Here is a 144179-nt window from a genome sequence, read left to right as displayed (position 1 = left end):
CCAAGTTAGGGAACTGGAGCTGCAGCTCAATGACCTTCTGCTTCTCAGGGAAAGTGACGAGGTGATAGACAGGAGCTACAGGGAGGTTGATACCCCAAGGCAACAGAAGACATAAATGGGTGACTGTCAGGAGAGGGAAGGGGGAATGTCAGGTAGTGGAGAGCACCCCTGTGGCTGTCCCCTTCAACAATTACTACTCTATTTTGAGTGCAGTTGGGGAGGATGACCTAGCTAGGGGAAAAGCAGTGGCCATGCCTCTGGCACTGAGTCTGGACCCATGGCTCAGAAGGGTAGGGAACTGGAGAGGGTGGCAGCAGTCATAGGGGACTCTACAGTCAGGGCTGTCACAATGGGGTGCTGGGAACAGACCCAAATGCAAGACACAGACACTGAAGTACAAGGAACAGGACTTGACTAGAGTAGGGACATGACAGGATTCAGACCAGGAGCAGGGACAAGAACACAGGCTTGGGCTAGGGAAAGTGGGACCAGGATGAGAAACCATGGACTAGGAGCCAAGGCTTCGACTCAGAGCCCGAGACTGGGCAAGGACCCAGAACCTGGGTCTTGCCTCGGACCCCAGAACCAGGCAAGAACATGACATGGCTTCAGGACAGGATGTGGCTGGGGTTTAGAGGCCTGAGCTTGGAGACAGGCTGGGGTCTTTGCTCTTGAGCTCGGCTGCAGGCTGGGGACTTCAGGCTTGTGTTCTTGGAGCTTAGTTGGGCTGCCAGCTGGCATCCGGGATCCCGAGCTGGGCTGCTGGCTGATAACTCGGAGGCCGGAACTCGGAGACAGGAACTCGGAGACAGACTGGGAACTGTACATTAGCATAGAGCTGGGACTTATCCTTCAAAAAGTCAGGACTACATTAACATAGAGCCGGGACTTATCCTTCAAAAAGCCGGGACTCATCTTTAACACGACACTAACATGAGGCAGGACAGTACATAGAAATAGAGCCAGGACTTATACTTAGACAAGCCAGAACTCAACTTCTCCACACCAAGGTGGGACAGGACCATCCATCAAGTAACAGCAGAATGGCCAGACTTACCCAACAGAGGCAAAGACAAGACAGGTCCCCCCACAGGGTAATGGCAAAACAGCCTGACTTACCCCATGGAGGCGAGGACAAGACAAGACCCCCCTCCAGGCAACAGCAGAATGGCTTAGCTTACCCCACGGAGGCAAGGACAAGAAGAGGCAAACACCAAAGAACGACAGACAGTTCCATCTCTGCATCGGGGTTGCTCCAAGTCTCAGTTCGACCAGCATCCTCAGCTGGCTATGGAAACAGCCAGATCCCTACCTAGCTTGGAGTGGCTGATAGCCACTCAGCTGGCCCAGGAAACAGCCAAATCCATACCACAAAGACAGCTTTGACTACTGACAGCAAGGCTCCATGAGGGGATGGTTCCCCAATGTGGCCTAAAGATGGCAATTGGCTGCTCTAGCCTTCCACCAGCAGGTTGCTCCTAGGGGATCTTGACAAAAAAACAAACCAGCAGCTCATACTCAACCTCAAGGCTACTTATATTCCAAGCCCCAAGATGGGAATCAGGTGTCTATGATTAACTCAAACAAGGGACAGCTGGAAGTCCCGGAGTCCTGAGTCCACGGACCGGACCATGAACTGGAATGCGGACTTCACGGACCGGAAAATGACAAGGGGTCAGATCAGCAATTCTATGCACGTGAAAAGGAAACATGGATGGTAGATTGCCTCTCGGGCACCAGGGTCTGCAACGTTTCTGTACGCATCCACGATGTCCTGAAGTGGGAAGGTGAGCAGCCAGAAGTCGTAGTGCATATTGATACCAACGACGTAGGAAGAAAAAGGGAGGAGATCCTGAAAACAGGATACAGGGAGTTAGGAAGGAAGTTGAGAAGTAGGACCTCAAGGGTAGTAATCTCGGGATTGCTGTCTGTGTCACCTGATAGTGAGGATTGGAATAGAATGAAATGGTAAATAAATGTGTGGGTGAAGAATTGGAGCCGGGGCGGGGGTTCAGATTTCTGGATCATTGGGACCTCTTCTGGGGCAGGTGGGACCTGTACAAAAGGGACAGGTCGCACTTGAATCCAAGGGGGACCAATATACTTGCAGGAAAATTTACTAGAGCTGTTGGCAGTGGTTTAATCTAATATTGCAGGGGGATGGGAACTAGGATGATAGAGCTGAGGATGACCCAGCAAGTTTACAAGTAGATGGGTATAACATGAATCTAAGGAGGCACAAGCCAAAGACTGGGTACAATTACAGACAGAACAAAGAGTTAAATTGTACCACAGAGGCAAAATTCAAAAGAGCGAAGGATGCAGGACCGAAGGTGCTGAATTTGGATGCATGTAGCGTTCGGAATTAGGTGGATGAACTCGTAGCGCAATTAGAGATTGGTTGGTATGTGGGCATCACTGAGTCATGGCTGAAAGAAGGCCAAAGTTGGGAGCTTAACATCAAAGGATATATTTGGTATTGAAAGAACAGACAGGAAGGCAGTGATGTGACTCTGTTGGTAAGAGATGGAATTACATCTTTAGAAAGAGGTGACATAAGGTCAGAGAATGTCCAATCTGTGCGAGGAGTTAAGAAACTGCAAGGGTGAAAAATCATTATGGGAATCATATAGAGGGCTCCAAATAGTAGCCAAGGAGTTGAAATTGCAAAAGGAGCTGGAAAAGGAGTGTAATAAGGGTAATAACAAAATGGTAATGGGAGACTTCAATATGCAAGGGAATTGGGAAAATCAGGTTGGTGTTGGATCGCAAGAGAGTGAATTGATTGAATGTCTATGAAATGGATTTCAGAGCGTCTTGTGTTGAGCCTGCTTGGGAAAGACTACCTTAGATTGGGAGTTGTGTAATAACCCAGATCTTATTAGGGAGCTTAAGAGTAAAGGAATCCTGAGAAGACAGTGACCATAATATGATTGAATTGATACTGCAATTTGAGAGGGAGAAGCATAAGTCACATGTATCAGTATGACAATTGATTAAAGGGAATTACAGAGACATGAGAGAGGAGCTTGCCCAGATGGATTGGAGGAAGATACTGGTGGGGAAAATGGCAGAGCAGAAATGGCTGAAGTTTCTGGGAATAGTTCATAAGGCGCAGGATAGATCACAACGTGCCACAGAAGTTCTCAAATGGCAGGGGTAGGCAACCATGGCTGACAAGGGAAGTTAAGGGGTGCATAAAAGCCAAGGAAAGGGCTAATAATGTAGCAAAAGTGAGTGGGAAGTTGGATGACAGGGAAGAAAATACTTAAGAAAGTAATCAGGAGGGCTAAAAGAAGACATGAGGTTGCCTTAGCAGTAAAATTGAAGGATAATCCAAAGGGCTTTTACAGGTATATTAAGAGCAAAAGGATTGTAAGGGATAAAATTGGTCCTCTTGAAGATCAGAGTAGTCGGCTATGTGCAGAACCAAAGGAAATGGGGGAGATCTTAAATAGGTTTTTTGCGTCTGTATTTACTAAGGAAACTGGCATGAAGTCTATGGAATTGAGGGAATCAAGTAGTGAGATCATGGAAACTGTACAGATTGAAAAGGAGGAGGTGCTTGCTGCCTTGAGGAAAATTAAAGTGGATAAATCCCCGGGACCTGACAGAGTGTTCCCTCGGACCTTGAAGGAAACTAGTGTTGAAATTGCAGGGGCCCTGGCAGAAATATTTAGAATGTCACTGTCTACGGGTGAGGTGCCAGAGGATTGGAGAGTGGCTCATGTCGTTCCGTTGTTTAAAAAAGGATCGAAAAGTAATCCGGGAAATTATAGGCCGGTGAGTTTAACGTCGGTAGTAGGTAAATTATTGGAGGGAGTACTAAGAGACAGAATCTACAAGCATTTGGATAGACATGGACTTATTAGGGAGAATCAACATGGCTTTGTGCGTGGTAGGTCATGTTTGACCAATCTATTGGAGTTTTTCGAGGAGGTTACCAGGAAAGTGGATGAAGGGAAGGCAGTGGATATTGCCTACATGGACTTCAGTAAGGCCTTTGACAAGGTCCCGCATGGGAGGTTAGTTAGGAAAATTCATTCGCTAGGTATACATGGAGAGGTGGTAAATTGGATTAGACATTGGCTTAATGGAAGAAGCCAAAGAGTGGTAGTAGAGAATTGCTTCTCCGAGTGGAGGCCTGTGACTAGTGGTGTGCCACAGGGATCAGTACTGGGTCCATTGTTATTTGTCATCTATATCAATGATCTGGATGATAATGTGGTAAATTGGATCAGCAAATTTGCTGATGATACAAAGATTGGAGGTGTAGTAGACAGTGAGGAAGGTTTTCAGAGCCTGCAGAGGGACTTGGACCAGCTGGAAAAATGGGCTGAAAAATGGCAGATGGAGTTTAATACTGACAAGTGTGAGGTATTGCACGTTGGAAGGACAAACCAAGGTAGAACATACAGGGTTAATGGTAAGGCACTGAGGAGTGCAGTAGAACAGAGGAATCTGGGAATACAGATACAAAATTCCCTAAAAGTGGCGTCACAAGTAGATAGGGTCGTAAAGAGAGCTTTTGGTACATTGGCCTTTATTAATCAAAGTATTGAGTATAAGAGCTGGAATGTTATGATGAGGTTGTATAAGGCATTGGTGAGGCCGAATCTGGAGTATTGAGTTCAGTTTTGGTCACCAAATTACAGGAAGGATATAAATAAGGTTGAAAGAGTGCAGAGAAGGTTTACAAGGATGTTGCCGGGACTTGAGAAACTCAGTTACAGAGAAAGGTTGAATAGGTTGGGACTTTATTCCCTGGAGCGTAGAAGAATGAGGGGAGATTTGATAGAGGTATATAAAATTATGATGGGTATAGATAGAGTGAATGCAAGCAGGCTTTTTCCACTGAGGCAAGGGGAGAAAAAAAACAGAGGACATGGGTTAAGGGTGAGGGGGGAAAAGTTTAAAGGGAACATTAGGGGGGGCTTCTTCACACAGAGAGTGGTGGGAGTATGGAATGAGCTGCCAGATGATGTGGTAAATGCGGGTTCTTTTTTAACATTTAAGAATAAATTGGACAGATACATGGATGGGAGGTGTATGGAGGGATATGGTCCATGTGCAGGTCAGTGGGACTAGGCAGAAAATGGTTCGGCACAGCCAAGAAGGGCCAAAAGGCCTGTTTCTGTGCTGTAATTTCTATGGTTTCTATGGTTTCTAATATTGTGATCACTGATTACAAAAGGTTCTATTGCCATAAGCTCCCTAATCATCTCAGTTTCATTGCATAACACCTAATCCAGTATAGCTGATCCCCTCAACGACAAATTGCTCTACAAAGCCATTTCATAGGCATTCAACAAACTCACTCTCTTGAGGTCCATTACCAACCTGATTTTCCCAATCAATTTTCATGTTGATATATCCCATGGTTATCATAACTTTGGCCTTTTCTATTTCCTGTTGTAATCTGTGGCCCACATCCCAGCCACTGTTGGGAGGCCTGTATATAACTGCCATCAGGTCCTTTTACCCTTGCAGTTTCTTAACTCAACCTGAAGGATTCAACATCTTCCCACCCTGTGTCACATCTTTCTACTGATTTGGTGCCATTTTTTACCAGCAGAGCCACACCACCCCCTCAGTCTACCTTCCTATCCCTCCAATATAATGTGTAACCTTGGACATTCAGCTCCCAACTACAACCATCCTTCAACTACGATTCAGTGATGGCCACAAAATCATACTTGGCAATCTGTAATAGTACAGCAAGATTATCCACCTTATTTCTTATACTCTGTGCATTGAGATATAACACTTCAAGTACTGTATTTGTTACCCTTTTTGATTCTGCATCCCTAATGCACTGATACTCACCCTGCTGGCTGCAATTTTGTCCTATCATCTGCCTGCTCTTCTTGACAGTCTGACTGCACACCATCTTTGCTTTTTTATCATCCATCCTATCCTGAGTCCCATCACTCCAGTTCCCAATCCCCTACCAAGTTAGTTTAAACCCTCCCCAACAGCTCTAACAAACCTACCCGTGAGAATATTGGTTCTCTTCGGGTTCAGGTGTAACTTGTCACTTTTGAACAGGTCATACTGCCCCTAGAAGAGATCCCAATGATCCATGAACCTGAAGCCCTGCCCCCTGCACCAGCTTCTCAGCCACGCATTTATCTGCCAAATCATCCTGTTTCTACCCTCACTGGCGCATGGCACAGGCAACAATCCAGAAATTACTACCCTGGAGGTCCTGTTTCTCAGCTTTCTACCTAGCTCTCTGAATTCAGCTTTTCCTTCCTGTGTCATTGGTACCAAGATATCTGGCTGCTCTCCCTCCCTCTCTAAATTGCTTTGGATGCAATGGAGACGTCCCTGATCCTGGCACCTGGGAGGCAACATATTCATTCACATCAACAGAGCCCTCTGACTGTTCCTCTGACTATTGAGTCCCCTATCACTCCGCTCCCCTCTTCTCCCTCTTTCCCTTAGTCACCACGGACCCACGCTCAGTGCCAGTAACCTAGACTCTGTGGGATTCCTCTGGGAGGTTATCCCCCTCAACAGTATCCAAAATGGTATACTTAATATTGAGGGGAATGGCCACAGAGGTGCTCTGCGCTAACTACCTTTTCACATTTCCATTTCTCCTGACAGTCACAATGGAGGACAAAAAATGGCAGATGAATTTAATGGGTACTTTGCCTCTGTCTTCACTATAGCAGCATGCCAGAGGTCCGTGAGTGTCAGAGAGCAGGAGTGAGTGCCATTGCCATTACAAAGGAAAAGGTCAGAATTAGAATCAGGTTTATTATCACTGGCACGTGACGTGAAATTTGTTAACAGCAGCAGCAGTTCAATGCAATACATAATCTAGCAGAGAGAGAAAAAATAATAATAGTAATAAATAAAATAAAACATAATAATAAATAAACAAGTAAATCAAATACATATATTGAATAGATTATTAAAAGATGCGCAAAAACTGAAATACTGTATATTAAAAAAAAGTGAGGTGGTGTCCAAAGCTTCAATGTCCATTTAGGAATCGGATGGCAGAGGGGAAGAGGCTGTTCCTGAATCGCTGAGTGTGTGCCTTCAGGCTTCTGTACCTCCTATCTGATGGTAACAGTGAAAAAAGAGCATGCCCTGGGTGCTGGAGGTCTTTAATAATGGAAGCTGCCTTTCTGAGACACCGCTCCCTGAAGTACTTTGTAGGCTAGTGCCCAGGATGGAGGCAAACTCAAATGTCTTAAGGTGGATAAGTCACCAGGACCAGATGGACTACATCCCAGAGACCTGAGAGAGGTTGCTGAAGAGATAACAGATGCACTGGTCATGATCTTTCAAGAATCACTTAATTCTGGCATGGTTCCTGAGGATTGAAAGATTGCAAATGTCACTCCACTCTTTAAGAAGGGAAGAAGGCAAAAGAAAAGAAACTATAGGGCAGTTAGCCTAACCTCAGTGGTTAGGAAAATGTTGGTGTCTATTATTAAGGATGAGGTTTCGAGGTGCTTGGAAACTAATGATAAAATAAGTCAAAGTCAGTATTGTTTCTGTAAGGGGAAATCTCGCCTGACAACTCTATTAGAGTTCTTTGAGGAAGTAACAAACAGGTTGGACAAAGGAGAGACAGTGGATGTCATTTACTTGGATTTTCAGAAGGCACTTGATGAGGTGCCACACATGAGGCTGCTTAACAAGATAAAATCCTATGGTGTTACAGGAAAAATACGGTAGGAGGCAGCAAGTGGGAATAATAGTGGCCTTTTCTGGTTGGCTGCCGGTAGCTAGAGCTGTTCCTCGGGGGTCAGTATTGGGTCTGCTGCTTCTCACGTTGTTTGTCAATGATTCGGAATTGATGGCTTTGTGGCAAAGTCTGTGGATGATATGATGATAGGTGGAGGGTTAGGTAATGCTGAGGAAGCAATGTGTTTGCAGCAGGACTTAGACACATTGGAAGAATGAGCAAAAAAGTGGCAGATAGAATACAGTGAGAAATGTATGATAATGCATTTTGGTTCATAAGCCTCCAGCCCATAAGACCATTAGACAAGGACCAGAATTGGGCTATTCAGCCCATTGAGTCTGCTCCACCATTCCAACATGGCAGATCCCGGATCCCATTGAACCCCACACACCTGCCTTCTCGCCATATCCTTTGATGCCCTGACCAATCAGGAAACAATCAACTTCCACCTTAAATATACCCACAGACCTGGCCTCCTGCGCAGTCTCCATCATAGAGCATTTCACAGATTCACTACTCTCTGGCTTATAAATTCCTCCTTACCTCTGTTCTGAAAGGTTGACCCTCAATTTTGAGACTATGCCCTCTAGTTCTGGATACCCCCACCATAGGAAACATCCTGTCCACATCCACCCTATCTAGTCCCTTCAACATTCAGCAGGTTTCAATGAGAGCCCTGCATTCTTCTAAATTCCAGTGAGTACAGGCCCAAAGCTGCCAAACGCTCCTTATATGTTAACCCCTTCATTCCTGGAATCATCCTCATTCACCTCCTCTGGGCTCTCTCCAATGACAACACATCCTTTCTGAGATATGGGGTCCAAAACTGTTGACAATATTCCAAGTGCAGCCTGACTAGTGTCTTATAAAATCTCAGTGTGATCTCTTTGCTCTTATATTCTATTCTCCTGGAACTAAATGTCAGCATTGCATTTACCTTCTTACCAGTGGCTAACTATTCGGCGTCCAGTTTCCTCGGAGATACTGGACGCTCAACCACCCAAAGGTGGATTTGCAGTGGGCATTGTGTGTGTGTGTGTGTGTGTGTGTGTGTGTATGCGAGTGGGTGTGTGTGTGAGGGTGTGTATGTCATAGTCATACTTTATTGATCCCGGGGGAAACTGGTTTTCGTTACAGTTGCACCATAAGTAATAAATAGTAATAAAATCATAAATAGTTAAATAGTAATATGTAAATTATGCCAGGAAATTATGAAATAAGTCCAGGACCAGCCTATTGGCTCAGGGTGTCTGACCCTCCAAGGGAGGAGTTGTAAAGTTTGATGGCCACAGGCAGGAATGACTTCCTATGACGCTCTATGCTGCATCTCAGTGGAATGAGTCTCTGGCTGAATGTACTCCTGTGCCCACCCAGTACGTTATGCAGTGGATGGGAGACATTGTCCAAGATGGCATGCAACTTGGACAGCGTCCTCTTTTCAGACACCACCCTCAGAGAGTCTGTATGAGTGTGCGTGAGTGTGTGTGTGTTTGTGTGTGTGTGTGTGTGTGTGTGTGTGTGTGTGTGTATGCAAGTGTGTGTGTGTGGGTGGGTGTATGTATGTGTGTGAGAGGGTGGGTGGGGGATATGTGTGTGTGTGTGTGTGTATGAGTATGTGTGTGAGCCAGTGGGAAGGGGGATTGTTTTCCTGTGTGTGTGTGTGTGTGTGTGTGTGTGTGTGTGTGTGTGTGTGTGTGTCTCTGCGTGTGAGTGGGTGGCTGTGTGAGACAGTGGGAAGGGGGTCGGTCCACTTCTCTCTTCCTCGGATCATTTTGGTCCTTCTTTGATTAGATTAGACTATGAGGACACGCAGTCCTCTTTTATTGTCATTTAGTAATGCATGCATTAAGAAATGATACAATATTCCTCCAGTGTGATATCACAGAAACACAAGACGGACCAAGACTGAAAAACTGACAAAAACCACATAATTATAACAACAGGAATTCTGCAGATGCTGGAAATTCAAGCAACACACATCAAAGTTGCTGGTGAACGCAGCAGGCCAGGCAGCATCTCTAGGAAGAGGTACAGTCGACGTTTCAGGCCGAGACCCTTCGTCAGGACTAACTGAAGGAAGAGTTAGTAAGAGATTACTAGTTAGTAAGAGATAACATATAGTTACAACAGTACAAGCAATACTGTAATTTGATAGAAGAACAGACCATGGGCACAGTAAAAAAAGGTCTCAAAGTCTCTCGAATGTCCCAACATCTCACGCAGACGGTAGAAGGAAGAAAACTCTCCCTGCCATGAGCTTCCAGTGCTGCAAACTTGCCGATGCAGCACCCGACCACAGTCCGTCTGAAAACTTCGAGCCTCCAACCAGCCCTCCGACACCGAGCACCGAGCACCATCTCTGCCGAGTGCTTCGACCCCAGCCCCGGCCGCCGGCAACAGACAAAGCTGAGGATTTGGGGCCTTCCCTCCAGAGATTCTCGATCGCACAGTAGCAGCGGCAGCGAACCAGGCATTTCAGAAGTTTCTCCAGATGTTCCTCCATGCTTATAGTCATAGTCACACTTTATTGATCCCGTGGGAAATTGGTTTTCATTACAATTGCACCATTCTTAGAGATAGGATCTATAGGCATTTAGAGAATCATGGTCTGATCAGGGACAGTCAGCACGGCTTTGTGAAGGGCAGATCGTGTCTAACAAGCCTGATAGAGTTGTTTTAGGAGGTGACCAGGCATATAGATGATGGTAGTGCAGTGGATGTGATCTATATGGATTTTAGTAAGGCATTTGACAAGGTTCCACATGGTAGGCTTATTCAGAAAGCTAGAAGGCATGGGATCCAGGGAAGTTTGGCCAGGTGGATTCAGAATTGGCTTGCCTGCAGAAGGCAGAGGGTGGTGGTGGAGGGAGCACATTCAGATTGGAGGATTGTGACTAGTGGTGTCCCACAAGGATCTGTTCTGGGACCTCTACTTTTCGTGATTTTTATTAACGACCTGGATGAGGGGGTAGAAGGGTGGGTTGGCAAGTTTGCAGACGACACAAAAGTTGGTGGTGTTGTAGATAGTGTAGAGGATTGTCAGAGATTGCAGAGAGACATTGATAGGATGCAGAAGTGGGCTGAGAAGTGGCAGATGGAGTTCAACCCGGAGAAGTGTGAGGTGGTACACTTTGGAAGGACAAACTCCAAGGCAGAGTACAAAGTGAATGGCAGGATACTTGGTAGTGTGGAGGAGCAGAGGGATCTGGGGGTACATGTCCACAGATCCCTGAAAGTTGCCCCACAGGTGGATAGGGTAGTTAAGAAAGCTTATGGGGTGTTAGCTTCCATAAGTCGAGGGATCGAGTTTAAGAGTCGTGATGTAATGATGCAGCTCTATAAAACTCTGGTTAGGGCACACTTGGAGTACTGTGTCCAGTTCTGGTCACCTCACTATAAGAAGGATGTGGAAGCATTGGAAAGGGTACAGAGGAGATTTATCAGGATGCTGCCTGGTTTAGAAAGTATGCATTATGATCAGAGATTAAGGGAGCTAGGGCTTTACTCTTTGGAGAGAAGGAGGATGAGAGGAGACATGATAGAGGTGTACACGATAATAAGAGGAATAGATAGAGTGGATAGCCAGAGCCTCTTCCCCAGGGAACCACTGCTCAATACAAGAGGACGTGGCTTTAAGGTAAGGGGTGGGAAGTTCAAGGGGGATATTAGAGGAAGGTTTTTTACTCAGAGAGTGGTTGGTGTGTGGAATGCACTGCCTGAGTCAGTGGTGGAGGCAGATACACTAGTGAAGTTTAAGAGACTACTAGACAGGTATATGGAGGAATTTAAGGTGGGGGGTTATATGGGAGGCAGGGTTTGAGGGTCGGCACAACATTGTGGGTCGAAGGCCCTGTACTGTGCTGTACTATTCTATGTTCTATAAATAATAAATAGTAATAGAACCATAAATAGTTAAATAGTAATATGTAAATTATGCCAGGAAATTATGAAGTAAGTCCAGGACCAGCCTATTGGCTCAGGGTGTCTGACCCTCCAAGGGAGGAGTTGTAAAGTTTGATGGCCACAGGCAGGAATGACTTCCTATGACGCTCTGTGTTGCATCTCGGTGGAATGAGTCTCTGGCTGAATGTACTCCTGTGCCCACCCAGTACATTATGTAGTGGATGGGAGACATTGTCCAAGATGGCATGCAACTTGGACAGCATCCTCTTTTCAGACACCACTGTCAGAGAGTCCAGTTCCATCCCCACAACATCACTGGCCTTACAAATGAGTTTGTTGATTCTGTGGTGTCTGCCACCCTCAGCCTGCTGCCCCAGCACACAACAGCAAACATGATCGCACTGGCCACCACAGACTCGTAGAACATCCCCAGCATCATCCAACAGATGTTAAAGGACCTCAGTCTCACGTGCGTCTTCATCAAATCAGGATTGTGCACGGCCCCTATTTAACAAATACGATATCATTTTACGGAGAGGCTGCGCACGCTGCGTCGCGCCACCATTTTCTCCCTCCTTATCCTTTCCAAGCAGAGGCACCAAGGCTGGCAGTGGTTGATCATGTTCAGCATGGAGACAATGTACCATCATCCAGTACCTTTCTTAATTCACTTTCATTTGACTCTATTACAGGGGACGTGGTATGCAATTGGCGGATGGTGCACCAGTGAGGTTGTCGTCTCAGCCAGTCACGCCCCCACAATGCTGCCCTTCTCTTTTTACCACATGCAAGCTCAATGTGGCTTGTTGGTTGTTGTAAAAAAAACAGGGGACAAGCTCTCCTCTACAATCACTCTGAGCACCGGTGCCCCACAAGGCTGTGTACTCAGCCCCCTGCTGTACTCACTGTACACCCATGATTGTGTAGCCAAGTTTCCATCAAACTCAATATATAAGTTTGCTGATGACACAACAATTGTAGGATGTATCTCGGGTAATGATAAGTTTGAGTACAGAGAGGAAATTAAGAACCTGGTGGCATGGTGCGAAGACAATAACCTATCCCTCAACGTCAGCAAGATGAAGGGACACACATCAAAGTTGCTGGTGAATGCAGCAGGCCAGGCAGCATCTCTAGGAAGAGGTACAGTCAACGTTTCAGGCCAACACCCTTCGTCAGGACTGAAACGTAGACTGTACCTCTTCCTAGAGATGCTGCCTGGCCTGCTGCGTTCACCAGCAACTTTGTGCTGCTTGAGTTTCCAGCATCTGCAGAATTCCTGTTGTTAGCAAGATGAAGGAATTGGTTGTTGACTTCAGAAGGAGTAGCAGGCCGCACAACCCAATTTACATCGGTGGTGCACAAGTGGAACAGGTCAAAAGCTTTAAATTCCTCGGGGTCAATATCACAAGTGACCTGACTTGGTCCAACCAAGCAGAGTTCACTGCCAAGAAGGCACACCAGCACCTTTACTTCCTGAGAAAACTAAAGAAATTTGGCCTGTCCCCTAAAACCCTCACTAATTTTTATAGATGCACCGTAGAAAGCATTCTTCTAGGGTGCATCACAACCTGGTATGGAAGTTGTCCTGTCCAAGACCGAAAGAAGCTGCAGAAGATCATGAACACGGGCAGCACATCACACAAACCAATCTTCCGTCCATGGACTCACTTTACACCGCACGCTGTCGGAGCAGTGCTGCCAGGCTAATCAAGGACACGACCCACCCAGCCAACACACTTTTCGTCCCTCTTCCCTCCGGGAGAAGGCTCAGGAGCTTGAAGACTCATACGGCCAGATTCGGGAACAGCTTCTTTCCAACTGTGATAAGACTGCTGAACGGATCCTGACCCAGATCTGGGCCGTACCCTCCAAATATCCGGACCTGCCTCTCGGTTTTTTTGCACTACCTTACTTCCCATTTTTCTATTTTCCATTTATGATTTATAATTTAAATTTTTAATATTTACTAATTTAACTATTTTAAATATTTTTAATATTTAATATTTGTAACCCAGGGAGTGTGAAGCGCAGAATCAAATATCGCTGTGATGATCGTACGTTCTAGTACCAATTGTTTGGCGACAATAAAGTATAAAGTATAAAAGTATAAAGTATTGCAGAGTTACTGATGTCATTCCCACAGGCGTTACCTTTTCTCCAGTATGAGTTCCTAGTAGTATCTGTTTAGGCTTCAGTTTGATATGTTTGAAATGCCTCTCAAACCCATTCTGTGGAATGAATGAAGCAGCTGAACCAGTGTCCAATTCCATTTTAATGACTTTGCAGTAGTAAATCAAGGCAACTGGACTTACTGTGTTGTCTGGAAGACATTTGAGCAGTCATCTGAGAGGCTTCTTCCCTAAAGAATTCTCTCGGATGAGTGGCAAAACTTCTTCTAGACAATACAGCAAGTCCAGTCACCTTAATTTACTGCTGATAGTTATACAATGACCTGGATGAATGAGAATCTTCACAGAACAAATTTGCTCAGAATCAAGAGAAGATCTGCAGATGCTGGAAATCCAAGCAACACACATAAAATGCTGGACAAACTCAGCAGGCCAGGCAGCATTTATGGAAAAGAGCCCAGTTGACGTTTCGGGCCGAGACCTTCAGCAGGACTGGAGAAAAAAAGCTGAGGAGTCGAGTTAAAAGGTAGCGCAAGGGGAAGAAGAAGCACAAGCTGATAGGTGGAACCTGGAGGGGGAGGGCTGAAGGAAAGAGAGGTTGATTGGTGAGTGATTCAGACTGGAGAAGAGGGAACTCTAACTGGAGAGAACAGAAGGCCATGGAAGAAAGAAAAGGGGGGAGGAGCACCAGAAGGAGGTGATGGGCAGGCAAGGAAATTAGGTGAGAGAGGGAAAGGGGGGTGGGGAATAGTGAAGGAGAGGGGGTGGGCATTACCGGGAGTTTGAGGTCGATGACCATACCATCAGGTTGGAGGCTACCCAGACGTGTTGTTCCTCCAACCTGAGTGTAGCCTCATTGCAACAGTAAAGGAGGCCATGGATAGACATATTGGAATGGGAATGGGAATGGGAACTGGAATTGAAATGGGTGGCCACTGGGAGATCCCACTTTTTCTGGCGGACAGAGTGTAGGTGCTCAGCGAAGCAGTCTTCCAATCTACATCGGGTCTCACCTGGAAAGATTGTTTGGGATCCTGAATGGTAGTGAGGGAGGACGTGTAGCACTTGTTCTGCTTGCAAGGGTAAGTGTCAGGAAGGAGATCAGTGGGGAGGGACAAACGGTCAAGGGAGTTGCGTAGGGAATGAGCCCTGCAGAAAGCAGAAAGTGGGGGGGGGGAGGGAAAGATGTGTTTGGTGGTGGGATCTTGTTGGAGACAGTGGAAGTTGCAGAGAATTATGTGCTTGACGTGGGGGCTGGTGGGGTGGTAGGTGAGGATAAGAGGAACCCTATCACTGTTAGGGTGGCAGGAGGATGGGATGAGAGCAGATGTGCATGAAATGGAAGAGATGTGATTGAGGGCAGCGTTGATGGTGGAGGAAGAGAAACCCCTGTCTTTCAAGAAGGAGGACATCTCCTTCATTCTGGAATGAAAAGCGTCATCTTGAGAGCAGATGTAGTGGTGATGGAGGAACTGAGAGAAGGGGATGGCGTTTTTACAAGGAATGGTGGGAAGAGGGATAGTCCAGGTAGCTGTGAAATTCCATAAGTTTATAGAAACATAGAAAACCTACAGCGCAATACAGGCACTTTGGCCCACAAATCTGTGCCGAACATGTCCTTACCTGAGAAATTACCCAGGGTTACCCATAGCCCTCTACCTTTCTAAGCTCGATGTACCTGTCCAGGAGTCTCTTAAAAGACCTTATCGCTTCCGCCTCCACCACCGTTGCTGGCAGTCCATTCCACGCACTCACCACTCTCTGCATAAAAAACTTACCCCTGACATCTCCTCTGTACCTACTTCCAAGCACCTTAAAACTATGCCCTCTCGTGCTAGCCATTTCAGCCCTGGGAAAAAGCCTCTGACTATCCACACGATCAAAGCCTCTCATCATCTTATACACCTCTATCAGGTCACCTCTCACCCTCGGTCGCTCCAAGGATGAAAGGCAGAGTTCACTCAACCTATTCTCATAAGGCATGCTCCCCAATCCTGGCAGTGTTCTTGTAAATCTCCTCTGCACCCTTTCTATGGTTTCCACATTCTTCCTGTAGTGAGGTGACCAGAAATGAGCACAGTACTCCAAGTGAGGTCTGACCAGAGTTCTGTATAGCTGCAACATTACCTCTCAGCTCCTAAATTCAATCCCTCGATTGATGAAGGCCAATGCACTGTATGCTTTCTTAAACACAGATAAGCTGTCTCCAGGGATAGAGACAGAGAGATTGAGAAAGGGGAGGGAGGTGCTGGAAATGGACAAGGTAAATTTGAGGGCAGGATGGAAGTTGGAGGCAAAGTGGATGAAGTTGACAAGTTCAGCATAGGTGCGGGAAGTAGCATCAATGCAGTCATCAATGTAGCGTAGGAAAAGTGGGGGGCAGCCACCTTGCAGGCTTGGAACATAGACTGTTCCACGTAGCCATCTAAAGGTCAGGCATAACTAGGACCCATGTGAGTGCCCATGGCTACATCTTTTGTTTGGAGGAAGAGGGGGGACAAATTTACTGTTTGTTTCGGGCGTAAGCCATATTGCTTATTTATTGTTGACTTCCACACAGTAAATCTCAAGGCTACACAATCCTGCACCATTATCGGATTTTCATCAACAGCGTGCAGATCAGTGCTCTTTTTGTTAACTGCAACTTGACATTTTATCTTTTTCACTTCCCTGTGCAGTCCGTTTATTTATATCTGCCCAACATGCCCTTTGTACTTGTCCGACTTTGTTCCATTTTCTGCAATTTTTGCCTTTAAATCTGCATTTGTTTGGTGTATGTAAACCCCTGTCACATCGGTAACACAATTTGTTCGACCAGGCTGGGATTTGTTTAGTCACAATAATGTTATTCACACTCGCTTTCATTCCTCCCTGTGACTCAATTGCATCTCTGATTTTGATTTACTTTATACTTTATACTTCATTGTTGCCAAACAATTGACACTAGAACATACAATCATCACAGCGATATTTGATTCTGCGCTTCCTGCTCCCTGGATTACAAATATTAAATATTTAAAAATTTAAAATAGTAAAAATTAGTAAATATTAAAATTTAAATTATAAATCGTAAATAGAACATAGAAAAATGGGAAGTAAGGTAGTGCAAAAAAACCAAGAGGCGGGTCCAGATATTTGGAGGGTACGGCCCAGATCCGGATCAGGATCCGTTCAGCAGTCTTATCACAGTTGGAAAGAAGCTGTTCCCAAATCTGGCCATACGAGTCTTCAAGCTCCTGAGCCTTCTGCCGAAGGGAAGAGGGAGGAAAAGTGTGTTGGCTGGGTGGGTCGTGTCCTTGATTATCCTAGCAGCACTGCTCCGACAGCGTGCCGTGTAAAGTGAGTCCAAGGACGGAAGATTGGTTTCTGTGATATGCTGCGCCGTGTTCACGATCTTCTGCAGCTTCTTCCAGTCTTGGACAGGACAACTTCCATACCAGGTTGTGATGCTCCCTAGAAGAATGAAACAGTTCCAATGAAACAGTGATAGCCACTGCTCTTTGAAATGCAAGCTTGCTTCAGTTAAGAGCAGTTTTTGAATGATTTCTTGTAAGATTCCACAAACTAAACGATTTCTCATTAAGCCCATTATCATCAAACTGACAATGCTCAGACAATCTCCTCAATTCAGGCAGCTACACTGAAATAGAACAAAAGTTTTGTAAGCGGAACAAGTGCTACACATGCCCTTACACTTCCTCCCTCACTACCATTCAGGGCCTCAGACAGACCTTCCAGGTGAGGCGACACTTCACCTGTGAGTCAGCTGGGGTGATATACTGCGTCCGGTGCTCCCAATGTGGCCTTCTATATACTGGCGAGACCCGACGCAGGCTGGCAGACCGTTTCGCTGAACACCTACACTCTGTCCACCAGAGAAAGCAGGATCTCCCAGTGGCCACACATTTTAATTCCACATCCCATCCCATTCTGATATGTCTATCCACGGCCTCCTCTACTGTAAAGATGAAGCCACACTCAGGTTGGAGGAACAACACCTTATAATCTGTTTGGGTAGCCTCCAAACTGATGGCATGAACATTGACTTCTCTAACTTCTGTTAATGCCCCTCCTCCCCTTCACACCCCATCCGTTATTTATTTATTTTATATATTTTTTATTTTTCTCTCCCCTTTTTTTCTCTCTCTCTTTTTTCTCCCTCTGTCCATCTCACTATAACTCCTTGCCCACTCTCCACCCTCCGGGCTCCCCTCCCCCCTTCTCTTTCTCCCCAGGCTTCCCGTCCCCTTCTCCAGCTCTTGGCTCCATCCCTCCCCCTCCTGTCTTCTCCTATCATTTTGGATCTCCCCCTCCCCCTCCCACTCTCAAATCTCTTACTAGCTCTTCCTTCAGTTAGTCCTGACGAAGGGTCTCGGCCTGAAATGTCGACTGTACCTCTTCCTAGAGATGCTGCCTGGCCTGCTGCGTTCACTAGCACTTTTTGTGTGTGTTGCTGAAATGGACTTCCCTTGTTTTTGATTCATTGTATGAAACCGAAAGCATTCTGCAGTCAACATTGCCTTTGGTTCTACGTGTTCCTGCATCACTTTACAATATCAGCCAAGCTCATTTCTGCAAGTTGGGTTGGATCAGCCAAATGGCGAAGCAAACTGTATGCCTTTAATGCAAACGAACTCAGCAAAATTGGTATTCATTTCTCACCGGTTATTTCTCTTGCTTCAAAATACCATTCCATTAGCTCAGTATACATGAGCCAATCAGCCGTAGTGTGGTCAAACTCGTCAATCTTTCCAATGTAGCCATCCATTTCTGATTTCTTTTAATGATCATTATCAGCTAGTACCCATTCTCTATGAACACTAAATTCTTCTGTTTGTGGCCTTTTTTTGAAGCTCAGTCGTGTCCTCCCTACTGAATAACACGTGTTACTCTGTTTTGGCGTTACTCAAACGTTTTTTTTAAATTTCGAAAATCTCGCTCTGCTTTAGCAGGTTAGTAAGTGTTTCTGGTTTGTTGTAAAAATACCTCATCACCAATGTTACGTTTTGTAACTTTAAAACATTAAACTAATTCAAAAGAATACACGGAACTCTGAGAATCCGGGTGGAACTTTGTCTTTACTTTAAGTGAAGCGCACATGCATCACATCTTACCATGATGACGTATGCAGTTAATAATATTTCCACATATATCCCATAAATAATTACTTAAATGAACAGGAAGACTTACAAACAATACATGTAGAAAATTACTCAAATATTATTGAACACACAAAGGGCTTGCGTGAGGAATGTGAGGAATGTTGTCCAAGGCCACAGTGGGGTGTGGATCAGTTGGTAAATTGCAAGGGTTGGAGGATTTTCTGTGCCTATGGAAGCGGGTGGGTGTTTGAGACGGTGGGAAAGGGGTTTGCTTGGATGTGGTTCCCTTGTTTTGTTGTCCTCTTTGTTAAACTTTATTTTTAAGATACAGCATGGAACAGGCACTTCTGGCTCACTGAGCCACGCCACCCAGCAACTCATCTGTTTAACCCCAGCCTAATCACCAAACAATTTGCAATGACCATGAACCTCCTAACCCAATACCCTTGGAATGTGGGAGTAAACTGGAGCACCCGGGGGGAGACCAAACATCCCACCCTGCAAAAACTAATTTCAGGGAGTTAGCACCATCAATTTGCGGGAGACTCCCGGAACTTCCGGGAGAGGTGGGATGTCTGCCATAGAGTAGCTCCTTAGCACAACATGTCTTTTACAGTCTTAACCCACTATGGGCAACAGAAAAGTCACTGTTGCAAACAGTGCAGCGAGCAACACTGTCATTATTTTTGACCCCTCGTCGTGGCTATCCCTCGAGGTCGAGGATGATGGTCTTCGTTCTGAAGAAGTGGCCCACAGAGTGAAGACGCCTGTGCGTGTGTTTGTTTAACGTGTACTTGATGTTGCACTCCAAGAAGCACACGATACTTCACAAATCAACCAACTGATTCCAGTGGCATGGAAACCAGGACAATTGGAGCCGATGGATTTGTTGCAGCCTTCATCCGCCTTCACAGCCATTGAGTTCGAAGTAACTTCGCCCGCCTGTTCCACCGTTGAGGTCTTGGTTGGATTGTTCTTTGTCAGGGACCTCACCCTCGACCTTACCGCCATGGGTGACCCTACCAGGAGCATAGCTCCAGACGGGATCACAGGACCACACAAGCTTCTCCACCATGACAAGGTGACAATCCTATTAGGCAGGGGTACACTTTAGTGTAGTCTAGGGAGATATACGTTTTATATTTTCTTTTTTTGGAACACTCTGCCGTGGCGCTCTCTTGTTCTCTCTCTCACTCTCTATCTTGCTCTCTCTCTCTTGTTCGCTCTCAAAAAAATCAATTTCTGGGATATTGTATACAATTTGCGGGCATCAGGAAGCCACTATCAATATGCAGGAGACTCCCGGAATTTCCAGGAGGGGTGGGATGTCTGGGAAACCCACATGCATACAGGAAGAAAGGAACAGGCTTGCTTGGAGGGAATGCTGGGAATGAACTCTGAACTCCAATGCCCCAGGCTGTAACAGTGCCACACTAATTGCGATGCTGCCGAGGTGCCCCTACCCCCACTCTACCGCGCCATTGTTGTTGGCGCTCTTTCTGTTGTTCTGGTGAACGCTGTGGGCATCCTCTCTTGGTGCTGGAATGGGTGGCAACACGTTTGGGCTGCCCCCAGCACATCCCTAAGTTGTGTTGGTTGTTATACAAATTAAGCATCTCACTGTTTGTTTTGATGTACATGTGACAAATAAACAAATCTCTTCAAGAAGGGAGAGAGGCAGAAGATAAGAAATTATAGGCCAGCGGGTGTTGGGAAGTTGCTGGAGCCTATTATTAAGGATGAGCTCTCAGGGTACTTGAAGACACATGATAAAATAAGCCATAATCAAGGGAAAAGCTTGCCTGACAAATCTGTGGGAATTCTTTGAGGGAATAACAACCAGGATTGACAAAGGAGAATCGGTTGATAACGTGTACTTCGATTTTCAGAAGGCCTTTGACAAGGTGCCACACATGAGCCTGCTTACCACAATATTACTGGAAAGATACTAGCATGGGTAAAGCAGTAGCTGACTGGCTGAAAAAACTTGACAGAGAGGATGTGGAAAGAATGTTTCCTATAGTGTGAGAGTCTAAGACCAGAGGACATAGCCTCAGAACTCAGAACAGAGGGGCGTCCTTTTAGAATAGAGATGAGGACGAATTTCTCCAGCCAGGGAGTGGTGAATCTGTGGAATTCGTTGCCACAGGCAGCTGTGGAGGCCAAGTCTTCGTGTCTATTTAAGGCAGAGATTGATTGGTTCTTGATAAGTCAGGGCATGAGGGTTACAGGGAGAAGACAGCAGATTGGGGCTGAGAGGAAAATTTCAGCCATGATGAAATGGTGGAGCAGACTCGATGGGCCAAATGGCCTAACTCTGCTCCTATATCTCATGGCTTTATGGAAGCTGATGTGAATCTGACCAGCTCTGACCCATTAGGCCGGTCTGACGGGGACTGTTGGGAGTCAGACAGTGAGGTGTGAGAAAGATGGGGTGCACAGCACAAAGCGAATGGTATGTGATCAGACTGGTTCTCTGTTCCAGGAACCAAGTGTCACCGATACTGGTTACGGGACTGTATTCTGTGCTGGCAGTGTTAAAGGAAAGAATCACTGGAATCTGAAAAAACAAAAGAAAATATTTCTAACGAGTTTGGGTGATACCTGAACTGAAGGTCATGGCTGAAGGTGAATGGTTAAGTATTTAAGCAACGACTGAGAGGAATTTCTTTACTCAGTGCGTGGTGCGCGTGCTGACAGGAAATTGTGGATATGCGTTTAATTTCAAGATTTAATTGAAATTTGGATAAGTACTTAGATGGGAGGGCTAAGAAAACTATCATCTGAATGCAGGTTGATGAGACTTTACAGAATAACATTTTGGCATGAACTAGATGGGCTGAAGGGCCTGTTTTTGTGCTCCATGACTCTATAACTCTAAATTCCTAGCAGATCAGGCAGCGCCCTTTGAAACAGATGTACATTCCTTTGAAACTGAAGATGTCCTATGACCCTTAATCCTCACCAAAGCCGACCTGCTCCTTTGAAACCCCGGCCCCTGCTTACAGACAATCAACAGTCTATCTCCCCAGCCCCCTGAGAAACTCTCCAGTGAGTTGGGCTCCACACTAACTCCATCAACAAGCCCACTCACACAACCACCTGAGGGAAGGGGACGAAGTTCACAGGGAGGATGATCAGGGCCAGGGATGGGTACCATTACAACTTTGGACATGTGCATGTCTGCAATGGAATGTTGAGCATAAAGCCTTACACTGCCTGTGAATCACGTTCAGCTCCTTCTGCTGTCTGTAAGGAATTTATATGTTCACCTCTGTGACCATGTGTGTTTCCTCAGGGTGTGCTGACTTCCTCCCACATTTCAAAGGCTTACAGGTGAATTGTGGGCATGTTATGTTGGTGCCAGAAGCGTGGGGACACTTCAGGCTGACTAACCTTAATAGTTTTCATCCAGCGACATCTCAGCACATGACCACAAGAACCTTCGGAGAGAGTTGGGTGCAGATCAGCACATCACAGAAACAAGCCTCCCCTCCATGGCCTCTGTCTATAATTCTCACTGTCTCAATAAAGGAGACTGTCTACACTTCTCACTGTCTCAGTAAAGCAGACTGCCCAAACTTCTCACTGTCTCAGTAAAGCAGATTGTCTACATTTTTCATTGTCTCAGTAAAGTAGACTCTGTCTAAACTTCTCACTGTCTCAGTAAAAAAGACTGGCTACACTTCTCACTGTTTCAGTTACGCAGTCTCCGTCTACTAACTTCTAACTTCCTCAGTTAAGCAGACTACGTCTGCACTTTTGACTGTCTCAGTAAAGCAGACTGTCTACACTTCTCACTGCTTCAGTTACAGTCTCCATCCACACTTCTAACTTTCTCAGTAAATCAGAATCAGTCTACACTTCTCACTGTCTCAGGAAAGAAGACTCTGTCTATACTTCTCACTGTTTCAGTAACACAGTCTCCGTCTACACTTCTTTCTCAGTAAAGCAGACTACGTCTACACTTCTCACTGTCTCAGGAAAGCAGACTGTCTCAACTTCTCACTGTCTCACTAAAGCAGACTGTCTACACTTCTCAATGTCTCTATAAAGCAGACTGTCTACACTTCTCACTGCTTCAGTTACAGTCTCCATCCACACTTCTAACTTTCTCAGTAAATCAGAATCAGTCTACACTTCTCACTGTCTCAGGAAAGAAGACTCTGTCTATACTTCTCACTGTTTCAGTAACACAGTCTCCGTCTACACTTCTTTCTCAGTAAAGCAGACTACGACTACACTTCTCACTGTCTCAGGAAAGCAGACTGTCTCAACTTCTCACTGTCTCACTAAAGCAGACTGTCTACACTTCTCAATGTCTCTATAAAGCAGACCCCGTCTCCACCTCTTACTGTCTCTGTAAAGCAGACTGTCTACACTTCTCACTCTCAGTACAGCAGACTCTCTTTACACTTCTCACTGTCTCAGTAAAACAGACTCTGTCTATACTTCTCACTCTCTCAGTTATGCAGACTCTGTCTACATTGCTAACGTTCCCATTAAAGAAGACTACTACGTCTGCACTTCTAGAGAAAGCTTGGAGACAGTGCGAAGGGGAGGATAGGCACAAGATAGAGAAGGGACGTATTCAGTCCGATAGTTTGAAATGTGTATTTTAATGCAAGGACTATCATGAATAAAGCAGATGAGCTTAGAGTGTGGATCAGCACTTGGAGCTATGATGTTGTGGCCATTACTGAGACTTGGATGGTGCAGGGGCAGGGATGGCTATTTCAAGTGCCAGGCTCTAGATGTTTCAAAATGATAGGGAGGGAGCCAAAAGAGGTGGGGGTGTGGCACTGTTGATCAGAGATAGTGTCATGGCTGCAGAAAAGGAGGAAGTCATGGAGGGGTTGTCTATGGAGTCTCTGTGGATGGAAGTTAGGAATAGGAAGGGGTCAATAACTCTACTGGGTGTTTTTTATAGACCACCCAATAGTAACAGGGACATCGAGGAGCAGATTGGGAGACAGATTCTGGAAAGGAGTAATAATAACAGGGTTGTTGTGGTGGGAGATTTTAATTTCCCAAATATTGATTGGCATCTCCCAAGCGTGAAGGGTTTAGATGGGGTGGAATTTGTTAGGTGTGTTCAGGAAGGTTCCTTGACACAATATGTAGATAAGCCTACAAGACGAGAGGCTGTACCTGATCTGGTATTGGGAAATGAACCTGGTCAGGTGTCAGATCTCTCAGTGGGAGAGTATTTTGGAGACATGATCACAATTCTATCTCCTTTACAGGAACAGACAAGTTAGGAAAGCATTTAATTGGAGTAAGGGGAAATATGAGGCTATCAGGCAGGAACTTGGAAGCATAAATTGGAAACAGATGTTCTTAGGGAAATGTATGGAAGAAATGTGGCAAATGTTCAAGGGATATTTGCATGGGGTTTTGAGTAGATACGTTCCAGTGAGACAGGGAGAGGATGGTAGGGTACAAGAACCGTGGTGTACAAAGGCTGTTGTAAATCTAGTCAAGAGGAAAAGAAGAGCTTACAAAAGGTTCAAAAAACTAGGTAATGTTAGAGATCTAGAAGATTATAAGGTTAGCAGGAAGGAGCTTAAGGAGGAAATTAGGAGAGCCAGAAGGGACCGTGAGAAGGCCTTGGCGAGCCGGATTAAGGAAAACCCCAAGGCATTCTACAAGTATGTGAAGAGCAAGAGGATAAGACATGAAAGAATAGGACCAATCAAGTGTGACAATGGAAAAGTGAGTATGGAACCAGAGGAAATAGTGGAGGTACTCGTTTTGGATGCTATTGAGAGGGATGACCTGACAGGGGACGGCTACGGTGACCAGTTCTCTGGCACTGAGCCTGGCGCTGTTGTGCAGGAAGGAAGGAGGGAAAAGAGGAATGCAGTAGTCATAGGGAATCCATAGTCAGTGGAACGGACAGGAGATTCTGTGAGCCTGACAGAGATACCCACATGGTGTGTTGCCTCCCAGGTGCCAGGGTACGGGATGTCTCGGATCAGGTCCTGAATATTCTGAAGGGAGAGGGCAAGCAGCCAGTTGTCTTGGTACATGTTGGTACCAATGATATAGATAGGAAAAGGGAGGAGGTCCTGAAGAGACATTTCCGGGAGTTAGGAAGGAAGCTAAGAAGCAGGACATCCAGGGTAGTAATCTCGGGATTGCTACCTGTGCCACGTGCTAGCGAGGGCAAGAATAGTCAGATCAGGCAGATGAATGCGTGGCTGAGAGACTGGTGCAGGGGGCAGGGCTTCAGGTTCTTGGATCATTGTGATCTCTTCTGGGGGAAGTATGATCTGTTCAAAAAGGACAGGTTACACCGAACTCGAAGGGGACCAATATCCTGGCAGGAAAGTTTAATAGAGCTGTTAGGGAGGGTTTAAACTAATTTGGCAGGGGGATGGGAACGGGAATGATAGGGTGGAGGAGGGGGAAAACAGAAATAAATCTAAGATAGTGAGCGGTAAAGATGTCAGGAAGGACAGGCAGGTGATGGGGCAAATTTGCAGCCATTGGGATGAGTTGCAGTGCAATCAAAGCGAAAAGTACCAAATACTGGTCTTAAGGTGATATACTTAACTGCACGCAGCATAAGGAATAAGGTGGATGATCTTGTCGTACAGCTACAGATTGGCAGGTATGATATTGTGGCCATCACTGAGACCTGGCTAAAGGATGCACGTCTCTGGGAGCTGAACGTCCACGGATACACAGTGTATCGGAAGGATAGGAAGGTAGGCAGAGGGGGAGGCGTGGCTTTACTGGTAAGAAATGATATTAATTCATTAGAAAGAGGTGATATAGGATCGGAAGGTGCAGAATCTTTATGGGTTGAGCTAAGAAATAGCAGGGGTAAAAGGACCCTGATGGCAGTTATTTATAGGCCTCCAAACAGCTGCAGGGATGTGGACTACAAATTACAACTGGAAATAGAAAAGGCTTGTCAGAAGGGCAGTGTTATGATCATTGTGGGGGATTTTAACATGCGAATGGATTGGGAAAATCAGGTCGGCACTGGATCTCGAGAGAGAATTTGTAGAATGTCTGTGAGATGGCTTTTTAGAACAGCTTGTTGTTGAACCCACTAGGGGATCGGCTGTACTGGATTGGGTATTGTGTAATGAACCGGAGGAGATTAGAGAGATTGAGGTGAAGGAACCCTTAGGAGGCAGTGATCATAACATGATTGAGTTCACTGTGAAATTTGAGAAAGAGAAGCCGAAATTCGATGTGTCGGTATTTCAGTGGAGTAAAGGAAATTACAGTGGCATGAGAGAGGAACTGGCCAAAGTTGACTGGAAAGGGATACTAGTGGGAAGGACGACAGAGCAGCAGTGGTTGGAGGGAAGAGAAGTGTGCGCAGTCACAATTACGACAGAGAAAGTACTCAGGAAGCTGAATAGTCTAAGGGTAGATCAATCTCCCAGACTGGATGGAATGCACCCTCGTGTTCTGAAGGAAGTAGCTGTGGAGATTGTGGAGGCATTAGCGATGATCTTTAAAAAGTCAATAGATTCTGGCATGGTTCCGGAGGACTGGAAGATTGCAAATGTCACTCCGCTATTGAAGAAGGGGGTAAGGAAGCAAAAAGAAAATTATAGACCTGTTAGCTTGACATCAGTGGTTGGAAAGTTGTTGGAGTCGATTGTCAAGGATGAGGTTACAGAGTACCTGGAGGCATATGACAAGATAGGCAGAACTCAGCATGGATTCCTGAAAGGAAAATCCTGCCTGACAAACCTATTACAATTTTTTGAGGAAATTACCAGTAGGCTAGACAAGGGAGATGCAGTGGATGTTGTATATTTGGATTTTCAGAAGGTGTTTGACAAGGTGCCACACATGAGGCTGCTAAACAAGATAAGAGCCCATGGAATTACGGGAAAGTTACATACGTGGATAGAGCGTTGGCTGATTGGCAGGAAACAGAATAAAGGGATCCTGTTCTGGTTGGCTGCCGGTTACCAGAGGTGTTCCACAGGGGTCTGTGTTGGAGCCGCTTCTTTTTACATTGTAAATCAACGATTTGGATTATGGAATAGATGGCTTTGTGGCTAAGGTAGCAGATGATACAAAGATAGGTGGAGGGGCCGGTAATGCTGAGAAAACAGAGTCTGCAGAGAGACTTGGATAGATTGGGAGAATGGGCAAAGAAGTGGCAAATGAAATACAATGTTGGAAAGAGTATGGTTATGAACTTTGGTAGAAGAAATGAACAGGCAGACCATTATTTAAGTGGGGAGAGAATTCAAAGTTCTGAGATGCAACGGGACTTGGGAGTCCTCGTGCAGGATACCCTTAAGGTTAACCTCCAGGTTGAGTCGGTGGTGAAGGCGGCGAATGCAATGTTGGCATTCATTTCTAGAGGAATAGAGTATAGGAGCAGGGATGTGATGTTGAGGCTCTATAAGGCGCTGGTGAGACCTCACTTGGAGCACTGTGGGCAGTTTTGGGCTCCTTATTTAAGAAAGGATGTGCTGACATTGGAGAGGGTACAGAGAAGATTCACTAGAATGATTCCGGGATTGAGAGGGTTAACACATGAGGAACGTTTGTCCGCTCTTGGACTGTATTCCTTGGAGTTTAGAAGAATGGGAGACCTCATAGAAACATTTCGAATGTTGAAAGGCATGGACAGAGTGGATGTGGCAAAGTTGTTTCCCATGGTGGGGGAGACTAGTACGAGAGGGCATGACTTAAGGTTTGAAGGGGCCCATTCAGAACAGAAATGTGAAGAAATTTTTTTAGCCAGAGGGTGGTGAATCTATGGAATTTGTTGCCATGGGCAGCAGTGGAGACCAAGTCATTGGGTGTATTTAAGGCAGAGATTGATAGGTATCTGAGTAGCCAGGGCATCAAAGGTTATGGTGAGAAGGTGGGGGAGTGGGACTAAGTGGGAGAATGGATCAGCTCATGATAAAATGGTGGAGCAGACTCGATGGGCCGAATGGTCGACTTCTGCTCCTTTGTCTTATGGTCTTATGGTCTACTTAATGAGTACGTTACTTCAGTATTCACTACGGAAAAGGATCTTAGCGATTGTAGGGATGACTTGCAGTGGACTGAAAAGCTTGAGCATATAGACATTAAGAAAGGATGTGCTGGAGCTTTTGGAAAGCATCAAGTTGGATAAGTCACTGGGACGGGATGGGATGTACCCCAGGCTACTGTGGGAGGCGAGGGAGGAGATTGCTGAGCCTCTAGTGATGATCTTTGCATCATCAATGGGGATGGGAGAGGTTCCGGAGGATTGGAGGGTTGCAGATGTTGTTCCATTATTCAAGAAACGGAGTAGGGATAGCCCAGAGAATTATAGACCAGTGAGTCTTACTTCAGTGTAAGTTGATGGAGAAGATCCTGAGAGGCAGGATTTATGAACATTTGGAGAGGTATAATATGATTAGGAATAGTCAGTGTGGCTTTGTGAAAGGCAGGTCGTGCCTTACGAACCCAATTGAATTTTTTTGAGGATGTGACTTAGCACATTGATGAAGGTAGAGCCATAGATATTGGTTTGGTGGCATCCGTTAGTCTTGCGAGACCATGGATCTGTGCCTGGAAAGTCTTGCTTCAGTCTGTGTTAGAGCAGCGTCTGTTGTAGTTGTAGAGTCCCACACGGGAGTGACAGTCTCGGCTGCAGCGACTGCACTTGAAGGCGCTGTCCTCCAGTGTTGTCTCGGTGCTGTTTTTCCGATGAGTGCACTTTTCTTCAGCAGCAAACCTCAGCTTCCCTTCTCCTCTTTTCAGACCTCTGCGTAGTTCCAGCCTCCAGTGAGAGTGATATAGTGTATATGGATTTCAGCAAGGCATTTGACAAGGTACCCCATGCAAGGCTTATTGAGAAAGTAAGGAGGCATGAGATCCAAGGGGACATTGCTTTGTGGATCCAGAACTGGCTTGCCCATAGGAGGCAAAGAGTGGTTGTAGACGGGTCATATTCTGCATGGAGGTTTGTGACCAGTGATGTGCCTCAGGGATCTGTTCTGGGACCCCTACTCTTTGTGATTTTTATAAATGATCTGGGTGAGGAAGTGGCGGAATGGGTTAGTAAATTTGTTGAATGCGCAGAGGTTGGAGGTGTTGTGGATAGTGTGGAGGGCTGTCAGAGGTTACAGCGGGACATTGATAGTATGCAAAACTGGGCTGAGAAGTGGCAGATGGAGTTCAATTCAGATAAGCATGAGGTGATTCATTTTGGTAGGTCAAATATGATGGCAGAATATAGTATTAATGGTAAGACTCTTGGCAGTGTGGAGGATCAGAGAGACCTTGGGGTTCGCAGGTTGACTCTGTGGTTAAGAAGACATACGGGGCCGGCTGGTGGCGCAACGACATCGGCGCCGGACCCGGGAGTGGAGGTGCCCGGGTTCGAAACTTGTCGGGTCCACTCCCAAGTACGCTTTCCATCCGTGCTGGATTGAATGTCGAGATCGCAACTCGACCTTGTAAAATAAAGAGAAAATACTGCGAAAATGTCTGTGTGAGGAGTGGCGCGCCACACAGTCTCTCTCTCTCGCTCCGCACCTTGAAAAAGCCGTGAAAAAGACATCATCACGGACGTACGCACGGACACGCAGACACACAGACACACATGCACACGCACGCGCACGCACACGCACAGACGCGCACATACGCGGGCACACGCCAAAAAAAAAGAAAAAAAAGAAGACCTACGGTGTATTGGCCTTCATCAATCATGGAATTGAGTTTAAGAGCCGAGAGGTAATGTTACAGCTGTATAGGACCCTGGTCAGACGCCACTTGGAGTACTATGCTCAGTTCTGGTCACCTCACTACAGGAAGGATGCAGAAACCATTGAAAGGGTGCAGAGGAGATTTACAAGGATGTTGCCTGGATTGGGGAGCATGTCTTATGAGAATAGGTTGAGTGAACTCGGCCTTTTCTCCTTGGAGTGACGGAGGATGAGAGGTGACCTGATAGAGGTGTATAAGGCATTGCTTGTGTGGATAGTCAGAGGCTTTTCCCCAGGGCTGAAGTGGCTAGCATGAGAAGGCATTGGTTTAGGGTGTTTGGAATTAGGTACAAAGGGGAAGTCAGGGGTAAGTTTTTTTTACGTAGAGAGTGGTGAGTGCGTGGAATGGGCTGCTGGCGACAGTGGTGGAGGCAGAAACAATAGAGTCTTTTAAGAGACTCCTGGATGGCTACATGGAGCTTAGAAAAATAGAAGGCTATGGGTAAAGCCTAGGTAGTTGTAAGGTAGGGACATGTTCGGCACAGCTTTGTGGGCAAAAGGGCCTGTATTGTGCTGTATGTTTTCTATGTTTTCTATTTCTTCTCTCTGTCTCAGTAAAGCAGACCCTGTGTACACTTGTCACTGTCTCAATAAAGCAGATTCTGTATGGAACTCAAACTCTGTCAGTAGAGCAGACACTGTCTACACATCTCATGGTCTCAGTAAGATGAATGTCTGCACTTCTCACTGTCTCCGTAAAGCAGACTCCGTCTATATTTCTCACTGGTTTAGTTACGCAGTCTCCATCTACATTTCTAACTTCCTCGGTAAAGCAGACTACATCTGCACTCCTCACTATCTCAGTTAATGAGACACTGTCTACACCTGTCATTATCTCAGAAAAAGCAGATTCTGTCCAGACCTCCACTGTTTCAGTCATGCAGATTCCGTCTACACTTCTAAATTTCTCAGTAAATCAGACTCAGTCTACACTTCTCACTGTCTCAGTAAAGCAGTCTGTCTACACTTCTCATTGTCTCAGTAAAACGGACTCTGTTTACACTTCTAACTGTGTCAGTAAAGCAGTCTGTCTACACTTCTCATTGTCTCAGTAAAACGGACTCTGTTTACACTTCTCACTGTGTCAGTAAAGCAGTCTGTCTACACTTCTCATTGTCTCAGTAAAACGGACTCTGTTTACACTTCTAACTGTGTCAGTAAAGCAGTCTGTCTACACTTCTCATTGTCTCAGTAAAACGGACTCTGTTTACACTTCTCACTGTGTCAGTAAAGCAGTCTGTCTACACTTCTCATTGTCTCAGTAAAACGGACTCTGTTTACACTTCTCACTGTGTCAGTAAAGCAGACTGTCTATTGTCGCTCTCGCTTCGTCCTCTTACTAGGTGTAGGCTCCAAGTCGGGCTCTGGGTCTACCTGCACTTCTTGACCCGGGACAACAGGTGGTTCTGATGGAGAATCTTGACAGGCCCATTCCCATCCTCTGGTTTCACCAGGAAAACCGGTACATTTGGCATCTGACTCTCCACCACATAGGACGTAGCTGCCCAGCGGTCAGCCAACTTGTGCTTTCCAGGTAGCCCCAAATTCCTTCTGAGGTCTCGGTCTCCCAGCAGGAGTTGGGAGAACCTCACCTTTTGATCGTACCTCCTTTTATTTCCTTGATCCTGCTTGGCAGCCACGACCTCAGCTAATTCATAAGCCTTTTCCAGCTCCCTTCTCGTATCTGACACATGCTTCAGATAAATCTTCTATGGTTGGTCTTCCTCACCACTCCCAAAACAAAGGTCGATGGGCACCTCGCCTCGCGCCCAAACATCAGATAATATGGCGAGTACCCGGTAGCTTCATTCTGTATGCAGTTGTAGCAGTGGACCAGATGTCCAATATGTTGACTCCACTTGCTCTTCTTGCTGATCTCCAGGGTCCTGAGCATGTCTAGCAAGGTCCGATTAAACCTCTCTGGCTGGGGTCGCCCTGCGGATGATAGGGAGAGGTCCTCGACTTAACAACTCCAACAATGCCCAATAACTCATGGATGAGCCTGCTCACGAAATCCCGTCCCTGATCACTATGTATCCACCTGGGAAGGCCATAATAGATGAAATACTTCTCCCATAACACTTTTGCCACTGCAGACGCCCTCTGGTCCTTGGTAGGGAAAGCCTGAGCATATCTGGTGTAGTGGTCCGTGATGACTAAGACATTCGCCGTGTTGCTGGCATTGGGTTCTATTGACAGGAAATCCAGGGGCCCCACATTCTGCAAGTGGGACAAGGGTACTGCCCACATAAGCAGTGTCTTCCACCACATGCATCGAATGCACGTCTTGCAGTATTCTTCAACCTCCGATTTCATTCGAGGCCAGTAAAACCGGTCTCTGAGCAATCCACAGGTCTTTTCCACCCTCAAGTGTCCAGAATCATCATGAAGTGACTTCAACACAATCCTCCGAAACTTCTCGGGCAGAACCAGCTGGCAGTGCCGAGGTTGGTCCGGGGGTGATGTGACCTAGTATAAGATCTGGTTCTTCAACTCCAACCGAGGCCATTCTCGCAGTAATAGAGGCACCAACGTGTGTTTCATCCTCTCTGCCTGAGTCATGTCTCCCTTTTCGACTGCCGCCCAAATGGTACCAATGCCCGGGTCGTCTCGCTGAGCAGCTGCCACTTCCCCTGGAACTCAATTCCGGCAGCTGATTTGTCTTCAGAGCAGTCAGGTTACAGTAAACTTGGGGTATGGTGTCATCAGAACCTCCCAATTGAGCCACTGCTTGATCCTGCCTCTCCTTTCCCTCTGCCTTCACGGTGATGGCAAACTGACACATGGCCTTCACCCCCGGGGCAGGAACGCTCTCCCACTCCTCATCCTGTCCAGTCCCTCGTGCGCCCGTCAGAACAAAGCATCAGCGTCAATGTTCCTGCTTCCCGGCCAGTATTTCAGGCTGAAATCACAGGCAGACAACGCTGCCAACCACTGATGGCCTGTGGCATCCAGTTTCACCGAGGTCAGGATATAAGTTAGGAGGTTGTTGTCCGTCCTCACCTCAAACTTGGCCCCGTAGGGGTAGTCACTGAGCTTATTCCCCCGGGATCAATAAAGTATGACTATCCACCACCACCCATTTCAACGCCAGAAATTCCAACTTGTGGGTGGGATAGTCTCTCTCGGAGGGTGACAGACTTCGGCTGACAAACGCAACAGGACTCGACCTGATGCCCTGATCCTGATACAGGACGTCCCCTAAACCCTCTCGCTGGCATCTGTGTGCAGTACATATGGTAATCGGGGTCCGCAAAAGCCAGCACCAATGCCTGGATCAGCAGCTCCTTCAGCAACTAAGCAGCCTCTTCACATTTCCCATCCCACCTCGGTCCAAAGGGCTCCAACGGGCTAAGATACTCTCCACCCCCCTGTCCTTTTTTCCCCCTCCCTTTCATCCCCAAAGGAGGGTAACCACACAGAAGCTGATTCAATGGGTGACTCACAAACCTCCGATAGTAACTACAGAACCCAAGGAACGAGCGCAGAGTGCTCACAGTCTGGGGTCTTGGTCAGATGGTGACCACCTCTTTCTTAGCTGGATCAATAGCTACTCCATGATATGAGACTATGTGCCCAACATAGCTAACAGACATTTGGCAGAACTGGCACTTGTCCAGGGAAAGTTTTAACCTTTCAGGTTTTGGGCGGCCCAGCACCTTCAGCAGCTTCGCTTCATGTTCTTCCAAGGTGGAACTAAACACTGTGAGGTCATCCAGATAGACCAATACCTCAAGCAAGTTCTTAAACCCCACCATCTTCTCCATAACCCACTGGAAGGTGGCAGGAGCTCCCAAGATGCCCTGGGGCATTGATTCGAACCGGAAAAATTCCCGGGGACATATAAATGCCATTTTCTCTTTGTCGGCCTCGCTCATCGGGATCTGGTAATATCCACTCCTCAAATCCAGCACACTAAACCACTTCGCACCACTCAGACAGGCCAGCATGTCTTCAATCCTCAGGACAGTATACTGGTCAGGGACGGTGCGCCTGTTCAGAGTCCTATGGTCCACACACATCTGTACCTTCCCATTCTTCTTTCAGGCCACTACTATTGGGACACATAGGGGCTTCGGGACTCGGTGATGATCCCAGCTTCCTTCATCTTACACAAATGCTGCCGGACATCCTCCACCTCTGAAGTGACCAATCGCAATCCCTCTCTAAACGGGGTGTCCTTGGTCACCCGCATAGTGTGACACGTGCTCTTGGAACAACCCACAATCAAACTCGTCAGTAGTAAAAAGACCTTCCATCTTCAACATCTTCTCTACCAGCCTCCTCTTCCAACCCGCAGGAACTGGGGAGTCCCCAAAGTGGAATGACTCAGCAGTCAACTTTCCCCTTTTTCCGATAGTTTCCCCCCGGCTTGTCTCATAGGGACGCTAGACATTGCCGTCACCAGGAACGGATACGCCAGGGGCATGCCCCGCTTGAAGGTGACCTCCCACTTTGCAGTGTTCCCGACAATCACTGCCATCCTGTTCATCCGTATAACCGAGGGCTTCTGCAGCTAGGGCCTCACCGGTACCCCAGCTGGAAATCCCGACTCCTCCTCATGGTCTTCCGGAGCATCCACTAAGAGGGCTTCGCTCTCAGGCACTCCGGGAAATTTGGGGGTCCCCATCACGCTCGCTACTTCCCCAGGCCGTACAACCATTGGCTTCGACTGGGTGAACCACACAGTCCCTCTTCTAAATTCGGTATCCAGCCTAATGCTTCCATGCACTTCCTCAAAAGCAGATCGAAACCCCGGCTGCACGGACAATGTTCCCAGAAATCTCTCGCTAGCCCTCTCCTTGCAGGCCCCCATGTGCCTCCTCACAAGAGGAGTGTTGGTCCCCATCAGAATTGAAATGCCGCCCTTCCTAATGGGGTCTAGACAAACCAGTACTAATGTACCAAGGGCCTCAAACACTCCCACATCGGCCTCCGAGAACTCCAACTTCACTGACAAATAACCGTCGTATGGATAATCATCAGCACTCAGACCCCAGGTCTCCAGTGCACTGAATGGTGTCAAGGGTAAATGGTTCAGATACCGGCTGTAAAACGAACGGTACAACAACGTGACCTGCGACCCAGTGTCGAGTATGGCTTTAGCATAAATACCCTCTGTCTGTTGCGACACACTGGAGCATGGACCCACTAAGCCTTCAGGAATAGGGCCTTTCGCTTTCGGGAGTTCCTTGGTACATTGCTGGGAACGTGTTCCCCACAGACACCAGGCTGTTCCCTCACTGGGCCTCCTCTAGGTTTTCCCAATGACTCTTTCTGCTGAGGTACCCGGGGGCTCACTCTCCTTCTGGCGTGACACCTGCTGCCAGAAGCCCTCCGCATTGTTCGTCCCCTTGGGGAATCCGCCCCGCCCCCAGCAGCTCCATCATATGGGGGGGGCGGTCACACCCTCTGATAACAGCCGATGTATCTCTGTTCTCAACTCTGCCACAATCTCCTCTACCGCTCCCCGGGGCAGGCTATCTGTGGTCACTTCACCGCAGGGGACACTACCGAGGACTGTACCCTGCTGACAGACTCCTCCCATGCCTCTGCCACGTTCTCCTTTTCCCATACCTCTCTGATCAGCTCAACAAAAGATGGAGGGGGGTACGTCTTACGAGACCGTTGGAGACCCCAAGCAATCAGGTCATGGGACTGGGCACCCTTGGCTATCTGGTCCATTCTTAACGGATCCACCTCAGCTGCCTGAATGACCCCTCTGTGCTGCGAGCAACTTAACTGCCTCTCCAGCCGAAAACTAAAAGCAGAAAGCTTCTCCTTCTCCTGACACATGTTGTGAGCTCTAGTGGGCTTCCTGTTGGGCCAAAAACATTGCCCAGTGCTTGCAGATAATTAACAGCTGTTGCTACTGGATATTTCATCCTGACAGCTCTCACAACGTCAGCAGCCCACCCGTTCAAAGTTTCAACCAATCCCTGTCGCTTTATGTCATTAGAGCACTGCCACTCACCTAACTACTGAGAGGCCCGTTCCGCCCACGTCTCACACTCCTCCTCCACTTTAGGGATGGGTGTTATTCCAGAGAATAGGCGGAGCCTGCCATAGCTGGGACCTTGAACCTGATTTTTCCATTTATTCACCTGAGAGGTGAGGCGAACACTAACTGAGAACTCTCACTCTTCACCGGGGGATATGGACTAATTAGACATTCCAAATCCAACCACTCCTTCCCCTTCCTCCTCAGAAACGACAGAACCCCATCTTTGAAATCTCCGCTCTCCCCCAGCTACTGGTAGGTCACCGCTGGTCTACATTAAAACGGGAGCTGCACCCACCATTTTATCAAGCCCCGTCCCGCAATCACAACTTTAACAATACTAACAGGCAAGTTAACAATTCGTCCAGAGTACAAATATCTACCCCATTGGTTCAATGCTCAGGATAATCACACAGCACCCAACGGAATCAATCCCAAACCATACCGCAAAAATTGTAACTCTTGGTTCAGCCAGCATCTTAACATAGAGGGTGATAGCCCCCGGCCCAGCCAAACTTAAGATATCTCGTTTGGGTGGATGCTGCGTGACATGTCCCCTGTTACAAATCAGTACCCCAAAATAACAAACAGAAAACAATATGCGATTAAACAATTGAGCTTTATAGTTCTTCATTTGACTATATGGTTAGTAAGGAAAACAAAAAAAGAAAAGGAGCCCATTCTTATGAAACAGTTGGAGCTCATTGATAAACCGTTCGTTCACCATCGACCTCCTCCGATCGTCACTGACCTTCGGACCCTCGCTCCAAGTCCACTCCGTCCAAGGTCTACCAACTCTCTGCATTCGCATCTTCTCTCCTCACGTCTCCCCAGCAAAAGACCGCGAATTCCCAGCTCCCAGACACACAAGAAGGAACAACATGCTGCTCATTGGCTAACATGCCCCGTTATCTCTAGTCATAACCCAAACATTGCTGCTACAGAGAAACCATTACCTCAACAGTGGAATATTACAGAGAGGCCATTACATTAGCAGTGAAACCTTACAGCGTGTTACACTATACTTCTCACTCTCCCAGTTACGCAGACTCCTTCTACACTTTTAACATTCCAAGTAAAGAAGATTACATCTGCACTTCTCACTGTCCCCGTTAATGAAACTCTGTCTGCACTTGTCACTGTCTCAATAAAGTAGATTCTGTCTGGAACTCAGACTCTCTCAGTACAGCAGACTCTATTTACACTTCTCACTGTCTCGGTAAAACAGACCCTGTCTATACTTCTCTCTGATGCAGTAAAGCGCATTGGCTATACTTCTCACTGTCGCAGTTAGGTAGACTCTGTCCACACTTCTCACTGTCCCAGTAAGTAGACTGTCTACACTTCTCAGTGCATCAGTAAACTGGACTCTTCTACACTCTGACTGTCTCAGAAAATCAGATGTTGTCTACACTTCTTATTTTCCCGTTTAAGCAGACTCTTTCTAGTAAAGCAGACATTCTACACTTGTACCAGGAAATCTGCACGCTAGAAATTCAAGCAACACACATAAAAGTTATAGAACATAGAACATAGAATAGTACAGCACAGTACAGGCCATTCAGCCCACAATGTTGTGCCAACCCTCAAATCCTGCCTCCCATATAAGCCCCCACCTGAGACTCCTCCATATACCTGTCTAGTAGTCTCTTAAACTTCACTAGTGTATCTGCCTCCACCACTGACTCAGGCAGTGCAATCCACGCACCAACCACTCTCTAAGTAAAAAACCTTCCTCTAATATCCCTCTTGAACTTCCCACCCCTTACCTTAAAGCCATGTCCTCTTGTATTGAGCAGTGGTGCCCTGGGGAAGAGGTGCTGGCTATCCACTCTATCTATTCCTCTTATTATCTTGTACACCTCTATCATGTCTCCTCTCATCCTCCTTCTCGCCAAAGAGTAAAGCCCTAGAGACCCTTCGTCAGGACTCTTACTATCTCTTCTTTCAGTTAGTCCTGACGAAGGGTCTCGGCCTGAAACGTCGACTGTACCTCTTCCTATAGATGCTGCCTGGCCTGCCGCGTTCACCAGCAATTTTTATGTGTGTTACCCTACACTTGTCACTGCCATAGTCTAGCAGATCCCTAACACAGTGTTCATGGAGTTGCAGCTGGGTGCACTTCACACAGACGTAGTCCCTGCGAGTCTCTGAGTCTCCAAAATCCGGCATGAAGAACACACAACGGTCATTTACTACACCAGGTACTGTAGGAGGAAAATGGACCCTCAGCAGAAACTTACCCAGAGCCAGCCCCTCTTTCATGCTGAAGCCTCCTTTGAGCCAAAGCCTGACTGTCCTACTCTCACCACTGGCCAAATTAGCTCTCCGGGTCATTGAGGAACGCAAGCCTCCAAACACTCCAAAAAGATTCTGCACCTTTTGGATGTATGCTGTCTGGTTTTAGACTGCCCTACCCTGGGAAACAAAGTGGGTGAGGATCCTTTGAAGAAGGAATGTTGTGTTGTCAGATGTCCACGTTACTGCTGGAACAGAGAGCCATGGTTATGGATGAAGAGGCGGTTAACCGATCTACCAGGAGACAGTGTGCAGTTAACAGGCCTGGATGCTGCGGTGATAAGATGGGATCAGTGCTGGGTCCTCTGTATTTATAGCTGCTGTCAGCAAAGGTGGAGATATGAGAGAAACCTCCACTGTGCGGCAGACAAGCAGCACCTGTGAAGGAGAGACTGAACAACCAAAAGACCCAACCACTAACCACAGGCACCACTTACTCTTGCCCACACTGCCCCAGAATATGTGGATCCCTATCGGTGTGTACAGCCGCATCACGACTCACCGATAGACACCTCTTTATCATACTTGATTCGACTGGTCACACTACTCTGCCTGAGAATTACTGATGTCCCGTTACTGAGGGCCAGAATCTCAAACCCATGATTGGCAAGTCCTGGGGTCAAGACCCAAACCTCAAACCAGTGACTGGTGAGTTTGGGGTCGATACCCAGAGGTTGGTGAAGTCTAGAGGGCAAAGTCAAAGGTCATAGCAAGAGGATTCAAGTACAGGAGCAGGGAGGTACTACTGCAGTTGTACAAGGCCTTGGTGAGACCACACCTGGAGTACTGTGTGCAGTTTTGGTCCCCTAATCTGAGGAAAGACATCCTTGCCATAGAGGGAGTACAAAGAAGGTTCACCAGATTGATTCCTGGGATGGCAGGACTTTCATATGAGGAAAGACTGGATCGACTAGGCTTATACTCTCTGGAATTTAGAAGATTGAGGGGGGATCTTATTGAAACATATAAGATTCCAAAGGGATTGGACAGGCTAGAGGCAGGAAGATTGTTCCCAATGTTGGGTAAGTCCAGAACGAAGGGTCACAGTTTAAGGATAAAGGGGAAGCCTTTTAGGACTGAGATGAGGAAAAACTTCTTCACACAGAGGGTGGTGAATCTGTGGAATTCTCTGCCACAGGAAACAGTTGAGGCCAGTTCATTGGCTATATTTAAGAGGGAGTTAGATATGGCCCTTGTGGCTAAAGGGATCAGGGGGTATGGAGAGAAGGCAGGTACAGGGTTCTGAGTTGGATGATCAGCCATGATCATACTGAATGATGGTGCAGGCTTGAAGGGCTGAATGGCCTACTCCTGCACCTATTTTCTATGTTTCTATGTCAAAGTGCAGAGTTCAGCGAATCAGGAGGTAGAGGTCTGAAGATTTGAAACACCAGTGCTGTCTCAAGGTCAGGGGCCCAACCTCTGGCAGGCTGTGAGTCCAGACCAGGGAATGGAGGCCTGAGGGAGGTCTGTTTATGTGAGTGTGTGGGAGGGTGGGAAAACGTGTCTTCATTTTTGCTGCTGTTGCCTTGTTCTGTTTTGCTGTCTTGTTGCTTGTATTGCTCTGCCAGGCACTGTGGGTATGCTAAGTTGGCACCAGAATGGGTGGCCATGCTTGTAGGCTGACACCAGCATGTCTTTGGGTTGTGTCGCTTGTGAACACAAATGATGCATTTCACCGTATGTTGCGACGTATGTGTGATAATCAATCCGAATCTGACACGAGGCAGGCTGTGGAGAGGCCACACACAGAGTGTGTGGGAGGAGCGGAGTTCTGGAAAAGGGATGGATGGCAAACTGTGGTACATAAACATATCCAAAATGCCCAGAGACACGGAGGGATCCCAGTGTCCCAAGGCAGGATTCCCAACAGGCCGGCATGTAGCTATGGCAAATCATTAGGAAAACAAGATAATATTATTGTGGTCACAGGGGACAGCAGACACTGGAATCTGAAGCAACAAACAATCTGCTGGCAGACGTCAGACACAGGTAGGTTACCGAAAGGTACACCAAGGGACAGGATACATCAGCTCGTCGAGCCATTGGTTAATCGCGGCTGCCGCTTACTTGCACATCTCTTAAAGAACAAAACTATTGAGAAAATAGCTGGGATTCCCTTCATTTATTTGGGACGCTGTGCTGCGTAATTAGGGGGAGGGAGAGCATTGACAATCAGTTCCTAACAGGCGTTAATCATGTGCACTTGTGTGACCATTGGACACTACACTGTACTTCAAGCAAGCAGGTTTGAAATCGCGTCAATTTTGTGTATTTGTGTTAAGAAATCTGAGATTTTTTGTCACTGATAGTTGGCAAGAAATAAGCAGAAAGACAAATCAGAACTGTTTTGCTTACTGCAGTTTCAAGCATTCAGACTTGGAGATGCCAGAAACAGCCAGGAGTGAAAATGAAACTATTTCACTACTTCAAGTTAGGGACTATGAAGAATTTCAAGGTATAGACAATCATCTTGAATGTTGCAATGAAAATGAAGATTTGGAAGAATTAATCATCAAAAGCATTGTATGAAGGCAGTCAATTATCTGGTGGAGGCACTGATCCTGTTGATTGTGCACACTGGATGAATTTCTCCGCCGATAACTATTGGGAACTAATAAGCAGTTTAATTGTACATCAGTATCATTGGTAGTGTTCTCATTTGTTCTGTATTTCATTTAAATACATAATTTATTACTCAGTTTGCCTCTTTTATACCTTTCTAACAATTTCAGTGAAACTTCTGCTGATTAGGGCAGCAGCTTAATTGGGTCAAAATGTTCTGGTCCCAATGTGTCCTAATTAACAGGAATCCACAGTATTTAGAGGGACATTGGCTGATTAGGACAGTCAACATGGCTTAGTGTGTGGTAGGTCATGTCTAACCACTCTTACAGACATTTTCAAGGAAGTTACCAGGAAAGCGCATGAAAGCAAGACAGTGGATTTGTCTACATGGACTTCAGCAAGGCCCTTGCCAAGGTCCTGCATGGGAGGCTGGTCAGCGAGGTTCAGTTGCCCGGCAGGTTGTAAATCGGATAGGATATTGGCCTTGTGGAATTAGCCAGAGACTGGAGGCCCGTGACAATTGGAGCGCAGGGATCAGTGCACAGTCCGTTGTTGTTTGTCATCTACAGGAGAGAAGGGGGAGGAGGGTGACGTGGAGGGGGAAGGATTTGGAAGGGAGAAGGGGAGGTTGAAGATATGGAGGGGGAGGATATGGGAGGGTGAAGATGTGGAAAGGTGAGGGGAAGATTTGAAAGGGGGAAGTGGAGTGTTTGGAGGGGGTAGGGGGGAGGCTGTGGAGGTAGAAGATGAGGAAGGACAGGATGAGGGGGGAGTGGGGAAGGGGAGAACGTGGAGTGGGGAGAGGGGAATGTAAGGAGGGGAGGGTGTGGATGTGGAGGGGAATATGTGGGGTGGGGAGGGAGAGGATGTGGAGGGGGAGAACTTGGTGGGGTAGGTGTGTGAGGAGGGGAGGACATGGAGGGGAGGGTGTGGTGGGGAGAGGATGCGGAGGGCAGGATGTAAAGTGGAAGGGGAAGGGGAGGAGGAGTTGGAGGATTGGATGTGGAGGGAGGAGGATGTGGAAGAGGAAGGGAGGAGAATTTGAAAGGGGACGGGGTGGATTGGAGGGTGGCAGATGTAGAGGGGATAACAGGGAGGTGGAGGAGGGATGGGAGGTTGGTGGATCTGGAGTGGGGATAGCAGTGGGGTGGAGGATGTGGAGGAGGGACGGGGAGGTTGGAGGATCTGGATTGGAGTGGGGAGGATATGGAGGGGAGGAAGTGGAGGGAAGGATGTGGAAGGGAGGATGTGGAGGGGGTAGATGAAGAGGAGGTGGATATTGGGTGAAAAGGAGGGATGATGGGGAGGGGAGGATATGGATTGGAGGATGAGGAGGAGGTGGATAGAGGGGGATGTGGAGGGAGAGGAGGTGGAGGGGAAGAGGTGAAGGTGGAGAATGTGGAGGGAGGATGTTGAGGGAATCAGTAGAGTGGAGGATGGAGAGGGGCAGGATGTGGAAGGAGGACGTGGAGGGGGTGGATGTGTAGGGGAGGATGTGGAGGGGTAGATGGAGGGGGAAGATGTGGGAGGATGTGGAGGAGTGGATGGGTAGGGGAAGATGTGGAGGGGGTGAATGGTGTGCAAGGATGTGGAGGGGAGGATTTCGAAGGGGTGGATGGAGGGCGAAGATGTGGAGGGGAAGACATTGAGGGGGTGGAGGGAGGAGGTGGATGCATGGGGAGGATGTCTAGGGGAGGATGTGTAGGGAGGATGTGGACAGGAGGATATGGAGGGCGATAGGGGAGGGAGGCAAGGTGGAGGATGTGGAGGCAAGTAGTGGGTGTATGTGGAAGGGGAGCAGGAGGACGTGAGGACAGGAGGGTGGAGGGTGTGGAAGGGTAGGGGGAGTATGTGGATGGAGGAGGATGTGGAAGGGAATGTCGTGGGTGTGGGGTGTATATGGAGGGGAATGGAGAGTGGAGGGGGTTAGGAGGATGTGGGAAGGGGTAGGGGTGAAGGGGGAGGTTGTATGTGGAGGGGGTGTGAAAGTAGAGCGTGAAAGGAGGATATGGAAGGGGCAGGGTCAAGGGGGAAGTGTGTATGTGGAAGGTGTGGAGAGGTAAGGAGGAGGACGTGGAGGGGGTAGGGTAAGGAGGGGTTGAAATGTGGAGTGGGTAGGGTGAAGATGTAAGGTGGGAATGGATAGAATGTGAAGGTGGAGGGGTAGGATGTTGAGGGGAGGGTTGTGGGTGGAGGGGAGTGGGGGCGGATGAGGACATGGCTGGGTGAAGTATATGGATCTGGAGAGGTGATGTGGGAGTGGGGAAGTTGGAGGGTTGAGGGACAGGGTGATGGAGAGTTCATAGTATATGAATTCTGCAGAATTGAGTTTATATGTGTATGTTCTTCTTTCATCATTGTTCTGTGTGTTATTTGTGCCGTATATGACTGTTGGTATTGTGTTTTGCCTCTTGGCTCTGCCTCAATGCTGTCTCCTTGGGAACACACACAAAATGCCTGAGGAACTCACCTGGTCAGGCAGCATCTGTGGAGAGGAATACGAAGTCGATGTTTCCAGGCCAAGACCCCTCATCAGGCCCGAAAGTAAATGGGAAGCCTCCAGAATAAAGAGGTGGGGGTGGTGAAGGAGGTTAGCTAGAAGGTGATAGGTGAAGCCTGGTGATGGGAAAGGCCAAGGGGTGTAGAAGAAGGAATCTGTTAGGAGAGGGGAGTGGACAATAGGAGAAAGGGAAGGAGGAAGGGATTTATGGGGTAGTGATAGGCAGGTGAGAAGAGGTAAGAGGCCAGAGTTGGGTATAGAGGAAGAGGGGAGGGTGAGGGATAGTGGTATTGAATGCCGAGGTGTTCTGGCTGCATGGCCAAGTATGGGAACACCAATGGAAGGAGGAGGGGACCTGGGGGTGGTGGTAGGCAGGTTAGAAGAGGTAAGAGGCCAGGGTGAAGAATAGAAGAAAAGGGGAGGGGGATTGATTCTCTTGTGTTTCTTGAATTTACTGTGATTTCTCGCAAGAAAATGAATCTCAGGGTTGACATTTATCAACTTCAAAAATAAATTTACTTTGAACTTTGAAATTGTTCTTAATTTGATTACTTTTTGCTTTTTATTTTCTTTCCGTTAACAATAAAGTGCAAGAAGTTTGTTACCTAACAGTCAGGAGATTTCAATGTTCTTAGCACTACTGTGGTTGCAGAGACACAGATGTGAAAGGGAAGGTGGAGGAAGGCTTTCTGGAAGAAAACTATGTTGTGTGCTTGAGTAATGTCCAGTAGGTGGCGGTAATGCACCTTAATTGGACTGCCAACCACCATTGAACAGAAGGAAAACAAGGGAAAATCGTTGTTTGCTCATACAAATCAGACAGGCTCAATCCAGTTGCTCCTAGCCTGCAGTTACCTTGTTGCCTTATCGTGTTAAGTATCTATTCTCTCTTGTTTTCTGGCTCCTCATGGGCCACAAAATATCGTTTACTGCTAAATCATCTCTGTTGCTCTACTTTCAGGTGAAGCCTCCTTTCCAGTTCCTGACATGAGGAGAGAGAAGAAGAAATAAGAATGTGAGCTAGACAATAATGTCAAAGCGGATACCAAAAGACTTTTTTTTTGTGGTGTGCCTTGGCGCCAAAAAGCAGAAGAAAGGAGACCACCGTTCTGTTAGTCTGACCTCAGAGGTTGGGAAGGTGTTGGAGTCCATTATTAAGGATGAGGTCTCGGGGTACTTGGAGGCACATGATAGAATACTCCAAAGTCAGCATGGTCTCCTTAAGGGGAAATCTTGCCTGACAAATCTGTTGGAATTCTTTGAGGATATAACAGATATCGGAGGATGTTGTGCACTTGGAAGTTCAGAAGGCCTTTGACAAGGTGCCACACGTGAGGCTGATAAACAAAATAAGAACCCATGGTATAACAGGAAAGATAGAAGATTGGCTAACTGGCCTGAAGCAAAGGGTGGGTATAAAGGGGGGTTTTCTGGTTCGCTGTTGGTGGCTAGTAGTGTCCCACAGGAGTCTGTATTGGGACTATTTCTTTTTAAATTATACGTCAATGATTTGGATGACAGAATTGATGGCTTGTGGCCAAGTTTGTGGACGGTATGAAAATAGGTGTAGGGACAGGTAGTTTTGAGGAGGTACAGAGGCCACAGAAGTACTTAGACAGATTAGGAGAATAGACAAAAAAATGGCAGATGGAATAGTGTCAGAAAGAGTATGGTCATGCACTTTGGGAGAAGAAATAAAACCATATATTTCTAAATGGGGGAAAAAAAATCAGAAATCAGAAGTGGAAAGGATTTGAGAGTCCTCATTCAGGATTTCCTAAAAGTTAACATTCATTTTGACAGGGTGAGCTAGCACTACACTGGGGGGGGGGGGGGGGTGTTAATAGAACATAGAATAGTACAGCACAGTACAGGCCCTTCGGCCCACAATGTTGTGCCGACCCTCAAACCCTGCCTCCCATATAAGCCCCCACCTTAGATTCCTCCATATACCTGTCTAGTAGTCTCTTAAACTTCACTAGTGTATCTGCCTCCACCACTGACTCAGGCAGTGCATCCCACGCACCAACCACTCTCAGTAAAAAACCTTCCTCTAATATCCCCCTTGAACTTCCCACCCCTTACCTTAAAGCCATGTCCTTCTTGTACTGAGCAGTGGTGCCCTGGGGAAGAGGCGCTGGCTATCCACTCTATCTATTCCTCTTATTATCTTGTACACCTCTATCATGTCTCCTCTCATCCTCCTTCTCTCCAAAGAGTAAAGCCCTAGCTCCCTTAATCTGTGATCATAATGCATACTTTCTAAACCAGGCAGCATCCTGGTAAATCTCCTCTGTACCCTTTCCAATGCTTCCACATATTTCCTATAGTGAGGTGACCAGAACTGGACACAATACTCCAAGTGTGGCCTAACCAGAGTTTTATAGAGTTGCATCATTACATCACGACTCTTAAACTCTATCCCTCGACTTATGAAAGCTAACACCCCATAAGCTTTCTAAACTACCCTATCCACCTGTGAGGCAACTTTCAGGGATCTGTGGACATGTACCCCCAGACCCCTCTGCTCCTCCACACTACCACTTACTTTGTACTCTGCCTTGGAGTTTGTCCTTCCAAAGTGTACCACCTCACACTTCTCCGGGTTGAACTCCATCTGCCACTTCTCAGCCCACTTCTGCATCCTATCAATATCTCTCTGCAATCTTTGACAATCCTGTACACTATCTACAACACCACCAACCTTTGTGTCGTCTGCAAGCTTGCCAACCCACCCTTCTAACCCCTCATCCAGGTCATTAATAAAAATCACGAAAAGTAGAGGTCCCAGAACAGATCCTTGTGGGACACCACTAGTCACAATCCTCCAATCTAAATGTACTCCCTCCACTACCACCCTCTGCAGGCAAGCCAATTCTGAATCCACCTGGCCAAACTTCCCTGGATCCCATGCCTTCTAACTTTCTGAATAAGCCTACCGTGTGGAACCTTGTCAAATGCCTTACTAAAATCCATATAGATCACATCCACTGCACTACCCTCATCTATATGCCCGGTCACCTCCTCAAAGAACTCTATCAGGCTTGTTAGACACGATCTGCCCTTCACAAAGCCATGCTGACTGTCCCTGATCAGACCATGATTCTCTAAATGCCTATAGATCCTATCTCTAAGAATCTTTTCCAACAGCTTTCCCACCACTGGTCTATAATTACCCGGACTATCCCTACTACCTTTTTTGAACAAGGGGACAACATTCGCCTCCCTCCAATCCTCTGGTACCATTCCCGTGGACAACGAGGACATAAAGATCCTAGCCAGGGGCTCAGCAATCTCTTCTCTCGCCTCGTGGAGCAGCCCGAGGAATATTCCGTCAGGCCCTGGGAACTTATCTGTCCTAATGTATTTTAACAACTCCAACACCACCTCGCCCTTAATATCAACATGCTCCAGAACATCAACCTCACTCATATTGTCCTCACCATCATCAAATTCCCTCTCATTGGTGAATACCGAAGAGAAGTATTCAATGAGGACCTTGCTCACATCCACAGCCTCCAGGCACATCTTCCCACCTTTATCTCTAATCGGTCCTACCTTCACTCCTGTCATCCTCTTTTTCTTCACATAATTGAAGAATGCCTTGGGGTTTTCCTTTACCCTACTCGCCAAGGCCTTCTCATGCCCCCTTCTTGCTCTTCTCAGCCCCTTCTTAATCTCCTTTCTTGCTTCCCTATATTCCTCAATAGACCCAGCTGATCTTTGCTTCCTAAACCTCATGTATGCTGCCTTCTTCCTCCTGACTAGATTTTCCACCTCACTTGTCACCCATGGTTCCTTCACCACACCATTCTTTATCTTCCTCACCGGGACAAATTTATCCCTTACATCCCGCAAGAGATCTCTAAACATCGACCACATGTCCATAGTACATTTCCCTGCAAAAACATCATCCCAATTCACACCCGCAAGTTCTAGCCTTATAGCCTCATAATTTGCCTTTCCCCAATTAAAAATTTTCTTGTCCTCTTTGATTCTATCCTTTTCCATGATAATTATAAAGACCAGGGAGCGGTGGTCACTGTCCCCCAGATGCTCACCCACTGAGAGATCTGTGACCTGACCCGGTTCGTTACCTAATACTAGATTTAGTATGGCATTCCCCCTAGTCCGCCTGTCAACATACTGCGACAGGAATCCATCCTGGACACACTTAACAAACTCTGCCCCATCTAAACCCTTGGAACTAATCATGTGCCAATCAATATTAGGGAAGTTAAAGTCACTCATGATAAACTAGAGTTGCAGGGGGATGGGAACCTGAGTGCCAGAACAGTTAGTTGGAGACAGACGTTGTTAAGACCTCAGACAAAGTCAGGAATCAAAAGGTTGAGCAGAGAGTGATTAGTGTCCTGAACTGCATACACTTCAATGCAAGAAGTATTGTAGGAAAGTCGGATGAGCTCAGGCCATGAATCTTCACCTGGAATTATGATACTGTGGCCATTAATGAAGCTTGGTTGCAGGACTGATAGCTCAATATTCTGGGGTTCCGTTGTTTTTGGCATGACAGAGCGGGAGGGGTGCTGTTGCTAGTTAGGGAAAATGTCACAGCAGGGCTCAGCAAGGACAGACTGGAGAACACAACTAGTGAGGCATTATGGGTGGAACTAAGGAATAAGAAAGTTATGACCATGTTAATGGGTCTGTATTATAGACCACCTAATAGTCCAGGGGATTTAGAAGAACATATTTGCAGAGTGATTTGCAGACTGCTGCAACAAATTTGCAGACGGTTGTGAGTGACATTAGGTTTTTACAGTAGGTAACACATTGACTAGGACTCACATACTATGAAAGGACTAGATGGGATAGCATTTGTCAAATGTGTTCAGGAAAGTTTCCTTAATCAATATATAGAAATCCCAATGAGAGAGTGTGCAATACTTGATCTGCTATTAGGGAATGAGAGAGAGCAGGAGAAAAAAGTTACTGCAGGGTGATACTTTGCATCTAGTGATCATAAAGCCATCATTTTCAAGGTAATTATGGAAAATGATAGGTCTGGTCCTTGGGCTGAGAGTCTAACTTGGAGAAAGGCCAATTTTGATGGTATCAGAAAGGATCTGGCAAGTGTGGATTGGGACAGGCTGTTTTCTGGCAAAGGTGTACTTGGTAAGTGGGAGGCCTTCAAAAGTGAAATTCTGCGAGTACAAAGCTTGTATGTTCCTGTCAGAATAAAAGGTAAGGATAATATTTTTAGGGAACCTTGGTTTTTGAGAGATATTGAGGACCTGGTTATGAAAAAAATGAGGTTCATAGCAGGTGTTGGCAGGCAGGAACAAATGAGATATTTGGAGAGTATGGGGTCAAGGAGTTGGACCTGGAGTTGGATGTATTTAGGATTATTCTGGAAACTGAAGATATTATAGATGAGACTTTCGAAGGTGGTCACACCCAGAGTACAGGCTTCAGACAGCAGAAGTAAGGGAATTAAGAGGTCAGTGCAGGGTCCTTCAGTGGCCATTCCCGTCAGCTACAAGTGCACCCTTTGGATAGTGCTGCTGGGTGGGATGAGCCGACAGGTCACAGCAGGAGCTGGCAGACTGGAAGCACCGTTGCATGGATCAGCACATGTGTACTTTTCACAAATACAACAAAGTGAGGCACTTTATGTTTAAGAAAAACCATAACACATTTTTATTGAACTCCAAAACCTGAGCACAAAGCACACTAAAAAACCCTTTATGATTACGTCATCACATCAGAGCAGCCTCTTAAAATGAATCCCAACCTTTCCATCCACCTATTACATTACCCTACACAGCAACCCCACCCCGCTGCCCCCCAGAATTCAGTAAAACCGGCACTGTGAGCCTCTGTGGAGCTCGGACGAGCCATCCGGCTCACGTCCTGTGTTCCACGGGTGGAGGATCAGCAGGGGGTGTCTGACTCGTCCAGAGGTGTGCTGACACGCTCTTGGTCACGTTGTGGCACCAGGGGCATGGTAGTGGAATCCTCCAAATCTTGGTGGGCTGGTTGAAGGCAATTTGCCAAAATACATTCAGGTTTGCCCCTCTTATCTATGCTAAAAGTCTCTTCTTGCTGTTCCAAAATGTGGAATGGACCATTGTAAGGGACCTGTGATGATGTTGGTGGGCGACATGGCAGACGAAAACAGACGAGACAGAATGTAGGGCAACAGGAAGCCAAGAGTGCTGTACACCACGATGGGAGGGAGGAGGAGCTGGAAATGAATTGAATTTACTGAAGAGGGTGGAACGCTGCTGAGAGGCAACTAGGCAGTTGTGGCATCAGGAGTAAAATCACCTGGCACTCATACTGGCTGCCTGTATACCAACTCAGCCACAGATGACTACAGGCCCTCTTCCAGAGCTGTTTTGAGCCCCAGCAGAACCCACAGCAGACAATTGTGCTAACACTCATCCATCAGGGAAGCTCTCAGAGCAGCCCTTAGGGAGCGGAGAATTCACGTGCATAGCCTATTAGACAGCAGGTGATACGCCGTGGTGTGATGTAGCCTAGTGCCTCTGGCCTTTTGCAACCCGGAGGTCTGACATGAACACTTGGGAGTATTGTGTCCATTTCTGGTCACCTCACTATAGGAAGGATGTGGAAGCATTGGAAAGGGTACAAAGGAGATTTACCAGGATGCTGCCTGGTTTAGAAAGTATGCATTATGATCACAGATTAAGGGAGCTAGGGCTTTACTCTTTGGAGAGAAGGAGGATGAGAGGAGACATGATAGAGGTGTACAAGATAATAAGAGGAATAGATAGAGTGGATAGCCAGCACCTCTTCCCCAGGGCACCACTGCTCAATACAAGAGGACATGGCTTTAAGGTAAGGGGTGGGAAGTTCAAGGGGGATATTAGAGGAAGGTTTTTTACTCAGAGTGGTTGGTGCGTGGAATGCACTGCCTGAGTCAGTGATGGAGGCAGATACACTAGTGAAGTTTAAGAGACTACTAGACAGGTATATGGAGGAATTTAAGGTGGGGGCTTATATGGGAGGCAGGGTTTGAGGGTCGGAACAACATTGTGGGACGAAGGGCCTGTACTGTGCTGTACTATTCTATGTCCTATGTTCTATGAACTGGGGACTGTGCTCAGAGGAAATATTAGGTGGGGTGCCAAACCCAGCAAGCCAGGTGCTGATGAACACCCGAGCCACGTCTGTGGCTGTCGTCGATGCTAGAGGTATGATCCCCTGCCACCTAGTAGTACAGTGCACCATGGTAAGGACGTGCATGAAACCATGGGAGGGGGAAGAGGACCAAAAACGTCCACATCAAAATGGTCACATCATCACTCAGAAACCTCAAGAGGTGCCAGTGGTGCCTGGACATAAGACTTTAAGACTTAGGAGCAGAATTAGGCCATTTGGTCCATCTAGTCTACTCTGCCATTCATTTGTGGCTGATCCTTTTTTTCCTCCTTAGCACCATCTGACGTTTACTTTTTGCCTGCTGGCAAACCACACCGGCTGCAGTTCCATCACAGGCCCTTTCTAAGACTATGCCGCAGAAAATTTACTGTAACCAGTAAAAAAAAACTCCAGCCTGAGTTGTTTTTTCCCCTTGTTATGTTGTATATCGGTTATGAATTCAGATACATCGGCCAGGTAGTGTTGCTGCCATGCAGACTAAGGGTCTGATATTTTGGTCATCATGTGCACGAGGTTTGTGGTAATGAAACGCTGTGAAATGGCGAACCTCCAGAAGAAATAAAAGGGTTGACTGTTTTCTAAATGAAGAGAAAATACAAAAAAACGGAGACGCAAAAGGATTTTGGAATCCTTGTGCAGGACTCCCTAAAGGTTAATTTGCAACATGAGTCTGTGGTGAGGAAAGCAAATGAAATGTTAGTATTCATTTCAAGGGGCAAGAATATAAAAGCAACAACGTAATGTTGAGACTTTATAAAGCACTGGTGAGGCCTCGCAGTATTGACAGCAGTTTATCTTAGAAAGAATGAGTTAAAGCTGGAAAGGGTTCAATGGAAGTTCACAAAAATGATACCAGGATTCTGCGGGGCTGATCAGCGACAGCAGCTGAGCTGGACAAAAGAGTACTTCTCGAGGTCAGAGTTGGTGATTTCAAACAAGAACTTTGTGGGTGTTAGTCCATTGTGCGGGGCCTATCAGTGGCGGCAACTGAGCTCAAATAACTAAATAAAAGCACAGAAGGGACAGGCGGAGCGGCCAGTGGCGAGAGTAGAAGCGACAGGCGTTTGATCATTCAGGCTTCGGCAAAGTAAGTGGGTAAGTGGACTCAGTTTATGGTTTTTCTTTGCATTTTTAGAAACATAGAAATATAGAAAACCTACAGCACAATACAGGCCCTTTGACCCACAAAGCTGTGCTGAACATGTCCTTACCTTACAACTACCTAAGCTTACCCATACCCCTCTATTTTTCAAGCTCCATCCAGGAGTCTCTTAAAAGGCGCTGTCTTTTCCGCCCCCACCGTCGTTGGCAGCCCATTCCACGCACTCACCACTCCCTGCGTAAAAAATGTACCCCTGTCATTTACTCTGTACCTACTTCCAAGCACCTTAAAACTATACCCTGTCGTGTTTTCCATTTCAGCCCTGGAAAAAAGCCTCTGACTATCCACATGATCAATGCCTCTCATCAACTTGTACACCTCTATCAGGTCACCTCTCAGCCTCCGTCGCTCCAAGGAGAAAAGGCCGAGTTCACTCAACCTATTCTCATAAGGCATGCTCCCCAATCTAGGCAACATCATTGTAAATCTCCTCTGCACCCTTTCTATGGTTTCCATGTCCTTCCTGTAGTGAGGCGAACAGAATTGAGCACAGTACTCCAAGTGGGGTCTGACCAGGGTCATATATAGCTGCAACATTACCTCTCTGCTCTTAAACTAAATCCTACGATTCATTAAGACCAATGCACCTTATGACTTCTTAACCACAGAATCAACCTTTGTAGCAGCTTTGAGTGTCCTATGGACTTGGACCCCAAGATTCCTCTGATCCTCCACACTGCCAAGAGTCTTGCCATTAATGCTATGTTCTGCTATCATATTTGACCTACCAAAATGAACCACCTCAGACTTATCTGGATTGAACTCCACCTGCCACTTCTCAGCCCAGTTTTGCATCCTATCAATGTCCTGCTGTAACCTCTGACAGCCCTCCATACTATCCACAACACCCCCAAGCTTTGTCTAATCAGCAAAGTTACTAACCCAACCTTCCTCTTCCTCATCCCTGAGGCACACCACTGGTCACCAGCCTCCTTGCAGAATATGACCCATCTACAACCACTCTTTGCCTCTGTGGTCAAGCCAGTTCTGGATCTACAAAGCAATGTCCCCTTGGATCCCATCCCTCCTTACTTTCATAGTCATAGTCATACTTTACTGATCCTGGGGGAAATTGGTTTTCATTACAGTTGCACCATAAATAATAAATAGTAATAGAACCATAAATAGTTAAATAGTAGCATGTAAATTATGCCAGTAAATTATGAACTAAGTCCAGGACCAGCCTATTGGCTCAGGGTGTCTGACCCTCCAAGGGAGGAGTTGTAAAGTTTGATGGCCACAGGCAGGAATGACCTCCCATGACGCTCTGTGCTGCATCTCGGCAGAACGAGTCTCTGGCTGAATGTACTCCTGTGCCCACCCAGCACGTTATGTAGTGGATGGGAAACTGACCAAGATGGCATGCAACCCAGACAGCATCCTCCCTTCAGACAGCACCTTCTCAATAAGCCTTGCATGGGGTACTTTGTCAAATGCCTTGCTGAAATCCATATACACTACATCTACTGCTCTACTTTCATCAATGTGTTTAGTCGCATCCTCAAAAAATTCAATCAGGATCATCAGGCACAACCTGCCATTGACAAAGCCATGCTGACTATTCCTAAGCATATTATGCCTCTCCAAATGCTCATAAATCCTGCCTCTCAGGACCTTCTCCATCAACTTACCAACCACTGAAGTAAGACTCACTGGCCTATAATTTCTTGGGCTATCCCTACTCCCTTTCTTGAATAAGGGAACAGCACCCACAACCCTCCAAACCTCCGGAACCTCTCCCGTCCTCATTGATGATGCAAAGATCAGCAATCTCCTCCCTCGATTCCCACAGTAGCCTGGGGTACATCTCATCTGGTCCCGGTGACTTATCCAACTTGATGCTTTCCAAAAGCTCCAGCACATCCTCTTTCTTAATGCCTATATGCTCAAGCTTTTCAGTCCGCTGTAAGTCATCCCTACAATCGACAAGGTAAAGATAGAGATCTAGAAGATTATAAGGCTAGCAGGAAGGAGCTTAAGAATGAAATTAGGAGAGCCAGAAGGGGCCATGAGAAGGCCTTGGTGGACACGATTAAGGAATACCTCAAGGCATTCTACAAGTATGTGAAGAGCAAGAGGATAAGACATGAGTGTGACAATGGAAAAGTGTGTAGTGTTTTGAACCTTTCAAAGGCTCTTCTTTTCTTCTTGACTAGATTTACAGCAGCCTTTTTACACCATTGTTCCTGTACCCTACCATCCTTTCCCTGTTGCATTGGAACATATCTACGTGGAACCCCACGCAAATATCCCCTGAACATTTACCACATTTCTTCTGTATGTTTCCCTGAGAATATCTGTTTCCAATTTATGGTTCCAAGTTCCTGCCTGATAGCCTCATAGTTCCCCTTATTCCAATTGAATGTTTCCCTAACTTGTCTGTTCCTATCCCTCTCCAATGCTATGGTAAAGGAGATAGAATTGTGATCACTATCTCCAAAATACTCTCCCACTGAGGGACCCGACATTGACCAGGTTCATTTCCCAATACCAGATCCTGCCCCTGCACCATCCAAATCTCTGTAATGGCCACAACGTCACTGCTCCAAGTGCTGATCCATGTTCTAAACTTATCTGCTTTATTCATAATACTCCTCGCATTAAAATAGACACATCTCAAACCATCGGTCTGAGTGCGTCCCTTCTCTATCACCTGCCTATCCTCCCTCTCACACTGTCTCCAAGCTTTCTCTATTTGTGAGCCAACCTCCCTTTCCTCCGTCACTTGTTCAGTTCCCACCCCCTCAGCAATTCTAGTTTAAACTCTCCCCAGTAGACCTTGCAAACCTCCCTGCCAGGGTAAGCAACACACACAACACGCTGGAGGAACTCAGCAGGTCAGGCAGCATCCGTGGAAACAAACAGTCAACGTTTCAGGCCAAGACCCTTCGTCAGGACCCCAGCATCTGTACAGTGTTTTGTGTCCCCGCCAGGATATCGGTTCCCCTCGGATTCGTGCAACCGGTCCTTTTTGTACAGGTCACACCTTCCCCAGAAGAGGTCCCAATGATCCAGAAATCTGAATCCCTGCCCCCTGCTCCAATCCCTCAGCCACACATTTATCCTCCACCTCACTCTATTCCTATAGTCACTGTCACGTGACACAGGCAGTAAGCCCGAGATGACTACCTTTGAGGTCCTGCTTCTAATTCTCTCTAGTCTGTTTTCAGGACCTCCTCCCTTTTCCTACCTATATCATTGGTACAAATATGTACCACAACCTCTGGATGTTCTCCTTCCCACTTCAAGATATCGTTGATGCGATCAGAAACATCCCAGACCCTGGCACCTGGGAGGCAAGCTACCATCCATGTTTCTTTCCTGCGTCCACAGAATCACCTGTCTGACCCCCTAACTATAGAGTCCCCTATCCCTGCTGCCATCCACTTCCTTTCTCTACCCTTCTGAGCCACAGGGCCAGACTCTGTGCCAGAGGCGTGACCACTGTTACTTCCCCCAGGTAGGCCGTCTCCCCCAACAGTACTCAAACAGCAGTACTTATTGTTAAGGGGGACGGCCACAGGGGTACTCTCTAGTATCTGACTCTTGCCCTTCCCTCTCCTGACTGTTACCCAGTTATCTGTCTCCCCAGGCCCTGGGGTGACTTCCTGCCTATAGCTCCTCGCTATCACCTCCTCACTCTCCCTGACCAGACGAAGGTCATCGAGCTGCACCTCCAGTTCCTAAGGAGCTGCAGCTTGACGCACCTAGCGCAGATGTGGCCGTCCTGGAGGCTGGTAGTCTCCAGGACCTCGCACGTCTGACACCGAGCACAGAGAACCGGCCTCACACACATTCTTTCTGTCTGTATTCTAAACAGATAACATTCCTCGCCTAAGCACCGTTGAGCCAAAGCCTTCCTACTCTGTCTCCCTCTACTCTGACGCCTGCTCTGTCAAGCTGTCTTCTTTTTAATCTCTTCCTGCTGTTCTCACTGGCCGACCTCCACGTGCTTACGCAATCATGCCCCGTTCAAACCACTGAAGAAATTTTTTTGAGGAATAACGAGCATGTCAGTAGAGTAAGTATTTTGCTCTGGGTGTTGGATGTGGGAATCCTGGGAATCTTCCAGCCTCCCTGATGGCCACATCTGTGCCAGGTGCACGGAGATGCAGCTCCTGAGAGACCGTGTGAGGGATCTGGAGCAGCGGCGCAATGACTTGCAGCTTATTAGAGGAAGTGAGCAGGGGAGCATTTTCTTGGATGCAGAGAATGTGAGTGAGGTACTGAATGAGTACTTTGCTTCAGTATTTACCATGGAAAAGAATATGGAAGACCAGGAGATCAGTGTTGAGAGCATAAATATGTTAGGGAGATAGAGATCAAGGAGGAGGAAGTATTGGGCCACCTAAGGAGATTTAAGGTGGATAAATCCCCAGGGCCTGATGGAGGCAAGAGACAAGATTGCTGAGCCCTTGACCAGTATCTTCATGTCCTCCTTTGCCACAGTCGAGATCCTGGAGGACTGGTGAGTGCCTAATGTTGTAATTCTATTTTAGAAGGGAACAACGGAAAATCCTGGGAACTATAGACTGATGAGTCTTGTGTCAGTTGTAGGGTAATTGCTGGAGAAAATTCTCAGGGATAGGACATATGAGCATTTGGAAACCCATGATCTAATTAGGGAGAGCAGCATGGCTTTGTGCGGGGCAAGTCATGCCTTACCAACTTGAATAAGTTTCTTGACAAGGTGATGAGAGAAGCTGATGAGGGTTGGGCAGTAGACGTTGTCTACGTGGATTTTATTAAGATGTTTGACAAAGTCCCTCTTGGGAGGCTCATCCAGAGATTTAGATACATGGGATCAGTGGCTGGATTTAGAACTGGCTTGCACATAGAAGACAGAGGGAAGTGGTTGAAGGGATTTATTTGAGCTGAAGGTCTGTAATGAGTGGAGATCAGTGCAGAGACCTCTGAGCACCAACGGGAATTGACCATAAAACACACGCCTTCTCCCTTTGTCTTAACAGAATCTGCAGTTTGGTTCATTGTGAAAATCATAAATTCCTCTGGTCTGACTTTCACAACTGACAAATGTACAGGTAACCAAGCAAACAAGTGAGATCAGCCTGACCTGCAGTCTTGCCCTCAGAACGTCAATTTTATTTTCCAGCGATTGCACATTTGCCGTGTGGAGGAGGCCTCATCCCTCAGTCTTTCAGCTTGGCTTGGACTCCCTTTCTCCGGTCACACTTCCAGCCAGGGCGGTGAGCCGTCACAGTGCCGCACTTGACTGGTCCGTGTTCTTCAGGCAATCGTGAAATCTGAAGATCGTTGATGTGATTCAGAAGTCCGTTGTTATGAGGAAATTTACATACTGCAGATTGCAGTGAAAGTAATTCAAAAGTAGTACATTAAAGAGGAAACCTCAAATAATTTTCTGCAGCGCACAGAAAGTTGTCGATGGTTGCCAGCGCCATCTTGAGGCTGATCAATGCATGTCCTCTGGTTTCAGACATTTCTACCCCGGTGAAAAAGATACACCCTGTCTACACTAACTAAGCCTCTCATAATCTAGTAAAACCATGAGATATAGGAGCAGAATTAGGCCATTTGGCCCATTTAGTCTGCTCTGCTATTTCATCAAGGCTGATCCAATTTTCCTCTCAGCCCCAATCTCCTGCCTTCTTCCCGTATCCCCTCATGGCCTGATCAATCAAGAATCTATCAAACTCTGCCTTAAACATACATAAATACTTGGCCTGCACAACTGCCTGTGGCAATGAATTCCACAGATTCATCACTCTCTGGCTAAAGGAATTCCCCCTCATCGCAATTCTAAACGGACACCACTCTATTCTGAGGCTGTGTCCTCTGGTCTTAGACTCTCCCACCACAGGAAACGTCCTGTCCACATCCACTCTATCAATGTCTTTCACCATTTAATAGGTTTCAATGAGATCATCCCTCATTCTTCTGAATTCTAGCGAATACAGGCCCAGAGGCATCAAACACTCTTGATATGACAAGCCATTCAATCCTGCAATTATTTTCATGAAACTCCTTGGAATCATCTTCAGTTCCAGCACCATGTCCTTTCTAAGATAAGGGGCCCTAAACTGCTCACAATACTCCAAGTGCAGTCTTGCCAGTGACTTACAAAGCCTCAACATTACATCCTTGCTTTTATAGAACATAGAACATAGAACAGTGCAGCACTGTACAGGCCCTTCGGCCCACAATGTTCTGCCGACCCTCAAACCCTGCCTCCCATATAAGCCCGCACCTTAAATTCCTCCATATACCTGTCTAGTAGTCTCTTAAACTTCACTAGTGTATCTGCCTCCACCACTGACTCAGGCAGTGCATTCCACGCACCAACCACTCTCTGAGTAAAAAACCTTCCTCTAATATACCCCTTGACCTTCCCACCCCTTACCTTAAAGCCATGTCCTCTTGTACTGAGCAGTGGTGCCCTGGGGAAGAGGCACTGGCTATCCACTCTATCTATTCCTCTTATTATCTTGTACACCTCTATCATGTCTCCTCTCATCCTCCTCCTCTCCAAAGAGTAAAGCCCTAGCTCCCTTAATCTCTGATCATAATCCATACTCTCTAAACCAGGCAGCATCCTGGTAAATCTCCTCCGTACCCTTTCCAATGCCTTCACATCCTTCCTATAGTGAGGTGACCAGAACTGGACACAATACTCCAAGTGTGGCCTAACCAGAGTTTTATAGAGCTGCATCATTACATCGAGACTCTTAAACTCTATCCCTCGACTTATGAAAGCTAACACCCCATAAGCTTTCTTAACTACCCTATCCACCTGTGAGGCAACTTTCAGGGTTCTGTGGACATGTACCCCCAGATCCCTCTGCTTCTCCACACTACCAAGTACTCTGCCTTTTACTTTGTACTCTTCCTTGGAGTTTGTCCTTCCAAAGTGTACCACCTCACACTTCTCCGGGTTGAACTCCATCTGCCACTTCTCAGCCCACTTCTGCATCCATTCAATGTCTCTCTGCAATCTTCGACAATCCTCTACACTATCCACAACACCACCAACCTCTGTGTCATCTGCAAACTTGCCAACCCAACCTTCTACCCCCACATCCAGGTCATTAATAAAACTTACGAAAAGTAGAGGTCCCAGAACAGATCCTTGTGGGACACCACTAGTCACAATCCTCCAATCTGAATGTACTCCCTCCACCACCACCCTCTGCCTTCTGCAGGCAAGCCAATTCTGAATCCAGCTGGCCAAACTTCCTTGGATCCCATGCCTTCTAACTTTCTGAATAAGCCTACCATCTGGAACCCTGTCAAATGCCTTTACTAAAATCCATATAGATCATGTCCACTGCACTACCCTCATCTATATGCCTGGTCACCTCCTCAAAGAACTCTATCAGGCTTGTTAGACACGATCTGCCCTTTACAAAGCCCTGCTGACTGATCCTGATCAGACCATGATTCTCTAAATGCCTATAGATCCTATCTCTAAGAATCTTTTCCAACAGCTTTCCCACCACAGACGTAAGGCTCACTGGTCTATAATTACCCGGACTATCCCTACTACCTTTTTTGAACGAGGGTAGAACATTCGCCTCTCTCCAATCCTCCAGTACCGTTCCCGTGGACAATGAGGACATAAAGATCCTAGCCAGGGGCTCAGCAATCTCTTCCCTCACCTTGTGGAGCAGCCTGGGGAATATTCCGTCAGGCCCTGGGGACTTATCCATCCTAATGTATTTTAACAACTCCAACACCTCCTCTCCCTTAATATCAACATGCTCCAGAACATCAACCTCACTCATATTGTCCTCACCATCAGGTTCCCTCTCATTGGTGAATACCGAAGAAAAGTTTTCATTGAGGACCTCGCTCACTTCCGCAGCCTCCAGGCACATCTTCCCACCTTTATCTCTAATCGGTCCTACCTTCACTCCTGTCATCCTTTTTTTCTTCACATAATTGAAGAATGCCTTGGGGTTTTCCTTTACCCTACTCGCCAAGGCCTTCTCATGCCCCCTTCTTGCTCTTCTCAGCCTCTTCTTAATCTCCTTTCTTGCTTCCCTATATTCCTCAATAGACCCATCTGATCCTTGCTTCCTAAACCTCATGTATGCTGCCTTCTTCCACCTGACTAGATTTTCCACCTCACTTGTCACCCATGGTTCCTTCACCCTACCATTCTTTATCTTCCTCACTGGGACAAATTTATCCCTTACATCCTGCAAGAGATCTCTAAACATCGACCACATGTCCATAGTACATTTCCCTGCAAAAACATCATCCCAATTCACACCCGCAAGTTCTAGCCTTATAGCCTCATAATTTGCCCTTCCCTAATTAAAACTTTTCCTGTCCTCTCTGATTCTATCCTTTTCCATGATAATGCTAAAGGCCAGGGAGCGGTGGTCACTGTCCCCCAGATGCTCATCCACTGAGAGATCTGTGACCTGACCCGGTTCATTACCTAGTACTAGACCTAGTATGGCATTCCCCCTGGTCGACCCGTCCACATACTGTGACAGGAATCCATCCTGGACACACTTAACAAACTCTGCCCCATCTAAACCCTTGGAACTAATCGGGTGCCAATCAATATTAGGGAAGTTAAAGTCACCCATGATAACAACCCTGTTATTTTTGCACCTTTCCAAAATCTGCCTCCCAATCTGCTCCTCAGTATCTCTGCTGCTACCAGGGGCCCTATAGAATACCCCCAGTAGAGTAACTGCTCCCTTCCTGTTCCTGACTTCCACCCATATTGACTCAAAAGAGGATCCTGCTACATTACCCACCCTTTCTGTAGCTGTAATAGTATCCCTGACCAGCAATGCCACCCCTCCTCCCCTTTCTCCCCCACCTCTCTATCCCTTTTAAAGCACTGAAATCCAGGAATATTGAGAATCCATTCCTGCCCTGGTGCCAGCCAAGTCTCTGTAATGGCCACTACATCATAATTCCATGTATGTATCCAAGCTCTCAGTTCATCACCTTTGTTCCTGATGCTTCTTGCATTGAGGTACACACATTTCAGCCCTTCTACCTTACTGCCTTTACACCATTTATTCTGCTTCTCTTTCCTCAAAGCCTCTCTGTATGTTAGATCTGGCTTTACTCCGTGCACTTCTTTCACTGCTCTATCGCTCTGGGTCCCATCCCCCTCGTAAATTAGTTTAAACCCTCCCGAACCATGCTAGCAAACCTACCTGCAAGGATATTGCTCCCCCTCGAGTTCAGGTGCAACCCATCCAATCTGTACAGGTCCCACCTTCCCCAGAAGAGATCCCAATGATCCAAAAATCTAAAACCCTGCCCCCTGCACCAACTCCTCAGCCACGCGTTCAACTGCCATCTCCTCCAATTCTTACCATCACTGTCACGTAGCACTAGCAGCAATCCTGAGAACGTCACCCTTGAGGTCCGGTTCTTCAGCCTTCTGCCTAGTTCCCGAAACTCACACTTCAGGACCTCATCCCTCTTCCTGCCTATGTCGTTGGTCCCAACATGTATCACGACTTCTGGTTGCTTTCCCTCTCGTACCAGGATGTCGTGCACCCAGTCAGAGACATCCCGGACCCTGGCACCCGGGAGGCAACAAACCATGCGGGTGTCCTTCTCACGTCCACAAAATCTCCTGTCTGCTCCCCTGACTATAAAGTCTCCAATGACGACAGCTCTCCTCTTCTCTGTCCCACCCTTCTGCACCACAGGGTCAGACTCAGTGCTGGAGGCCCTGCCACCGTGGCTCACACCTGGTCAGTCGTCCCCACCAACAGTATCCAGGATGGTAAACTTATTATTCAGGGGAATGGCTACGGGGGTGCTCTGCACTACCTGTCTGCTCACCTTCACTTTCCCCCCTCTGACTGTCACCCAACGACCTGCTTCTGACAGCCTAGGTGTGACTACCTCCCTGTAGCTCTCATCTATGACTGCCTCATTCTCCCTTATGAGTTGAAGGTCATCCAGCTGCTGCTCCAGATTCCTTACACGGTCTTCCAGATCGCCCAGCCGTATGCACTTCTGGCAGATGTGACTCTGCGGGAGAGGGGCGATCCCCCAAGACTGCCACATCTCACATGAGAGGCACACCACCATCTCAGGAGGCATTGTAAAAACTAACTGCGAGCTAGCTTGTCCTCCACCTCTTCTCATCGAAGCCTCTCGAGTCAAAGCCTCAAAGCTCCACTCCTTCACTGGCTGCTTTCTACTTATATTCCAGTCCTCTTGAAATGAATGCTAACATTACATTTGCCTTCCTCACCACAGACTCAACGTGGAAATTAACCTTCAGGGAATCCTGCACAAGGGCTCCCAATTCCCTTTGCACCTCAGTTTTTTGTATTTTCTCCATATAGAAAATAGCCAGCCCTTTCATTGCTATCGAAGTGCATGGCCATACACTTCCAGACACTGTATCCCATCTGCCATTTCTTTGCCCATTCTCCTAATCTATCTAAACCCCTATCAAATCACTCTTTAGACCCCGCCACTCCAGAGAATACAACCTAAGTTTGTCCAGCCTCTCATGTTAGCACATGCCCTCTAAACCTGACAGCATCTAAGTAAACAACTTCTGCACCCTCTCCAAAGCCTCAACGTCCTCCCTGTAGTGGGGCGATCAGAACTGTATGAAATACTACAAGTGTGGCCTAACCAGACTTTCATAAAGTTGCAACATAACCTCTTGACTTTTGAACTCAGTGCCTTGACCAATGAAAGCAAGCATTCCATAAGCCTTCTTAACTGCCATATCGATCTGTGTATTCACTTTCATGGAGCTATGAACTTGGATCCCAAGATATCTCTGCTCAGCACCATTGTTAAGGGTCTTGCCCTTAACAGTGTACTGTCCCTCTGCATTTTCCCCAGCAACACACAACACCTCACATTTGTCTGAGTTAAACTCCATCTGCATTTTCTCAGTCCATATCTGTAACTCACCTATATTGTGCTGTATTCAACTAGTCTTCCACACCTATCCACAACTCCAGCAATGTTGATATAATTCACAAATTTATAAACCCACCCATCTACATTTTCATCCAGGTCATCTATATACATCATAAGTAGAAGAGGCCATAGCACAGATCCCTGTGGAACACCACTAATTACAGACCTCCAGTTCGAATAAGTCCCTTCAAACACTACCTTCTGCCTTTTATATGCAAGCCAATTCTAAATCCAAACAGCCAATTCTCACAGACCCCAGGCAACTTCACCTTTTGACTGAAAGAAGGCCAGAGTTGGGAGTTGAACATCAAATGATATACTTCGTATGGAAAGGACAGGCAGGAAGGCACAGGAAGTGGTGTGGCTCTGTTGGTAAGAGATGGAATTGCATCTTTAGAAAGAGGTGACATAGGGTCAGAGAATACTGAATCTTTGTAGGTGGAGTGAAGAAACTGCAAGGGTTAAAAAACCATGATGGAAATCATATATAGGCCTCCAAATAATAGTTAGGATGTGGGGTTGAGATTGCAAAAGGAGCTGGAAAAAGCATATAATAAGAGGAATTACACAACTGTAATGGGGGATTTCAAAATGCAAGGGATTTGGGAAAATCAGGTTGGTGCTGTATTGCAAGAGGGAATTTGTTGGATGCCTACAAGATGGCATTTCAGAGCAGCTTGTGCTTGAGCCTACTCAGGGAAAGGCTATCTTAGATTGGGTGTTGTGCAATAACCCAGATCTTTTCAGGTAGCTGAACGTAAAGGAACCCTTAGGAAACAGTGATCACAAAATAATTGAATTCAAACTGCAATTTGAGAGGGAGAAGCGTAACTCATAGATATCTGTATCACAATGGAATAAAGGGAATTACAGAGGTATGAGAGAGGAGCTTGCCCAGGTGAATTGGAGAGGGATACTGGTGGGGATGATGGCAGAGCAGAGATAGCTCACAAGGCGCGGATAGATATGTCCCACAGAGGAAGAGGTTCTCTAATAGCAGGGCTAGGCAACTATGGCTGACAAAGGAAGTTAAGGACAGCATCAAAGCCAAGGAAAGGGCATATAAGGTAGCAAAACTGAGTGGGAAGTTGGATGATTGGGAAACTTTTATAATCCAACAAAAGGCAACCAGAAAGCAACAAGGGAAAAGATGAAATATGAGGGCAGACTAGTCAATAATATAAAGAAGGATACCAAAAGTTTTTTTTCAGTTATATAAAGAGATGAGAGTTGATATCGCACCACCAAAAATGTTACTGGTGAGGTAGTAAAGGGGGACAAAGAAATGGCAGATGAATGTTGCTAAAACATATTCATAGTCATAGTCATACTTCATTGATCCCAGGGGAAATTGGTTTTCATTACAGGTGCACCATAAATAATAAATAGTAATAGAACCATAAATAGTTAAATAGTAATATGTAAATTATGCCAGTAAATTATGAAATAAATCCAGGACCAGCCTATCGGCACAGGGTGTCTGACCCTCCAAGGGAGGAGTTGTAAAGTTTGTTGGCCACAGGCAGGAATGACTTCCTATGACGCTCTGTGCTGCATCTCGGAGGAATGAGTCTCTGGCTGAATGTACTCCTGTGCCCACCCAGTACATTATGTAGTGGATGGGAGACATTGACCAAGATGGCATGCAACTTAGGCAGCATCCTCTTTTCAGACACCACCTTCAGAGAGTCCAGTTCCATCCCCACAACGTCACTGGCCTTACGAATGAGTTTGTTGATTCTGTTGGTGTCTGCTACCCTCAGCCTGCTGTCCCAGCACACAACAGCAAACATGATAGCACTGGCCACCACAGACTCGTAGAACATCCTCAGCATCATCCAGCAGATGTTAAAGGACCTCAGTCTCCTCAGGAAATAGAGACGGCTCTGACCCTTCTTGTAGACAGCCTCAGTGTTCTTTGACCAGTCCAGTTTATTGTCAATTCATATCCCCAGGTATTTGTAATCCTCCACCATGTCCACACTGACCCCCCTGGATGGAAACAGGGGTTAGCGGTATCTTAGCTCTCCTCAGGTCAACCACCAGCTCCTTAGTCTTTTTCACATTAAGCTGCAGATAATTCTGCTCACACCATGTGACAAAGTTTCCTACCGTAGCTCTCTACTCAGCCTCATCTCCCTTGCTGATGCATCCAACTATGGCAGAGTCATCCGAAAACTTCTGAAGATGACAAGACTCTGTGCAGTAGTTGAAGTCGGAGGTGTAAATGGTGAAGAGAAAGGGAGACAAGACAGTCCCCTGTGGAGCCCCAGTGCTGCTGATCACTCTGTCGGACACACAGTGTTGCAAGCACACGTACTCTGGTCTGCCAGTCAGGTAATCAAGAATCCATGACACCAGGGAAGCATCCACAATGTAAACATTGTCTACATTGTTTACATTCATATTTACATAACTTATTATTATATTGTAATTTGTCCTTTACTGTGCCTATTGTCTTGTTTATTAATTATTGTACTGTCTTGCACTGCTTTGTGCACTTTATGTAGTCCCATGTAGGTCTGAAGTCTAATGTAGTTTTGTTTCACGTAGTCTAGTGTAGTTTTGTGTTGTTTCATGTAGCACCATGGTCCTGGAGGAACGTTGTTTCGTTTTACTGTGTACTGTACCAGCAGTTATGGTTGAAGTGACAATAAAAGCGACTTGAAGTTGAACTTATTGGGTACTTAGTGGAAGACAGTAGCAATGTGCCTGTGGTCTGAGGGTCAGGAAGCAGGAGTGAGCGTCATTGCCATTACAAAGGAAAAACTGCTAGGCAAACTCAAATGTATTAACCGTCTCGACTTCACCGCACCTTGTCCCCATTCCAACCTCACTCCTTCGGAACGCTCTGCGCTCCACTCCCTCCGCACTAATCCTAACCTTATTATTAAACCCGCCGATAAGGGGGGTGCTGTTGTAGTCTGGCGTACTGACCTCTACCTTGCCGAGGCACAGCGACAACTCGCGGACACCTGTTATTTACCCCTCGATCGTGACCCCACTAAGGAGCACCAGGCCATTGTCTCCCACACCATCACCGACGTTATCCGCTCAGGGGATCTCCCATCCACTGCTACCAACCTTATAGTTCCCACACCCCGCACTTCCCGTTTCTACCTCCTACCCAAGATCCACAAACCTGCCTGTCCTGGCAGACCTATTGTCTCAGCTTGCTCCTGCCCCACCGAACTCGTTTCTGCATACCTCGACACTGTTTTATCACCCCTTGTTCAATCCCTTCCGACCTATGTTCATGACACTTCTCACGCTCTTAAACTTTTCGATGATTTTAAGTTCCCTGGCCCCCACCGCTTTATTTTCACCATGGATGTCCAGTCCTTATATACTTCCATCCCCCATCAGGAAGGTCTCAAATCTCTACGCTTCTTTTTGGATTCCGGACCTAATCAGTTCCCCTCTACCACCACTCTGCTCCGTCTAGCGGAATTAGTCCTTACTCTTAATAATTTCTCCTTTGGCTCCTCCCACTTCCTCCAAACTAAAGGTGTAGCTATGGGCACCCGTATGGGTCCTAGCTATGCCTGCCTTTTTGTTGGGTTTGTGGAACAATCTATGTTCCGTGCCTATTCTGGTATCTGTCCCCCACTTTTCCTTCGCTACATCGACGACTGCATTGGCGCTGCTTCCTGCACGCATGCAGAACTCGTTGACTTTATTAACTTTGCCTCCAACTTTCAGCCTGCCCTCAAGTTTACCTGGTCCATTTCCAACACCTCCCTCCCCTTTCTAGATCTTTCTGTCTCTGTCTCTGGAGACAGCTTATCCACTGATGTCTACTATAAGCCTACTGACTCTCACAGCTATCTGGACTATTCCTCTTCTCACCCTGTCTCTTGCAAAAACGCCATCCCCTTCTCGCAATTCCTCCGTCTCCGCCGCATCTGCTCTCAGGATGAGGCTTTTCATTCTAGGACGAGGGAGATGTCTTCCTTTTTTAAAGAAAGGGGCTTCCCTTCCTCCACTATCAACTCTGCTCTTAAACGCATCTCCCCCATTTCACGTACATCTGCTCTCACTCCATCCTCCCGCCACCCCACTAGGAATAGGGTTCCCCTGGTCCTCACCTACCACCCCACCAGCCTCCGGGTCCAACATATTATTCTCCGTAACTTCCGCCACCTCCAACGGGATCCCACCACTAAGCACATCTTTCCCTCCCCCCCCCTGCATTCCGCAGGGATCGCTCCCTACACAACTCCCTTGTCCATTCGTCCCCCCCATCTCTCCCCACTGATCTCCCTCCTGGCACTTATCCTTGTAAGCAGAACAAGTGCTACACATGCCCTTATACTTCCTTCCTTACCACCATTCAGGGCCCCAAACAGTCCTTCCAGGTGAGGCAACACTTCACCTGTGAGTCGACTGGGGTGATATACTGCGTCCGGTGCTCCCGATGTGGCCTTTTATATATTGGCGAGACCCGACGCAGACTGGGAGACCGCTTTGCTGAACATCTACGCTCTGTCTGCCAGAGAAAGCAGGATCTCCCAGTGGCCACACATTTTAATTCCACATCCCATTCCCATTCTGACATGTCTATCCACGGCTCCCTCTACTGTAAAGGTGAAGCCACACTCAGGTTGGAGGAACAACACCTTATATTCCGTCTGGGTAGCCTCCAGCCTGATGGCATGAACATCGACTTCTCTAACTTCCGCTAATGCCCCACCTCCCCCTCGTACCCCATCTGTTACTTATTTTTATACACACATTCTTTCTCTCACTCTCCTTTTTCTCCCTCTGCCCCTCTGAATATACCTCTTGCCCGTCCTCTGGTTCCCCCCCCCATCTTTCTTCCCGGACCTCCTGTCCCATGATCCTCTCATACCCCTTTTGCCAATCACCTGTCCAGCTCTTGGCTCCATCCCTCCCCCTCCTATCTTCTCCTATCATTTTGGATCTCCCCCTCCCCCTCCAACTTTCAAATCTCTTACTCACTCTTCCTTCAGTTAGTCCTGACGAAGGGTCTCGGCCTGAAACGTCGACTGTACCTCTTCCTACAGATGCTGCCTGGCCTGCTGCGTTCACCAGCAACTTTTATGTGTGTTGCTTGAATTTCCAGCATCTGCAGAATTCCTGTTGTTTGCGCTCAAATGTATTAAGGTGGATAAGTCACCTGGACCAGATGAACTGCATCGCAGAGTCCTGAGAGAGGTTGCTGAAGAGATAACAGATGCATTGGTTCTGCTGTAAGAATCACTTGATCACATTGTCCTGGAAGACTGGGAGATTGCAAATATCACTCCATTCTAAGAAGGGAGGAGGGCAAACAAAAGGAAATTATAGGCCAGTTAGTCTAACCTCAGTGGTTGGGAAAGTGTTGGTGTCTATTATTAAGGATGAGGTTTCAGGGTACTTGGAGACTAATGATAAAATAAGCCAAAATCAGCATGGTTTCTGTCAAGGGAACTCTCACCTGACAAATCTGTTAGAATTCTTTGAGGAAGTAGCAAGCAGGGTGGACAAAGGAGAGATAGTGGATGTCATTTACTTGGATTTTCAAAAGAGCATTTGATAAGGTGCCTCACGTGAGGCTGCTTAACAACATAATGGTATTATAGGAAAGATACTGGCATGGGTAGAGGAATGGCTGACAGGCAGGAGGCAGTGAGCGGGAATAAAAATAGCCTTTTCTGGTTGGCTGCCAGTGACTAGTGGTGTTCTTCAGGGTTAGTATTGGGACTGCTACTTTTCACATTGTTTGTCAGTGATTTAGATAATGGAATTGATGTCTTTGTGGCAAAATTTGTGGATGATACGAAGATAGGTGGAGGGGCAGGTAGTGCTGAGGAAGCAATGTGATTGAAGCAGGACTTAGACACACTGGAAGAATGGGCAAAAAAGTGGCAGATGGAATACAGTGTTGGGAAATGTATGATAATGCATTTTGGTAAAAGGAAAAATAGTGCAGACTATTATTTAAAAGGGGAGAATGTTCAAACATCAGAGGTGCAGAGAGACTCAGACTTCCAGAAGGTTAATTTACAGGTAGAGTCTTTGGTAAGGAAGATCAATGCAATGTTGGCATTTATTTCTGGGGGAATAGAATATAAAAGCAAGGAGCTAAAGCTGTGGCTTTATAAGACACTAGTCAGGCTGCACTTGGTGTATTGTTAACAGTTTTGAGCCCCATACCTCAGAAAGGATGTGTTGTCATTGAAGAGAGTCCAGAGAAGATTCACAAAGATGATTTTGGGAATGAAGGGGTTAACATATGAGGAGCGTTTGGCAGCTTTGGGCCTGTACTCACTGGAATTTAGAAGAATGTTGGGGGGGAGATGTCATTGAAACCTACTGAATATTGAAAGGACTAGATAGGGTGGATGTGGAAAGGATGTTTCCTATGGTGGGGGTATCCAGAACTGGAGGGCACAGACTCATAATTGAGGGGCAACCTTTTAGAACAGAGGTAAGGAGGAATTTTTTTGCTAGTGAGTGGTGAATCTGAGCTGCCACAGATTGCGGTGGAGGCCCAGTCTGTGGATATATTTAAGACAGGTTGATAGTTTCCTGATCGGTCGGGACAGCAAAGGATATGGTGAGAAGGCAGGTGTATGGGGTTGTGTGGGTTCTGGGATCAGCCATGATGGAATGGTGAGTTGAATAGCCTAATTCTACTCCTGTGTCTCATGGTCTTAAGGTCTTCATAACAGTTATGTTCACACTTCTGTCCTGACAATATTCAGGCATACAGCTTACAGCTTTCAAATGAATTAAATGATTACAGTATCTCCAATCCAGAAGGAAATGGAATTAACACATTTCATCACTGGGGTTGGCACAACATTCTGATTTCCAGCCTATATGGAGGATTCCTGACTCTCTGAGATTTCTTAGTCAGCTTCAGTTTCATCATTCTTTTATAGTTGATTCTCAGTCACAATCTCATCAGTTTCAGTATTTTCTCGTGACTTCTCATGTTTCCTTTGAGATGTCTCATCCTGTCCTTTATTCATTGCTTCCTGCAACTCAGTTTCTCCTGCCATCTGACAAAACTCAGCTTCGTCATCAATTATGTTGCAGTCAATTTCCCTTTCAGTATCTACTTGTCCAATGGTTGTATTCCCCACTATACCCAGGTCTAGAATTGAAAGGTTCTGACACTTTTTCATCATTCCTCTTGGGAGGTTTACATAGGTAAGTTATACCACATTCCAATTTCCCCATCTTCTGTGTCTGTACAGTATTCAGTGGCCACCCATTTTAATTCCAATTCCCATTCTGCTATGTCAAACCACGGCTTCCTCTACTGTTGCGATGAGGCCACACACAGGTTGGAGGAACAACAACTTATATTTTGTCTGGTAGCCTCCAACCTGATGGTATGAACATCGATTTCTCGAACTTCCGGTAATGCCTAACCCCTCTCCATCACCATTCCCCATCTCTTTTTCCCTCTCTCGCCCTATTCCCTTCCCTACCCTCCGGTGCTCCTCGCCCCTTTTCTTTCTTCCATGACCTTCTGTCCTCTCCTATTAGACTCCCCTTCTTCCAGCCCTGTATCTCTTTCTCCAATCCACTTCCCAGCTCTTTACTTCACCCCTTCCCATCCCAGTTTAACCCATCACCTTCTGTTTCTCCCTCCCTTCCCCCACCTTTTAACTCCACTCCTCAGCTGTTTTTCTCCAGTCCTGCTGAAGGGTCTCAGCCCGAACCATCGACTGTTTACTCTTTCCCACAGATGCTGTCTGGCCTGCTGAGTTCCTCTAGCACCTTGTCATAGTCATGTCATAGTCATACTTTATTGACCCCAGGGGAAATTGGTTTTCATTACAGTTGCACCATAAATAATAAATAGTAATAGAACCATAAATAGTTAAATAGTAATATGTAAATTATGCCTGTAAATTATGAAATAAGTCCAGGACCAGCCTATTGGCTCAGGGTGTCTGACCCTCCAAGGGAGGAGTTGTAAAGTTTGATGGCCGCAGGCAGGAATGACTCCCTATGACACTCTGTGTTGCATCTCGGTGGAATGAGTCTCTGGCTGAATGTACTCCTGTGCCCACCCAGTACATTATGTAGTGGATGGGAGACATTGACCAAGATGGCATGCAACTTAGACAGCATTCTCTTTTCAGACACCACCGTGAGAGAGTCCAGTTCTATCCGCACAACATCACTGGCCTTACAAATGAGTTTGTTGATTTTGTTGGTGTCTGCTATCCTCAGCCTGCTGCCCCAGCACACAACAGCAAACATGATCGCACTGGCCACCACAGACTCGTAGAACATCCTCAGCATTGTCCGGCAGATGTTAAAGGACCTCAGTCTCCTCAGGAAATAGAGATGGCTCTGACCCTTCTTGTAGACAGCCTCAGTGTTCTTTGACCAGTCCAGTTTATTGTCAATTCGTATCCCCAGGTATTTGTAATCCTCCACCATGTCCACACTGACCCCCTGGATGGAAACAGGGGTCACCGGTACCTTAGCGCTCCTCAGGTCTACCACCAGCTCCTTAGTCTTTTTCACATTAAGCTGCAGATAATTCTGCTCACACCATGTGACAAAGTTTCCTACCGTAGCCCTGTACTCAGCCTCATCTCCCCTGCTGATGCATCCAACTATGGCAGAGTCATCCGGAAACTTCTGAAGATGACCTTGTGTGCATTGCTTGGGTTTCCAGCATCTGCAGGTTCTCTTTTGTTTGTGATTCAATGGATTTGACCGGTTTCTCTTCATGTCTTTCCGCCAAAACCATACATTGCCCAACTTACCTTCAGCTTGTTTGGTTTCTCTTCTTTTCTTCCTGCTTTGCAAAGTTCTTTTACTCGGTGTGGGTTCTATGACGTCCTCCTTGCCCCAGAGGCAAAAGATGGCTCTGATGGAGAGTTTTTACAGGACCATTTCCATCTTCGTGTTTCTCTGTCAGGAAATTTGTTGTCTTTGTGGCAGCAGTGTAATTAAATACAGAAAAAACATTAGAAAAAGTACAGAGAATATGATAGAAAAAAACGCGAATATGTACATACATACACAATAGTTAAATAGGTAGTGTAAAAACTAAAATAAAACATGGTGAGGTGGTGTTCATGGGTTCAATGTCCATTCAGAAAGCAATGCCAGAGGGGAAGACCATAAGACCATAAGATATAGGAACAGAAGTAGGCCATTCAGCCCATTGAGTCTGCTCTGCCATTCAATCATGGGCTGATCCAATCACTCCTCTGCCTTCTCCCCATACCCTTTGATGCCCTGTCTAATCAAGAACCTATCTATCTCTGCCTTAGAACTGCACACAATACTCCAAGTGTGGTCTCACGAGTGCCTTATAGAGCCTCAACATCACATCCCTGCTCTTATATTCTATACCTCTAGAAATGAATACCAACATTGCATTTGCCTTCTTCACAACCGACTCAACCTGGAGATTAAACTTTAGGGTATCCTGCACAAGGACTCCCAAGTCCCATTGCATCTCTGCATTTTGAATTCTCTCCCCATCTAAATAATAGTCTGCCTGTTTATTTCTTCCACCAAAGTGCATGACCATACACTTTCCAACAGCATATTTCATTTGCCACTTCTTTGCCCATTCCCCTAAACTATCTAAATCTCTCTGCAGGCTCTGTTTCCTCAACACTACCCACTCCTCCACTTATCTTTGTATCATTGGTAAACTTAACAACAAATCCATTAATGCCATGGTCCAAATCATTTACATACATAGTAAAAAGCAGTGGTCCTAACACCGACCCCTGTAGAACTCCACTGGTAACCGGCAGCCAGCCAGAATAGGATCCCTTTATTCCCACTCTCTGTTTTCTGCCGATCAGCCAATGCTCCACCCATGCTAGTAATTTCCCTGTAATTCCATGGGCTCTTTTCTTGCTAAGCAGCCTCATGTGCAGCACCTTGTCAAAGACCTTATGAAAATCCAAGTACACTACATCTCCTGGCATGTGGCCAAGTGGTTAAGGCATTCGACTGGCGATCTGAAGGTCGTGACTTCTAGCCCCAGCCGAGGCTGCGTGTTGTGTCCTTGGGCAAGGCACTTAATCACACATTGCTCTGCGACGACACTGGTGCCAAGCTGTATGGGTCCTCATGCCCTTCCCTTGGACAACAACGGTGTTGTGGAGAGGGGAGACTTGCAGCATGGGCAACTGCTGGTCTTCCATACAACCTTGCCCAGGCCTGCGCCCTGGAGAGTGAAGACTTTCCAGGCGCAGATCCATGGTCTCGCAAGACTAACGGATGCCTTTACTTACTTTACCCTGCTTGTACTTTCCTCAAAGAATTGCAGTAGGTTACTCAGACAGGATTTTCCTTTAGGAAACCATGCTGGAAGAAGCTGTTCCTAAATAGTTCAGATTCTGTATAGATCATCATAAATTCTATAGTATCGTGAAGCTCTGCGTGGTCAACAACCCGCCCCGGCATCTCTAAAGACCAGCTCAGTTTAGTGGTCTTGTGTTAAAATGCTTTTGTGGGATTATGGTGGGAGAACAGTTCATTTATTGTTACATTTTGGCTTGGGTTATACAGTTATTCACTTGTGTATTTGTCGGTCACCCTGACTGTAACCGGGGTCTGTGATGGTCATCTCCCCCCTCTGTATGAGACTGGTTGGGTTCAGTCAGCTGTCATGATTCCCGGTCTGTTTTGAGTCTATCACAATTAAACTGTTGTTGAGTTAAAGAGCTTCCTCATCTGTCATCATGAACCAAATGACTGCCACAGTATTTCTTTACTTTCCGTAAATGCCTGTAATGTTTGCGCATTTGATAATAACTTTACTCGGAACTGCTAGCTCCCATTCCCGTAGTTCCAGGCCGGGATGTGGCACCGCCCCGTCCATTGGGAATGCCGCGGCTGTTGACGTCGCTTCCTCCGGATACGGGCCGGGCGGGGCGGGACGGGACGGGACGGGACGGAGAGAATCTGCGGATACACGGATCGCGGGACACGGGAGGTGAGTGAGTGCCGACCTGGTACTCGGTACTCGGTGCTCGGGTCTGGGGTCTGGGGTCTGGTGAGTGGGTCAGACGAGGTTGAGAGGGTGCGAGGATGGCTGTGTTATGTTTCTTTACGTGCGTGTGGCCACTCTGATTAATGGAGCTATATTATAGACCACCCAACAGTCTGAGGGATTTGAGAAGCAAATTCGTAGAGAGATAGCAGATTGTTGCAAGGTTATTATAGTAGGTGATTTTAACTGACTGTCTGTAAAAGTACTAGTTGGGATAGACTTTGACAAATTTGTTCAGGAAAGTTTCCAACGAGAGTGTGTGATACTGGAACCGCTTTTAGGGAAAGAGATAGGGCAGGTGACAGAAGTTTGTGTGCGGGAACACAGTGGCCGCACTGCCATTAGTTTCAAAGGGTATGTGCAAACGTGTAGTTCTGGTCAGCAGGTTGGCATTCAAAATTGGAGAAAGGCCAATTTTGATGGTATCTGAAAAGATCTGCAAGTGTGGATTGGGACAGGCTGTTTTCGGCAAAGGTGCTCGATAAGTAGGGGGCATTCAAAAGTGAAATGTGGAGAGTACAAAGCTTGTCCAGTATGTGCCTGTCAGAATAGAAGGTAAAGATAGCAGGTGAAGGAACCTTTTCAAGAGATATTGAGGCCCTGGTTAAGACAAGGTAACCCGAGGTCAGTGGACTTGGTTGGTCTTTGCATTTTTTTGATGAACGGAGAGCATGTCGGGAGGGTTAGTACTTTGCTCTGGGTGTCAGATGTGGGAATCGTGGGAATCTTCCGGTCTCCCTGATGGCCACATCTGCCCCAGGTGCACCGAGATGCAGCTCCTGAGAGACCGTGTGAGGGATCTGGAACTGTGGCTTGATGACCTACAGCTTTTTAGGGGAAGTGAGCAGGAGTTAGATAGGAGCTACAGGGAGTTGGAACATAAGAACATATGGGCAGGAGTAGGCCATCCGGCCCATTGAGCCTGCCCCACCATTCAATAAGATCATGGCTGATCTGTCCGTAAAGAGCCATCTCTTTAGTCAGAGATGGTCAGAGCTGTCTCTATTTCCTGAGGAAACTGAGGTCCTTTAACATCTGCCGGACGATGCTGAGGATGTTCTACGAGTCTGTGGTGGCCAGTACTATCATGTTTGCTGTTGTGTGCTGGGGCAGCAGGCTGAAGGTAGCAGACACCAACAGAATCAACAAACTCATTCGTAAGGCCAGTGATGTTGTGGGGATGGAACTGGACTCTCTGACGGTGGTGTCTGAAAAGAGGATGCTGTCTAAGTTGCATGCCATCTTGGACAATATCTCCCATCCACTACATAATGTACTGGGTGGGCACAGGAATACATTCAGCCAGAGACTCATTCCACCGAGATGCAACACAGAGCATCATAGGAAGTCATTCCTGCCTGTGGCCATCAAACTTTACAGCTCCTCCCTTGGAGGGTCAGACACCTTGAGCCGATAGGCTGGTCCTGGACTTATTCCCTGGCATAATTTACATATTACTACTTAACTATTTATGGTTTTATTACTATTTATTATTTATGGTGCAACTGTAACGAAAACCAATTTCCCCCGGGATCAATAAAGTATGACTATGACTAAACTCACCTGCCTTTTCCCCATAACCTTTAATTCCCCTACTATGTAAAAATCTATCTAACTATGTCTTAAATATATTTATGAAGAAGCTCAACTGCTTCCCTGGGCGGAGAATTCCACAGATTCAACACAAAAGTCACCCCGGGGCTGCAGGAGTTAGGTAAGTGGGTGACAGTCAGGGAAGGGAAGGCCACCCCTGTGGCCATCCCCCTCAGTAATTGTTATCTCATTTTGGATGCGTTGAGGGGGGTGACCTGACAGAGGACGAACACGTCGATCGGGTCTCTGGCACTGAGCCTGGTTCCCTGGTGCAGAAGGGAAAGAGGAAGATGAGGAATGCGATAGTCATAGGGGATTCCACAGTGACAGGAACCGACGGGAGGTTCTGTCAGCCTGATAGAGATACCCGCATGGTGTGTTGCCTCCCAGGTGCCAGGGTACGGGATGTCTCGATTCAGGTGCAGACTATTCTGAAGGGGGAGGGTGAACAGCCAGAAGTCTTGATACATGTTGATACCAATGATTTAGTTAGAAAAAGGGAGAAGGTTCTGAAGAGAGAATTCAGGGAGTTGGGTTGGAAGCTGAAAGGCAGGACCTCCACGGTAGTAATCTCAGGATTGCTGCCTGTGCCACGTGCTAATGATTGCAAGAATAGCACGATCAGGCGTATTAATGCATGGCTGAGAGACTGGTGTAGGGGCAGGGATTCAGGTTCCTGGGTCATTGGGGCCTCATCTAGGGGAGGTACCACCTGTACAAAAAGAACGGGTTACCCCTGAACCCAAAGGGGTCCAATATCCTAGCAGGCAGGTTTAATAGAGCTGTTCGGGAGGGTTTAAACTAATTTGGCAGGGGGATGGGAACTGGAGTGATAGGGGTGAGGAAGAGGAAAACAGAAATAAATCAAAGATAGAGTGCAACTGAGATGATAGGAAGAACAGGCAGGAGATGAGGCTGAATCACAGACAGTGGGATGAGTTACAGGACAATGATAGAATGGAAGGATAGAATGGAAGAACAGACTGGAAAGGCTGAATGGCCTCATTTATTCCTGTGTCCTATGGACCAACCAGGGTAGGCATGGACTAGGCAGGCTCTACTTTTCTATGATTGTGACTCTACTCACCAAGGCCTTCTAATGCTCCTTCTAGATCTCCTAAGTTCATTCCTCAGTTCCTTCCTTGCTTGTCTGGTAGGGCTTGTATGGGAGAGTGAGGAGATAATCGATCAGAGTTACAGGGAAGTAGTCACCCTGAAGTTGCAGGAGGTGAGTGGCTGGGTGACTGTCAGGAGAAACGGAAATGTGAATGGGCAGCTAGCGCAGAGCACCCCTGTGGCCATTCCCCTCAAAAATAAGGGTACAGTTCTGGATACTTTTGTGGGGGATGACCTCCCAGGGGAATGCCACGGAGACCAGCTTACTGGCACTGAGTGTGGGTCTGTGGTGCAGGAGGGAAAGAGGGAGAAAAGGAGAGTGGTAGTGAAAAAGGACTCATTAGTCAGAGGAACAGAGGGGAGATTCTTTGGACGTGATAGAGACACCTGGGTGGCATGTTGCCTCCCTGGTGCCAGGGTCAGGGATGTCTTGATTGGCGTCCAAGGCATTTCAGAGGGGGAGGGAGCACAGCCAGGTGTCTTGGTACATATTGGTACCAATGACATAGGAAGGAAAAGCAAAGCGATCCTGAAGAGAGAATTTAGAGAGGTGTGCAGAAAGTCGAGAAGGAGGAGATCCAAGGTAGTAATTTCTGGGTTGTTACCTGTGCCACGTGCCAGTGAGGGTAGAAACAGGATGATTTAGCAGATAAATGTGTGGCTGAGAAGCTGGTGCAGGGGGCAGGGCTTGAGTTTCTTGGATAATCGGGATCTCTTCTGGGGGAGGTATGACCTGTTCAAAAGTGACACATTGCACCTGAACCCAAGGGGGACCAATATTCTCGTGGGCAGGTTTGTTAGAGCTGTTGGGGAGGGTTTAAACTAATTTGGTAGGGGGGTGGGAACCGGAGTGAAGGGACTCAGGATAGGACGGATGATAAAAAGGTAAAGATAGCGTGCAGTCAGACTGTCAGGAAGGGTGGACAGGTGATGGGACTTAGTTGCAGCCAACAGGCTGAGTATCAGATCATTAGGGATGTAGAATCAGAAAGGACAGCAAATACAGTACTCAAGGCGTTGTATCTAAATGCGCATAGTATAAGAAATAAGGTGGGTAATCTTGTTGCACTATTACAGATTGTCAGGTATGATGTTGTGGCCATCACTGAATCGTGGCTGAAGGATGGTGGTACTTGGGAGCTGAATGTTCAAGGTTACATGTTGTACTGGACGGATAGGAAGGTAGGCAGAGGGGGTGGTATGGCTCTACTGGTAAAGAATGTCATCCAATCACTAGAAAGATGTGACATAGGATCAGATAATGTGAATCCTTGTGGGTTGAGTTAAGAAACTGCAAGGGTTAAAGGACGTCTCCCAAAAGTAGCTGGGACATGGAACAAAGATTACAATGGGAGATAGAAAAGGCATGTCGAAAGCGAATATCATGATAGTCAAGGATGAATTCAACATGCAGGTAGATTGGGAAAATCAGATGGTAATGAATCTCAAGAGAGTGAATTTGTAAAATATCCATGAGATGGATTTTTAAAGTGGTTTGTCATTGAGCCTACTAGGGGATCAGCTATACTGGATTGGGTGTTATGTGCTGAACCACGGGTGATTTGGGAGCTTAAGGGAAAGGAACTCTTAGGAGACAGTGATCATAATATGACTTAGTTCAACTTTAAATTTGATAACTGGGGACAAGGAAATGGCAGATGAACTAAAATGAGTATTTTGCGTCAGTCTTCTCTGTGGAAGACACTAGCAGTATGCCTGATGTTGTAGTGTGTGAAGGAAGAGAAGCGGGTGCAGTTACTGTTACAAGGGAGAAGGTGCTCAAAAAGCTGAAAGACCTAAAGGTACATAAGTCATCTGGACCGGCTGAGCTGCACCCTGGGGTTCTGAAAGAGGTAGTGGTAGAGATTGTGGAGGCATTAGCAATGATTTTTCAAAATTATTGGAATCTGGCATGGTGCCAGACAACTAGAAAACTGCAAATGTTACTCCACTCTTTAAGACAGGAGGAAGGCAGCAGAAAGGAAATTATAGACCAGTTAGCCTGACCTCAGTGGTTGGGAAGATGTTGGAGTCAATTGTTAAGGATGAGGTGATGGAGTACTTGGTGACACAGGACAAGATAGTACAAAGTCAGCATGGTTTCCTTCAGGGAAAATCCTGCCTGATGAACCTGTTGGAATTCTTTGAGGAGATTACAAATGGGATAGATAAAGGGGATGCAGTGGATGTTGTATACAGTGACATGCAAAAGTTTGGGCACCCCGGTCAAAATTTCTGTTCCTGTGAATAGCTAAGTGAGTAAAAGATGAACTGATTTCCAAAAGGCATAAAGTTAAAGATGACACATTTCTTTAATATTTTAAGCAAGAAAACTTTTTTATTTCCATCTTTTACAGTTTCAAAATAACAAATAAGGAAAAGGGGCCGAAGCAAAAGTTTGGGCACCCTGCATGGTCAGTGCTTAGTAACACCCCCTTTGGCAAGTATCACAGCTTGTAAACGCTTTTTGTAGCCAGCTAAGAATCTTTCAATTCATGTTTGGGGGATTTTCGCCCATTCTTCCTTGCAAAAGGCTTCTAGGTCTGTGAGATTCTTGGGCCGTCTTGCATGCACTGCTCTTTTGAGGTTTGTCCATAGATTTTTGATGATGTTTAGGTCAGGGGACTGTGAGGGCCATGGCAAAACCTTCAGCTTCCGCTTCTTGAGGAAGTCCATTGTGGATTTTGAGGTATGTTTAGGATCATTATCCTGTTGTAGAAGCCATCCTCTTTTCATCTTCAGCTTTTTTACAGACGGTGTGATGTTTGTTTCCAGAATTTGCTGGTCATCATCATTGAATTCATTCTTCCCTCTACCAGTAAATGTTCCCTGTGCCACTGGCTGCAACACAAGCCCAAAGCATGATCGATCCACCCCCGTGCTTAACAGTTGGAGTGGGGTTCTTTTTATGAAATTCTGCACCCTTTTTTCTCCAAACATAACTTTGCTCATTGCAACCAAAAAGTTCTTTTCAAAAGCTTCAAAGGAACATCTAAACAAGCCTGATGCATTTTGGAAACAAGTCCTGTGGACTGATGAAGTTAAAATAGAACAGGTTGGTTGGTATGATGTTGAGTCGTGGCTGAAAGAAGGTCATAGTTGGGAGCTGAACAGCAAAGGATATTTGCCTGGCATTCTGTACAGGTTCCAATGAGACAGGGAAAGGATGGTAGGGTACAGGAACCGTGGTGTACAAAGGCTGTTGAAGATCTAGTCAAGAAGAAAAGAAGAGCTTACTACAAAAGGTTCAAAAAACTAAGTAATTATAGAGATCTAGAAAATTATAAGGCTAGCAAGAAATAATGAAATTAGGAGAGCCAGAAGGGGCCATGAGAAGGCCTTGGCGAGCAGGATTAAGGAAAACCCCAAGGCATTCCACAAGTATGTGATGAGCAAATGGATAAGACCTGAGAGAATAGGACCAATCAAGTGTGTATGGAACTGGAGGAGATAGTGGAGAAACTTAATGAACACTTTGCTTCAGTATTCACTACGGAGAAGGACCCTGGCGATTGTAGGGATGACTTACAGCGGACTGAAAAGCTTGATCATATAGACATTAAGAAAGAGGATGTCCTGGAGCTTTTGGAAAGCATCAGGTGGGATAAGTCACCAGGACCGGATGAGTTATACCCCAGGCTACTGTAGGAAGCGAGGGAGGAGATTGCTGAGCCTCTGGCAATGATTTTTGCATCATCAATGGGGACAGGAGGGGTTCCGGAGGATTGGAGGGTTGTGGATGTTGTTCCTTTATTCAGGAAAGGGAGTAGAGATAGCCCAGGGAATTATAGACCAGTGAGTCTTACTTCAGTGGTTGGTAAGTTGATGGAGAAGATCCTGAGAGGCTTAAGGGTCCAATTTAATATCAGAGAAATGTATACAATATACATCCTGAAATGTTTTTCTTTGCAAACATCCATGAAAACAGAGAAATGCCCCAAAGAATAAACGTAAGAAACCCCAGAGTCGCCCCCAGCTCCCCTCCATCCCGCGCGTAAGTGGCAGTGAGCAAGAATCCCCCCTCCCCCCACTGGCAAAAAAAGCATCGGCACCCTCCACCGAGCACTCAAGCTGAGCAAAGCAACAGCAAAGACACAGACTTGCAGTTACCCCAAAGACTTTGCGTTTCATCCGGCATTCAACGTACCACAGGCTCTCTCTCTCTCTCCCTAATAAGGGAGAGAGAGGTGTCTCCATTTTCCCAGCGTGTGGGGAGACATAGCAAACAATTCGCTAGTTTACGGTGTTAAAAGTCCGTTACGTCGCTTTTTTCGAGCTGTGTGCCTGAAGATTGCAAAGATCTGATGTCTTAGGGTCCACAGCAGTAGATTTTCAGAATCCCCCCAATGACACACGGGTCTCCTGCCATGACACTGACTCGCTCCGCATCCAGATTCGGGCAGGATTTATGAACATTTGAAGAGGCATAATATGATTAGGAATAGTCAGCATGGCTTTGTCAAAGGCAGGTCGTGTCTTACGATCCTGATTGAATTTTTTGAGGATGTGACTAAACACATTGATGAAGGTAGAGCAGTAGATGTAGTGTATATGGATTTCAGCAAGGCATTTGATAAAGTACCCCATGCAAGGCTTACTAGGAAAGTAAGGAGGCATAGGATCCAAGGGGACATTGCTTTGTGGATCCAGAACTGGCTTGCCCGCAGAAGGCAAAGAGTGGTTGTAGACGGGTCATATTCTGCATGGAGGTTGGTGACCAGTGGTGTGCCTTAGGGATCTGTTCTGGGACCACTACTCTTTGTGAGTTTTATAAATGACCTGGATGAGGAAGTGGAGGGATGGGTTAGTAAATTTGCTGATGACACAAAGGTTGGAGGTGTTGTGGATAGTGTGGAGGGCTGTCAGATGTTACAGCAGGACATTGATAGAATGCGAAACTGGGCTGAGAAGTGGCAGATGGAGTTCAACCCAGATAAGTGTGAGGTGGTTCATTTTGGTAGGTCAAATATGATGGCAGAATATAGTATTAATGGTAAGACTTGGCAGTGTGGAGGATCAGAGGGATCTTGGGGTCCGAGTCCATAGGACACTCAAAGCTGCTACACAGGTTGACCCTGTGGTTAAGAAGGCATACGGTGCATTGGCCTTCATCAATCGTGGGATTGAGTTTAAGAGTGTAGAGGTAATGTTGCAGCTATATAGGACCCTGGTCAGACCCCACTTGGAGTACGGTGCTCAATTCTGTTCACCTCACTACAGGAAGGATGTGGAAACTATAGAAAGGGTGCAGAGGAGATTTACAAGGATGTTGCCTGGATTGGGGAGCATGTCTTATGAGAGTAGGTTGAGTGAGCTTGGCCTTTTCTCCTTGGAGCGACGGAGAATGAGAGGTGACCTGATAGAGGTGTATAAGATGATGAGAGGCATTGATTATGTGGATAGTCAGAGGCTTTTTCCCAAGGCTAAAATGGCTAACACGAGAGTGCAGAGTTTTAAGGTGCTTGGAAGCAGGTACAGAGGAGATGCCAGAGGTAAGTTTTTTACGCAGAGAGGGGTGAGTGTGTGGAATGGGCTGCCGGCGATGGTGGTGGAGGCAGATATGATAGGGTCTTTTAAGGGACACCTGGATAGGTACATAACCTCTTGACTTTTGAACTCAGTGCCTTGACCAATGAAAGCAAGCATTCCATAAGCCTTCTGAACCACCTTATCGATCTGTGTATTCACTTCCATGGAGATATGAACTTGGATCCCAAGACATCTCTGCTCAGCTACATTGTTAAGGGTCTCATCCACAAATTTACTAACCCACCCATCTACATTTTCATCCAGGTCATTTATATACATCACAAACAGCAGAGGTCCCAGCACAGATCCCTGCGGAACACCACTAATTACAGACTTCCAGCTCGAATAAGTCCCTTCAACTACTATTCTATTCTCTTCTCGTCTAGTCTCGTCTATTTCTATTCTAGGTGAAAGCCAGTTCTGAATCCAAAGAGCCAATTTCCTGTGGACCCCATGCACCCTAATCTTCTGGATTAGCCTCCCATGAGGGACTGTTAAACACTTCACTAAAATCCACGTAGACAACATCCACTGCTTGACCTTCATCATTCTCTATTACTTTGTCAAAAAACTCAATCAAAAACTCAACACAACCTGCCCCCACAAAGCCATGCTGCTCTCCCTAATGAGGCCATGGGTTTCCAAATGTTCATATATCCTATCCCTAAGAATTTTCTCCAGCAGTTTTCCTACAACTAGTCTATAGTTCCCAGGATTTTCCCTTTTTACATTCTTAAATAGAGGTGCAGAATTAGCCACTCACCAGTCCTCCAGGAGCTTGCCTGAGCCTGGAGAGTACACAGTGATACTGGTCAATAATAGACAATAGGTGCAGGAGTAGGCCATTCGGCCCTTCGAGCCAGCACCACCATTCACTGTGATCATGGCTGATCATCCACAATCAATATCCAGTTCCTGCCTTATCCCCATAACCTTTGTTTCCGCTATCTTTAAGAGCTCTATCCATCTCTTTCTTGAAAGCATCCAGAGACTTAGCCTCCACTGCCTTCTGGGGCAGAGCATTCCAACCCCCAGTAATCTCATCTGTTGCCTCCCTCAAAAACCGGAGGTAAATCCCATCAGGCCCTGTTCACTTATCCACCTTAGTACTCCTTACGAGACCCAACACTTCCTCCTACTTGCCCTCTAAATGCTCTAACATATTTATATGCTCCTCACTGACCTCCTGGTCCTCCATGTCCTTTTCCTTTGTAAATACTGAAGCAAATACTCATTAAGTACTTCAGTCATATTCTCCACATCCAGAATCCGAATCAGAAACCGAATCAGAATCAGGTTTATTATCACTGGCATGTGACGTGAAATTTGTTAACTTAGCAGCAGCAGTTCAATGCAAAACATAATCTAGCAGAGAGAAAAAAAAAATAATAATAAATAAATAATAATATATAAAGTAGATCAATTACTTATATTGAATAGATTTTAAAAAGTGCAAGAACAGAAATATTGTATATTTTTTAAAAAGTGAGGTAGTGTCCAAAGATTCAATGTCCATTTAGGAATCGGATGGCAGAGGCGAAGAAGCTGTTTCTGAATCACTGAGTCTGTGCCTTCAGGCTTCTGTACCTCCTACCTGATGGTGACAGTGAGAAAAGGGCATGCCCTGGGTGCTGGGGGTCCTTAATAATGGACGCTGCCTTTCTGAGACACTGCTCCCTGAAGATGTCCTGGGTACTTTGTAGGTTAGTGCCCAAGATGGAGCTGACTAGATTTACAACCTTCTGCAGCTTCTTTCGGTCCTGGGCAGTAGCCCCTCCATACCAGACAGTAATGCAGCCTGTCAGAATGCTCTCCACAGTACAACTATAGAAGTTTTTGAGTGTATTTGTTGACATGCCAAATCTCTTCAAACTCCTAATGAAGTATAGCCGCTGTCTTGCCTTCTTTATGACTACATCGATATGTTGGGACCAGGTTATATCCTCAGAGATCTTGACACCCAGGAACTTGAAACTGGTCACTCTCTCCACTTCTGATCCCTCTATGAGGATTGGTATGTGTTCCTTCGTCTTGCCCTTCCTGAAGTTCACACTCAGCTCTTTCGTCTTACTGACGTTGAGTGCCAGGTTGTTGCTGTGGCACCACTCCACTAGTTGGCATATCTCACACCTGTACGTCCTCTCGTCACCTCCTGAGGGAATGGTTGTATCGTCAGCAAATTTATTTGAGCTATGCCTAGCCACACAGTCATGTGTATATAGAGAGTAGAGCAGTGGGCTAAGCACACACCCCTGAGGTGCGCCAGTGTTGATCGTCAGTGAGGAGGATGTGTTGTCACCAATCCGCACAGGTTGTGGTCTTCTGGTTAGGAAGTTGAGGATCCAATTGCAGAGGGAGGTACAGAGGCCCAGGTTCTGTAACTTCTCAATCAATATTGTGGGAATGATGGTATTAAATGCTGAGCTATGGTCGATGAACAGCATCCTTAAGAATCTCACTCATATTCTCCACATCAAAGCAAACTTTCCCCTTTTTATCCTTGAGTGGTCATACCTTCCCCCTAGTTCTCATCTTGTTCTTGATGTATGTGTAGAATGCCTTGGGATTCACCTTAATCCTACTGGCCAGGGACTTTTCACAGCCCCTTCTGGCTTTCCTAATTCTCTAGTTCGTTTCTGAACTTCTTTACTCGGAGAGTGGCTGCTGTGTGGAACGAGCTTCCAGCAGAAGTGGTTGAGGCAGGTTCAATGTTGTCGTTTAAAGTTAAATTGGATAGATATATGGACAGGAAGGGAATGGAGGGTTATGGACTGAGTGCAGGTTGGTGGGACTAGGTGAGAGTAGGAGTTCGGCACAAACTAGAAGGGCTGAGATGGCCTGTTTCCGTGCTGTAATTGTTATATGGTTATATGGTTTATAATCCTCATGCTCCATTTGATCCTAACCTCAGAAGTTTTACATACTTTTCCTTTTTCTTCTTGACTAAATTTATCACCTCTCTGGATGTCCAAGGTTCTCTTATCTTTCCACCCCTGTCCTTTCTCCAAACAGGAACATACCTTTCCTGTTCTCTGTGCAATTGATCTTTAAACATCTTCCACATGTCTGACGTGGACTTGCTAGTAAAAAGGTGTCCCAATTAACTCCTCATTTCTGCCAAATGCCCTCATAATTTTCCCTACTCCAATTGAAGACAGTCCCACGAGGACCATACCTATCCTTATCTTTAGCTATCCTGACGGTTAAGGAGTTGTCACTGTTCCCCAACCGTTGACCCACTGAAAAGTCAGTCACCTGGCCAGGCTCATTACTCAACACCAGGTCCAGTTTGGCCCCTCCTCTCGTTGGACAGTTCACATATCGATTTGAGAAACCCTCCTGGATGCACTTAACAAGTTCTGCCCCACTGAAACCCCTTACAGTCAGAAGGTAAGTTGAAATCCCCCATGACAACAACCCTATTATTTGTACAATCTGATTACATATCTGTTTCTCAATGTCTGGTTGGTGACTGGGGAGTCTCCCATCAATCTGTTTGTTGCACCCTTCCCCTTATTCAATTCTATCCAAATGGAATGACTCCGTGTCTGACTCCTCCATTACGTCTTCTCTGAGTGCAGCTGTGATTTTGTCACTGATTAGTAGCGCAATTCCCCCCCCCCCATTTTACCTTTTCCTCCATCTATATGCTACTAAAACTCTCATGCTCTGTCTGTCTGTCACCTCCAATTAGAGCAAATGGTGCATTACGACGGCACTTTTTTTTGGCTAAATCGAATTAAGATGTGCTAACTTCCAGAATGCAGGCAAAGTTCAGGGTTACATATTCGTATATAATTGCTCATTCGCCAAAATCAATAGGCTCGCTTTGACCCGAGAGCCGATCTGCCGTCACGGAAATCGGGACGCGACAGCCCGACGCATGCGCACGGCCAGCCTCAGCAGCGACACCTACTGGAGCAAAAGGGAAGGGCGGCTCTATTTCGAGGGGTCACATCAGACTGCATTACCCTTCTCTCAAAGGGTGCCCCAACGGGCCACCCTGTTGTCTAGTCTTCTCTAAAACTTGGAAAACCTGGTAAATTAGTTACCCAACACACATAAAAGTTGCTGGTGAACGCAGCAGGCCAGGCAGCATCTGTAGGAAGAGGTGCAGTCGACGTTTCAGGCCGAGACCCTTCGTCAGGACTAACTGAAGGAAGAGTGAGTAAGGGATTTGAAAGTTGGAGGAGGAGGGGGAGATCCAAAATGATAGGAGAAGACAGGAGGGGGAGGGATGGAGCCAAGAGCTGGACAGGTGATTGGCAAAAGGGATACGAGAGGATCATGGGACAGGAGGTCCGGGAAGAAAGACAAGGGGGGGGGGACCCAGAGGATGGGCAAGGGGTATATTCAGAGGGACAGAGGGAGAAAAAGGAGAGTGAGAGGAAGAATGTGTGCATAAAAATAAGTAACAGATGGGGTACAAGGGGGAGGTGGGGCATTAGCGGAAGTTAGAGAAGTCGATGTTCATGCCATCAGGTTGGAGGCTACCCAGACGGAATATAAGGTGTTGTTCCTCCAACCTGAGTGTGGCTTCATCTTTACAGTAGAGGAGGCCGTGGATAGGCATGTCAGAATGGGAATGGGATGTGGAATTAAAATGTCTGCCCCTCTGTCAACCAATTTTCAACAATGGGTACAACATCATAGTTCCATGTACTGACCCATGCTCTCAGTTCTTTACCCTTAACCGTAACACTCACAGAGAAGTACAGCACAGAAACAGGCCCTTCGGCCCATCTAGTCCGTACCAAAACCATTTAACCTGCCTACTCTCATTGACCCACACTGGGACCATCACCGTCCATACCTATACCGTGCATCTACCTATCCAAACTTTGCGTAAATATTGAAATCAAGCTCGCATGCACCGCCTGTACTGGAAGCTCATTCTACACTCTCATGACCCTCCCTATAATTTAGGTCTTCCAGACCTGGCAACATCCTTGTAAATTTTCTCTGTACACTTTCAACCTTGTTTACATCTTTCCTGGAGGTAAGTGACCAAAACTGCACATAATACTCAAATTAGACCTCACCAATATCTTTTAAACTTCAACATAACATCCCATCACTTGCACTCAGTACGGTACTATGACTTATGAAGGCCAATGAGCCAAAAGCTTTCTCTACGACCCTACCTATCTAATGCCTCCTTCAATGAGTTATGGACCTGTATTCCCAGATGCCTTTGTTCTCCCACACTGCTCAGTGCCCTCTCGTTCACTGTGTAAGACCTACCCTGGCTGGTCCAACCAAAGTGCAAAACCTCGCACTTGTCTGCATTAAATTCCATCTGCCATTTTTCATCCCATTTTTCCAGCTGATGCAGATCCCTCTGCAAGCCCTGATAGCCTTCCTCACTGTCCACTACACCCCCAATCTTGGCGTCATCTGCAGATTCGCTGATCCAGTTAACCACATTATCATCCAGATCATTGATACAGATAACAAACAACAAAGGACCCAGCACCGATCCCTGCGGCACTCCACTAGTCACAGGCCTCCAGTCAGAGAGGCAACCCTCTAATACCACTCTCTGGCTTTTGCCACAAAGCCAATGTCTAATCTAATTCGCTACCTCACCCTGAATGCTGAGTGACTGAACCTTCTTTACCAGCCGCCATGTGGGACCTTATCAAATGCCTTGCCAAAATCCATCTGGACAACATCTACTGCCTTGCCTTCAGCCACTTTCCTGGTAAATTCCTTGAAAAACTACAAGATTGTTTAGGCATGACCTACCACACACAAAGCCATGCTGACTATCCTTAATCAGACAATGTATAACCAAATACTTGTATATCTCATTCCTCAGAATACCTTCCAATAACTCTTGCACAACTTATGTCAGACACACTGGCCTATAGTTTCTTGGTTTCTGTTTCGAGCCTTTTTTTAAACAGCTAAACAACATTGGCTATCCTCCAATCCTCTGGTACCTCACCTGACACTGAGGATGATTTAAATATCTCTGCTGGGGCCCCTGCAATTTCTGCACTTGCCTCCTGTAGGGTTTGAGGGAACACCTTGTCAGGTCCTGGAGATTTATCTACCCTGATTTGCCTCAGGACAGCAAACACCTTCTCCTCTGTAATCTGTACAGGGTCCATGAAGTTGATGTCACTTTGCCTCATTTCTATAGACTCTGTGTCTGTCTCCTCAGTAAATACAATGCAAAAAAAATGTTTAAGATCTCCCCCATCTGTTTTGGCTCCATGCATGGATTACCACTCTGGTCTTCCAGAGGACAAATTTTGTTCCTTGCAGTCATTTTGCGCTTAACATATCTGTAGAATCTATTAGGATTCTCCTTCACCTTGTCTGATAGAGCAACCTCAGGCCTTCTACCAGCCCTCCTGATTTCTTTAAGTATTCAGCAACTTGATAGCTTTTTGGCACTAAGCAACTGTATGGATGTTTTCCAGTCTGGTTTTCAACAGCACCAGAGCACTGAGACTGTTCTGGTCAAGGTTTTAAAGGTCACCTGCGTAAACCATGATGATGGTAAAATTCCAGCTTTGGTTTCACTGGATCTTGGTGCTGCTTTTGACACAGTTGACCGTGGCTTACTACTGGACAGACTGGAAATCTGAGTGGAACTGTCCGGTACAGTCCTCAAGGGGTTTAAATCGTATTTACAGGACAGGGACTGTATTGTATCGATTGGTAGCTGCATATCTGACTGAACAATAATGACATGTGGGTCCATACTGGGGGCTCTTCTGTTTAACATATGCATACTCCCTCTCACTCAGATCCTGGTAAGCAACAAAATATCTTAATTATGCGGATGACACACAGATTCATACAACAATGTCATCAAGTGACTGTGATCCCATACAATCACTAAAAAACTGTATTGAACAATTCACCAATTGGATGAGCCAAAATTTCCTCCAGTTAAAGAGAAAACTGAATTGATTGTTTTTGGTGCAAAAAAAGAACAATTAAAAGCTGGAGCTTACTTAGACCCTGTTGTTACAGACCGGAAACCCTTGTGTTGTGATGGACTTGGACTTAAATTTTAACTGCCACATTTAGACAATTACTATTTTAAAAGTACGGCGAGAGTTAGAGGGCTTATGTGTCAGGAAGATCTACAAAAAAATGGTCCATGCATTTATTTTCAGTAGGTTTGACCCCGGTGATGGTGTTTTCACAGGTCTCTGTAAAAGATCCCTCAAACAGCTTCCTCTCATTCAGAATGCTGTGCTAGAGTCCTCACTGAGACCAAGAAAGTAGACCTCATCTCTCCAGTTCTCAGGTCACTGTCCATCAGAGAATTGACTTTAAAGCATTACTACTGGTTTATAAAGCATTGGTCAAGGAGCTGCAGTTGGAGCTGGATGTGCTCGGATCATCCAGCGGGCTAATGACATTATAGATGAGACTGATGAAGAGGTGGTCACACCCAGAGCACAGACTTCAGACAGTAGACGAGGACGAGTAACCACCAGGAGAAGTCAGGGGTGTAAACAGTCACTGCGGAGTTCCCCTGTGACTTTTCCCCTCAGCAACAAGTATACTCTTTGGAAACTGCGGGGGTGGGGGGGGGTGACCTACCAGGGCACAATGGCAGCATCCAGGCCAGTGGCACTGTAGCCGGCTCTGAGGCTGAGCAGGAACGGGTAAAGTCAGGCAGTACGGTAGTGATAGGGGACTTGATAGTTAGGGGGGACAGAAAGGAGATTCTGTGGCCACAAAGGAGACAGCAGGATGGTGTGTTGCTTCCCAGTGCTAGGGTCCACGATGTGTGGTAGCAGCTGCGGGGGGGGAGAACAGCCAGAGGTCATGGTGCATATTGGTATGAATGGCAAAGGCAGGAAATGGGAGGGGGCCCTGTGCAGTGAGTATATGGAGTTAGGAAAGAGGCTGAAGAGAAGGGCCTGTAAGGGAGTAATCTCCCAATTCCTCCCTGTGCCTCGGGCTAGTGCATAGTCATAGTCATACTTTATTGATCCCGGGGGAAATTGGTTTTCATTACAGTTGCACCATAAATAATTAAATAGTAATAAAACCAGAAATAATTAAATAGTAATATGTAAATTAGCCCAGGAAATAAGTCCAGGATCAGCCTATTGGCTCAGGGTGTCTGACCCTCCAAGGGAGGAGTTCTAAAGTTTGATGGCCACAGGCAGGAATGACTTCCTATGACGATCTGTGCTGCATCTCAGAGGAATGAGTCTCTGGCTGAATGTACTCCTGTGCCCACCCAGTACATTATGTAGTGGATGGGAGACATTGACCAAGATGGCATGCAACTTAGACAGCATCCTCTTTCCAGACACTATTGTGAGAGAGTCCAGTTCCATCCCCACAACATCACTGGCCTTACGAATGAGTTTGTTGGTGTCTGCTACCCTCAGCCTGCTGCCCCAGCACACAACAGCAAACATGATAGCACTGGCCACCACAGAATCGTAGAACATCCTCAGCATCGTCCAGCAGATGTTAAAGGACCTCAGTCTCCTCAGGAAATAGAGACGGCTCTGACCCTTCTTGTAGACAGCCTCAGTGTTCTTTGACCAGTCCAGTTTATTGTCAATTCGTATCCCCAGATATTTGTAATCCTCCACCATGTCCACACTGACCCCCTGGATGGAAACAGGGGTCACTGGTACCTTAGCTCTCCTCAGGTCTACCACCAGCTCCTTAGTCTTTTTCACATTAAGCTGCAGATAATTCTGCTCACACCATGTGACAAAGTTTCCTACCGTAGACCTGCACTCAGCCTCATCTCCCTTGCTGATGCATCCAACTATGGCAGAGTCATCTGAAAACTTCTGTAGATGACAAGACTCTGTGCAGTAGTTGAAGTCCGAGGTGTAAATGGTGAAGAGAAAGGGAGACAAGACAGTCCCCTGTGGAGCCCCAGTGCTGCTGATCACTCTGTCGCACACACAGTGTTGCAAGCACACGTACTCTGGTCTGCCAGTCAGGAATGGGGTGATAGCACAAATGAATGAGTGGTTGAGGAGATAGTGCAGGGGCAGAGTTTCAAGTTCTTGGATCATTGGAACGTTCCCTGGGAAGGGAGTGACCTGTGCAAGAGGGACAAGTTGCACCTGAACTGGAGGGGAACCAATATCCTGGCGGAGAGGTTTGCTAATGCTGCTCGAGAGAATGTAAGCTGGTTTTGCAGGGGTCTGGGAACTGGAGCCCTAGGTCAGTATGGGAAGGATCGGATCAGAAGGTAGATGTCAGATGAAAGGCAAAGTCGAGGTAACAGATACTATGGGTGGGATAGTTTGAAGTGTGTGCATTTTAATGTTAGGAGCAGGACAATGACTAGAAAAGGGACTGACTGGTGGCAATTTTTTAAGCAGCAGAAATTAAGCGTTCTGGATTGATTAGCAAGAACAAGTTAAAGTAAGGTAGAGGCAAGCAAAGCGGCCATCATTGGAGTGGACAGAGCTGGAGGTTTTGAGGGTTTAGCTCTTCAATAGAACAGTACAGTCCCTTCGGCCCACATTGTTGTGCCGACCCTCAAACCTTGCCTCCCACATAACCCCCCACCTAAAATTCCTCCATATACCTGTCTAGTAGTCTCTCAAATTTCACTAGTGTATCTGCCTCCACCACTGACTCAGGCAGTGCATCCCACGCACCAACCACTCTCAGTAAAAAACCTTCCTTTAATATCCCCCCTGAACTTCCCACCCCTTACCTTAAAGCCATGTCCTCTTGTATTAAGCAGTGGTGCCCTGGGGAAGAGGCACTGGCTATCCACTCTATCTATTCCTCTTATTATCTTGTACACCTCTATCATGTCACCTCTCATCCTCCTCCTCTGCAAAGAGTAAAGCCCTAGCTCCCTTAATCTCTGATCATAATCCATACTCTCTTCAAGGCTTCAGGGAAGAGAGGCTTCAGTCAGAGAAGGCAAAAAAATGCTGTAGGTAGAGTTTCTTTACCCCCTTCATTACATTTGCTCTGCTAGGACAGTGGAGATGCCAGACAGGATAGTGGAGCCTTTTGCTGATGTGGGAAGGCAGGGAGACCTTCAGTGTCCCTGATGACTACAACTGCGAGAAGTGCATCCAGCTGCAGCTTCTAACAATCTACATTGATTCTTGGGATGGCAGGACTTTCATATGAAGAAAGACTGGATGAACTGGGCTTGTACTCGTTGGAATTTAGAAGATTGAGGGGGGATCTGATTGAAACGCATAAAATCCTAAAGGGATTGGACAGGCCAGATGCAGGAAGATTGTTCCCGATGTTGGGGAAGTCCAGAACAAGGGGTCACAGTTTGAGGATAAAGGGGAAGCCTTTTAGGACCGAGATTAAGAAAAACTTCTTCACACAGAGAGTGGTGAATCTGTGGAATTCTCTGCCACAGGAAACAGTTGAGGCCAGTTCATTGGCTATATTTAAGTGGGAGTTAGATATGGCCCTTGTGGCTACGGGGATCAGGGGGTATGGAGGGAAGGCTGGGGCGGGGTTCTGAGTTGGATGATCAGCCATGATCATAATAAATGGTGGTGCAGGCTCGAAGGGCCGAATGGCCTACTCCTGCACCTATTTTTTATGTTTCTATTAAGGAGTTGGAGCTGGAACTGGATCAACTCCAGATCATTTGAGAGGCTGAGGAGGTGATAGACAGGATATATAGAGAGGTAGTTACACCCAAGGTGCAGGACACAGGAAACTGTGTGACAGTCGGGAAGGGGAAAGAGGTTAAGGAGCCATTGCAGAGTACCCTGCAGCCATGGCCCTCAACAACAGGTATATCACTTTGGATACTGCTGGGGGATGATCTAACAGAGGAAAGTCACAGCGATTAGGTCTCTGAATCCTCAGCATTCTTAATTGGGAGGGTGAACAGCCAGAAGTTGTGGTCCATGTAGGTACAAATGACACGGGTAGGATGTGTGACGAGGTTCTGCATAGGGAGTTCAGGGAATTAGGTGTTAACTTAAAGGGCAGGACCTCCAGGGTTGTGATCTGAGGATTGCTACCTGTGTCACGTGCTAGTGAGGCCAGACCTAGCAAGATTATACGGTTTAATATGTGGCAAAGGAGTTGGTGTAGGAGGCAGGGCAGAAGATTATTGGATCATTGGGCTCTCTTCTGAAGAACTGAGGATATAAAAAATCATTTTGAACCTATGTAACCTCTGGCTAAAAGAATAATTGGGACTGAATAGGAATTTTTGAACTGAAGTAAACTCTGTCTTCAGCAGTTAGCTAAAACTGGCTTATACTAGTTCTCCCTTGGTTTGCAGAGAGACATTGAGGGTTTGATAACATTGTACATTGTACCCTCGTTTGAGTAGGCAGAGGAGGGCTCACCGATAAGGACAGGAATGAACATCCATCTGTAATTAAGCCTTGATTTAGCAGAGTCTCTTATCTGTAACTAAATTTTGCACCAACAGACTTGGTGGGCGTACCAGTTCAAATGACATCTTGCAACAGTAATGTATGGGGCTTACTACGTATAAATATATGGCTGTAACCAGAGAGAGTGGGCCCACTTGTCGGATGGTGGCAGTACTTACATGCCTTCCCTCTGACAACTGGGTCTCAAACTCCTGTAGGAGGGTGCGCAATAAACTCTTGTAACTATAAGAAGCTGGTCTCCCGAGTTTTATTCAGATTCGACTTTAACACTTCCAGGGAAGGTGGGACCTGCACAGAAGGGATGGTTTGCACCTGAACTGGAGGGGGACTAATATCCTAGCATGAAGATTTGTTAATTCTGAGTGGTGGGGTTTAAACTGGAGTTCTGGGGGATGGGAACCAGAGTGCCAGAACAGTTAGTGGAACGGTTGTAGAGACAGATATTGATAAGACAAAGTCAGGAATCAAAATGTTGAGCATGGTGTGACTAGTTTCAATGCAAGAAATATCATATGAAAGGCGGGTGAGGTCAGGACATGGATCAAAACATGGAATTATGATATTGTGGCCATTTGTAAGACTTGGTTGCAGGAGGGTCTAGGCCGACAGCTCGATGTTTCCATTGTTTTAGACGCGACAGAGTGGGAGGAATAAAGAGGAGGGGTGGTGTTATGTGGTAGGGAAAATGTCACATCAGTGCACCATCAGAACAGACTGGAGAACTCATCTAGAGAGGAGTTATGGGTTAAGCTGACAAATAAGAAAGGTAGGAACATGTTAATGGGGCTATATACAGACCACTCAACAGTCTGAGGGAATAAGAGGAACAAATTTGTAGAGAGATCACGGAATGAAACATAAAGTTGTTACAGTAGATGATTTTAATTCCTCATATTGACTAGAACTTCCATACTGTAAAAGGACTAGATGGGACAGAGTTTGTCAAATGTGTTCAGGAAAGTTTCCTTCATCAGTGCATAGAAACCCCAACAAAAGAGTGTGCAGTATTTGATCTCCTGCGAGGGAATCAGACAGAGCAGGTGACAGAATTTTGTGTAGGAAGCACTTCACATCTAGTGATTGTAATGCTATTAGTTTCAAGGTAATCATGGAAATGGATAGGTCTGGTCCTTGTATTGAGATTCTAAATTCAGAAAGTTTGATGGTATCAGAAATGATCTGGCAAGTGTGGATTGGGACAGGCTGTTTTCTGGCAAAGTGTATGTGGTAAGTGAAATTTTGAGAGTACAAAGCCTGTCAGAATAAAAGGCAAGGATAACAGGTTTAGGTAACTTTGGTTTTTGAGAAATACTGAGCCACTGGTTAAGAAGGAAAAGGAGGTGCATAGCACTATAGGCAAATAGGAACAAAAGAGGTTCTTCAGGTGTGTAAAAATTGCAAGAGAACACTTCAGAAAGAAATCAGGAGGGATAAAAGGAGGCAAGCTGAAGATGAATCCTAAGGGCTTCTGCAGATATGTTAAGAGCAAAAGAATTGCAAGGGACAAAATTTGTCCTCTGGAAAGTCAGAATGGTAATCTATGTGTGGAGGCAAAAGAGATGGGCGAGATCTTAAATGGATTTTTTGCATCCGAATTTACTTGGGAGACGGACACCGAGTCTGTAGAAGGAAGGCAAAGCAGCAGTAAGGTCATGGACCCTACACAGGTTACGAGGAGGAGGTGTTTGCTGTCTTGGGGCAAGTTAGGCTGAATAAATCTCCAGTGCCTGACAAGGTGTTCCTCTGGGAGGTAAGTGCAGAAATTGCCAGGGCAGTAGCAGAGACATTTAAACCATCTGTTAAAGTCGAATCTGAATAAAACTTGGGAGACCAGCTTCTTATAGTTACAACAGTTTATTGCGCACCCTCCTGCAGGAGTTTGGACCTAGTTGTCAGAGGGAAGGTGTGTAAGTACTGCCACCATCCAACAAGTGGGCCTGCTCTCTCTGGTTACAGCCATATAGTTATACATAGTAAGTCCCAAACATTACTGTTGCAAGATGTCATTTGAACTGGTACGCCCACCAAGTCTGTTGGTGCAAAACTTAGTTACAGATAAGAGAGTCTGCTAAATCAAGGCTTAGTTACAGATGGATGTGCTGTCTAGTCCTCATCAGTTATTCCCTTTGCTAGGCCCTGACTTAATTACAGATGGATGTTCATTCCTGTCCTTATTGGTGAGTCCTCCTCTGCCTACTCAAACGAGGGTACAATGTAATCAAACTCTTAATGTCTCTCTGCAAAAAAAGGGAGAACTAGTATAAACCGGTTTTAGCTAACTGAAGAAGACAGAGTTTACTTCAGTTCAAAAATTCCTATTCAGTCCCGATTATTCTTTTAGCCAGAGGTTACATAGGTTCAAAATGATTTTTTTATATCCCCAATTCCTCACATCCTCAGCAACAGGTGAGGTACCTGAGGATTGGAAGACAGCCCGATGTGGTTCTGCTATAAGAAAGTCTCTTAAGAATAAAGCAGGAAATTATAGGCCAGTGAGCCTGAAATCAGTTGTGGGAAAGTTGGTGAATAGTATTCTCAGAGACCGGATATATGAGACCGGACATATGAGACCGGACAGGGCCTGATTAGGGATAGTCAGCGTATTTTTGTGTGTTGTTGGTCGTATCTAACCAATCTTATAGAGCTTTTTGAGGATGCTATCAGGAAAGTTGATGAAGGCAAGGCAGTGGATGTTGTCCACATGAACTGCATCAAGGTAGTTGACGAGATCCCACATGGTCAAGAATATTTGACATCTATATCAATAATTTGGATGATAATGTGGATATCTGGACTAGAAAATTTGCAGATGACACCAAGACTCAAGATGTAGTGGACAGAGAAGACTATCAGAGCTTGCAGCAGAGTCTTGACCAGATGAAAAAATGGGCTAAAAATGGCAGATGGATAAGGATGAGGTGTTGCACTTTGGGAGGACCAACCAGGATAGGTCTTACACAGTGAGCGGTCGGGCACTGAGATGTGTTTTAGAAGGTATCGGAATACTGGTAACATCACAGATAGATAAGGACAAAAAGCTTATGGCACTTTGGCCTTCATAGATCAAAGTATTGAGTAAAGGAGATGGAATGTTATGTTGAAGTTGAACAAGACATTGGTGAGGCCTTACTTGGAGTATTGTGTACTGTTTTGGTCACCTACCTACAGGAAAGATGTAAATAAGGTTGAAAGATTACTGAAAGAAATTATAAGGATCTTGCTGGGGTGGAGGACCAGAGTTATAAGAATGGATTGAATAGGTTGGGAACTTTATTCCCTGGAATGTAGATGATTGAGCAGAGATTTGGTAGAGACTTACAAAATTATGTGGTACAGAGAGGGTAGATGCAAGCAGATTTTTTCCACTGAGCTTGGGTGTGACAAAATCTAGATGACATGGGCAAAGGGTGAAAGGTGAACTATGTAAGTAGAACATGAGCAACTTCTTCAGAGGGTGATGAGGTTGTGTTACGAGCTGCCAATGCAAGTTTTGAATGCAATTTTAATTTCAACATTCCAGAGGAGTTTGGATAGCTACATGGATGGTTGGGCTATGGAGGGCTATGATCTGATACAGGTCGATGGGAGGAGGCAGTTTAAAATGGTCTGGCATGGACAAGATCGGCCAAAGGACGTTTTTTGTACTGTCGTTTTCTGTGACTCTCAGGATAGGTGTGGTGCTCGGGCTGAGATTCTAAATCGGAGTAAGGTCAATTTTGATGATATCAGGAAGGATATTTCAAGTGTGCATTGGGATAGGTCATCTTTTAGCGACAGTGTGGTTGCTAAGTGGGAGGCTTTGGGGATCCATGGTTTTTGAGAGAGATTGAGGCCATGGTTAAGAAAAAGAAAGTGGTATGTATGGTAAACTAATGGGCTGAAATGTCTGTTTCTGTGTTGTAGTGCTCTAAGACTCTATAACTGTCTGCTTTCCTGTGATGATGTGTCCACACTCTGTTCTGACGCTGAAATACTCTCCATTTGTGACATTTTGCAATGACTGATTTGGTTGCAGGAGGTGCCACAATGTCGGGGATGCAGGAGCTGGACCTTCCGGTGTCTGAGAGCTTCCGTCTGACAGTTCAGACCCACGTCAACTGGGAGATGGTTTTGACACCAATGTCCACCTCTGTCGCCATTCTCGCTGATCTGGTGCTTCAGGCAAAGAGTGGGAAGGACTTTCCTTTCCTTCAGGACCCCCAGAGTTCAGAGAATCCCAAGTCCTTCCAAGGGAGCCTCCTGGACATTTGTCTGAAAGCTCCAATCTCCTTCCAATCAATCCATAACAACATGTGCAAAATCCACAGCAGTTGTGAGAACATGCGGCACCTCCTAAAGCTGGTGAGGGAGGAGCCTGGTGAGGGAACAAGCCTCCCCCGGAATGTGACGAGGATGGAGAAGAGCATTAACAAGTGCAGGGATGCTGCACAAGATGTGGAGGTGGAGCTGTCCTCCCTCAACCAGCAGCTGGCTGAGATACTGGGGAGGTGCTCAGAGACCCAGAGCTGCAGCCACGTTCAGCTCCAGGACATACGGAGAGCCCTGGACCAAACACAGCAGAGCATCGAGACTGTCAAAAAAGAGAAAGAAACACTGGAGGAGGAGTGGAGCCGAGTTTCCCTGGAGCGGGAGAAGATCATGGAAGAACTGAACGATGTCAGGTCTCGGGCTTTTACTGACGCTCTGTTTGAGGAAGGGGCGACGAAACTTATTGGGAATTTACCTCGGTTGCTGGACCTCCTGGGCACAGTGGCCAACCCCACCGTTCTAGTGTCGGAGCTCGGGAAAGTGGCCAAGTTCATTCTGAACGAGGTCTCTGCTCTGAAGAACAAAGATTCCAGTTCTGCTCTCAGAACCCTACTGGACGAGGTGGAAAAGAAGGCCGCAGAGAAGATCGAGTTGATCCAAGTCCGGCTGGACAAAGCTGGGGAGGAATATAAGGAACGTCGCCTCAGAGTGGAAGATCTGAGCAAACAGAGTGCAAAGCTGTCGGAGGATCTCACCACCCACCAGACAAAGGAGCTGGACCTCAGCTCAACCCTACTGCTGATGTCTAAAGAGATGGAGCTGCTGCAGGGAGTCAGATCCAACTGGTCGCAGGCCATGGGCTTCATTCAGCTCATCCCCAAATTGGTGGGAGATTGTCAGAAGATATTAGAGAAGGTGGGCGGCAGGGGGAATGGAGCCAGTCCACAGGCGACAGTGTTCCAGGACCAGATGTCCCAGGCAGACACCATCGTAGCCCTCCTATGCACCATGGCAGAAACATTTAACAAGGTTTATGAAGACTACCTGAAGGTCCCACTGAATGATTTGCTCGATGTCCTGGCCCAGGAGGGAATGGACTACAAGCTAAAGAGCATCAAGAGGAAATGTCAGAGTGCGGAGGAGGAAATCCATCGGCGGGCAAAAGATGCTCGAGAGGAGTTGGGGCAGAAACTTCAGCAGGGGAGTCTCGCTCTCAGGAACCTGGCCGCACAGCTAGGCCCCAGGGGGTGATGGAGGGGAGCGGGCTACTTGGAGGCAGTCTCTGTTTGGAGACACTCTGCCCCACATAGCTGAGTAAGCGCTTACCTCGTCCCACGCCCACTGTCTTCTTCCCAACCCTGTGGCCATAACACCTTTGGAGAACAGGAGCAGAATTAGTCCATTTGTTCCATGGTGTCTGCTCCTCCATTCCATCATGGCTGATTTATTGCCCCTCTCAACCCTGTTCTCCGATCTTCTCCCTGACTTTGATGCCCTAACTAATCAAGAACCAATCAATCTCCATTTTAAACACACTCAATGTCTTGGCCTCCACAGCTCCACCATCCTCAGGCTAAAGAAATTTCTCCTCATCTCTCTGCTGCGTAGACATCTCTGTGGGATACAACTCTTTATTTATGTTCTTTGCAGTTTAACAATTAATTATCTGCTTGAATTGCAAGTTATTCTTACATAGTTCGTAGTTAGTAGGCCACCATCTAGTAACCAAATGAAGAAACTGGGCTGGAGTTCACTGTACGCATCACAGCCATCTCAGTCTGGGTCAGATTGGCCAGAGCCACACAGCATCACTTCTGTGGGAAGAGTGGGCATTGGGCTTCAAGATGGTGGCATTCAAGACAACAGGAACCAGCTCATCAGCAAACTGGGTCCTCTGTCTCACAAAGTTCAGGAAATTCAAAGCCGATGAGATGGTTTCAACAATGATCACATGGTCACAGACGAAACAAAGTGATTCGGCCCTTCCCAGTCGCCCTTGCTTGCCTAGATTGTGCGAAAGCTAGCCAGCTAGTTAATATATTGACCTATTAATTAGAAATGAGTGTGTTGAATTTGTATTGGATACGGGAGCTGAGCTAACATCTATAAACAAATCTGTTGCCCAAAGGAACAAAATACCATTGGTTGATATCAGTAAATGTGCACGTGGCTCATGAGGGCAGAATTATACTGACCAAAAGCGAATCGGTCAAAATACAAACTGATCTTCACCTACAAGAAACACAATTCTGGGTGGGAAATGTCTCATAGCCTCTTCTTGGGATGGGTATCTTGTTAACTTTAGAATCCAGCCGTGAGTAAAGTTGTTTCGAATGGCCCAATCTGAATTAACCAATCATACCATATGTTTGAAAGATAAAAACGACTGTGGTCAGCTGGAAATGAATCCTGTTGCGTTTCCTGGGAAGATGCTACTTTGTACTAAGCAGTATCCTCTGAGTAGCACATCTATAGAAGGCATTTTCCCTGTTGCCAACTAGCTGGAGGAGTGAGACTCACAACATGCCGAACAGTCCAGTCTATGTGTTAGGAAAATGAATGGTACTTGGAGACTGACAGTGGATTACCAGGCTGCTAATCAATATACTGACAAGTTAACCTTGTTTCAATGACTATTTTCAATACTCGGAAGCCATTGCACGTTACTGATTTGACCAGTGGTTTCTGGTCGTGCTAGGGGTGCCTGAATGTCGATTGTGGTTGGCGTTTACAGTTGATGATCAATACTATCAGTGAATGAGGTCGTCAGAGGAGGACTGTTGTGTAGCTTTGAGACAACATCTGAGGGACTTACCAGCCAGGGATTTGTGGGTGAAGCCCTGATTGCATCCAAAGCTGCAGACCAGCATCAACAAGGTGTGTTTTATTCACTCAGCTATCTATCCTCTGAAGAGCTCAAAGTGAATCCAGACAACAGAGTTACAAGGAGTAATTTGCTTGGAACAGAAAATTTCCCAAGGAAAACAGGAAATCACAGGATCAGGCAAAGGCAGTTTCATCAGCAAATCTACTTACAACAGTTCTGCAACTCTGGTCTTCTCTGGGTTTGTGCAACTACAAAAGAATATGGGCCGATTCATATGCTGAAATTGCTCAGCCACTCGACAATCTGCTGAAAGACAATAAGCACTCGATGGGCTAGATGGCCTAATTCTGCTCCTGTGTCTTATGGTATTATGGTTTTAATGAAGAACAACTGGAAACTTTTCAACTTTAATTTGGCATTGTGTACTGCACGTGTATTAGGAATCCGGGATATGGCAAAACATTTCCCCTGTATGTAAATGAGAAACATGATATGTGATAGTACTTTTAACTCAAGAACAAGTGCAGTGACAGTATCCTAGTGGTTATTACTCTCTGTAAATGAATAATGTCACATTATAAACAACAGGAATTCTGCAGATGCTGGAAATTCAAGCAACACACATAAAAGTTGCTGGTGAACGCAGCAGGCCAGGCAGCATCTCTAGGAAGAGGTGCAGTCGACGTTTCAGGCCGAGACCCTTCGTCAGGACTATGATGGGGTTTGTGTTCACGAGCAGTCCAGGCAACCTATCTGGCAGTCGTGCTATTGGTTATTAATCTGCCTAATCGGATAATGTAGCATTATGAGGGGGTCAGTGTACACGAGCAGTCATGGAGTTTCCAGAATGGTGCTTGATCAAATTTTAAATGTTTGGTGTCCACATTCAGTACCTACTTCACCAACTATGAATAGGTCCTCCCAAGTAACAGCTTCTCAATGAATGGTCCAAGAGCTGTACTGTTCTTGAGGTACCTAATGTCATCATTGAATGAGCAACTGCGAATCCAGCTACACTGTGACCATCGGACATGGAAGACCATGATGATCGGACTGTACGAGCACAGTAACCTGCCAAGGTACAATTTATTACCAAGAAATGCCTTAATCAAACCCAGATCTGATGGCCCCTGAATGATTGAGAGAGGAATTCGAATGGCTGGATGGCCTGTCGTTTCTGAATCTGAAGTAGTGCTATCAGGAAGTGTGGCTCGTGGTACTGTACCCCTGTGCAATGGGCAGAACTGAAAACTAAACTTGGTCCGTGAGTTGGCAGAGGGAGGATCAGCTAATATCGACACTGATTCTTGATATGCTTTCGGAGTTGTTCATAACTTTGGAAACTTAAGGAGGGTTTTTTAGGGCTGTCGGAAGGCTGCACGAATGGCCAACGAGTATGACAACTTACGGATGTCTCAGAACTGGCATCAGACGTTGCTGAATTAAAATGTAAAAATTACTCCAAAAGTGACTGCAATGGAAAGCCGTGGAGATGTATTTGTGGATGAAATTTCAAAAAAAGGGCAGCACGGGAAGGAGTAAAGGAAATAAAAGAGGTATCAGGACCCTATACAGTGAACCAGAGAACTGGAAATATAGAAGTTAAACTCTGTTATCTTGTCTGTTTGTGACAGAGTGGTGCAAATCGAATGTTCCAGACAAGAAAAGTGGTTCTGGATGGAGAATGGTGGGAATTTAAACTGTGATGGAATAGGGCAATCTGGTACTAGGCACAGACTAGTAGACTCAACTACATTGTGTCCTTATCTGGCACAGCAGGTACATTCCCTGGGACACAATGGGGAGGAAAAGATGATCAACAGATCCTCCCAGTGGTGGTGGAATCCATCGTTCAGGGCACAAGCTCGACAAATGATGTATGACATGCCAGAAAATGAATCCCGAAGCATAGGAAGAGACACCACAATTGAGTGCTTCTGCCCCACTTGGTCCATGTTTGCATTCACAGGTGGAGTACATTTCTTTAACCAAGTATCCAGGACCAGGGTACTCAGATGTACTAGTAATAGCAGACATGTTTTCAAGATGGGCCGAAGCCATTGCAACAAGGAAAGTCACTATCACTCACACAGCAAGAACTCTGATCAAGGACTATATTCTGAGATGGGAATTGCCATGTCACGTTGACCCTGACCAAGGAAGACATTTCACTGGGGGCGTTTGTCAGGAATTATGTTGACTGATGGTCTTTCCATTGTCCACATCACCCGGGGTCATCAGGACAAGCCAAGCGAATGAATGGAGCCATCAAACACTTAAGTATCCTGAGGAAGACACACCATGGCCTACAGCTCTTCCTATGGTCTTGAGTAGCTTCAGAGTAACCCTGAACAAGAAAGCTAAAATAAGTCTGTTTAAGATGGTGACAGGACATCCTTTGTCACTGCTGGGAGCCCTCGATCTCAGGGAAGCTGATATACATATTATGTCAGACAGTTAACTATTGTGTGACACTAACGAGCTGTCCAGTCTGCTTCTCACCAGGTTTCTATCACTTGAGAAGACCCAGCAGGAGGACACACCCTACTTCCTGTTGACTTGGTCCTGATCCAGAATCAGCGTAAAAATCCACCAGGAGCTCAATGGGAAGGCCCTTATCAAGTGTCATTAATTCCCAACTCAGCGTTGAAAGTAGAAGATCAAATTAAGTGGATGTATGCCAATCACTGCAATGGAGCTAAGTGTTACCCAAGGAAGACGACAAGTGCTGTGGTTAATGTGCTCGTAACCTCATACTCACACTGCTGGGTTACAGTAAATAAATCACTAACCAGCCAGACGACTTCAAGCAACTCAGCAACTACTGATCACTACAACTACTGATGCCCTTACACTTCCTCCCTTACCACCATTCAGGGCCCCAAACAGTCCTTCCAGGTGAGGCAACACTTCACTTGTGAGTCGGCTGGGGTGATATACTGCGTCCGGTGCTCCCGATGTGGCCTTTTATATATTGGCGAGACCCGACGCAGACTGGGAGACCGCTTTGCTGAACATCTACACTCTGTCCGCCAGAGAAAGCAGGATCTCCCAGTGGCCACACATTTTAATTCCACATCCCATTCCCATTCTGACATGTCTATCCACGGCCTCCTCTACTGTAACGATGAAGCCACACTCAGGTTGGAGGAACAACACCTTATATTCTGTCTGGGTAGCCTCCAACCTGATGGCATGAACATAGACTTCTCCGCTAGGCCCCACCTCCCCCTCGTACCCCATCTGTTACTTATTTTTATGCACACATTCTTCCTCTCACTCTCCTTTTTCTCCCTCTGTCCCTCTGAATATACCTCTTGCCCATCCTCTGGGTCCCCCCGCCCTTGTCTTTCTTCCCGGACCTCCTGTCCCATGATCCTCTCGTATCCCCTTTTGCCTATCACCTGTCCAGCTCTTGGCTCTATCCCTCCCCCTCCTGTCTTCTATCATTTTGGATCTCCCCCTCCCCCTCCAACTTTCAAATCCCTTACTCACTCTTCCTTCAGTTAGTCCTGACGAAGGGTCTCGGCCTGAAACGTTGACTGCTCCTCTTCCTACAGATGCTGCCTGGCCTGCTGCGTTCACCAGCAACTTTGATGTGTGTTGCTTGAATTTCCAGCATCTGCAGAATTCCTGTTGTTTGCGTTAAAACTACTGATCACGGTGGACGATATTCTCATATTAGTTGTTATATTTTTGCTAATTTTATTTACAATGACTACCAATATTCATACTAATACATCTTATAATTAACATCTTTTTACTGTTTTAAAGGCGATCTTCAATAGAATATTTCAAACACGTGTACTTACTAATCTACCCAAGTATGACAAACTTATGAATATTGAATATATACCATTTGACATAACGTAAAGACCATAATTTTTTCTGCCACTGCATTTTCATTTATAATGATTCTAAATGTGTGATTTAGAGTCAATGGGGGGATTGTTGGATCTGACTTTAATTCTTAGATTAAACTGTTTAACTGTTATTTTCTTGCAGTTTAACAATTATCAGCTGCTATTTTAAGTATATCTTATGTGCATCTAATAGTTCAACATCTATGCATCTTCTAGAGACCATACATAGTTTAATTATGGAAAGTTCTAGAAGCTTCTTTGTTCTGCCTTAAATGATTAAGTGCTTTCTGATTGATTAACCCTTTTGTACAAATTTCGATGGAATTTTACTTATCTCTGTGGAATAAAATAGCTAAACACAAAGCAACATCTTCATCTTCTCAACATCTTAGTTTTAGAACAGAAAACAGAACATAGAAATCTACAGCACATTACAGGCCCTTCAGCCCACAATGTGGTGCCGACCATGTAACCTACTCTGGAACCTGCCTAGAATTTCTCTACCACACAGCCCGCTATTTTTCTATGCTCCATGTACCTATCTACCAGTCTCTTAAAAACCCTATTGTATCCGCCTCCACCACTGTCACCAGCAGTGCATTCCACACATCCACCATTCTCTGTGTGAAAAACTTACGTTTGATATCCCCTCAGTACCTGTTTCCAAGCAGCTTAAAACTATACCCTTGTGTTAGCCATGTCAGCCCTGCGAAAAAGCCTATGCCTGTCCACAGATCAATGCCTCTCATCATAGAAATATAGAAAACCTGCAGCACAATACAGGCCGTTCGGCCCACAATGCTGTTGCAAACATGTACCTACTTTAGAAATTACCTAGGGTTTCCGATAGCCCTCTATTTTTCTGAGCTCCATGTACCTATCCAGGAGTCTCTTAAAGATCCTATCGTATCCACCTCCACCGCTGTCGCCGGCAGCCCATTCCACACATTCACCACTCTCTACGTAAAAAGAAAACTTACTCCTGACATCTCCTCTGTACCTATTTCCAAGCACCTTAAAACTGTGCCCTCTCATGCTAGCCATTTCAGCCCTGGAAAAAAGCCTCTGACTATCCACCTGATCTTATACACCTCTATAAGGTCGCCTCTTATCCTCTGACGCTGCAAAGAAAAAAGGCCAAATTCACTCAACCTATTCTCATAAGGCATGCTCCCCAGTCCAGGCAACATCCTTGTAAATCTCCTCTGCACCCTTTCTATGGTTTCCACATCCTTCCTATAGTGAGGCGACCAGAATTGAGCACAGTACTCCAAGTGGGGTCTGACTAGGGTCCTATATAGCTGCAACATTACCTCTCAGATCCTAAACTCAATCCCACGGTTGATGAAGGCCAATGCACCGTATGCCTTCTTAACCACAGAGTCAACCTGCGTAGCGGCTTTGAGTGTCCTATGGACTCGGACCCCAAGATCCCTCTGATCCTCCACACAGCCAAGAGCCCTGCCATTAATGCTATATTCTGCCATCATATTCGACCTACCAAAGTGAACCATCTCACTTTGTCACCACTTGTCATCGACCTCCATGCAGAATATGACCCATCTACAACCACTCTTCTTTGTTTTCTGGATCCAGAAAGCAAGGTCTCCTTGGATCTCTCACCTCCTTACTTTCTTAATAAGCCTTGCATGGGTTACCTTGTCAAATGCCTTGCTAAAGTCCTTATACACTACATCTATGGTTCTACCTTCATCAATGTGTTTAGTCACATCCTCAAAAAATTCAATCAGGCTCGTAAGGCATGACCTGCCTTTGACAAAGCCATGTTGACTATTCCTAATCATATTATGCCTCTCCAAATGTTCATAAATCCTGCCTCTCAGGATCTTCTCCATCAACTTACACTGAAGTAAGACTCACTGGTCTATAATTTCCTGGGCTATCCCTACTCTGTTTCTTGAATAAAGGAACAACACGGTAGGCTTATTCAGAAAGTTAGAAGGCATGGGATCCAGGGAAGTTTGGCCAGGTGGATTCAAAATTGGCTTGCCTGCAGAAGGCAGAGGGTGGTGGTGAAGGGAGTACATTCAGATTGGAGGATTGTGACTAGTGGTGTCCCACAAGGATCTGTTCTGGGACCTCTACTTTTCGTGATTTTTATTAACAACCTGGATGTGGGGGTAGAAGGGTGGGTTGGCAAGTTTGCAGATGACACAAAGGTTGGTGGTTTTGTAGATAGTGTAGAGGATTGTCAAATATTGCAGAGAGACATTCATAGGATGCAGAAGTGGGCTGAGAAGTGGCAGATGGAGTTCAACCCGGAGAAGTGTGAGGTGGTAGGACAAACTCCAAGGCAGAGTACAAAGTAAATGGCAGGATACTTGGTAGTGTGGAGGAGCAGAGGGATCTCGGGGTACACGTCCACAGATCCCTGAAAGTTGCCTCACAGGTGGATAGGGTAGTTAAGAAAGCTTATGGGGTGTTAGCTTTCATAAGTCGAGGGACAGAGTTTAAGAGTCACGATGTAATGATGCAGCTCTATAAAACTCTGGTTAGGCCACACTTGGAGTACTGTGTCCAGTTCTGGTTACCTCACTATAGGAAGGATGTGGAAGCATTGGAAAGGGTACAGAGGAGATTTACCAGGATACTGCCTGGTTTAGAGAGTATGGATTATGATCAGAGATTAAGGGAGCTAGGGCTTTACTCTTTGGAGAGGAGGAGGATGAGAGGAGACATGATAGAGGTGTACAAGATAATAAGAATAGATAGAGTGGATAGCCAGCGCCTCTTCCCCAGGGCACCACTGCTCAGTACAAGAGGACATGGCTTTAAGGTAAAGGGTGGGAAGTTCAAGGGGGATATTAGAGGAAGGTTTTTTTACTCAGAGTGGTTGGTGTGTGGAATGCACTGCCTGAGTCAGTGGTGGAGGCAGATACACTAGTGAAGTTTAAGAGACTACTAGACAGGTATATGGAGGAATTTAAGTTGGGGGCTTATATGGGAGGCAGGGTTTGAGGGTCGGCAGAACATTGTGGGCCGAAGGGCCTGTACTGTGCTGTACTATTCGATGTTCTATGTTCTATCTTCAACCCCTCAATCCTCCAGAACCTCTCCTGTCCCCATTGATGATGCAAGGATCATTGCCAGAGGCTCAGCAATTCCTCCCTCACCTCCCACAGTAGTCGGGGTACATTTCGTCTGTCCTGGTGACTTATCCAACTTGATGTTTTCTAAAAGCTCCAGCACATGCTCTTTGTTAATGTCTATATGCTCAAGCTTTTCAGTCCGCTGTAAGTCATCCCTGCAATCAACAAGGTCCTTTTCCGTAGTGAATACTGAAGCAAAGTACTCTAAGTATCTCTGCCATCTCCTCCAGTTCCATACACACTTTTCCACTGTCACACTTGATTGGTCCTATTCTCTCACGTCTTATCCTCTTGCTCTTCACTCTCATCTGAGTGAAGCCTAGTGGCAGGACAAACACCGCAGTCCACGGGGTATTGGCACCCCAGGCAAAGCCCAACCAAGCACAGATCCACCAAAGGACACGAGCCCAGAGCCTAACCAGCCACGGCCAGCAGCAGAAAGGAAGATGAAGGGACGGAAGCCCCAAATCTTGTGGCCTGAATGCTGCCAAAAGAATGAGTGGGAGATCATCAACACAGACCTAATGCACCTTCTAGAAGTACTGAAGGGAAGTGTGAAAAGAAAACCGGAGAAGTGGGGAGACACCATTTACAGCTATGGGGTAGAGGGAGTGAAAAAACAGGACACGGAAGGAACCTTTAGTCTAGCCTAAGTCTAGGAGACAGCAGGAAATCAAAAGACTGGTGAAGGAAAGGAGACAGCTGAGGAAACAGTGGCAGATGTCCACAGAAGGGGAAAGGACTCAAGGTATTACAAACAGAAATAAAGCAGCACTTGACAAAGCTGGGAAGAGCAGAACGCTTGAGAAAACAACGTAAGAGGAAAGAACGGGCGAGGGCAAGCTTTTACAGAGACCCTTACAAGTTCGTCAAAAGCCTCTTTGGCAAGGAGAAGAGCGGGGTCCTTTGAGTACCTGTGAGGGAACTGGAGGAGCACCTGAGGAAGACCCACTCTGATAACCAGAGGCATGAGCCAGTCACTGTTCCGAATGACGTGCCACCAAACCACCCACCTGAGCACCAGATGGACGTAAGGCCCCCTACGTGGAGGGAGGTGGAGAGCAAGATCAGCATCAGCTTCAGGGCCCAATGGCGTCCCATACAGAACACCCCCAGCATCCTGAAATACCTCTGGAATCCAATGAAGGTGGCATGGGGGAATGGAATTATACCTAAGTCATGATGAAGGGCAGAAGGGCTACAAATTCCCAAAGAGAAGAATTCCTCAACAATCAGTCAGTTCTGCCAGATCAGTCTCCTGAATGTGGAAGGAAAGATCTTCTTTGGTGTCGTGGCTTAAAGACTCTCAGCCTTTCTGCAGAGCAACTTCGTCGACACATCAGTGCAGAAAGCAGGAATACATGGTTTCCCAGGATGTCTGGAACACGCAAATCCCATCTGGCACCAGATACAAACTGCCAAGAAAGAAAGACCTGCATGTGGTCTTCCTAGATCTTGCCAATGTTTTTGGGTCGGTGCCTCACGAGACTGTGGGTAGCTTTCAACTGTTTCCAGGTTCCAGAGGGCATCACAAAGCTGGTCAAAGCGTACTTCCAGGATCTGCAGTTCTGCGTCATAACACAAGATAACACCACCACATGGCAGCACCTTGAGATAGGCATAATGGTGGGCTGTACCATCTCTCCTCTGGCATTGATTATGGCAATGGAGCTCATTATCCGAACATCACAATGGGTGGTCAGAGGGAAACGCTTAAAGAATGGGCTGCATCTTCCTCCGGTCAGGGTGTACATGGATGACATGACCACAACAACAACAAAAGCATGCACCGAATGTCTGCTGGATAAACTCCAGGGAAACATCAAATAGGCACGAATGGAGATCATACCCAGTAAGATTCACAGTATCTCAATTGTCAAAGGCCAGCTCACCGATATAAGGTTTTGTATTAACACTGAGCCAATATTAACTGTCCTGGAGAAGCCCATCAAAAGCCTTGGATGTTGGTACAACGCAGACCTCAGAGACAGAGCAGGTGGAACAACAAAGACAGAGACAATCAGTGGCCTCAAGCCAATCAACAACACGGCTCTCCCGGGGAGGTTGAAGCTTTGGTGCTTTCAGTTTGGACTGCTGCCCCAACTTACGTGGCCAGTTACCATCTATGAGGTCACTATGTCTCATGCAAATCGGCTGGAGAGGCTGGTGAACTTACATGTGAGGAAGTGGCCTGGGCTACCAAGATGCCTTAGCAGCATAGGACTTTACGGGAACAGAGCCCTTTCTCTGCCAATTTCTAGCCTGGTGGAGGAATACAAATGTGCCAAAGCAAGGCTGGAAATGACACTCAGAAAATCTCGGGACCCAACTGTAAGAGGCGTTGCTCCTGCTCTAGCAACAGGGAAGAAACGGACCCTGGACGCAGAAGCCGCCCTCCAACATCGGGACATGGTGGGCTATGTCCAACAGGCAGAGGAGGCTTTGGCCTTGGAGTGATGAAACCTACCTGGCAAAGGGCTACAACAACTGAATGCCGGCACCCAGTGGTGGTGGAGGTGAGCCACCATGAAGCAGCAGCCAGATGTGCCAAAGCAATGTCCCAAGCCAAGCAAGGCTGCTGGATGAGGTGAGAGGGTGTGGAGAGGAGGAAAATCACATGGAGTGAGCTGGGGAGCATGGAGTCAAACAGATTGAGCTTCATCATCAGAACAACATGTGATGTCCTGCCCTCTGCTACAAACCTAAATCTGTGTGGGAGAGGATCCAGCCTGTCCTCGGTGCACAGTTCCGGCATCCCTCAAGCACATCGTGGTTAGTTGCAAGACCAGCCTAACACAAGGCAGATACACCTGGCGACACAACCAAGTGCTGAGGTGTTTGGCAGCTGAACTCAAGTGCAAGAGAGTAACCACCAACGCCAGGCCTCTCAATGCCCAGACAACGGTCCCACAACTACTATCCTTCATCCGGGAAAGAGAACCTGGGGGCTACCCCCTTACCTCATGACTCATGTCCACTGAATGCAGCCAGGGACTGGGAAATGCCTGTTGACTTAGGCCAGAAACTTACCTTCCCATCTGAAATTGCAATGACTAACCTCTGGTCCAACTCCTGTCAGCACGTCTTTATCATTGAGCTGACGGTCCCCTGGGAGGATGCTGTGGATGAGGCTTACAGACAGAAAAGGCTGCGATGTGCCAACCTTGCAGCTGAAGCGGAGGAGCGAGGCTGGAACGTAAAAGTGCGCCCAGTCGAGGTGGGGTGCAGGGGCTTTGTAGCCAGTTCCACCGTCAGGCTGCTGAGGGAAGTAGGGGTCAGAGGGCAGGCCATAGGAAGGTAATCAAAGTACTTGCTAATGCCGCTGAAATGAGCAGTCACTGGCTGTGGCTGAAAGGAAGGGGTGCTGTTTGGGCTGCCAAGTGACCATCTAGAGACTAACCGTGTGACACACACCCAGGGCTGATCAGCCTGTGGTGGGCCTGCCTCGGCTGAGGGCGTCTTGTGATAAAAGGCTGAAACCCCCGGTGATGTCGAGGTACACAACTGAAGATGTGTTGTAATGGTAGTAATATCATCTGGTGACCATCTTTCAGAATTACTTCCACTCAAGTCAAGCGCAGTGCAGAAACTTTCGGTTTGTAACATCCAGTCCTATGAATCAAACAAAAATTGCTCATCTTTTACACTTGCCTACAGAGGACGCTGGAACTGAACTCCAAAATTCGAGTCTTTTTCTGTTGATCAGTGTCAAAAAAAGCCAAATTAAATCCACTGTGATTCAATGCTGTAAAACAATAAAACATGAAAACTTCCAAAGGAGGTGAATACTTTTCATAGGCACTCTATACATGCTATCTTATGTATTTATATTTTCATTATTACTATTATTATTTTCTTTATCTTTTGTGCTTTTTTGTATTGTATGGGATCTAAAGGATCAATTATTTCATTTTCCTTTACACTTGTGTACTGAAAATGACATTAAACAATTGACATTAAATAATTTTGATTCATGCCCTAACTTATCCGCCTTTCCTCTAATACATTGAAATATACAAAACTCAGAACACTAGTCCCCCCAAGCTCAACCTTTGATTCCTTTCTTATTAACACCTTTCTCCACAACGTCTCCACTCTCCACCTCTGGTTTGTTTCCTAACCAGGCCTTTAACATCTCTTGAAAAGCAAGGTTCCCTAAGCCTGTTATCTTTATCTTTTATTCTGACAGGCTCATGCAAGCATTGTGCTCACAAAATTTCACTTTTGAACACCTCCCACTTTCCAAGTACACCTTTGCCAGAAAACAGCCTGTCCCAATCTACATTTGCCAGATCATTTCTGATATCATCAGTATTGGCCTTTTTCCAATTTAGAATCTCAACCCAAGGACCAGACCTATCCAGTTCTATAAATACCTTACTAATGGCATTGTGATCACTAGATCACACTTCTCCCTGGATTGTCACCTTGTCGTGGTGGCGAAGCTTGTGTGGTCCTGTGATCCCGAGAGCGATGCTGTCTGGAGCTATGCTCCTGGTAGGGTCACCCATGACGGTAAGGTTGAGGGTGAGGTCTCTGATGTTACGTACCCCGTAACTGGGTTGCCAAACCAGCAGAAATGGATCACTCAGTTGGAGTCTGGATTACTAGAACTAAGAAAGTTTTATTAAAGAAACAAGCAACACAGTAATCGAAAGGATAATAAATGCAACAGTTCAGCAATGATAAACACACATGTGCACAGAATTAAGATAACAGGATCAATCAAGCTCTATCGTTGTCTAGTGGTAAGTGACCAATTTCAAAGTGACACAAAAGTCCAGTTCGATTTAACAGTTCAGTTCGTAGTAATCGTTGCCATGGCGATGGACAACGTGGGGGGAGGGAGAGAGAGAACAAGATCGACTGATCATTCAGAACAGCTTCCACTCACAGACCGGCGGTATGGCTCACAAGCAGCTCCCGGGCGGGTCCTTTGTGATGTCACCTGGGGTCACCGACTGTGCCCCTCCTCCAGATGCGGTCGATCCTCTGCAGTGAACCCGGCACCCAAGCGAGGGTGGACACACACCGGGTTCCCACTGATCGTACCTTTCCACCCTGTGCGTTGTCCGGTACTTCCCACCGACTCGTGAGAGGCGCACCGCTTCCAGGGTCTCGTTACCTCGGGTGTCGTGTCTTAGCGAACCTGTCCCTTTTTATCCCCCTGCTGGGGTATCGCCTGTCCATCACTTCAAACAGTTCAGGGTTCAAAAGGGGAGCCGCTCTAGACAGCTGTCTCTCCCGTCCCTTCATTACACATCTCCAGATGCTGCTTCATTGTTCCTTATCTCTCCTTCTCCTGAGGACAGGTGGCAGACCAACTGCTGATCTCACAGGACAGCTAACATCTATGTGTATTCTCGTCACACTGACAAAGAACAATCCAACCAAGACCTCAACGGTGGAACAGGCGGACGAAGTTACTTCGAATTCAACGGCCGTCAAGGCAGATAAAGGCTGCAACAAATCCATCAGCTCCAATCGTTGTGGTTTCCGTGCCATTGGAATCAGTTGGTTGATTTGTGAAGTATCGTGTGCTTCTTGGAGTGCAACATTAAGTACACGTTAAACAAATACATGCACAGGCATCTTCACTCTACAGAAGGAAGACCATCATCCTCAACCTCGAGGGATAGCCATGACGACGACAACGATCACTAGATGCAAAGTGTTTCCCTACACAAACTTTTCATTCCATTCCCTAATAGTAGATCCAGTATTGCACACTCTGATTGGGATTTCTACGTACTGATTAAGGAAAATTCCCCGAACACATTAGACAAACTCTATCCCACCTAGTCCTTTTACAGTATGGGAGTCCTAGTCAGTATGTGGAAAGTGAAAATCAGCTACTATAACAACCTTATGTTTCTTGCAACAGCCTGTGATCTCTCCGCAAATTTGTTCCTTTAAATCCCTTGGACTGTTCGGTGGTCTGTAACATAGCCCATTTAATGAGGTCATGCTTTCTTATTTTTAAGTTCCACTCATAACACCTCACTGGATGAGTTTTCCAGTGTGTTTTGATGGAGCACTGCCGTGACGTTTTCCCTGACTATTAAAATCACCCCTCTTCCTTTAATCCATCAACTCTGACGTGTTTAAACAACGGAACTCCGGAATATTGAACTGCCAGCCCTGCCCCTCCTGCACCCAAGTCTCACTAATGGCTACAGCATCATAATCACAGGTGTCGATCCATGCCCTGAGTTCATCTACCCTTCCTACCATACTTCTTGCTTTGAAATACGTATACACAGTATAGGACATTAGTCGCACCATGCTCAACCTTTTGCTTCTTAACTTTGTTTGAGGTCTTAACCACATGTTTCCATAACTACTCGACAATCTGTTCTGGCACTCTGGTCCCTATTCCCCCGAAATTCTGCTTTAAATCCCTCCGTGCAGTACAAGGTAGGTTCAATAGGTTTGAATAGGTACATTTAACATCAGAGAAATGTATACAATGTACATCCCGAGATTCGTTTTCTTCGCAAACATCCACGAAAACAGGAGTGCCCCAAAGAATGAGAATCCCAAAGCTCCCCCAGCTGCGTCTTTACTTTCTGTGAAGGCTGAGAAAAGTCCATCTCCCACCCCCATCCTCACCACATTCTACAGAGGTTGTACTGAGAGCATCCTGAGCAGCTGCATCACTGCCTGGTTCGGAAATTACACTGTCTCGGATCGCAAGACCCTGCAGCGGATAGTGAGGTCAGCTGAGAAGATCATCGGGGTCTCTCTTCCTGCCATTACAAACATTTACACCACACGCTGCATCCGTAAAACAAACAGCATTATGAAGGACTCCACACACCCCTCATACAAACTCTTCTCCCTCCTGCCATCTGGCAAAAGGCACCCAAGTATTCGGGCTCTCATGACCAGACTATGTAACAGTTTCTTCCTGCAAGTCATCAGACTCCTCAATATCCAGAGCCTGGACAGACACCAACCTACTATACCCTCTACTGTGCCTATTGTCTTGTTTATTATTTATTGAAATGCCTGCACTGTTTTGTGCACTTTATGCAGTCCTGGGTAGGTCTGTAGTCTAGTGTAGTTTTGTGTTGTTTTTCACATAGTTCAGTGTAGTTTTTGTATCATTCATGTAGCACCATGGTCCTGAAAAACGTCGTCTCGTTTTTACTGTGTACTGTACCAGCAGTGATGGTCGAAATGACAATAAAACGTGACTTGAACTCCCCTCTCCTGCACATAAGCAGCAGCAACTTCCCTCTCCTGCACATAAGCAGCAGCACCACCCTCTCCACCAGCAAAAGAGCATCGACACCCCACATCGAGCACCTGAGCATGAATAAAGACAGACCTGCAGTTCCCCAAACACTACTCGTTCTCCCGGTAATTTGACATACCACAGGCCTTCTCTCTCCCTAATGAGGAAAAAGAGATGTCCCAGTTTCACAGTAAAAGGGGAGACATAACAAAACAACTTACGGATTTACAGTGTTGAAAGTCTGTTGCATCACTTTGTCTGAGCTCTGTGCCCAGAGAGTCGGCCCCAAAAGGCTCAGGTCTCTGGACACCCAGCTCATGGCAGCTAACCTGCTGCTCCTGATGTTCCGTGTTCTCCCGTGATGCCTCAGTCAGGGGCACTGGCCTTGAATCAGCCCTTCTCCAGAGCCACGAAAATCCAGCACCCTGAAGGCGCACTTGTCTTCCAGGCCGTGTCCTTGGCATATCAAAAAGTGGCCAGTCATGAGGCCCCGGGAGCAGGTCCCATTCCTGCAAAGAGCCAAAGTCAGAGTGCAACTCCAGGTCAGGGTCTTCAAAAGAACCTTGAAAAGATAAAAAAAGAGATGTCAAAGATAGGAATACAGCTGTTTCCAAAGGAGTCGCCATTTAGTGCCATCATCACTTCGCTCTGCCCCTCTTCTAGCAAATCTTCCTGCAAGATACTAGTTCCCCTCCAATTCAGGTGCAAACTGTCTCTTCTTTACGGGTCCCACCTTCCCTGGAAGATAGCACAATGGTCCAAAAATATTATGCCCACCCTCCTACACCAAATTCTCAGCCACATGTTAAACTGTATAATAAGACCATGAGACCTTGGAGCAGAACTCTGCAATTTGGCCCATCGAGGCTGCTCCACCATTCAAACATGGCTGATTTTGTTTCCTGTCCTCAGTCCCACTCCCCAGCCTTTTCTCCATAACCCTTGATGCTGTGGTCAATTAAAAACCTATCAATATCTGCCTGAAATATGCCCAACAACCTGGCCTCCACAGCTGCCTATGTTAACAAATTCCACAAATTCACCAATCTCAGGCTAAAGAAATTTCTCTGTATTTCTGTTTTAACCCTCTATCCGGAAGTTGTGCCCTCTTGTCCTAAACTCCTCCCACATGGGAAACATGCTTTCAACATCGACTCTATCTAGGCATTTCAACATTTGAAAGGTTTCAATGTTTCCCCCCTCATCCTTCTGAATTCCAGTGAGTACAGACCCAGAACCACCAAACATTCCTTGTATAACACTTTCATTCCTGGAATTGGAGAGGGTTCAGAGGAGGTTCACAAGGATGATTCATAGTTTAATAAAGTATGACTATGAAAACTATGAAACTATGAATCATCCTTGTGAACGTCCTCTGAACCCTCTCCAATGCCAGCACATTCTTTCCTAGATGAGGGGCTTTTGGATTTTCTTCCCATTTAGAAAACAGTCTGCACATTTATTTCTACTACCAAAAAGTGTATGACCATGCATTTTCCAACATTGTATGTCATTTGCTACTGTCTTGCCCATTCTCCTAATGTCTAAGTCCTTCTTTATCCTACCTGTTTCCTCAACACAACCTGCCCCTCCAGCAATCTGCATATCATCTGTAAACCTGGCAACAAAGCCATCTACTCCATCTCAATAATTTATAGGCAACATAAAAAGTGATCCTAACAGCGACCCCTGTGGAACACCCCTAGCCAACCAGAAAAGGATCCTTTTATTTCAACTCACTGTTTCCTACCAATCAGCCAATGCTCTAATCATGCCAGTAACTTTCCAGTAATACCATGGGCTCTTAACTTGGTAAGCAGCCTCATGTGTGGCACCTTACCAAAGGCCTTCTGAAAGTCCAAATATACATTTGTACAACAGCCACAGCATCCCCTTTGTCTATCCTACTTGTAATCTCCTCAAAGAATTCCAATAAGTTTATCAGGCAGGATTTTCCCTGAAGAAAACTATGCTGACTTTGTACTATCTTGTCCTGTGTCACCAAGTACTCCATCACCTCTTCTTTAACAATTGATTCCATCATCTTCCCAACCACTGAGGTCAGGCTAAGTTGTCTATAGTTTTCTTTCTGCTGCCTTCTTCCTTTCTTAAAGAGTGGAGTAACATTTGCAATTTTCCAGTCCTCTGGCACCATGCCAGAGTCCAATGATTTTTGAAAGATTATTGCTGATGTCTCCATAAGCTCCACCACTTCCTCTTTCAGAACCCTGGGGTGCAGTTTATCTGCTCCAGGTGACTTATGTACCCTTGGGTCTTGCAGCTTTTTGAGCACCTTCTCCCTTGTAATAGTAATTGCACTCAATTCTCTTCCCTCACACCCTTCAACATCTGGCACACTGCTAGTGTCTTCCACAGTGAAGACTGATGCAAAATACCCATTTAGTTTATCTGCCATCTCCTTGTCGCTTGTTATTATTTCTCCAGCCTTATTTTCTAGCACTCTTATTTTTTTTATTATTAAGTGCAATCGTGAACAATAACCAGATCAGAAATGCAGATCAAGACAACAAGTTCCCAAAGAGAACTCTGACAGGCCAATCAGATGGTTCACTGCTGCTCAGTGATAGAATACAAAAAAACATATGTACAATTAAGAAATATTAAAAAATAGTAGAAATACTGGAGTCATGATGATCATGAAGTCTGCTGGACAGAGACATTTATACACATGCTGTCCTCCATAATTCAAAGAGATTGAAGGATAAGGCTGCAGGGTGACAAAACGTGGCAGGAACACTTGGAACTAAAAACTAATCCCTACCGGGAGAAAACACTCTCCTCTTTTTTTAATACTTGAAAAAACTTTTTCTATCCACCTTGATATTTGCTAGTTTGTTTTCATATTTCATCTTTGGCCTCCTAATGGTTCTTTAGTTGCTCTCTGTAAGTTTTTAAAAGCTTCCAAGTCCTCTATCTGCTCACTAATTTTTGTTTTGTTGTATGCCCTCTATTTCACTTTTTCATTAGCTTTGATTTCCCTAGTCAGCAAAGGCTGTGGTATTTTGCCATTTGAGTATTTCTTCATTTTTGGAATACATCCATCTTGCACCTTCCTTATTTTTCCCCAGAAGCTGCTCTGCTGTCATCCCTGCATCTCCTTCCAATCTACTTTGTCAACTCCTCTCTCATACCACTGTAATGTCCTTTACTCCATTGATACTATGTGAGACCACTTTCTCCCTACCAAATTTCAAGTGAACCCAATCATTGTGATCACTGTCTCCTAAGGGTTCCTTTATGTTAAGCTCCCTAACTGCCTCCATTTGATTATATAACTCCCAATCCAGTATAGTTGATCCCTTAGTAGGCTTAATGACAAACTGCACTAAAAAAGCCAACTCATAGGCTTTCAACAAATTCACTTTCTTGAGATTCATTACTGATCTGATTTTCTCAACCTTCCTGCATGTTAAAATCACCCATGACTATCATAACATTGCTCCTTTGACTCGCCTTTTCTATTTCCTATTGTAATCTGTAGTCCAAATCCCAGCCATTGTTTGGAGCCGTGTATATAACTGATATCAGGGTCCTTTTACTCTTGCAGTTTCTTAACTCAACCCACAAGGATTCAACACCTTCGGATTATATGTCACAGCTTTCTACTGATTTGTTGCCACTGTTTACCAGCAGAACCACACTAACCCCTCTGCCTACCTTCCCATCCCTCTGATACAATGTGTATCCTTGGACATTCAGCTCCCAACTACAACCATCCTTCAGCCAAGATTTAGTGATGGCCAGAATATCTTACCTGGCAATCTGTAAAAGTGCAACAAGATCATCCACCTTATTTCTTGTGCTCTGTGCATTGAGATATAACACTGAGTATTGTATTTGCTACCTTTTTGATTCTGCATCCCCACTGCACTGATACTCACTCTGCTGGCTGCAATTTTGTCCTATCATATACCTGCCCTTCCTGACAGTCTTACTGCATGCTATCTTTGCTTTTTTACCGTCCGTCCTATCCTGAGTCCCTTCACTCCAGTTCCTACCCCTCTGCCAAATCAGCTTAAACACTCCCTGACAGCTCTAACAAACCTGCCCGCAAGAATATTGGTTCCCCTCGGGTTCAGTGCAACCCGTCACTTTTGAACAGGTCATACCTCCCCCAGAAGAGATCCCAATGATCCAAGAACCTGAAGCCCTGCCCCCTGTACCAGCTTCTCAGCCGCGCATTATTCTGCCAAATCATCTTGTTTCTACCCTCACTAGTGCATGGCACAGGCAGCAATCCAGAAATTACTACCCAGGAGGTCCTGCTTCTCAGCTTTCTACCTAGCTCTCTGAATTTCCCTTTCAATTCTCTTTGCTTTTCCTTTCTATGTTATTGTACCAAAATGTACCAGGACATCTGGCTCTCCCTCCCCCTCAAAAATACTGTGGATGCAATCCCAGGTGCCCTTGACCCTGGCACCTAGGAGGCAACATACCACCCAGGTGTCCCGTTCATGTCCACAGAATCTCCTGTCTGTTCCTCTGATTATTAAGAACACGATCCATACTGGTCCCCTCTTCTCCCTCTTTACCTTCTGCACCACAGACCATGCTCAGTACCAGTAACCCTGGAGGTCATCCTCTACAACAGTATCCAAAATAATATACAACAGGAATTCTGCAGATGCTGGAAGTTCAAGCAACACACATCAAAGTTGCTGGTGAACGCAGCAGGCCAGGCAGCATCTCTAGGAAGAGGTGCAGTCGACGTTTCAGGCCGAGACCCTTCGTCAGGACTAACTGAAGGAAGAGTGAGTAAGAGATTTGAAAGTTGGAGGGGGAGGGGGAGATCCAAAATGATAGGAGAAGACAGGAGGGGGAGGGATGGAGCCAAGAGCTGGACAGGTGATAGGCAAAAGGGGATACGAGAGGATCATGGGACAGGAGGTCCGGGAAGAAAGACGAGCTGCGGGGAACTCAGAGGATGGGCAAGAGGTATATTCAGAGGGATAGAGGGAGAAAAAGGAGAGTGAGAGAAAGAATGTGTGTATAAAAATAAGTAATAGATGGGGTACGAGGGGGAGGTGGGGCATTAGCAGAAGTTAGAGAAGTCGATATTCATGCCATCAGTGTGGCTAAATCCCATTCCCATTCTGACATGTCTATCCACGTCTACATCCCATTCTGACATGTCTATCCACGGCCTCCTCTACTGTAAAGATGAAGCCACACTCAGGTTGGAGGAACAACACCTTGTATTCTGTCTGGGTAGCCTCCAACCTGACGGCATGAACATCGACTTTTCTAACTTCCGCCAATGCTCCACCTCCCCCTTGTACCCCATCTGTTACTTATTTTTATACACACATTCTTTCTCTCACTCTCCCTCTGTCCCTCTGAATATACCCTTTGCCCATCCTCTGGGCTTTCCCCCCCTCCCCCTTGTCTTTCTCCCTGGGCCTCCTGTCCCATGATCCTCTCATGTCCCCCTTGCCAATCACCTGTCCAGCTCTTGGCTCCATCCCTCCCCCTCCTGTCTTCTCCTATCATTTCAGATCTCCCTCTCCCCCTCCAACTTTCAAATCTCTTACTAGCTCTTCCTTCAGTTAGTCCTGACGAAGGGTCTCGGCCTGAAACGTCGACTGCACCTCTTCCTAGAGATGCTGCCTGGCCCGCTGCGTTCACCAGCAAATTTGATGTGTGTTCCAAAATAGTATACTTATTATTGAGGTGAATGGCCACAGAGGAACTCTGTGCTATCTGCTTGTTCACCTTATCATTCCTTCTCCTGACAGTCAGCCAGCTACCCAACTCTTGCAACTTCGGGTGACTACTTCCCTGTAACTCTGAGCGACTATCTCCTCACTCTCCCGTACAAGCTGAAGGTCATCCAGCTGCTGCTCCAGATCCCTAACACAGTCTTCAAGGAGCTGCAGCCAGATGCACTTCACACAAATGTAGTTCCTGGGAGGCTCTGTCTCCCAGTGCTCCAAAATTCGGCATGAAAAACTCACTATGACCATTTAAGCTTCACTAAGTACCCCTGACACTAAGAGAAACTTAAAACTCACCTGGACAACTTCTGGAGACACAATGGCTCTTCCGAGACAAAGCCTGACACTTCACTCTCCTGGCCCACTCCCAACAATGGCTGCCCTGCTTGTCCTTTTGTACCTTTATTTACTCCTCTGTGCTGCTCCCACCACTGACAGGGCCACCAGAGTGACACTGAACACCAGCAAAGCTCTGCTTTTAAACACACGCCACCGATCTGTGAGAAAACTTCTCACTGTGCACTGCTCCTGCCTCTGATTGGGCCGCTGGAAAGATCTTCCTGTTTCTGGCCTCACTAGCACGTGGCCCGGAAGCCCTGCCCTTTACCTCAGCACCTAACTCCCCAAACTCCCTTTGGAGGACCTCGTCACTCTTCCTACCCATGTCATTGGTGCTTGCGTGGCCACGACCTCTGGCTGTTCACCCTCCCACTTAAGCGTGCTGAGATACGACCCGAGATGTTCTGATTTTGACAGGCGGGAGGCAACATACCGTCAGGGAATGCCATTCTCATCCACAGGACATCCCTGTCATCACAGCCTCCCGAAGGTCATCGGGCTGCAGCTTCAGTTCCCTAACGCGGTGCTTGAGGAGCTGCATCTCGGTGCACTTGGCACAGATGTAGACGTCCGGGAGGCTTGGAGACTCCAGGGCCTCCTACATCCAGCACAGAGAACAACAAACTGCCCTCACACTCATACTGCCCCTCTCCTCAAATAACAAAAAAGAATACCAAACCTTCCTTGCCTCGCCCGTTTCCGCATAAGCCCGTTGAGCCGAAGCCCTTAAGCCCTCACTCTGCTTCCGGCTCACTCTGCAGCCCGCAAACGATGCTGCCTGCTGTACAAGGCTGTGTTCCTTTTAAATCTTCCGCACTTCACAGCCCGACGTCACACGCCTGCGCAGTCCCGCCTCTCTGAACGCCGATGGGGAAAAAAAATTCAAAAATGGCTTCCTCCGCACTCTCACTCCGATTCTCAGACTTCCTTCTTCGAATGCAGTACACTGCATATGATTAAAGGAATTATATTTCTGAATCTCACAACACGCTGGAGGAACTTAGCAGGTCGGGCAGCATCCGTGGAAACGATCAGTCAACGTTTCGGGCCTGAACCCTTCGTCAGGACTGTAGAGGGAGGGGGCAGAGGCCCTATAAAGAAGGTGGGGGGAGGATGGGAAGGAGAAGGCTGGTAGGTTCCAGGTGAAAAACCAGTAAGGGGAAAGATAAAAGGGTGGGGGGAGGGGAGGCAGGGAGGTGATAGGCAGGAAAGGTGAAGAAGGAATACGGGAAAACAATTAGTAGGAGGTGGAACACACCTCATATACCATCTAGGTAGTCTCCAGCCCCTTGGTATGAACATAGAATTCTCCAACTTCTGGTAATTCCCTCCCCCTCCCTTCCTCTATCCCTATGTCACTCTGCCCCCTCCCCCAGTTGCCTATCACCTCCCTCATGGTCCCATCTCCTTCTACTACCCATTGTTTTCTCCTATTCCTTCTTCACCTTTCCTGCCTATCACCTCCCTGCTTCCCCTCCCCCACCCTTTATCTTTCCCCTGGAACCTACCAGCCTTCTCCTTCCCACCCTCCCCCACCTTCTTTATAGGGCCTCTGCCCCTTCCCTCTACAGTCCTGACGAAGGGTCCCAGCCCGAAACGTTGACTGATCTTTTCCACGGATGCTGCCCGACCTGCTGAGTTCCTCCAGCGTGTTGTGAGTGTTGCTTTGACCCCAGCACCTGCAGAGTATTTTGTGTTTATACTTCTGAATCTTACCTTAAGGGTTAAAATATAGAATATTGAAATTTACAACACATTACAGGCCCTTCAGCACACAATGTGGTGCCAACCAACCACATAACTTACTCTAGAAACTGCCTATAATTACCCTGCCACAGAGCCCTCTATTTTTCCAAGCTCCATGTACCTATCTAAGTCACTTAAAAGACCCTATTGTATCCGCTTCTACCACCGTCACCGGCAGTGCATTTCACACATCCACCACTCTGGAAAAACTTACCTCTGACATCCCCCTTGTACCTATTTCCAAGCACCTTAAAACCATGCCCTCTGACTATCCACACGATCAATACCTCTCATCTTGTACACCTCTATCAGGTCACCTGTCATCCTCCGTCACTCCAAGGAGAAAAGGCCAAGTTCACTCAACCTATTCTCATAAGGCATGCTCTCCAATCCAGGCAACATCCTTGTAAATCTCCTCTGCACCCTTTCTATGGTTTCCACATCCTTCCTGTAGTGAGGTGACCACAACTGAGCACAGTACTCCAAGTGGGGTCTGACCAGGGTCCTACAGCTGTAACATTACCTCTCGGCTCTTGAACTCAATCCCATGGTTGATGAATGCCAACACACCATACGCAATTCTGAATCAAACACCGTGCTAGAATCCATCTACACCACATCCACTGCTTTACCTTTATAAATATTCTTTGTCACACCCTCAAAGGATTCAGTCAGGCTTGTGAGACACGACCTCTCAACGCCATGCTGCCTATCCCCAGTCTGACTGTGCTTCTTCAAATGCTCATAAATCCTGTCTCAAAGAATCTATCCTGATGGTTTTCAAAAGTTCCAGCACATCCTATTTCTTAATGTAAGGGGATTCTTCTTTTATGTTACTTTTCCATCAACTATTCCAGCATATGAGCCTGTTTTACTCTGTCCTCACAAATGTCGAAGTCCCTCTCACTGGTGAATACTGAAGCAAGGTATTCATTAAGAACCTTCCCTATATCCTTGACTCCAGTCACATTTCCCCTTCTGTCCTAATCAGTCATACCCTCACTCTGGTCATCCTCCTGTTTTACCTGAAGATGTAGAATGTCTTAGGGTTTTCCTTAATCCTACTCAACAAGGCCTTCTCATGCCCCCTTCTAACTCTCCTAGATCCATCCTAAGCTCCTTCCAGCTACCTTGTAACTATAACCACATAACCATTACAGCACGGAAACAGGCCATCTCAGCCCACCTAGTCCGTACTCTCATCTAGTCCCATCTACCTGCACTCAGCCCATAACCCTCCATTCCTTTCCTGTCCATATACCTATCCTTTTTTTTTCAAATGACAAAATCAAACCTGCCTCAACCACTTCTACTGGAAGCTCGTTCCACACAGCTACCACCCTCTGAGTAAAGAAGTTCCCCCGCGTGTTACCCCTAAACTTTTGCCCCTTAACTCTCAACTCATGTCCTCTTGTTTGAATCTTCCCCATTCTCAATGGAAAAAGCCTATCCACGTCAACTCTATCTACCCCCCTCAATTTTAAATACCTCTATCAAGTCCCCCCCCCCCCCCTCAACCTTCTACACTCCAAAGAATAAAGACTCAAATGGTTCAACCTTTCTCTGTAATTTAGGTGCTGAAACCCAGGTAACATTCCAGTAATGCAAACACGAGGAAATCTGCAGGTGCTGGAATTTCAAACAACACACATAAAAGTTGCTGGTGAACACAGCAGGCCAGGCAGCATCTCTAGGAAGAAGTACAGTCAACGTTTCAGACCGAGACCCTTTGTCAGGACTAACTGAAGGAAGAGCTAGTAAGAGATTTGAAAGTGGGAAGGGGAGAGGGAGATCTGAAATGATAGGAGAAGACAGGAGGGGGAGGGATGGAGCCAAGAGCTGGACAGATGATTGGCAAAAGACCATAAGACAAAGGAGCAGAAGTCGGCCATTTGGCCCATCAAGTCTGCTCCGCCATTTTATCATGAACTGATCCATTCTCCCATCTAGTCCCACTCCCCCACCTTCTCGCCATAACCTTTGATGCGCTGGCTACTCAGATACCTATCAATCTCTGCCTTAAATACACCCAATGACTTGGCCTCCACTGCTGCCCGTGGCAACAAGTTCCATAGATTCACCACCCTCTGACTGAAAAAATATCTTCACATTTCTGTTCAGAAAGAGCGCCCTTCAATCCTTAAGTCATGCCCTCTCATACTAGACACCCCCATCATGGGAAACAACTTTGCTACATCCACTCTTTCCATGCCTTTTAACATTCGAAATGTTTCTATGAGGTCTCCCCTCATTCTTCTAAACTCCAAGGAATACAGTCCAAGAGCGGACAAACGTTCCTCATATGTTAACCCTCTCATTCCCGGAATCATTCTAGTGAATCTTCTCTGTACCCTCTCCAACATCAGCACATCCTCTCTTAAATAAGACCAAAACTGCCCACAGTACTCCAAGTGAGGTCTCACCAGCGCCTTATAGAGCCTCAACGTCACATCCCTGCTCCTATACTCTATTCCTCTAGAAATGAATGCCAACATTGCATTCGTCTTCTTCACTACTGACTCAACCTGGAGGTTAACTTTAAGGGTATCCTGTACGAGGACTCCCTAGTCCCGTTGTATCTCCAAACTTTGAATTCTTTCCCCATTTAAGTAATAGTCTGCCCGTTTATTTTTTCTGCCAAAGTGCATAACCATACACTTTCCAACATTGTACTTCATTTGCCACTTCTGTGCCCATTCTTCCAATCTATCCAAGTCTCCCTGCAGACTCTCCGTTTTCTCAGCACTACCAGCCCCTCCACCTATCTTCGTATCATCAGCGAACTTAGCCACAAAGCCATCTTTGTGGGATATGAGAGATATATATGAGAAAAGGGATATGAGAGGATCATGGGACAGGAGGCCCAGGGAGAAAGAAAAGGGGGACAGGGGGGGGAAGCCCAGAGGATGGGCAAGGGGTATAGTCAGAGGGACAGAGGGAGAAAAAGGAGAGAGAGAGAGAAAGAATGTGTGTATATAAATAACGGATGGGGTACGAGGGGGAGGTGGGGCATTAGTGGAAGTTTGAGAAGTCAATATTCATGCCATCAAGTTGGAGGCTATGCAGATGGAATATAAGGTGTTGTTCCTCTAACCTGGGTGTGGCTTCATCTTGACAGTAGAGGAGGCCGTGGATAGACATATCAGAATGGGAATGGGACATGGAATTAAAATGTGTGGCCATTGGGAGATTCTGCTTACTCTGGTGGACAGAGTGTAGGTGTTCAGTGAAACGATCTCCCAGTCTGTGTCAGGTCTCGCCAATATATAGAAGGCCACATCGGGAGATTCCCCTTTACCACCACTCTGCTCCGTCTAGCGGAATTAGTCCTTACTCTTAATAATTTCTCCTTTAGCTCCTCCCACTTCCTCCAAACTAAAGGTCTAGCCATGGACACCCGTATGGGTCCTAGCTATGCCTGCCTTTTTGTTGGCTTCGTGGAACGATCTATGTTCCAAACCTATTCTGGTATCCGTCCCCCACTTTCCCTTTGCTACATCAACGACTGCATTGGCGCTGCTTCCTGCACGCATGCAGAACTCGTTGACTTTATTAACTTTGCCTCCAACTTTCACCCTGCCCTCAAGTTTACCTGGTCCATTTCCAACACCTCCATCCCCTTTCTAGATCTTTCTGTCTATCTCTGGAGACAGCTTATCTACTGTCTACTATAAGCCTACTGACTCTCACAGCTATCTGGACTATTCCTCTTCTCACCCCATCTCTTGCAAAAATGCCATCCCCTTCTCGCAATTCCTCCGTCTCCACCGCATCTGCTCTCAGGATGAGGCTTTTCATTCCAGGACGAGGGAGATGTCCTCTTTTTTTTATATAAAGAAAGGGGCTTCCCTTCCTCCACTATCAACTCTGCTCTCAAACACATCTCCCCCATTTCACGCACATCTGCTCTCACTCCATCCTCCCGCCACCCCACTAGGAATAGGGTTCCCCTGGTCCTCACCTACCACCCCTCCAGCCTCCGGGTCCAACATATTATTCTCCGTAACTTCCGCCACCTCCAACGGGATCCCACCACTAAGCACATCTTTCCCTTCCCCCGTCTCTCTACTTTCCGCAAGAATCACTTACAAGGAACAAGTGCTACACATGTCCTTACACTTCCTCCCTTACCACCATTCAGGGCCCAAGACAGTCCTTCCAGGTGAGGCGACACTTCACCTGTGAGTCAGCTGGGGTGATATACTGCATTCAGTGCTCCTGATATGGCCTTCTATATATTGGTGAGACCCGACGCAGACTGGGAGAATGTTTTGCTGAACACCTACGCTCTGTCCACCAGAGAAAGCAGGATCTCCCAGTGGCCACACATTTTAATTCCACATCTCATTCCCATTCTGATATGTCTATCCACGGCCTCCTCTACTGTAAACATAGAACATAGAATAGTACAGCACAGTACAGGCCCTTCGGCCCACAATGTTGTGCCGACCCTCAAACCCTGCCTCCCATATAAGCCCCCACCTTAGATTCCTCCATATACCTGTCTAGTAGTCTCTCAAACTTCACTAGTGTATCTGCCTCCACCACTGACTCAGGCAGTGCATTCCACACACCAACCACTCTGAGTAAAAAACCTTCCTCTAATATGTCTGAAAAGAGGATGCTGTCCAACTTGCATGCCATAGCAACCATAGAAACTACAGCACAGATACAGGCCTTTTGGCCCTTCTTGGCTGTGCCGAACCATTTTCTGCCTAGTCCCACTGACCTGCACACGGACCATATCCCTCCATACACATCCCATCCATGTATCTGTCCAATTTATTCTTAAATGTTACAAAAGAACCCACATTTACCACCTCATCTGGCAGCTCATTCCATACTCCCACCACTCTGTGTGAAGACGACCCCCCCCAATGTTCCCTTTAAACTTTTCCCCCCTCACCCTTAACCCATGTCCTCTGGTTTTTTTCTCCCTTTGCCTCAGTGGAAAAAGCCTGCTTGCATTCACTCTATCTATACCCATCATAATTTTATATACCTCTATCAAATCTCCCCTCATTCTTCTACGCTCCAGGGAATAAAGTCCCAACCTATTCAACCTTTCTCTGTAACTGAGTTTCTCAAGTCCCAGCAACATCCTTGTAAACCTTCTCTGAACTCTTTCAACCTTATTTATATCCTTCCTGTAATTTGGTGACCAAAACTGAACACAATACTCCAGATTCGGCCTCACCAATGCCTTATACAACCTCATCATAACATTCCAGCTCTTATACTCAATACTTTGATTAATAAAGGCCAATGTACCAAAAGCTCTCTTTACGACCCTATCTACCTGTGACAACACTTTTAGGGAATTTTGTATCTGTATTCCCAGATCCCTCTGTTCCACTGCACTCCTCAGTGCCTTACCATTAACCCTGTATGTTCTAAGTTGGTTTCTCCTTCCAACGTGCAATACCTCACACTTGTCAGTATTAAACTCCATCTGCCATTTTTCAGCCCATTTTTCCAGCTGGTCCAAGTCCCTCTGCAGGCTCTGAAAACCTTCCTCACTGTCTACTACACCTCCAATCTTTGTATCATCAGCAAACTTGTTGATCCAATTTACCACATTATCATCCAGATCATTGATATAGATGACAAATAACAATGGACCCAGCACTGATCCCTGTGGCACACCACTAGTCACAGGCCTCCACTCGGAGAAGCAATTCTCTACTACCACTCTTTGGATTCTTCCATCGAGCCAATGTCTAATCCAATTTACCACCTCTCCATGTATACCTAGCGACTGAATTTTCCTAACTAACCTCCCATGCGGGACTTTGTCAAAGGCCTTACTGAAGTCCATGTAGACAATATCCACTGCCTTCCCTTCATCCACTTTCCTGGTAACCTCCTCATAAAACTCCAATAGATTGGTCAAACATGATCTACCACGCACAAAGCCATGTTGACTCTCCCTAATAAGTCCCTGTCTATCCAAATGCTTGTAGATTCTGTCTCTTAGTACTCCCTCAAATAACTTACCTACTACTGACGTTAAACTCACCAGCCTATAATTTCCCGGATTACTTTTCGATCCTTTTTTAAACAACGGAACAACATGAGCCACTCTCCAATCCTCCGGCACTTCACCCATAGACAGCGACATTTTAAATATTTCTGCCAGGGCCCCCACAATTTCAACTGTAGTCTCCTTGAACTTCCCACCCCTTACCTTAAAGCCACGTCCTCTTGTATTGAGCAGTGGTGCCCTGGGAAAGAGGTGCTGGTTATCCACTCTATCTATTCCTCTTATTATCTTGTACACCTCTATCATGTCTCCTCTCATCCTCCTTCTCTTCAAAGAGTAAAGCCCCAGCTCCCTTAATCTCTGATCATAATGCATACTTTCTAAACCATGCAGCATCCTGGTAAATCTCCTCTGTACTCTTTCCAATGCTTCCACATCCTTCCTATAGTGAGGTGCCCAGAACTGGACACAGTACTCCAAGTGTGGCCTAACCAGAGTTTTATAGAGCTGCATCATTACATCGAGACTCAGAAGAAGCCACACTCAGGTTGGAGGAACAACACCTTGTATTCCGTCTGGGTAGCCTCCAACCTGATGGCATGAAGATTGACTTCTCTAACTTCCATTAATGCCCCTCCTCCCCTTCGTACCCCATCCATTATTTATTTATATACACACATACATTCTTTCTCTTTCCTTTTTCTCCCTCTGTCCCTCTCACTATACCCCTTGCCCATCCTCTGAGTTTTCCCCTCCCTCCCCCTTTTCTTTCTCCCTGGGCCTCCTGACCCATGATCCTCTCGTATCCCTTTTGCCAATCACCTGTCCAGCTCTTGGCTCCATCCCTCCCCCTCCTGTCTTCTCCTATCATTTTGGATCTGGCCCCCCCCCACCACCCACTTTCAAATCTCTTACTAGCTCTTCTTTCAGTTAGTCCTGACAAAGGGTCTCAGCCCGAAACATCAACTGTACCTCTTCCTAGAGATGCTGCCTGGCCTGCTGCGTTCACCAGCAACTTTGATGTGCATTGCTTGGATTTCCAGCATCTGCAGAATTCCTCGTGTTAGATGATGGAATCGATGGCTTTGTTGTCAAGACTGCAGATGATACAAAGAATGGTGGAGGGACACTTACTGTTGAGGAAACAGGAAGGCTGCAGAAGGACTTAGATTACGAGAATGGGCAAGAAAGTGGCAAATGAAATACAAAGTTGGAAAATGTACTGTCATGCACTTTCGTGGAAGAAATAAATGTGCAGACTATTTTCTAAAAGTGGAGAAAATCCAAAAATCTGAGCTGCAAAGGGACTTGGGAGTCAATTTGCAGGTTGAGTCGGTGTTGCCATGTTAGCATTCGTTTAAAGAGATCTAGAACATAAGAGCAAGGATGTGATGCTGAGGCTTTATAAGGCATTGGTGAGGCCTCACCTTGAGTATTGTGAACAGTTTTGGGCCCTTTGACGTAGAAAAGGTGTTGGCATTGGAGAGGGTCCAGAGGAGATTCACAAGGATGATTCCAGGAATAAAAGGATTATCATATGAGGAATGTTTGATGGCTCTGGGTTTGGAATTCAGAGGAATGAGGGGGATCTGAAACCTTTCAAATGTTGAAAGGCCTAGACAGGGTAGATGGTGAAAGTATGTTTCCCATGGTGGGGGAGTCTAGGACAAGAGGGCACAGCCTCAGGATAGAGGGGAATCCATTTAAATCAGATGTGAAGAAACTTCTTTAGCCTGAGGGTGGTGAATTTGTGGAATTTTGTTACCACAGGCAGCTATGGAGGCCAGGTCATTGGGCGTATTTAAGGCCAAACTTGGTAGATTCTTGACTGGATGTGGCATCAAAGGTTACGGGGAGAAAGCTGGGGAGTGGGGCTAAGGGGATAGAAGGATCAGCAATGATTGAATGGTGAAGCAGATTAGATGGGCCAAATGGCCTAATTCTACTGCTAGGTCTGATGGTCTTAAGGTCTTATAATAGCAGTTGAACGGGGCACGACTGTGCAAGCACGTGCAAGTCGGACCGTGAGGCAGCGGGAGTGTTTAAAAGAGAAGTGTAACAGACCAAGCAACGGAGTAGAGGGAGACAGAGTAGGAAGGCTTTGGCTCGAGCTGCTTCGGCGAGAAGAGACTGAGGAAGAGCTTCACTCCAAGTGAGGTAAGGCCGAGTAAGTTCCTTTAATAAATCTAATTACCTTAAGAGGCAGCAGTTAGGGCAGTTGAGTGCTCCATTTACCGTATGTGGGAAGTCAGGGCGAGCACAATCATCCCTGATAACTACATCTGTAAAAGGTGCATCCAGCTGCAGCTCCTGACAAACCGAGTTAGGGAACTGGAGCTGGAGCTGGATGAACTTTGGATCATTCGGGAGGCAGAGGCAGAAATAAACAGAAGTTACAGGGAGAAAGTCAACCCTGAGTCAGGAGACAGGTAGCTGGGTGACTGTCAGGAGAGGGAAGGGGAATAGACAGAATGAGCAGAGCACTCCTGTGGCCATTCCCACCAATAATAAGTACATCATTTTGGATACTGTTGATGGGGACGACCTACCAGGGACAAGTTGCAGTGGTTGCGTCTCTGGCACCAAGATGGGACCCTCAACTCAGAAGGGAAGGAGGGAAAAGAGGAGAGCAGTAGTGATCGGGGATTCAATAGTTAGGGGGACAGATAAGAGATTCTGTGGAAGAGATCAAGAATCCCGGATGGTCTGTTGCCTCCCTGGTGCCAAGGTCCGCGATATCTCGGATCGAGTTCTCAATATTCTCAAGAGGGAGGGTAGGCAGCCAGATGTCGTGGTCCATATAGGCACCAATGACGTGGAGAGCAAGAGTGAGGTCCTGAAAGGCGAGTTCAGGGAGTTAGATGCCAAGTTAAAGGACAGGACCTCCAGGTTAACAATCTCAGGATCGCTACCAGTGCCACGTGCAGGCAGGTTTAGAAATAGTAAGATAGCACAGATCAACACATGGCTGAAGACATAGTGCAGGAGGGAGGGCTTCAGATTTATAGATAATTGGGCAGTTTTCCAGGGAAGAAGGGACCTGTTCTGGCAGGATGGTTTATATCTGAACTGGAGGGGGACAAATATTCTTGCAGGTAGGTTTGCTAGAGAGGCTCCAGTGGATTCAAACTAGATACAAGGGGAGAGGGGAACCAGAGTGTAGGAACAGATATAGGGGAGAAAGAAAAAGAAAATAGTAAAGTTGTTTGCACTGTTAGTGATAAACAGAGTAAGAGGTGGAAAATCTCTTATTTATTTTAATGCTAGGAGCACTATCAGAAAGTTGGATGAGCGTAAAGCATGGATTGACACCTGGAAGTATGATGTGGTAGCTATTAGTGAAACATGGTTACAAGAGGGGTGTGATTGGCAACTAAATATTCCTGGATTTAATTGCTTCAGGTGTGATAGAATCAGAGGGACAAGAGGGGGAGGTGTTGCATTGATTGTCAGAGAAAATATTACAGTGGTGTGCTGGCAGGATAGATTACAGGGCTCGTCTAGGGAGGCTATTTGGGTGGAATTGAGGAATGGGAAAGGTGTAGTAACACTTATGGGGGTGTATTATAGACCACCAAATGGGGAGCAAGAATTGGAGGAGCAAACTTGTAAGGAGATAGCAGATATTTGTAGTAAGCACAAGGTTGTGATCGTGGGAGATTTTAATTTTCCACACAGACTGGGAAGTCCATACTGTGAAAGGGCTGATGGTTTGGAATTTGTAAAATGTGTGCAGGATAGGTTTTTGCAGCAATACATAGAGGTTCCAACTAGAGAAGGGGCAGTGTTGGATCTCCTGTTAGGGAATGAGATAGGTCAGGTGACAGGTTTGTGTTGGGTAGCACTTCGGGTCCAATGATCACAATGCTATTAGTTTCAATATAATTATGGAGGAGGATAGGTCTAGACCCAGGGTTGAGATTTTTGATTGGAGAAAGGCTAACTTTAAGGGGGTGCGAAAGGATTTAGAAGGAGTGGATTGTATGGGAAGAATGTAATTGTCACGTAGGGTGCTGTGAACAGACCCAAATGCAAGACACAGACACTGAAGTAAAAGGAACAGGTCTTGACTAGAGTAAGGACGTGACAGGATTCAGGCAAGGAGCAGGGACAAGAGCACAGACTTGGGCTAGGGAAAGCAGGACCAGGACTAGGAACCATGGACTAGGAGACAAGGCCTGGACTCCGAGCCAGAGACTGGACAAGAGCCCAGAACCTGAGCCTGGCCTCAGGCTCAGACCCCAGAACCAGGCAAGAACATGATTTGGCTGCCAGCTGGGGCCTTGGGACTTGGCTGTGGGATCCTCGAGGCTGGGGTTCTTAGAGCTTGGCTGCGGGATCCTCGTCTTGAAATGCAGAGGCTGGTAACTCGGAGGCTGGAGCTGAGAGAGACTGGGAACGGAACATCAACATAGAGCCAGGACTTATCCTTCAACAAGCCAGGACTCATCTTTAACACAACACTAACATGAGACAGGACATAAGATAGATAATAGAGCCGGGACTTATCCTACGACAAGCCGGGACTCAACTTCATCTCCACACCAAGGTGGGACAGGTCTACCTGTTGGGTAACGGCAGGACAGCCAGACTTACCCAACAGAGGCAAAGACAAGACATGTCCCCCCACAGGGCAACAGCAAAACAGCCTAACTTACCCCACAGAGGCAAGGACAAGAAGAGACAAACACCAAAGAACAACAGGCAGTTCCATCTCTGCTCTAGGGAAGCTCCAAGTCTCAGTTCAGCCAGCAATCTCAGCTGGCTACAGAAAGCCAGATCCCTACCTAGCTCGGAGTGGCTGGCAGCCACTCAGCCGGCCCAGGAAACAGCCAAATCCATACTGCAAAGATCATTCCAATGAGAGGCAACAAGGCTCCATGAAGCAGTGGTCCTCCAACCAGGCCTAGAGATCACAAATGGTTTCACTAGCCTTCCATCAGCAGGTTGCTCCAAGGGGACTGACAAGACAAACTAGCAGCCCACACACAATCCCAAGGCTACTTATATTGCAAGCCCAAACGATGGGAATCAGGTGCCTTTGATTTAGTCAAACAAGAGACACCTGGAAGACCCGGAGTCCTAAATCCGTGAACCGAACCATGAACCGGAATGTGGATCTCACGGACTGGACCATGACAGTAATAGAGAAATGAAGGTCATTTAAAAGCGAAATTTTGAGGGTACAGAATCTTTATGTTCCTGTTAGGTTGAAAGGAAAGGTTAAAAGTTTGAGAGAGCCATGGTTTTCAAGGGATATTGGAAACTTGGTTTGGAAAAAGAGAAATATCTACAATAAATATAGGCAGCATGGAGTAAATGAAGTGTAAAAAGAATCTTAAGAAAGAAATTAGAAAAGCTAAAAGAAGATATGAGGTTGCTTTGGCAAGTAAGGTGAAAATAAATCCCAAGGATTTCTACAGTTATTTTAATAGCAAAAGGATAGTGAGGGATAAAATTGGTCCCTTAGAGAATCAGAGTGGACAGCTATGTGTGGAGCCAAACAAGATGGAGGAGATTCTGAACAATTTCTTTTCTTTGGTGTTCACAAAGGAGAAGGATATTGAATTGTGTAAGATAAGGGAAACAGGTAGGGAAGTTATGGAAATTATGATGATTAAAGAAGAGGAAGTACTGGCACTTTTAAGGAATATAAAAGTGGATAAGTCTCTGGGTCCTGACAGGATATTCCCTAGGACCTTGAGGGAAGTTAGTGTAGAAATAGCAGGGGCTCTGACAGAAACATTTCAAACGTTATTAGAAACGGGGATGGTTCTGGAGGATTGGCGTATTGCTCATGTTGTTCCATTGTTTAAAAAGGGTTCAAAGAGTCAACCTAGCAATTATTGGCCTGTGAGTTTGACGTCAGTGGTGGGTAAATTGATGGAAAGTATTCTTAGAGATGGTATATATAATTATCCGGGTAGACAGGGTCTGATTAGAAACAGTCAACATGGATTTGTGTGTGGAAGTTCATGTTTGACAAATCTTATTGAATTTTTTGAAGAGGTTACTAGGAAAGTTGATGAGGGTAAAGCGGTGGATGTTGTCTATATGGACTTCAGTAAGGCCTTTGACAAGGTTCCACTTGGAAGGTTAGTTAGGAAGGTTCAATCGTTAGGTATTAATATTGAAGTAGTAAAATGGATTCAGCAGTGGCTGGATGGGAGATGCCAGAGAGTAGTGGTGGATAACCGTTTGTCAGATTGGAGGCCGGTGACTAGTGGTGTGCCTCAGGGATGTGTACTGGGTCCAATGCTGTTTGTCATATATATTAATGATCTGGATGATGGGGTGGTAAATTGGATGAGTAAGTATGCAGATGATACTAAGGTAGGTGGCGTTGTGGATAATGAAGTAGGTTTTCAAAGCTTGCAGAGAGATTTAGGCCAGTTAGGAGAGTGGGCTGAAAGATGGCAGATGGAGTTTAATGCTGATAAATATGAGGTGCTACATTTTGGTAGGACTAATCAAAATAGGACATACATAGTAAATGGTAGGGCATTGAAGAATGCAGTAGAACAGAGGGATCCAGGAATAATGGTGCATAGTTCCCTGAAGGTGGAATCTCATGTGGATAGGGTGGTGAAGAAAGCTTTTGGTATGCTGGCCTTTATAAATGAGAGCATTGAGTATAGGAGTTGGGATGTAATCTTGAAATTGTACAAGGCATGGGTGAGGCCAAATTTGGAGTATTGTTTACAGTTCTGGTCACCGAATTATAGGAAAGATGTCAACAAAATAGAGAGAGTACAGAGAAAATTTAATAGAATGTTATCTGGGTTTCATCACCTAAGTTACAGAGAAAGCTTGAACAAGTTGGGTCTTTTGTTCTTTGGAGCGTAGAAGGTTGAGGAGGGACTTGATAGAGGTATTTAAAATTATGAGGGGGATAGATAGAGTTGACATAGATAGGCTTTTTCCATTGAGAGTGGGGGAAATTCAAACAAGAGGACATAAGTTGAGAGTTAAAGGGTAAAAGTTTAGGGGTAACATGAGGGGGAACTTCTTTACTCAGAGAGTGGTAACTGTGTGGAACGAGCTTCCAGCAGAAGTGATTGAGGCAGGTTTGATGTTGTCATTTAAAGTTAAATCGGACAGCTATATGGACAGGAAAGGAATGGAGGGTTATGGGCTGAGTGCAGGTCGGTGGGACTAGGTGAGAGTAAGAGCTCAGCACGGACTAGAAGGACCAAGATGGCCTGTTTCCGTGCTGTAATTGTTATATGATTATATGGTTATGTGACGGGGTCCTGAATTACCCCTATGAACTGTGCTTTTGAAAAGAGAGAGAGAGAGTTATTTAACACTGACATGTTGTTTTGAAAGAGAGAGAGAGATGAAGACTGCTCACGGGTTGTTTATACTTTCTCCAAGGACATCGCCTGCTTGTATTCTTCCACAGAGAGAGGAGGGAGGACTTATTTGAGAGACAGTTGGTGCTCAGCACAGGAAGATAAAATAGGAGGTCAGATGATATAGACTGGAGACACATGTTTTGGACACTGAATGAGCTTTGTTGTGCCTGTAGAAAAAGTGGGTTTTTGGAGGATCGATCAGGCAGATCAATCAGTGGCTCTCGCAGTGAAAAGGCTGTGACTTCTATGAGACTGCAGTCTGTCCTAACTGAGCATTGCCATGGCATTTCCCTGACTGTTAACACCACCCCTCCTCCTTTGGTCTCTCCCACTCTGTCACATCTAAAACAACTGAGCTGCTGGTCCTGCCCCTCCTGCAACCAGTATCACTAACGGCCACAAGATCATAATCCCAGGTGTTGATCCATGTCCTGAACTCATCTCCCTTCCCTGCGATACTTCTCACTTTGAAATATACACAGCTCAGGACACTAGTCGCACCATGCTCAAAATTTTGATTCCTGACATTGTCTGAAGTCTTACCAAACTCTGTTTCCACAACCTCTCCACTGTTCAGCCACTCTGGTTCCCATCTCCCTGCACTCACCGTGCAGCACTAGGATATTAGTCCCCTTCCAGTTCAGGTGCAAACCATCCCTTCAGACTAAATGACAATAAGAGTAAGGCATCTGGCCCTTCGTGTCTGCTCTGACGTTTCATCATGCCTGACCCAATTTTCCTCTCAGCCCCAATCTCCTGCCTTCACCCCATAACCCTTCACACCCTGCCCAGTCAAGAATCCATCAACCTCTGACTTAAATGTACATAAAGATTTGGACTCCACAGCTGCTTGTGGTAAAGAATTCCACAGATTCACCACTCTCTGGCTAAAGAAATTCCTCCTCATTTCCTCTCTAAAAGATGCCCCTCTATTCTGAGGCTGGATCCTCTGATCTTAGACTCTCCCACTGTAGAAAACATCCTCTCCACATCCACAAGGCCTTTCACCATTCGATAGGTTTCAAGGAGGTCACCCCTCATTCTTCTGAATTCTAGTGAATACAGGGCCAGAGTCATCAAATGCTCTTCATATGACAAGCCACTTAATCCTGGAATCATTCTTGTGAACCTTTTTTGAACCCTCTGCAGTGTCAGCACATCCTTTCTAAGAAAAGGTGCCTAAACCTGCTCACAATATTCCAAGTGAATCCTCACCAGTGCTTTATAAAGTCTCAGCATTAGATCCTTGCTTTTATCTTGTTCTGTTGAAATTAATGCTAACATTGTATTTGCCTTCCTCACCACAGACTCAACCTGTAAATTAATTTTTAGAGAATCTTGCACAAGGACTTCCAAGTCCCTTTACACCTCAGTTTCTTGCATTTTCTCTTCATTTAGAAAATAGACAACTCTTTCATTTCTTCTACCAAAGTACATGGTCATACATTTCCTAACACTATATTCCATCTGCCAATTTTTGCCCGTTCTCCTAATCTGTCCAAGTCCTTCTGTATCCTCTCTACTTCTTCAAAACTATCTGGCTTTCCACCTACCTTAATATTGTCTGCAAACTTTGCAACAAAGCTATCACTTCCGTCAACCAAATCATTGACATATAAAGTAAAAAGAATTGGTCCCTACGCAGACCCCTGTGGAACACCACTAGTCACAGGCAGCCAACCAGAAAAGGCTCCCTTTATTCTCAATCTTTGCCCCTGCCAATCAACCACTATGCTAGAATCTTCCCTGTAATACCACGGGCTCGTAGCTTGTTAAGCAGCCTCATGAGTGGCACCTCGTCGAAGGCCTTTTGAAAATGCAAGAACATCAAGTGATTCTCCTTTGCCTATCCTGCTTGTTATCCTCTTCAGTACAGGTCCCAGCTTCTCTGGAAGAGAGCCCGATGAACAAAAATCTTACGCCCTCCCTCCTACACCAATTCCTTAGCCACACATTAAATTGTATAACATTCCTAGTTCTGGCCTCACTAGCATGTGGCACAGGTAGCAATTCTGAGAAAACAACCCTGGAGATTCTGCCCTTTAACATGGCAGCTAATTCCCTGAACTCCATACGCAGAACCTTGTCACTTGTCCTACCCATGCCGTTGGTACCTACATGGACCATGACCTCTGACTGTTCACTCTCCCACAAGAAATGCTGAGATCTCTGAGTTGTCCAGGATCCTGGCACCCAGGAGGAAACATGCCTTCTGGGAATCTTACTCTTATCCGCGGAACCTCCTTTCTGTACCCCTAACTAATGAATCCCCTATCATCACAGCTTGCCTCTTCTCCCCTGCTTCCCTTCTGAATCACAGAATGGGACTCAGTGCGAGAGATCTGGCCACCGTGTCTTTCCTCTGTGAGGTCATACCTCCCAACAGTATCCAAGGTGATATACCTGTTGTTAAACATAGAAACATAGAAGATAGGTGCAGGAGTAGGCCATTCGGCCCTTCGAGCCTGCACCGCCATTTGTTATGATCATGGCTGATCATCCAACTCAGAACCCTGTACCAGCCTCCCCTCCATACCCCCTGATCCCTTTAGCCACGAGGGCCATATCTAACTCCCTCTTAAATATAGCCAATGAACTGGCCTCAACTGTTTCCTGTGGCAGAGAATTCCACAGATTCACTACTCTCTGTGTGAAGAAGTTTTTCCTAATCTCGGTCCTAAAAGGCTTCCCCTTTATCCTCAAACTGTGACCCCTCTTTCTGGACTTCTCCAACATCGGGAATAATCTTCCTGCATCTAGCCTGTCCAATCCCTTTAGGATTTTATACGTTTCAATCAGATCCCCCCTCAATCTTCTAAATTCCAACGAGTATAAGCCTAGTTCATCCAGTCTTTCATCATATGAAAGTCCTGCCATCCCAGGAATCAATCTGGTGAACCTTTTTTGTACTCCCTCTATAGCAAGGATGTCTTTCCTCAGATTAGGGGACCAAAACTGCACACAATACTCCAGGTGTGGTCTCACCAAGGCCTTGTACAACTGCAGTAGTACCTCCCTGCTCCTGTACTCGAATCCTCTTGCTATTAATGCCAGCATACCATTCGCCTTTTTCACCGCCTGCTGTACCTGCATGCCCACTTTCAATGACTGGTGTATAATGACACCCAGGTCTCGTTGCACCTCTCCTTTTCCTAATCGGCCACCATTCAGATAATAATCTGTTTTCCTGTTTTTGCCACCAAAGTGGATAACTTCACATTTATCCACATTAAATTGCATCTGCCATGAATTTGCCCACTCACCTAACCTATCCAAGTCACCCTGCATCCTCTTAGCATCCTCCTCACAGCTAACAGTGCCGCCCAGCTTCGTGTCATCCGCAAACTTGGAGATGCTGCATTTAATTCCCTCATCCAAGTCATTAGTATATATTGTAAACAACTGGGGTCCCAGCACTGAGCCTTGCAGTACCCCACTAGTCACTGCCTGCCATTCTGAAAAGGTCCTGTTTATTCCCACTCTTTGCTTCCTGTCTGCCAACCAATTCTCTATCCACGTCAATACCTTACCCCCAATACCGTGTGCTTTAAGTTTGCACACTAATCTCTTGTGTGGGACCTTGTCAAAAGCCTTTTGAAAATCCAAATATACCACATCCACTGGTTCTCCCCTATCCACTCTACTAGTTACATCCTCAAAAAATTCTATGAGATTCTTCAGACATGATTTTCCTTTCACAAATCCATGCTGACTTTGTCCGATGGTTTCACCACTTTCCAAATGTGCTGTTATCACATCTTTGATAACTGACTCTAACAGTTTCTCCAACACCGACGTTAGGCTAACCGGTCTATAATTCCCTGGTTTCTCTCTCCCTCCTTTTTTAAAAAGTGTGGTTACATTAGCCACCCTCCAATCCTCAGGAACTAGTCCAGAATCTAAAGTGTTTTGAAAAATTATCACTAATGCATCCACTATTTCTTGGGCTACTTTCTTAAGCACTCTGGGATGCAGACCATCTGGCCCTGGGGATTTATCTGCCTTTAATCCCTTCAATTTACCTTACACCACTTCCCTATTAACATGTATTTCCCTCAGTTCCTCCATCTCACTGGACCCTCTGTCCCCTTCTATTTCCAGAAGATTATTTATGTCCTCCTTAGTGAAGACAGAACCAAAGTAATTATTCAATTGGTCTGCCATGTCCTTGCTCCCCATAATCAATTCACCTGTTTCTGTCTGCAGGGGACCTACATTTGTCTTAACCAATCTTTTTCTTTTCACATATCTATAAAAGCTTTTTACAGTCAGTTTTTATGTTCCCTGCCAGTTTTCTCTCATAATCTTTTTCCTCCTTCCTAATTAAGCCCTTTGTCCTCCTCTGCTGAACTCTGAATTTCTCCCAGTCCTCAGGTGAGCCACTTTTTCCGGCTAATTTGTATGCTTCTTCTTTGGAATTGATACTATCCCTAATTTCCCTTGTCAGTCACGGGTGCACTACTTTCCTTGATTTATTCTTTTGCCAAACTGGGATGAACAATTGTTGCAGTTCATCCATGCAATCTTTAAATGCTTGCCATTGCATATCCACCGTCAATCCTTTAAGTGTCATTTGCCAGTCTATCTTAGCTAATTCATGTCTCATACCTTCAAAGTTACCCTTCTTTAAGTTCAGAACATTTGTTTCTGAATTAACTATGTCACTCTCCATCTTAATGAAGAATTCCACCATATTATGGTCACTCTTACCCAAGGGGCCTCTCACGACAAGATTGCTAATTAACCCTTCCTCATTGCTCAATACCCAGTCTAGAATAGCCTGCTCTCTGGTTGGTTCCTCGACATGTTGGTTCAAAAAACCATCCCGCCTACATTCCAAGATATCCTCTTCCTCAGCACCCTTACCAATTTGGTTCACTTAATCTACATATAGATTGAAGTCACCCATTATAACTGCTGTTCCTTTATTGCACACATTTCTAATTTCCTGTTTAATACCATCTCCGACCTCACTACTACTGTTAGGTGGCCTGTACACAACTCCCACCAGCGTTTTCTGCCCCTTAGTGTTATGCAGCTCTACCCATATCGATTCCACATCCTCCCGGTTTATGTCCTTCCTTTCTATTGCGTTAATCTCATCTTTAACTAGCAACGCCACCCCACCTCCTTTTCTTTCATGTCTATCCCTCCTGAATATTGAATATCCCTGAACGTTGAGCTCCCATCCTTGGTCACCCTGGAGCCATGTCTCTGTGATCCCAACTATATCATATACATTAATAACAATCTGCACTTTTAATTCATCCACCTTGTTACGAATGCTCCTTGCATTGACACACAAAGCCTTCAGGCGCTCTTTTACAACTCTCTTAGCCCTTATACAATTATGTTGAAAAGTGGCCCTTTTTGATGCTTGCCCTGGATTTGTCGGCCTGCCACTTTTACTTTTCACCTTACTACTTTTTGCTTCTACCCTCATTTTACACCCCTCTGTCTCTCTGCACTGGTTCCCATCCCCCTGTTGTGAACTAACCTCCTCTCGCCTAGCCTCTTTAATTTGATTCCCACCCCCCAACCATTCTAGTTTAAAGTCACCTCAGTAGCCCTCGCTAACCTTCCTGCCAGGATATTGGTCCCCCTAGGATTCAAGTGTAACCCGTCCTTTTTGTACATGTCACGCCTGCACCAAAAGAGGTCCCAATGATCCAAAAACTTGAATCCCTGCCCCCTGCTCCAATCCCTCAGCCACGCATTTATCCTCCACCTCATCGCATTCCTACTCTCACTGTCGCGTGGCACAGGCAGTAATCCCGAGATTACTACCTTTGCAGTCCTTTTTCTCAACTCCCTTCCTAGCTCCCTATATTCTCCTTTCAGGACCTCTTCCCTTTTCCTTCCTATGTCATTGGTACCTATATGTACCACGACCTCTGGTTCCTCACCCTCCCACTTCAGGATATCTTGAACACGATCAGAAATATCCCGGACCCTGGCACCAGGGAGGCAAACTACCATCCTGGTCTCTGGACTGCATCCACAGAAGCGCCTATCTGACCCCCTTACTATCGAGTCCCCTATTACAACTGCCCTCCTCTTCCTTTCCCTACTCTTCTGAGCTACAGGGCCGGACTCTGTGCCGGAGGCACGGCCACTGTCGCTTCCCCCAGGTAAGCTGTCCCCCCCAACAGTACTCAAACAGGAGTACCTATTGTCAAGGGGCACAGCCACCGGGGTACTCTCTATTACCTGACTCTTCCCCTTCCCTCTCCTAACCGTGACCCACTGGTCTGCTACCCGTGGCCCCGGTGTGACCACCTGCCTGTAACTCCTCTCTATCAACTCCTCACTCTCCCTGACCAGACGAAGGTCATCGAGCTGCAGCTCCAGTTCCCTAACGCGGTCCCTTAGGAGCTGCATCTCGGTGCACCTGGCGCAGATGTGGACGTCCGGGAGGCTTGGAGACTCCAGGGTCTCCCACATCCGGCACCAAGAACAACAAACTGCCCTCACACCCATACTGCCCCTCTCCTCAAATAACAGCAACAAAAAAAAAATGAATACCAAACCTTCCTCGCCTCGCCCGTTTCCGCCTAAGCCCATTGAGCCGAAGCCCTTAAGCCTTCACTCTGCTCTCGGCTCACTCCGCAGCCCGCAAACTACGCTGCCCGCTGTATGAGGCTCTGTTCCTTTTAAATCTTCCGCGCTTCACTGCCCGACGTCACACGCCTGCGCAGTCCCGCCTCCCTGAACGGCGATGGAAAAAAAAACGAAAAATTCAAAAATGTCTTCCTCCGCACTCCCGCTTCGATTCTCAGACTTCCTTCTTTGAATCAAACCTGAAGCAGGATTTCTGTCCTTTTTTTTTACCCGTTATACTGATTACCTGATATACCTGTTTTTGAGGAGATGCCCACAAATTGATATACTTGTTGTTGAGGAGATGTCCACAGAGTGATATACCTGTTGCTGAGGAGATATCCAAAGTGATATGCCTGTTGTTGAGGAGATATCCACAAAGTGATATACCTGTTGTTGAGGAGATGTCCACAATGTGATACACCTGATGTTGAGGAGGTGTCACAGGGCTACTCTGCCCTTTCCCCCTACTGACTGTCACTGTTTCCTGTGTCCTTCAACTTCGGTGTAACTACCTCTCTATATGTCTTATCTAACACCCCGTCAGCCTCCCGAATAGAACACAGAACATAGAACAGTACAGCACAGGTCAGGCCGTTCAGCCCACAATGTTGTGCTGAACCAGCTAAAAAACAAATCAAAAACACCTGAACACAAATCCCTCCAACCTACACCATTCCATATCCCTCCATCTTCCTCACACCCAAGTGTATATTCAAACATTTCTTAAAAGCTCCCAATGTATTTGCCTCTACCATCATACCAGGCAGCGTATTCCAGGCATCCACCACTCTCTTAGTAAAAAATTTGACCCTCACATCCTCTTTGAACCTAACCTTCCCCACCACCTCCCCCTGCAATGCATGCCCTCTGGTATTAGACATTTCAACCTTGGGAAACAGACATTCTCTCATAATCTCATAAATCTTTATCAGATCTCCCCTCAGCCTCTGACGGTCCGAAGAAAACAACCCAAGTGTATCCAACCTCTCGTGATGGCACGTTCCCACTAAACCAGGCAGCATCCTGGTGAACCTTTCCTGCAACCTCTCCAAAGCCTCAATGTCCTTCCTGTAGTGGAGTGACCAGAACTGTATGTAATACAACAGATGTGACCACCAGAGTTTTATAATTTTGCAACACTTTTAAACTCAGTGTCATGGTCCGGTCCGTGAAGTCCGCATTCCAGTTCATAGTCCAGTCCATCGATCCTTGTTCCAGGTTTTCCTGTTTTCTCCCTTGTTCTGTTGGATGCCTTAATTCAGGCACCTGATTCTCATTTTGGTCTGGCACATAAATACCTCTGCAAACCAGGGACTGTTTTGCTGGACTGTTCCCATCCCTTTCCCTTCCTTCTGAAAGCTTCGCATGCAACCTTGTCAAGTTCAACCACCGGAGGAGCCTTGCCACGCCAAGAGAAGGAACTATCTATCGTTGAGTTTGGAACTGTTTCTTTGTGTCCCTGTATTTAGTGTCCGTGTTCTGTGTTTGAGTCCTGGCCCTACGTCCTGTGCTCCCCAAGGAGGGGTCATGACTCTGTGTAAAACCCAGCCCTAAGTCCTGTTCCCAAGGAGGGGTCCCGGCTCTGTATACTGTGTTCCTGTGTTCCAAGTTCCAGGCGCCGTGTTCCAGTCCTGTCCAAGTCAAGGCTTCGTGTTCTCGTCCAGTCCAGGAATCCCTTGGTGGTTTAACTCAGCAGTCATCTCGGCCCTGCGTCCTAGAAAGGGTCACAGTCCGGCACGGTGTGAACCGACCACAGTCTGGTACAATGTGAATTGACCATGGTCCAGTACAGTGTGAACTGACCACAGTTTAGTAAAGTGTGAACTGACTGCAGCCCTATACAGGGTGGCCTGACCACAGTGCAATACAATGTGAATTAAACAGTACAGTGTCAAACGACCACGAATCATTACAGTGTGAACTGACCACAGTCCAGTAGGGTGTACACTGACCATAGTCGGAACACTGTGAACTGACCGCAGGCTGGTACAGTGTGAACTGAGCATGGTCCAGTAGGGTGTACAGTGACCATAGTCGGAACACTGTAAACAGACTGCAGGCTGGTACAGTGTGAACTGACAATGGTCCAGTACAGTGTGAATTGATTGCAGTCCACTACAGTGTGAATTGACTGTAGTCTGGTACAGTGTGAACTGACTGTAGTCCAGTACAGGGTGAACTGATTGTAGTCTGATAGTGTGAACTGAAGGAAGTCTGGTATAGTGGGAACTGACTGTAGTCTGGTACAGTGTGAACTGACTGTAATCCAGTACAGAGTGAATTGACTGTAGTCTGATACAGTGTGAACTGACTGTAGTCCGGTACAGGGTGAACTGACTGTAGTCTGATAGAGTATGACCTGAAGGCAGTCTGGTACA

General features: G+C 46.3%; 1 protein-coding gene across 2 annotated transcripts; it reads left to right on the top strand.

Annotated features, from left to right (window-relative positions):
* The first annotated feature begins 50900 nt into the window (after positions 1-50900).
* On the top strand, positions 50901-110574 carry LOC140201096 (uncharacterized). Of its 2 annotated transcripts, none has more exons than XM_072264693.1 (2): positions 50901-51189; positions 96765-110574. In XM_072264693.1, the coding sequence occupies exon 2, from the start codon at positions 96776-96778 to the stop codon at positions 98246-98248; it is 1473 nt and encodes a 490-aa protein (XP_072120794.1). In that variant the 5' UTR covers positions 50901-51189; positions 96765-96775; the 3' UTR covers positions 98249-110574. The 2 variants fall into 2 exon arrangements, with proteins under 2 accessions (XP_072120794.1, XP_072120793.1); XM_072264692.1 differs by lacking the exon at positions 50901-51189 and adding an exon at positions 72980-73103.
* Positions 110575-144179: the final 33605 nt, after the last annotated feature.

The sequence above is a fragment of the Mobula birostris genome, chromosome 8, assembly GCF_030028105.1.
Source record: "Mobula birostris isolate sMobBir1 chromosome 8, sMobBir1.hap1, whole genome shotgun sequence".
Lineage (NCBI taxonomy): Eukaryota > Metazoa > Chordata > Chondrichthyes > Myliobatiformes > Myliobatidae > Mobula > Mobula birostris.
The sequence above is the reverse complement of the archived record's forward strand: the minus strand, read 5'-3'. Positions and strand labels throughout refer to the sequence as shown.

Coding starts and splice junctions, on each gene's coding strand:
- LOC140201096 (XM_072264692.1), top strand. CDS start 72,995: ATGCCGCGGCTGTTGACGTCGCTTCCTCCGGATACGGGCCGGGCGGGG. Junction 73,104..96,764: donor CGGATCGCGGGACACGGGAG/GTGAGTGAGTGC, acceptor ATTTGGTTGCAG/GAGGTGCCACAATGTCGGGG.